This window comes from Mobula birostris, chromosome 3 (genome assembly GCF_030028105.1).
Source record: "Mobula birostris isolate sMobBir1 chromosome 3, sMobBir1.hap1, whole genome shotgun sequence".
In the NCBI taxonomy this organism is placed as follows: domain Eukaryota; kingdom Metazoa; phylum Chordata; class Chondrichthyes; order Myliobatiformes; family Myliobatidae; genus Mobula; species Mobula birostris.
In genome coordinates, this window is record NC_092372.1 from 148,637,809 (window position 1) to 148,781,987 (window position 144,179).

Consider the following 144,179-nt stretch of genomic DNA (forward strand, 5'->3'; position numbering starts at 1 on the left):
TAATGCTGAGGCTTTATAAGATCACACTTGGAGTACTGTGAGCAGTTTTGGGCGCTTTATCTAAGAAAAGATGTGCTGGCATTAGAGACGGTCCAAAGGAAGTTCACAGCAAAGATTCCCAGAATGAAAGGGTTAATGTGTGAAGAGTGTTTGTTGACTCTGGCTCTGTACTGTTAGAAGTTTAGAAGAATAAAGGCGGATCTCATTGGAACGTATCAAATATTGAAAGGCCTGGATAGAGTGGATGTGGCGAGGATGTTTCCTATCGTGTGGGAGTCTAGGACCAGAGCACATAGCCTCAGAATAGAGTGTAGTGGTAGTTAATAATGTTACTCCTGTGCCACTCAGCTAGCCACTCCCACATGGGAGGAGTTCACATACTGAACAAGCAGGGTTATCAATAAAGTTCAGTCAAGTATCCTGATGCTGGCATCCTGGTGTGCTCTGCACTATTCCCCAAAAGCAAACAAAGTGGTTGATCATTGATGAATTGGTGCTAAAGACCCCGTGAGATTCCCAGTAAAAAAGAATTTACAGTAAAACTTCTTGTTCGCATATATCTATGAAAAAGGTCCAAAGACTTATCAACCTAAACTGCCTATGCCAGTTTGCTAACTGTATTTGTGAGCTGAGAAAGGGCCAGGTTTGCTAGACAATGCATTCAAGTTACAGCCAAAATGGAAACATTGTAATAATCTGTGGACCATTGGCCTAGGACAGCGCACAGAGTCACAGACGTCAGAGAAGTCAATCAAACTCTCAGGGAGAGAAAAGAAGACTTTTGTAGTCCAAATAAATAAAATGATAAGTAAAATAACGGGGAAATAGAGCAAATACCTGCAGTACCTACATCTACTTAACTAATAAAACTCCGCGAGACAATTGATATCTCTAAATCAGGGGCCTTTGAGAGATTTAGGGTTGCAAGCAATCTCACTCGGGCTTCAGAAGAGCATCAAGTGAGCACACTGATATACTGCTTGGGTGACAAAGTAGATGATGTCATGGGTCGATTAGGGCTGACAGATGCTCAGAAAAAGGGGTACAAGATAGTGCTGGGAAAATTTACAGAATATTTCACAGGAAAGTGAAATGTGATAAATGAGGGGGCAAAGCTCAACTCCAGAGAACAGGAGCCCTGTCAGATAACTGCATATGGAAATCTGAGAGAAGGACTCATTAGAGACAGGATTGTTGTCGGGCTACTGGACACTAAGTTGTCAGAGGGACTTCGATTGCAGGCAAATCTCACACCAGAGAAAGCTATTACTATGGTCAGGCGGAGTGAGAATGCTTGCCAGCAACAGGCAGAACTCAGGCACGAAAATGATGCTGAGATAAAGCTAGAGGCTATACAAAAAGACGGGTACAAACAAGGTGCAGCCAGAAAGACAACAGAAAGAGGTGGGAGTAGAGCTCACCTCAAACAAAACAGACAAGTGAAACGAAGAACAGGTAAACTATCCAATTGCAGGAGATGCGACAAGTCTCCATTCTATGTCAAAGAGCTCCGTCCAGCAAAAGAAGTGAAATGCCACCAGTGCAACAGAGCTGGCCATTATAAAAGCCAGTGTCACTCAGAAACAGTCCTTCAGGAGGGCAAAGAAGACCATGATTCAGACAAAGCGAGAGCTTTCCTTTGGGCTGTAGATCCAAATAGACAACGTTCGTGTACTACTGTTCAGTCGTAAAATGAGCCAGTAATGTTCAAAATGGACACTGACACAGCCATTCCTGAATGCCTGGTCACAAAACTGGTGAAGAAAACAGGCATTATGCTAAATTCAACAAAGGAAGTTCTTGTGGGACCAAGGAAACATAAGCTCAGTGTGTAAGGAATGTTTACTACTTCCATCCATAAAAATGTGAAACATTTGTCTATGTTGTTCAGAATCTCTTCTCACCACTACTGGGATGATATGCCATCAAAAAGCTAAACCTCAGTACAAGGCTGGATTCACTAAACAATGTTCAGTGGCAGGAGAAATACCCGGAGTTGTTCACAGGCCTGGGGGTACTGAAAGAAGAGTACTTTATCCAGCTGAGGCCAGGAGTGATATCCTACTCTCTGACCACAGTGAGGCATATACCAGTCCCATTGTTAAACAACGTCAAAGCTGAACTTGAAAGAATGGAGGCTCTTGACCTGCAGTCCTTGAGCCAGTAATCATCGGAGGATCAGAGGTGGAGAGGGTCAGTAACTTCCTGGGTGTCACTATCTCAGAGGACTTGTCCTGGACCCATCATATAAATATTATTGTGAAGAAAGCACGACAGCCCCTCTACTTCATCAGGAGTCTGCAGAGGGTCGGCATGTCATCATAAACCTTGGCAAACTTCTATAGATGTGCGGTGGAAAGTGTGCGGACGGGGCTGCATTATGGGCTGGTATGGGAATACTAATGCCTTTGAGGGGAAAATCCTACAAAAGGTAGTGGATTCGGTCCAGTACATCACGGGTAAAACCCTCCCAACCATTGAGCACATCTACGTGAAAAATTGCCGTAGAAAAGCTACACCTATCATCAAAGATCCTTACCACCCAGGCCATGCTCTTTTCTCGCTGTTGCCAGCGGGTGTCTCAGGATTCACACCACCAGGTTCAAGAACAGTTACTACCTCTCAGCCATTAGGCTTTTGAATAAAAGTGGATAGCTACACTCATTTAAGGACTCTGTTATATTGTTATTTCATGCTTGTTATTTATTCCTATGTGTTTATATCTGCATTTGTACAGTTTGTTTACAGTTAACAGTTCCTGATGTTCAGAATTTACAGCTACTGTTCTATAGATTTACTAAGAATGCCCACAGCAAAAGAATCTCAGGGTTGTATGTGGTGACAAGTATGTACTCGGATAATATATTTTACCTTGAACTTTTCAATCAACTCAGGGAAGTGCTCGATCTAAGATTATATTTTGGTTCCTATCTTTTTTTAACCTGTTTGATTCCAGTTCTAATTCTGGTTCCTGTTTTTGCAATTCCTTTTCTGAATTTGAGTGGGTGTACTATGATTAGTGGGCATGCGCTGCCAAAGGCTCATAGATTCCATTCTATTCCTCATTGTTAAAAATGTATTTTGTACAATTTCCAGTGACTTAGACTTCTACTCATCTTGTACTTCAGACTTGGTGCCTTATGTTCTTTGTAATGGAGAAATATCTGTCTTTCACTGTGACTAACAAAAGCATTAATAGCACATCCAAAGTGGATGATTTGAATGTTTACTTCCCATGCATATAACTTCTTTCACATAATGTAACAGTACATCTGCAATAACATTCAATCATTTTGTTGTACACAATGTGAAAACTAGTTCAATAAGTGAAAAAAAATTAGTTTCATTGAAAAGGATCCTTAAGTAGTAATAACCTGTCTTGTGGAAAAGCAAAAGCAGATTTCTGATGAGAGGATGATTGCTCTAAATATGGCAATATGGTGTTCAAAGAGTAATTTCACTATTAGCTAATGGGAGTTCACAATGGAAAGCATGCACATTATTGTTAATTGGCCAAAAAGGATACATTTTGTCATAAGTGCAATATGTTCAAAAAACCTCCACATCAGCAAATAAACATCTAAGCTATCTGGTGGAAATGCAAAGAGCATTGTTATACAAATTATGTGTGTTGATGGAAGAAGAAATGTAGTGCAGGAAGAAATTTATATGCCATAAACTGAGATACCTCAATTTCCACTGTTCTCATGCACCACCAAGAACAGCCGGATATTAAAAACACTCACTCTGTGAAAGAACATTATAACTGATTCTTATACAGACTATTCCCCACATAAGAAACAGGCTCCATTTTTTACAGGTGTCCAAAGTTAATTTTGTCCATAAGTCAGAACATACACAAAGAGATCAGCTGGGTAACCGAAGCAGAAAAGTGGCATACAGATGTTGCATAATGCAGCTCACAGCACCTTCTCAGAATTGTTCAGGTTGTACAATAAATACTGAGTTTTTCCAGTGAGGACCACAGAACATAGTGCATAGAATCCAACAGAGGAACAGGCTCTTCGATCTACTATATCGGTGCTGACCATGACTCCAATCTAACTAATCCCATCTGCCTACACGGTCTGTATCCCTCATTTCCCCGCCTATTTACGTATCTATTTAAATGCCTCTTAAACCACATCCAACAATAAAAAATTAAAAGTAGGAACTCCATTGATTTCATATCTTTTATGTGTAGATCAGGAGGTTCTGAAGATCAGTGGAACTTTAATATCCTGACCAGTGGAGATGGAGAAATAGAGATTCTTAGTCACCTGTTACAAGTGTAAGTGCTTAAATCATTGTGACAATTGCGACAGGGAATAAAAATATAAGCTAAATAGCAAATTTATTACCTTTAAATATTAATTCTACCTTTTATACTAATCCTTCATGCGTGTAGAAGAGGCCAATGGTGCTACCAATTTCTGAGGATCTAGTCTCTCCGGAAGCGCTATCAAGAAGAATCATAGATATTATTTGATGGTTCAGATACTTGCTTGGTCACTAGAACAGTTAAAATGATATTTTGGTCTTCACCCGATGATTCACAAGTGAGTGCAAACTGACAGTGCTAATTAACAGCAGTAAAGAGTCCATTTCAGATTATGTAGATACCTCCAAGCTCTGCTCCACTGGGAAAAGATACAGCATCCTTGACTCACTGAGGAGCAGCTAAAATGGACCAGAAGCCCTTCTGAATACACTGACCTTGACTGCAGACGAAATAAATGTATTTAAGTTAAGCATGTTGGTCAATAATGCCGGATAATCAGCTGAGCCCATACCTGAATTCACTACAGTTGTGCACAACTCTGGATGCCAGCAAATCCATCAACCTATGTAAGATGGTAAATGGGATCCCTTTGGTCATACTATGCTGTATGGATCCCCCCAGCAAAGTAATTGTGGTGACATACAACTGGGTCATTTGAGGCATGACAGCAAAAGAACACGCTTCATTTGAAGCACTTTCAATTCTCACCTATTGTCAAGACAAGTCAAGTGTCTTGTCATTTAACTATATACATGTATACCATCAAACGAAATGTTTCGCTGAACCTGGGTTTAAAGCAATGCAGTGTACATAACACACATGCCATATAATAATTTATGAAAGTAAGAATGAATTCTACAACTGGATTACACATAAATACACAAACTAAAGTGCAAAAATTAAATATTGTAAGGTACAGAACAAATTATCCAGTGCAACTTTGTATGTGATGTGACTGGGAGCTCAGAAGCCTAATGGACTGAAGGAAGAAACTGTCTCTCATTCTGACTGTTCTTGATTTTAGTATATCGGAATCTCCTGCTTGATCGTAGAAAGTCAAAGAGGATGTTGGATGAAAAATGTTAAGTGCTACACTTCGGAAGATCAAACTTGCAGGCGGAGTACAGGGTTAATGACAGGATTCTTCACAATGTGGAGGAACAGAGGGGTTATGGGGTCCAGACAATGGGGTGGTTAAGAAGGCATACAGTGTGCTGGCTTTTATTAATTGGGGGATTGAATTCAAGAGTCGTGATGACATAGAAAAGATGTGGAAGATTTAAGTATGATGCCTGGATCAGAGAGCATGCCTTATGAGGAAAGGTTAAATGAGCTATGGTTTTTTTCTTTGAAGTGAAGGAGGATGAGAGGTGTATAAGATTATAAGAGGCATGGGTAGAGTGGATAGCCTGAGACTTTTTCCAAGGGTGTAAATGGCCAATACAAGGTGCATAATTTTAAGGTGATTGGAGGAAAATATAGGGGAGATGTTAGAGGTAGGATTTTTACACAGAGAGTGGTGGGTTCATGGAATATGCTGCCAGGTATGATGGTAAAAGCAGATGCAGTAGGGACATTTAAGAGACTCTTAGGTAGACACACGGATGAAAGAAAATTGGAGGGCAAGGTTAGATAGATCTTGGTGTAGGTTTAAAAACTCAGCATAATATTGTGAGCAGAAGGGCCTGTATCATTCCATGTACTTCTCCAATTTTCTGAAAATGAATGGCAGAAGACACAACATGTAAAGTTCTGTGATGTACCTCTGAGGTGAAAGAGAAAAATGGCAATTTGGACTGGAAGCCAACAGGTGATAGATCAAAGCCCAAATGCTTATTATTTTATTTAAAGGTGCATTCCAGGTCAAAAGTTAGAGTATATATCTTAAAGAACACATTGACTTTGACTGCAGGCAGAACGGCAGATGAATTCTCAGAAGGAACTTTAGAGGAACTTGTCTACGTGGCTATCACCTGGAGGATGATCCTGTCTCCACAGGGGGAATGGGACAGATACTCATAAAGCACACAAAGAGAAAAGGGAGCTCATAAGATAGCACGAATATCAATTTCTCCTTCCAGTTAAAAAAAAACCCTCCCCCTCCCCTCTTCTTCTAATCTCCACTCTGGCCTCTTACCTCTTCTCATCTGGTTATGGTTCCCCACCTCTTTCCCTTTCTCCTATGGTCCACTCTCCTCTCCTATCAGATTCCTTCCTCTCCAGCCCTTTATCCTTCCTACATATCACCTCCTAACTATTCTCCTTCCTCTCCCCTCAACTTTTTATTCTAGTATCTTCGCCCTTCCTTTCCAGTCTTGAAGAAGGGTTGCAGCCCAAAATATTGACAGTTTATTCAGCTCCATGGCTGCTGCTTGACCTGCTGAATTCCTCTAGAATCATGTGCATGTTGCTGCAGAAGATAACTGCCTGGTGGTTAATTCTGAGGACCTGGCTCTGGTCCAACGTATGTTTAATGTCACCAGGGTTACCAAAGTGAGCCCCAAACTCCCTGCTGAATTACTTTGTCAACACCTTTAAACTTCACTTTACGAAACTTTTCTCTCTCATTTTAATCATTTTTCTACACATTAAGAATCAGAAATCACCAAAAAAAAAAGTCATATTTGGGTCCCTTTGATTCCCTTTTATGCTTCCACTGCATGTCCCAGAATTTTCAGTTAAGTACCAAACCAGGACTGTGGCCAGAGAATCTCAGTGTCTGCCATATTTGCCATCTTTGACTTTGTACTACCTATGTTGAAAAACAGCCACAATGCAAGAGAATCGTTAGCTTGCTTTCCTGCATTAGTAATTTAAAATGTGTCTATGTTTTTCAATACATCTTGGAAAGGTTCCACTGTAGGGCATATTTAAAAATCATTCTAGTACAGTATATATGTTAATACCCTTGAAATATTTAATAACAAAGAAAATTGATCCCAATAACTCCTTTTAAAGCACTAATTTTATTGAAAGGTTTCTAAACCTACCATATTTATCTTATAAAACTTACTTATCTTAAGAAAGTAAAGAAGCATTTTGTAAGTATTTAATAACTTTCTGGCACTCCTTTTCTACAGTAAAAGCACTTCCTCTTGAAATCTGCTTTCATGGTGAAGCTGGCAAAAACTATACCAAGAAAAAAACATCAATATCAATTGTAAAGCCAAGGATAAAAGGCTTACAACTGGATCAAAATTCAGTTGGCATTAAGGAAGGTGTGCTGGAATTTAAAAAAAAACATTGGGAAATATAAATCCCCTGGGCCAGATGGGATATACCCCAAGTTACTAAGGGAAGCAAGATAAGTGATTGTTGTATCTTTGGCGATGATCTTTGCATCCTCACTGGCTACAGGAGTGGTACCAGATACTTGGATGTGGCAAAAGTAATTCTTTTGTTTAAGAAAGATTGTAGACATTACCCTGGGAATCATAGACCAGTGAGTCTTACTTCAGTGCTGGGCAAATTATTAGAGATGATTCTTAGAGACATGGTTATGAGCATTTGGAGAACCATAGTCTGATTAGGGATAGTCAGCGTTGTTTTGCCAGAGGTAGGTCAAGCCTCACAAACCTGATTGAACTTCAGAGGATTTGTCAAAGCACATTGATGATAAATCCACATCAAGTGGATGTGGTGCATATCAATTTCAGTAAGGGATTTAATAAGGTTTCCCATGGTAGGCTCATTCAGAAAGTCAGAAGCCACAGAATCCAGACGAGCTTGGCAATGTGCATTCAGGATTGGTTTGCCCACAAGATACAGTGGATGGTAGTAAATGAAGCATATTCTACCTGGAGGTCAGTGACCAGTGGTGTTGTGCAGGGAACTTTCTGGGATCTCTGCCCTTTATGAATTTATGATAAGGAAGTGGGTGGGTGTGTTACTAAGTTTGCAGATGACGTGAAGGTTGATGGAGTTGTAAATAGTGTAAAAGTGTAAGAGTTGACAAAATGAATAGCAGGGATATGAATTTGGAAATGGAGTTCAACCCAGAAAGGTGTGAACTGGAAGATCAAATTTGAAGGCAGAATCAAGATTAACCGCATGATTTTTAGCTGTGTGGAGGAATAGAGGGAGTTAGTGATCCACATCCATAGATCCCTCAAACAGAGTGGTTAAGACCATAAGAGCAGAATTCGGAGACTGCTCTGCCATCCAATCATGGCTGACCCCCTTTTCTCCCACTCCCAGCCTTCTCCCCATAACCTTTGATGCCATGGCCAATCAAGAACTTATCACCACCTTAAATACACCCAATGACCTGGTCTCCACAGCTGCCTGTGGTAACAAATTTCACGAATTCACTATCCTCCAGCTAAATTAATTTCTCCGTATCTCTGTTTTAAATGGACTCTCCTCTATCCTGAGGCTGTGCCCTCTTGTCCTCGACTCCCCCACCATGGGAAACATCTTTTCACATCTACTCTGTCTAGGCCTTTCAACATTTGAAAGGTTTCAATGAGATCCCCTCATCCTTCTAAATTCCAACAAGTACAGGCCCTGAGCTATCAAATGTTCTTCATATTCCCTTTCGTTCCCAGAATCATCCTTGTGAACCTCCTCTGAAACCTGTCCAATGCCAGCACATCTTTTCTTAGATGAGAAGTCCAAAACTGTTCCCAATACTCAAGGTGAGGTCTCACCATTGCCTCATAAAGCCTCAGCATCACACCCTGCTCTTATATTCTAGACCTCTCGAAATGAATGCTAACATTGCATATGCCTCCTTCACCACTGACTCAACCTGCAAGTTAACTTTTAAGGTGTTCTGCCAAAGGACTCGCAACTCCCTTTGCATCTCAGACTTCTGGATTTTCTTCTCATTTAGAAAATAGTCTGCTCATTTATTTCCTCTACCGAAGTGCATGACCATATATTTTTCAACTTTGCATTTCATTTGCCACTTTCTTGCCCATTCTCCTAATCTGTCTAAGTTCTTCTTCAGCCTTCCTGTTTCCTCAGCACTACCTGCCCCTCCACCAATCTACAAACCTGGCAACAAAGCCATGTATTCTATCATCTAAATCATTGATATACAGCATAAAAAGGTGTCTTGCAAAACACCTCTCGTCACTGGCAGCCAACCACTTGCTGCCTCCTACCAGACAGCCAGTGCTCTAACCATGCCAGTAACTTTACTGTAATACCATGGGCTCTTACCTTGCTAAGCAGCCACATGTGTGGCACCTTGTGAAGGGTCTTCTGAAAATCCAAATCAACAACATCCACTGCATCCCCTTTATCTATCCTACTTATAATCTCCTCAAAGAATTCCAACAGAATTATGAATTCTGTTAAGAATTCAAGTTAAGAATTCCATGCTGACTCTGTCCTATCTTGTCCTGTGACACCAAGTACTCCATAACCTCATCCTTAACAATCGTCTCCAACATCTTCCCAACCGCTGAGGTCAGACTAACAGTCTATAATTTCCTTTCTGATGCTTCCCTCCTTTCTTAAATGGGGTGACATTTGCAATTTTCCAGTCCTTCAGAACTGGGCCAGAGTCTAATGATTCTTGAAAAATCATTACTAATGCCTCCATAATCTCTACCACCTCCTCTTTCGGAACCCTAGGGTGCAGTTCAACTGGTCAGGTGACTTATGCACCTTTAGCTTTTTCAGCTTTTTGAGCACCTTCTCCCTTGTAATATTAACTACACTCACTTCTCTTCCCTCACACCTGGCACACTACTCTTATCTTCCACTGTGGAGACTGATGCAAAATACTTATTTACTTCATCAGCCATCTCGTCGCGTGTTATTTTTTTCCCCAGCCTCATTTCTAGTGATTCTATATCCACTTTCATCTCTCATTTTATTTTTATATACTTGCAAAAGCTTTTTCTATCCACCTTGATATTGCTTGCTAACTTGCTTTCAGATTTCTTTTCCCTCCTAATGATTCTTTTAGTTGCTTTTTGTAAGTTTTTAAAAGCTTCCCCCTCTTTTGCTTTTTCATTAGCTTTGACTTCCCTTGTCAGCCAGTTGTACTATTTTGCCATTTGAATATTTCTTTGTTTTTGGAATACATCTATCCTGCACCTCTGTCTCTCATACCACTGTCATTTCCTTTACTCTACTGAAATATTGCTGCGTCAAACTTTACTTTCTTCCTATTAAATTTCAAGTTGAAATATTGTGATCACCGCCTCCTAAGGATTTATTTAGCTTAAGCTCCCTAATCACCATTTTAAGATGTTTTGCCGTTTGTTGGATTTCATTACTCAGGGGATTGTATTCAGCAACACGAGGCAATGTTGTGCAGCTCTGTAAAACTCTGGTTAGATCATACTCGGAACATTGTACTGTACTGTTTGGCTGCATCATTATAGGAAGGATGTGGAAGCTTTCGAGATGGTGCAGAGGAGATTTACCAGGATGCTGTCTGGTTTAGAGACCATGTCTTACAAGGATAGGTTGAGCGAGGCAAGGCTTTTCTGTTTGAAGTGTTGAAAGATGAGAGATAATTTGATATGAGTCATACAAGATGATAAGATGCTTTGATTGAGTGGACAGCCAGAGACTTTTTCACAGGGCGGAAATAGCTAAAATGAATGGGCATAATTTTAAGGTGATTGGAGGGCTGTATGGAGGGGGGGGGGGAATGAAGTCAGAGATCTTTATTTAAACTCGAGTGATAGTGATGGGTGTATGGAACATACTACCTGAGGTGGTGGTGCATCTACCTAGCATTTATGGAATCCCAAGAAGTTTAATCTATTTCTAACATTTATTTTTGTTGCAAAATAAATTACAAGGCACCCAATAAGAAAGCATAGATATAAACTGTATGATAGAACTGGTAATCTCAGATGATGATCCAACTACTTACAAGTCGCCAAAGTAACTGATAATCTGAGTTAAAGCAGCCTACAAAACATCAGCAAAATAGGATATTAACTGTGCCCCTTCTTCTAACTACTACTTGTTCACAGCTATTTTTCCTCATTGCCATAACTATCAATAAGAAATTCTAGAAACTGATAGCAGATTAAAAATGTTAAATTCAAGGCTGCAGAGCATTTTAATATAAAATTAAAATTAATGAGTCTTTTAAGTGCAACAGGTATGAATCATGGAAACATCCTCCAAAAGGATAACTTTGGATAAACAAAACTATATTTTTTTGTTTTCTTTCACTCATTCTCCTCTTTAGATTCCTCTGCATCATCTTTTGTCCAAATCAACTAGTTTCAGTGGCCTGTGAAACATTGCTCTCCAGAAATGTACCTAATTTTTCCTGTCATCTTCACCAGTACATTTCCACTTTTCCACAATTTTAGAATTTCAAATCATCTCAGGAACTAGTTTAATCAATAAAGCAGTATATCTTACAAAGGAGGTGTAAACAATATTGGTGTACAACAATAGACATACAATTGACTGGAGATGCTGGAATCCGAAGCAAATGAACAAACTGCTGGAGGAACTTAGCAAGTCAGGCAACACTTGTAGAGGCAAAGCGATAGACAATAGACCCCAAATAATTATCATCAACATATCATTCGTGGAACTAAAGGAGCTAACACACCGGATCTCTGTTACTCTACCATCAAGAAAGCTTACCGCACCATCCCACACCCACACTTTTGAAAGTCTAACTACATGGCTGTACTTCTACGCTGAGTATAGGCAGAGGCTGAAGACGGAAGCGCCAGTAGAGAGCAATAAGAAGGTATAGACAAGAGAGACAGGTGCACTTACGGGACTGCTTTTGAGTTGGTGGACTGGACAGTATTCAGGGATTCATCTTTGAGTCTGAATGAATACACCAGTTATCGCTGGCTTCATTAAAACCTGTGTGGATGAGTGTGTGCTTACAACAATAGATCACACATACCAAAATCAAAATCCATAGATGAAACGGCAGATTCATAGTCTGCTGACGGCTAGATCTGTGGCATTCAAGTCTGGAAATCTAGGACTATACAAGGCCAGGTACAACTTATGGCTATCTCAAGGGCAAAAGTATAACTCTGATTAAGGTTATATCATGACTAAATATAGACAGTAATACCATTAGTGCCACAGTATCTTTAGAATATGTCTGAAAGCAGTTTGGAAACTATCTTGCTTTTCAGTTTATGAAATGGGTGAACAGACAAGTCTACTGAAATGTTCGAATAACTTATCAGCTGTTATGAAACACCAGAGTAATTTAATAGTATTCAAGAATATTAAAAGAAAAACAATAAGATGAAGTGCAGAAATGTCACAGAATAACATAGCACCACCTGATTTTCCTTCTTACTCCAATTTCTAGATAAACTTGGCAATGCTTGTGTGAAAATGACATGTAGCATCAAAGAAACAGTTCACTTCTTGCTACACTATTGTGAAGTTCATTAATATATTGCATCACAATAAAATATTTACATCCAACCTGTAGAAATTAGGCACGGAACTGAGTTATCAATGGTACATGTTTCAAAAAGGATTTTTATTTTTCATTTTATTCCCTAATAATTGTAATTAGTATTTCACTCACTGAATGAAAAAATAAGAAAATTAATTTTCATTGTCAGAATATCTATCCTATTATTCTAACAGAATCTGCAATCTTATAAGGGACTCATCAATTACTTTTCAACCCAAAGGAACATTCTAGAAACAAAGTCACCATGACCTTTGGGAATGTCTCTGAGGAAGACTATCACCAACATTTTTCATTTTTGAAAACATGGGAAGTTCTGATAAGCAAACATTGAGGGTACATGAAACTGCAGTCTGTAACTAGAATGTAATGTTAAATAATTGCCTTTGACATTAATTACATTTCAACTATCTTACAAAAGAGATACTGTATAGCTATATGCAATAAGTTAGAACCAGATACAAATTTATTTCACCTCAGTTTAATAACCCAATAAAGTACAAAGAAAACAAAAAATGCAAAAAGCATCATGTAGCATAAAACTTTTGTTTGGCTCCCACGAGACAGATGCTTGAGTCTACCCATCGTTGCGCCCAACAGTCCACCTGTAGATTCAAATCCTACATCCTGTGAAAAGAGTATGGATACACAGTTGAAAATACAAAATTCAATGCACACACTCGATTATATATTCTTTAACACTACAAGGTCCTTTAGCATGATGTATTTTATATTAATTAATGGTTTGAATATAAAAGTTTGAAATATTAGTATATTTCAATTACTTCATAACATAGTTCAATTCATGTGTTCCAAAAGCCTATAAATCATTGTATAATTTTTAGTACAAAAATTTTGATTAAATTCCTATCAAAATGTTTCTGCTTTCGGATCAAGTGCTTTCCCAGCATACCCGACGAATAAACTCTTCTTGGGCTTCCAGCCGGGTACAGATATTGATTTTAACTGACATTTCAATGACAGACTCTGCCACCTTCATCAGGGATGATGCTGAGGCATGTATGGTCTGGTAGTATATATAACCCGTCGTCCATTCTTGCTGATTGGGTAAGGACGAGCCAATCACGTTTTCACTGTCCCAAGTTGTTTACAATTGAATTCCAGTTACTTAGAGCAAGACCTTAGTCCTTGTTAAAATACTTTATCTCTATTTTTATTTCAATGGCTTCCTTCACCAGGTGATCCTAAAACCCAATGGTGCTGCACAATAGTTTTGTGCCAAAGTCAGTCTTATGGCCACTGCAAATGCAATGTTCTGCTACTGCTAATTTCTCTGGGTAACCCAAACAGATACACCTCCTGTGCTCTGATGCGGGTTTCCACCGTGCGTCACTTCTGGCCGATATACACTGCTCTGCATTCACAGGGAACCCTGTAAGCCCCAGCTGTCCTTACTCCCACGTCAACATTGACCCACAGAAGTTGCAATTTAAGCTTCCGTACGGGTTTGTGGATGGTACAGTATTAATCTGGTATTTCTTCAGGACCCTGGCGATCCTTCTAGAAAATGTGGAAATACAGGGGAGACAGGCGGTAGCAGTGGGTTTCTCGTAGTTGTTAGCTTTCCTGGTTTTTCCATCTGCTCTTTTAAGGCCCAACTGATTTCCTTCAGCTTATAGCCATTCTGTAGGACCGTTATGCGTAATAGTCTTATTTCTTGTGAAGACTTCCCGAGTCCAAAATAATTTTCACATGGTTAATCAAAGTAAACAATACGACTCTATGCTGGGAGGTGGGATGGTGGCTGTTACTGTTGAGGTACAAGTCTGTGTGAGTGAGTTTCCAATAGACATCTGGTCCGAGGCTACCGTCCAGTTTCCATATTAGAATGTCCAGGAACAGGAGACAACCATTCTTCTCCATCTCCATCATAAATTGAATGTTTGGATGTATGCTGTTCAGATGGTTATGGAACTAGTGGTTCTTTCTACTTTGATTAACTGTAGAGAAACCATTTCGGACCCAGAGAAATAAGATTATGTACAACATTCCAATAGAATGGCTACAAGGTAAAGGAAATCAATCAGGCTCTTAAAAGGGTCAACAGAAAAAACAGTAAACCTAACAACAAGGAAGAACCCATCGCTACCACCTATATTTCCATGGTTTCTGGAAGGTTCACCAGGATCCTGAAGAAACCGGATTAATGCCATTCACAATCCCAAAAGGAAACTCAAATTAGAATTTATGTGGGTCAAATAAACCTGGGATTCAGAATGGCAGGCATTTACAGGATTCCCTGTGAATGTGGAGCAGTGTATATCGGCCAGACGGGACGCACGGTGGAAACCCGCATCAAGGAGCATAGGAGGTGTATCCATTTGGGTTACCCGAAGAAATTGGCGGTAGAACATTGCATTCACAATGGCTACAGGACTGACTTTAACAGCTCGAAACTACTGTGCTGTGCCAAGGGCTTCTGGGACCACCTGGTGAAGGAAGCCATTGAAATAAAACTAGCAAAAAGGTATTTTAACAAAGACCAAGGTCTCACTCCAAGTAAGAACTGGAATTCAATTGTGAACAACATGGGACACCAGAAACCTGATTGGATGAGGACTAACCAATCAGGAGGGACAGACAACAGGGGTATATATACTACCAGACTAGACATTCCTGATGAAGGTGGCAGAATTTGTCACTGAAACGTCGGTACAATCGATACCTGTAGCCACTGGAAGTCCGAGGAGAGTTTATTCATATCTGCTTTCATTTATACCAATAAAATTCATTCTACTTCTGTATTTCTTCATCATTCAGTTATCGGTTTTACATGCACTAATACTGGAGCAGCAAAGGGCTTTGCTATACTTTTATTTTCCACTTCCTAGTTGCACACTTGCAATTGGATTTACATGACTTTTTTATGAATAAACAGAATGTGGAATTTTCACCTGCACAGTCTTTGTAATTACTACAATGTCAGGATAATTATGTCATGGTATTTCTTGATAAATATAAAGAAATATGTAGAAAAATAAAACTTTTTCTGGTCCAATCCCTTAATGAGGTAAAGAAGCTTTTGTGTTATGCTACTCATAAACTTAGGGTTCAAGTATCTTCAGCGAGAAAGGCAGAGACTGGGTTGAAGTTTCTGTCAAGTTCCACTTTCTTTCTTATTAATGCCTAACTACAGGAATGAGAAAAGATCCCAGGTCTGTGATGGGCTCCTCATGCACTATGTGGGAGATCTGGGAGACCTCCATTCTCCCTGATTACTATATCTTTGAGAAGTGCATCTGGATGCAGCATCTTACGGTCCATGGTAAGGGACAGAAGCTGGAACTGGATGACTTCAGGAGAATGAGCTGACAGATAGGAGCTACAGAGAGATAGTCACATCTAAGATGCATGAGGTAGGTAGCTGGGTAACTGTCAGATGAGAGAAAGTGAATAGACAGAGTACCCCAGGCTGTTCCCATCGATAACAGAATATTACTTTGGATGCTGTTGGGGCGATGACCTAAAAGGGGAAAGCCGCAGCGTCAAGGTCTTCTGCCACAATGACTCAGAAGGGAAGGGGGGAGAAGAGGAAAACAATGGTGATAGAGGACTCAATAGTTAGGGGAACAGGTAGGAGATTTTGTAGATCTGAAAGAAACTCCCTACATGTCATGTTGCCTCCCCGGTGTCAGAGTCAGGAACATCTCAGATCATGTCCACAGCCAGAAGTGGTGGTACATATTGGTACCAAAGACATAGGTAGGAAAAAGGAAGAGGTTCTGAAGCAAGAATATAGAAAGCTCTGTAGGAAGCTGAAAAGCAGGACCCCAAGGATAGTAATTTCTGGATTGCTGCCTATGCCATGCACCAATGAGAGTAAGAATAGGATGATTATGGCAAATGAATGTGTAGCTGAAGAAATGGTGCTGGAGCCGTAATTTCAGATTTGTGGATCATTGTGATCTCTTGTGGGGAAGGTTCAGTACTGACCTGTACAAAAGGGGTGAGTCACACCTGAACTCAAAAGCGACCAACATTCTTGTGGACAGATTTGCAAGAGCGATTGGAGAGGATTTAAACCAGTTTGAAATGGAGTTGGGAACCATGATAGGTCAGAGGTCAAAGCAGTGAGTAGAGAGACTGAGGGAAGACAGGACATGATAGCAGGAAGTATTAGGAATAGAGATGAATCAGCATAGGAACCATGATATTGTGGCATTACAGAGACTTGCCAGTTACGCTGGCAGGAATGGCTGATGGATGTTCCAGGGATTAGATGTTTCAAAAGGACAGGAGGGGAGGTAAAAGAAGTCCGGGAGTGCTACTGCTGATCGAGGAAAGTATCACAGCCGCAGAAAGGGAGGATGCTGTGGAGGGGTAGATTACTGAGTCAGTGTAGGTGGAAATCAGAAACAGGAAGGAAGCATTCACTCTATTGGTAGTATTCTGTAGACCTCCCACAGCAACACTGATACTGAGCTGCTGATCAGGAGGCAGATTTTGAAAAGGTGCAAAAATAACAGAGTTGTTGTTATGGGTAACTTCAACTTCATTAGTATTGATTGGTGCTTTCTTAGTGAAAAAAGGTTAGATGGGGTGGAATTTGTTAAATGTGTCCATGAAAGAGCCCTGACACAATATATAGACAGGCCGACTAGAGGAGAGGCCATATTGGATCTGGTACTAGGCAATGAACCTGGTCAAGTGACAAATCTCTCGGTAGGTGATTATTTCAAAGACAGTGACTTTCAAATCCATGACTTTTACTATAGCCTTGGACAGGGATAGGAACAGACGGTGTAGGAAAGTATTTAATTGAGGGTGGGTGAGTTATAATGCTATTAGGCAGAAACTTTTGAGCATAAATTGGGAACAGATGTACTCCTGAAAATGCATAACCAAAATGTGAAGGATGATTAGGGAGCACTTGCCTGGGGTGCTGGATCAATTTGTCTCATTGAGGTAGAGAAAGGTTGGGAGAGTGAAGCAACCATGGCTGACAAGAGAAATGAAACACCTAGTCAAGAAGGAAAGATACTTAAGGTTTAAAAAACAAGGGTCATACAGGACTCTTTAGAGTTATAAAAAAGCCAAGAAGGAGCCTGAGAAGGGAAATAGGAGGGCTAGAAGGGGACATGAGGTCTTGGCGAGTAGGATTAAGGAAAACCTCAGGGCATTCTACAAGGATGTGAAAAACAGGAGGATGGCTAAAGTGAGTTGAGGACAGAACAAGGTTAAAAAAGGAAAATGTGTCTGGTGTCAGAGGAAGTAAGGCAGAACCTTAAGGAATACTTTACTTCAGTATTCACCAATGAGAGGTACCTTGAAGAATATGGGGACAGCATAGAACAAGCTAATAATCTGGAAGATGTCGAAATTAAGAAAGACGATTTTTGAAAAATATTAGGCTAGATAAGTGCCCCAGGATGAACGGAATAATCCAGGTTATGAGAAACAAGGGAAACGATTGATGCAACTTTAGCGACGATCTTTGCGACCTCACTGTTCACAGGAGTAGCACCAGAACACTGGTATATGGCAAATGTTGATCTTCGGTTCAAGAAAGGTAATAGGGATAACCCTGGGAATAATAAACAAGTAAGTCTTATATCAGTGGTGGGCAAACTATTAGAGAAGATTCCTGAGAGATAGGATTTACAATCATTTGGCTAGGCATAGCTGATTAGGGATAGTCAGCATGGCTTTATGAGGAACAGATCGTGCCTCAAGAGCCTAATTGAATTCTTTTGAGAAAGTGACAAAGCAATTTGATGAAGGTAGAGCAGTGGATGTGGTGTATATAATTTTTAGTAAGGTGTTTGACAAGGTTCCCCATGGAAAGCTATTCAGAAAGATGGGAGGCATGGGATCCAGGGAAACGTGGCTGAGTAGATACAGAATTGGCTTGTCCACTGAAGGCATAGGGTACAATAGATGAAGTATTTTCTGCCTGGATCTCAGTGACCAGTGGTGATCTGCAGGGATCTGTTCTGGGACTGTTGCTCTTGGCAATTTTTATAAATTATTTAGACAAGGAAGTGGAAGGGTGAGCAAGTTAGTTTGCAGATGACATGAAGGTTGGTGACGTTGTGGATAGTATAGAAGCTTGTCATATGTTGGTTACAATGGGATATTGATAGGATACAAACTGGGCAGAGAAGTGGCAGATTAATTTCAATCTGGAAAAGTGCAAAGAAAGACACTTCAGAAAGTCAAACTTTAAAAGCAAAGTACAAGATTAATGGTAGGATTATTCACAATGTGGAAGAACAGCAGATCTTATGGTCCATGTCCACAGATCCCTCAAAGTTGCTGTGCAAGTTGGTAGGGTGGTTAAGAAGGCACATGGAGTGTTGGTCTTCATTAGTCAGGCATTGCGTTTGAGAGCCATGAGGTATTGCTGCAGCTCTACAAAACTCTGATCTGACCACACTTGGAGTATTGTGTTATAGGAAGGACGTGGAAGGTTTAGAGAGTGCAGAGGAGGTTTACCAGGATACTGTTTGGTTTAGAGAGCATGTCCAACAAGGCTAGGTTGAACAAGCTAGGGCTATTCTCTTTGGAGCCAAGGAGGATGACAGGTGACTTATTAGAGTGATTGAGGTGTACAAGATGATAGTGAACAGCCAGCAACTTTTTTTCCAGCACAGAAATGGCAAATACAAAGGGGCATAAGTTTAAGATGATCAGAGGAACATATAGTGGGGATGTCAGAGGTAGGTCTTTTGCACACAGAATGGTAGGTACATAGAACCCACAGCCATGGGTGGTGGTAGAAGCAAATATATTAGGGACAGTTAAGAGACTCTCAGATAGGCACATGAGTGAAAGGAAAATGGAGCGCTAAGGGGAAAGAAGGGCTAGATTAGGGTAGGCTAAAAGGTTGACACAACACCGTGGGGCAAAGTGCCTGCATTGTACTGTAATGTTCATTGTTCTATTTACACTTATCAAAATTCCATTATACTAAACTGCTTACTAATCAAAACAGAAAATGAACTGTTTCAGTGGTACATGATTCAGAAAAACAGATTGAGTTACCTTTCATGTTATTTCTCAACACCCATATATCATTTCCACCTATCAGTTGATACTGTGACTTTTTCCAAGATATGCAGCCAGAACTACCACAACCTCCAAAACTCAAATATGAACTAAACAAATACTGTATACAGTAGAGACAATATACTTTTCCTGATAGCTGAATGAGAATGTATTCAACACATACCATATCATCCAGCAGTTTATTGTGGTATTTCACTTCAGTTCCAATATCAATGGAAAGCTGTCAAGAAAGGAAGGTATACCAAAACATTAAGTATTTATTTGTCCTCAGATATCATGTTTTAAATTTTAAAATTACAAGAAGAATCCTTTGGATCGGGACTACAGAGCGTCATGGGAGCTGAATTCTGAAGGAAGGCAGTTTTTTTTAAACTCCTTCGAGTGCAAGAAGGGCGAGACTGCGCAGGCGCGTGACGTCAGGACCATGCGGAGAGTTTAAAAAGGCAGGTTGCTATCAACGGCTCTCCTTTGGATCAGGACTACAGAGCGTCGTGGAAGCTGAATTCTGAAGGAAGGCAGTTTTTTTTTTAAAAACTTCTTCGGTGCAAGAAGGGCGTGACTGCGCAGGCGCGTGACGTCAGCAGGACCGCGCGGAGAGTTTAAAAAGGAGACCACCCTATACAGCGGGCAGCGGAGTGAGTGGCTTTGGCTTCAACGGTAAACGGGAAGAGGCGAGAGCGAGGCACCAACTCTATTTCGCCCCCCCCCGCCCCCACAACCCCTTTTGCGAATCGGCCTGGACAGACAGGAACAGCAGGGCTCTCACAGCTAACGGTACGAGCTAACGGTTTAAAAAGTTCGTCTGTTTGGCAAGGTAAGTGGGTGAGTAGACTTATTTTTCCTGTTTCATTCCTGTAGAATTAGGTAGCATGCCTGCAGGGTTAGTGCTTTGTTCAGGGTGTCAGATGTGTTAGGGATCTGGAGCTGCAGCTTGATGACCTACTGCTTATCAGGGAAAGTGAAGAGGTGACAGATGGGAGCTACAGGGAGGTAGTCATCCCTAGGCTACAGGGGTCAGAGAACTGGGTCACTGTCAACAGAGGGAAGGGAAATGCCCGGATAGTGGAGAGCACACCTGTGGCTGTCCCCCTCAGCAACAAATATCTTGTTCTGGATGCTGTTGAGGGGGATGACCTGACAGGGGACGCCCACGGTGACCGGGTCTCTGGCACTGAGCCTGGCGCTGTTGTGCAGGACAGAAGGAGGGAGAAGAGAAATGCAGTAGTCATAGGGGATTCCATAGTCAAGGGAACAGACAGGAGATTCTGTGAGCCTGACAGAGATACCAGCATGGTATGTTGCCTCCCAGGTGCCAGGGTACGGGATGTCTCGGATCGGGTCCTGAATATTCTAAAGGGGGAGGGTGAGCAGCCAGTTGTCTTGGTACATGTTGGTACCAATGACATAGATAGGACAAAGGAGGAGGTCCTGAAGAGAGATTTCAAGGAGTTAGGAAGGAAGCTGAGAAGAAGGACCTCCAGGGTAGTAATCTCGGGATTGCTACCTGTGCCACGTGCTAGCGAGGGCAAGAATAGTCGGATTAGGCAGATGAATGTGTGGCTGAGAGACTGGTGTAGGGGGCAGGGCTTCAGATTCTTGGATAATTGGGATCTCTTCTGGGGGAAGTATGACCTGTTCAAAAAGGACAGGTTACATCTGAACCCGAAGGGGACCAATATCCTGGCGGGAAAGTTTAATAGAGCCATTAGAGAGGGTTTAAACTAATTTGGCAGGGGGATGGGAACCGGAATGATAGAGCAGAGGAAGGGGAAAATAGAAATAAATCCAAGATAGTGAGCAGTAAAGGTGTCAGGAAAGACAGGCAGGTGATGGGGCAAATTTGTAGCCATTGGGATGAGTTGCAGTGCAATAAAGTTGCAGTGAAATCAAAGCAAAAAGTATCAAATACTGGTCTTAAGGTGTACTTAAATGCACGCAGCATAAGGAATAAGGTGGATGATCTTGTTGTACAGCTACAGATTGGCAGGTATGATATTGTGGCCATCACTGAGACCTGGCTAAAGGATGCATGTCTCTGGGAGCTGAACGTCCAAGGATACACGGTGTATCGGAAGGATAGGAAGGTAGGCAGAGGGGGAGGCGTGGCTTTACTGGTAAGAAATGATATTAAATCATTAGAAAGAGGTGATATAGGATCGGAAGGTGCAGAATCTCCATGGGTTGAGCTAAGAAATAGCAGGGGTAAAAGGACCCTGATGGCAGTTATTTATAGGCCTCCAAACAGCTGCAGGGATGTGGACTACAAATTACAACTGGAAATAGAAAAGGCTTGTCAGAAGGGCAGTGTTATGATAATTGTGGGGGATTTTAACATGCGAGCGGATTGGGAAAATCAGGTCGGCACTGGATCTCAAGACAGAGAATTTGTAGAATGTCTGCAAGATGGCTTTTTAGAACAGCTTGTTGTTGAGCCCACTAGGGGATCGGCTGTACTGGATTGGGTATTGTGTAATGAACCGGAGGTGATTAGAGAGATTGAGGTGAAGGAACCCTTAGGAGGCAGTGATCATAACATGATTGAGTTCACTGTGAAATTTGAAATAGAGAAGCCAAAATCTGATGTGTCAGTATTTCAGTGCAGTAAAGGAAATTACAGTGGCATGAGAGAGGAACTGGCCAAAATTGACTGGAAAGGGACACTGGCGGGAAAGACAGCAGAGCAGCAGTGGCTGGAGTTTATGCGAGAAATGAGGAATGTGCAAGACAGGTATATTACAAAAAAGAAGAAATTTTCGAGTGGAAAAAGGATGCAACTGTGGTTGACAAGAGAAGTCAAAGCCAAAGTTAAAGCAAAGGAGAGGGCATACAAGGAAGCAAAAATTAGTGGGAAGACAGAGGATTGGGAAGTTTTTAAAACCTTACAAAAGGAAACCAAGAAGGTCATTAAGAGAGAAAAGATTAACTATGAAAGGAAGCTAGCAAATAATATCAAAGAGGATACTAAAAGCTTTTTCAAGTATATAAAGAGTAAACGACAGGTGAGAGTAGATATAGGACCAATAGAAAATGATGCTGGAGAAATTGTAATGGGAGATAAGGTGATGGCAGAGGAACTGAACGAGTATTTTGCATCAGTCTTCACTGAGGAAGACATCAGTAGTATACCGGACACTCAAGGGTGGCAGGGAAGAGAAGTGTGCGCAGTCACAATTACGACAGAGAAAGTACTCAGGAAGCTGAATAGGCTAAAGGTAGATAAATTTCCTGGACCACATGGAATGCACCCTCGTGTTCTGAAGGAAGTAGCTGTGGAGATTGCGGAGGCATTAGCGATGATCTTTCAAAAGTCGATAGATTCTGGCATGGTTCCAGAAGACTGTACGATTGCAAATGTCACTCCGCTATTTAAGAAGGGGGCAAGGAAGCAAAAAGGAAATTATAGACCTGTTAGCTTGACATTAGTGGTTGGGAAGTTGTTGGAGTCCATTGTCAAGGATGAGGTTACAGAGTACTTAGAGGCATATGACAAGATAGGCAGAACTCAGCATGGCTTCCTTAAAGGAAAATCCTGCCTGACAAACCTATTACAATTTTTTGAGGAAATTACCAGTAGGCTAGACAAGGGAGATGCAGTGGATGTTGTATATTTGGATTTTCAGAAGGCCTTTGACAAGGTGCCACACATGAGGCTACTTAACAAGATAAGAGCCCATGGAATTACGGGAAAGTTACATACGTGGATAGAGCGTTGGTTAATTGGCAGGAAACAGAGTGGGAATAAAGGGATCCTATTCTGGTTGGCTGCCGGTTACCAGCGGTGTTCCACAGGGATCAGTGTTGGGGCTGCTTCTTCTTACATTGTACATCAACGATTTGGATTATGGAATAGATGGCTTTGTGGCTAAGCTTGCTGACAATACGAAGATAGGTGGAGGGGCCGGTAGTGCTGAGGAAACTGAGAGTCTGCAGAGAGATTTGGATAGATTAGAAGAATGGGCAGAGAAGTGGCAAATGAAGTACAATGTTGGAAAGTGTATGGTTATGCACTTTGGCAGAAAAAATAAACGGGCAGACTATTATTTAAATGGGGAAAGAATTCAAAGTTCGGAGATGCAACGGGACTTGGGAGTCCTTGTACAGGATACCCTTAAAGTTAACCTCCAGGTTGAGTCAGTAGTGAAGAAGGCGAATGCAATGTTGGCATTCATTTCTAGAGTATAGGAGCAGGGATGTGATGTTGAGGCCCTATAAGGCGCTGGTGAGACCTCACTTGGAGTACTGTGAGCAGTTTTGGTTTCCTTATTTAAGAAAGGATGTGCTGACGTTGGAGAGGGTACAGAGAAATTTCACTAGAATGATTCCGGGAATGAGAGGGTTAACATATGAGGAACGTTTGTCCGCTTTTGTACTGTATTCCTTGGAGTTTAGAAGAATGAAGGGAGACCTCATAGAAACATTTCGAATGTTGAAAGGCATGGACAGAGTGGATGTGGCAAAGTTGTTTCCCATGATGGGGGAGGCTAGTATGAGAGGGCATGACTTAAGGATTGAAGGGCGCCCATTCAGAACAGAAATGCGAAGAAATTTTTTTAGTCAGAGGGTGGTGAATCTACGGAATTTGTTGCCACGGGCAGCAGTGGAGGCCAAGTCATTGGGTGTATTTAAGGCAGAGATTGATAGGTATCTGAGTAGCCAGGGCATCAAAGGTTAAGGTGAGAAGGCGGGGAAGTGGGACTAAATAGGAGAAAATGGATCAGCTCATGATAAAATGGCGGAGCAGACTCGATGGGCCGAATGGCCTACTTCTGCTCCTTTGTCTTATGGTCTTATGGTCTAAGAATGATGAAAATTATGATGAAGCCATTTTCATTAAATGACATGTTTCTGGTGTCTATTAACAGCAAAATAATATTTAAATTGAGATTTTCATAGCATAATGGTTCAGCCAGTACAATTCCAGTATCATCGCTCCAGTGAGCCAGGTTCACTCCTGAATGTATGCTTGTGACCTTGTGGACTTCCTCTGGATTTCCTCTCACATCCGAAGCAGCACAGGTGGTTAGAGGAACTGGTCAATGGAAATTGCTCTTTGTGTGTAGACAAATGGAAAAATCTGGGGCAAGGTGATGGAAATTGGGGAAAAGTAAAATGGCATTAGTGTAGATAGGTGCTTGATGATTGGTGCCTTCTCTCGAAGTTGGTACTCTTGGTCAATGACAGTGGAAGGACTTGAAGAATTTGCTGCCGGGCCTAATGATTATATAATACATCAAACTCTGTTCACTTGTGAAGAAAATCATTGTATTTCCTACACCATCTAATTAGGACGTTTTGTTTATTCTCTGTATTTTGACTTTTTTTCTGTCTCTATTTCCAAAAGCCAGGAAATGGGGATCCATACAGTTGCAGCAAAGGATGGTTAACATTAATGGAATTGTTCAGTTATTTGAATTAAATCCCTTATTTCCAAGAGTTAAATCAAGCTGCTATGCATAGTTATAGGAGTGTATATGTGATGTGATATAAAAATAAACAATATAACAATCTGAGGTCTGAGGCTTTGACTCAAAGCTGATGACCTGGAATCTGAGCTTCAAGTGCTGTGACTCATCAGGGAGGGAGAGAGCTACCTGAACACTGTTTCAAGAGGCAGTCACATCCATCAGATTAACTATTGGTCTGTGGCCAGCTACAAAAGGGAGTGACTACGAGTGATGCAGGTAGAGGGATCCAAGAGGTAGTGCTGGAGCTTGCCCCATATGTCTGAGATTGTTGTTCCCCATGAGGATATGAGTGGGGACTGAAGGATTGACGAGCAACTGAACTGTGGAATCCTGGCTCAGGGAGCCATTTGAGAGGCGGGTAGAGAAAAGAAATGTAGTTGTAATTGGGGACAACATATTCAGGGGAATAGACAACCCTGTCGCAAGAACTGAGAGTCAGGAAGGCTGTGCTTTTGCCTGGTGCCTGGGTTCAGGCCAGCTGCAAAGGAATCTGGAGTGGGAAGGGAAAGATCTAGTTGTCATGGTCCATGTGGGTATTAATTGTGTAGGAAGAACAAGGAAGTAAAATGCCACTGAAGGAATTTGAGCAGTTAGGGACTGTATTAAGACACAGAACCAAAAAGGTAATAACCTCTGGATTGTTAGCTGTTACATGCAGATTGGTACAGGGTTAATGAGATCAGTCAGTTAAATGTATGGTGAAAAGTTTGGTGTAGAAGAAACAGGTTTGAATTTGTGCAACATCGTCATCAATATCGGAGAAAGAGGGAACCACTCTGCTGTGGCAGACTCCACCCGAACTACGCTGGGACCAGGGTCTCGGCAAATTGCATAACTAGGAATATGCAATTTGAAACAGACGCTGATGGTCTTTAATCTAAAGAGAAGGGTTCAATAGCTTGGAAAAATATGGATAATGTAAGAGGGAAGGAGAATGCAAGAGAAGTTACTGAAGACTCCAGAATAAAGAATAAGACAAGTTCAGAAAGGGATAAGAATTAATCTTCAGAAAGCCTGGAGACAACATTGAAATGAAATGTGCTGAATACAGGACTGAAGGTGTAATATTTGTATGCATGCAGCATAGAAAATAAGGTAGATGATCATGAAGCACTGTTAGAAATTGGCAGGTATGACATTTGGGCATTACAGAGTTGTGGTTGAAAGATTACAGGTGAGAGCTTGATATTCAAGGATACACATCTTATCCAAAGGACTAGCAGGTGGTCAGAGGGGTTGGGTGACTCTGTTGCTAAAAAATGAAATCAAATCCTTAGAAAGAAGTGACAAAGGTGCAGAAGATGTAGAATCCTTGTGGGTAGAGGTAAGAAACTGCAAGGGTAAAAAGGCCTTGATGGGAGTTATATACAGGTCTCTGAACAGTAGCCAGGATATGGGGTACAAATTACAACGGGAGATAGAAAAGGTTATGTACAAAAAAGGGCAACGTCACAATAGTCATGGGGAAATTTCAATATTACAGTAGTCATGGGAAGATTGGAAAAGTCAGGTTGGTGCTGGATCCCAAAGAAAGGAATTTGTAGAATGCTTACGAGATGGCCTTTTAAAGCAGCTTGAGATTGAGCTCATGAGGGAAAAGGCAATTCTGGACTGGATGTTGTGTAATGAACAGGATTTAATTAGAGAGTTTAAGGAAAAGGAACCCTTGGAGGCAGTGATCATAATATGAAAGAATTCACCCCGTAGTTTGAGAGAGAGAGAGAAGCTAAAGTCAGTTGCATCAGTATTATTATTGAGTAAAGGTAATTATAACAGCACGAGAGAGGAGCTGACCAAATTTCATTGGAAGAGGACACTAGCAGGATTGATAGTAGAGCATTAATGACTGAAGTTTCTGGGAGTAATTTGGAAGACAAAAGATCAGTTCATCCAAAAAAGCAGCATTCTAAAGGAAAGTCAAAGACTGAATAAAAACAAAAGAGAGAGCATACAATGATAGCAATTAATGGGAAGCTTTTTAAAAGCAATCGAAGGCAACTAAAATAACAATTTAAGAAACTATAAAATGTTAATGCAAGCTAGCTAGCCAATAATATTAAAGAGGATAGCAAAAGTTGTTTCAGATATATAAAGAGTAAAAGAGAAGCAAGAGTGGACATTGGACTGGTGGAAAATAATGTTGGAGAGGTAATAATCGGGGAACAAAGAAATGGTGGACAAATTGAATAAGTATTTTACATCAGTCTTCACCATGGAAGACTCCACCAGCATGCCAGAAATTTGAGAGAGTCAGGGGGCATATAGTCACTATTAGAAAAGAAAAGGTGCTTGGCAAACATGAAAGGTCTGAAGGAAGATAAATCACCTGAACCAGATGGACTACGCCCCAGGGTTCTGAATGAGGTAGCTGAAGAGATTGTGGAGGCACTAGTTATGATCTTTCATGAATTATTTGATACCGGAATCGTTCCTGAGGACGAGAAAATTGCAATTGTCACTCCATTCTTTAAGGGAGGGCGGGCGGCAAATTGCAGGAAATTATAGACCAGTTAAACTGACTTCAATGATCGGCAAGTGTCAGCCCATTATTAAGAATACCTGGAGGGACATGATTAAATACGCTGACGTCAGCATGGCTTCCTAAAGGAGAAATCATGCTTGACAAGTCTGTGGGAATTCTTGGAGGAAATAAAGGGCAAGAAAAACAAAGGACAGTCAATGGACGTTGTTTACTTGGATTTTCAGAAGGCCTTTGGAAAGGTGCTGCACATGAGGCCACTGGTAATTTGTGGTGCTCCATAGGGGTTGGTGTTGGGTTCATTACTTTTCATATTATATGCTAATGATGGCATGATGAACTTGATGGCTTTGTGGCCAAGTTTATGGATGATAAAAGATAAGTGGAGGGGCAGGTAGTATTGAGAAAGCAGGAAACTTGCAGAAGGACTTAGGCAGCCTCGGAGCTGGGCAAGGAAGAGGCAGATGGAATACAGTGTCAGGAAGTACAGTGCTTATAAAAAGTACTCACTCCCCCTTGGAAGTTTTCATGTTTTACAACATTGAATCAATTTGGATTTAATTTGGCTATTTTTAACACAATCAAGAGGGAAAAAAACTCCCATGTCAAAGAGAAAACAGATCTCTACAATGTGAACTAAATTAATTACAAATATAAAACACAAAATAATTGATTGCACAAGCATTCACCTCTTCAAGTCAATATTTAGTAGATGCACCTTTGGCAGCAGTTACAGCGTTGAGTCTCTGTGGATATGTCTCTACCAGCTTTGCACATCTGGACACTGCAATTTTTCCCCATCTTTCTTTACAAAACTGCTCAAGCTCTATCAGATTGCCCTTTTCAAGTCCAGTCACAAATTCTCAATTGGATTGAGATCTGGACTCTGATAGTAACTCCAGGACATTAACTTTGTTGTTTTGAAGCCATTCCTGTGTAGCCTTGGCTTTATGCTTGGGGTCATTATCTTGCTGGAAAACAAATCATCTCCCAAGTTGCAGTTCTCTTGCAGATTGCATCATGTTTTCCCTGTATTTTGTTGCATTTATTTTACCCTCTACCTTCACAAGCCTTCCAGGGCCTGCTACAGTGAAGCATCCCCATGGTACCATGCTTCACACCATGATGTGCAGTGCTTGGCTTATGCCAAACATAGTGTTTAGTCTGGTGGCCAAAAAGCTCAATTTTGGTTTCATCAGATCATAGAACCTTCTTCCAGCTGATTTTGGAGCTTCTGGACTCTGACGTGGCCACTCTGTGACATTAACTTTGTTGTATTTAAGCCTTTCTTGGGTAGCTTTGGCTTTATGCTTGGGATCATTGCCAGGCTGAAAAACAAATCTCTAGCTGAGATTTCATGTGAGTTTTCTTTTCAACAGTGGCTTTCTCTTTGCCACTCTCTCATAAAGTTGTGACTGGTGAAGCACCCAGGCAACAGTTGTATGTGCAGCCTCTTCCATCTTTGCCACTGAAGTTTACAACTCCTTCAGAGGTCTCTTGGTGGCCTCCCTCACTAGTCCCCTTCTTGCACAGTCACTCAGTCTCTGAGGATGGCCTGCTTTAGGCAGAGTTACAATTTGATGGTTGACTTAACAGTACTCCAAGGGATATTCAGTGACTTGGAAATGTTCTTGTTTCCATCTCCTGACTTGTGCTTTTCAATAATCTTTTCACAGAGTTGCTTGGAATGTTCTTTTGTCTTCATGGTGTAGTTTGTCAGGATACTGACTCACAAGCAATTGGATCTTCCAGATAAAGGCGTATTTTTACTACAATCAGTTGAAACACATTGACCCCACACGCAATCTCCATTTAACTAATTATGTGACTTCTAAAACCAACTGGCTGCACCAGTAATGATTTGATCTGGCATATTAAAGGGGATGAATACTTATGCAATCAATTATTTTCTGTTCCATATTTGCAAATAATTTAGATCACTTTCTAGAGATCCGCTTTTACTTTGACATGAAAAGAGTCTTTCAGTTGACCGGCGTAAAAACAAGCCAAATTAAATCCACTGTGATTCAACTGTTGTAAAATAAAACATGAAAACTTCTGGGGGGAGTGGGGTGAATACTTTTTATAGGCATGTACATGGTCATGCATGTTGGTAGAAGGAATAAAGGCATAGACTACTTTTTTAAATGGGGAGAGAATTCAGAAATCAAAGGTGCAAAGGGACCTGGGAGTTCTAGTGCAGGATTTCTGAAAGGTTAACTTCCAGGTTGAGTTGGTAGTAGACAGGCAAATGCAATGTGAGCATTCATTTGAAGAGGACTAGAATATAAAAGAAAGGATGTAATGATGAGAATTTCTAAGGTATTAGTAGACAACACTTGGCATATTGAGAGCAGTTTTGAACCCCATATCTAAGGAAGACATTTAAGATGGTCCAGAGGAAGCTCACGAGAATGATCCTAGAAATAAAAGGTTTAACATATCTGGAGTGTTTGATGGCTCTGAACCTGAACTTGCTGGAGTTTAGAAGAATGGGGGAGGGGCTCTCACTGGATCCTACCAAATATTGGAAAGCTTAGATACAGTGGGTGTGGCAAGTATGTTTCAATCGTGGGAGTCTAGAGGCAAAGCCCTTTAGCAAACACACACTGTACATTTTAGGAACAGCCTCTTCCCCTCCGTCATCAGATTTTTTTTGGCTCCCTTTCTGCACTACTATAGTTGTATATATATTATACTACCGTAATCATATGTACAATTGTAATGTATATATTATTGAATATATATACACATATATTGAATATACTTGACCACTGCTACACAGCAGTCCAGGATGCCTACCGTTCCGTCCCACGACCTCACTTCGGAAAATCGGACCATCAAGCCGTACTCCTCCTCCCGGCTTACAAACAGAAACTGAAGCAGGTCATGGTGTCAAAAGTGGTGTCGCGTTGGACGGAGGAAACGGATGAGGTCCTCCGTGACTGCTTTGAATCGGTGGACTGGTTAGTATTCAAGGACTCGGCAGCTAACCTCGATGAGTATGCCTCAGCTGTCACGGACTTTTTTTGGAAATGCACGGAGGACTGTGTGTCTTGCAAGACGATCCTGGTATTCCCTAACCGGAAACCCTGTATGAATTATGAGGTCAAGTCCCTTTTGAAGGCTAGAGCTGCGGCTTTTAGGTCCGGGGATACCAGTCGCTACATGGAATCCAGGCGTGAACTCCAGAAAGCCATTAAGGGCGCCAAGAGGCAATATTGAGCCAAGTTGGAAGCCCAGGCTAACCAAAGGGATGCCAGTAGACTATGGCAGGGTCTAAATGAGATCACTGGGCGCAAAGAAAAGGGTGCGAATATCAATAACTGTGGCGCTTCTCTTCCTGACGAACTTAACGTATTCTACGCAAGATTCCAACAGAAGAGGAGCGTCCTGCTCCCTCCGGATGAACCGGACGTGGTGGCATCGAGATTCATCATCACCGAGGACGTTAGAAGGGCCTTCCTGAAGATAAATCCAAGGAAGGCGATGGGCCCAGATGGCGTCCCAGGACGGGTTCTCCGGGCCAGTGCAAGCCAGCTAGCTGGAGTGTTTGCTGACATCTTCAACTGCTCCTTGCTTCAGTCTAAGATCCCCTCATGTTTTAAGGCGGCAACGATAATCCCAGTGCAGAAGAAGAGCAAGGTGGCATGCCTGAATGACTATCGACCTGTGGCTCTGACATCAATTGCTATAAAGTGCTTCGAGAGATTGGTTATGGCACACATCAACCACAGCCTACCGGTCAACCTCGATGCTTTGCAATTTGCCTACCGGAGCAACAGGTCAACGGCAGATGCCATCTCTCTGGCCCTACATTCCTCCTTAGAGCACCCGGAGAATAAAGATGCATACGTAAGGCTCCTTTTCATTGACTACAGTTCTGCCTTTAATACCATCATTCCAAATAAACTGATTCCTAAGCTCCGGAACCTGGGCCTTAGCACTCAGATCTACAGCTGGATCTTCAACTTCCTCACAGACAGGACTCAGGCTGTAAAAATAGGGGACAAGCTCTCCTCTACAATCACTCTGAGCACCGGTGCCCCACAAGGCTGTATACTCAGCCCCTTGCTGTACTCACTGTACACCCATGATTGTATAGCCAAGTTTCCATTGAACTTAATATATAAGTTTGCTGGTGACACAACAATTGTAGGCCTTATCTCGGTAATGATGAGTTTGAGTACAGAGAGGAAATTAAGAACCTGGTGGCATAGTGCAAAGACAATAACCTATCCCTCAACATCAGCAAGACGAAGGAATTGGTAGTTGACTTCAGAAGGAGTAGCGGACAGCACAACCCAATTTACATCGGTGGTGCGCGAGTGGAACAGGTCAAAAGCTTTAAGTTCCTCGGGGTCAATATCACAAATGACCTGACTTGGTCCAACCAAGCAGAGTTCACTGCCAAGAAGGCCCACCAGTACCTTTACTTCCTGAGAAAACGAAAGAAATTTGGCCTGTCCCCTAAAACCCTCACTAATTTTTATAGATGCACCGTAGAAAGCATTCTTCTAGGGTGCATCACAACCTGGTATGGAAGTTGTCCTGTCCAAGACCAAGAAGCTGCAGAGGATCGTGAACACGGCGCAGCACATCACACAAACCAATCTTCCGTCCGTGGACTCACTTTACACCGCATGCTGTCGGAGCAGTGCTGCCACGATAATCAAGGACACGACCCACCCAGCCAACACACTTTTCGTCCCTCTTCCCTCTGGGAGAAGGCTCAGGAGCTTGAAGACTCGTACGGCCAGATTTGGGAACAGCTTCTTTCCAACTGTGATAAGACTGCTGAATGGATCCTGACCTGGATCTAGGCCGTACCCTCCAAATATCTGGACCTGCCTCTCGGTTTTTTTGCACTACCTTACTTCCCATTTTTCTATTTCCTATTTATGATTTATAATTTAGATTTTTAATATTTACTAATTTTAACTATTTTTAATATCTTTAATATTTAATATTTGTAATCCAGGGAGTGTGAAGCGCAGAATCAAATATCGCTGGGATGATTGTACGTTCTAGTACCAATTGTTTGGCGACAATAAAGTATAAAGTATCATTTATTGTATACTTTATGTATTGCACTGTACTGTCAAACAACAAATTTCATGACATGTCAATTATAAACTAATTCTGAGATGAGTATGAATTTCACTATCCAGAATCTGTGTAATTTGTTGCCACAGACAGCTGTGGATGCCAAATCATTGGGTATACTTAAAGTGCCGGTTGATAGGTTCTTGATTATTGAGGATGTTAAACGGTATGGACAGAAGGCAGGATTATGAGATGAGAAGGAAAATAAATCAGCCATTATCGAATGGCAGAACTGAATCCATGGGCCAAATAGCCTAACTCTGCTCCTATGTTTTATGATCATTGTAACTAATTACATCAGAACTGCAACAGAAGGCTCAACTTACTGCCAGACTTTCGACAAATTTTATTTCCCACATGGAAAACAGAGAAAACGAAAGTCACACTAGTAGGCGGGTTAGAGAAGTCGACGCCGATAGAGCAAGACTTTTCTGTTCACTTTCTATTGCAAAAACTTTCAATGCCTTGTACTCAAACTGATACTGTAAATGCCAGAGAAAATTTTACCTCAATTCCTTTCTAGACAAGGATCTCAAAAGTCATACTGCTACTTATTGTTAACTATTGGTTGAAGCATTGATTCAGAGGTCATGGTACATATAGGTACCAATGATATAGGTAGGAAAAGGGGAGAGGTCCTGAAAGGAGAATATAGGGAGTTAGGAAGGGAGTTGAGAAAAAGGACTGCAAAGGTAGTAATCTCGGGATTACTGCCTGTGCCACGCGACAGTGAGAGTAGGAATGCAATGAGGTGGAGGATAAATGCGTGGCTGAGGGATTGGAGCAGGGGGCAGGGATTCAAGTTTTTGGATCATTGGGACCTCTTTTGGCACAGGTGTGACCTGTACAAAAAGGACGGGTTACACTTGAACCCTAGGGGGACCAATATCCTGATGGGGAGATTTGCAAGGGCTACTGAGGTTACTTTAAACTAGAATGGCTGGGGGTGGGAATCAAATTAAAGAGACTAGGAGAGAGGAGGTTAGTTCACAACAGGGGATGGGAACAAGTGCAGAGAGACAGAGGAGTGTAAAATGAAGGTAGAAGCAAAAAGTAGTAAGGTGAAAAGTAAAGTTGGCAGGCCGGCAAATCCAGGGCAGAAATAAAAAAGGGCCACTTTTCAACATAATTGTATAAGGGCTAAGAGTGTTGTAAAAGCAAGCCTGAAGGCTTTGTGTGTCAATGCAAGGAGCATTCGTAACAAGGTGGATGAATTAAAAGTGGAGATTGTTATTAATGAATATGATATAGTTGGGATCACAGAGACATGGCTCCAGGGTGACCAAGGATGGGAGCTCAACATTCAGGGATATTCAATATTCAGGAGGGATAGACATGAAAGAAAAGGAGGTGCGGTAGCACTGCTGGTTAGGGAGGAGATTAACGCAATAGAAAGGAAGGACATTAGCTGGGAGGATGTGGAATCGATATGGGTAGAGCTGCATAACACTAAGGGGCAGAAAACACTGGTGGGAGTTGTGTATAGGCCACCTAACAGTAGTAGTGAGGTTGGGGATGGCATTAAACAGGAAATTAGAAATGCGTGCAATAAAGGAACAGCAGTTATAATGGGTGACTTCAATCTACATATAGATTGGGTGAACCAAATTGGTAAGGGTGCTGAGGAAGAGGATTTCTTGGAATGTATGCGGGATGGTTTTCTGAACCAACATGTCAAGGAACCAACTAGAGAGCAGGACATTCTAGACTGGGTATTGAGCAATGAGGAAGGGTTAATTAGCAATCTTGTCGTGAGAGGCCCTTTGGGTAAGAGTGACCATAATATGGTGGAATTCTTCATTAAGATTGAGGGTGACATAGTTAATTCAGGAACAAAGGTTCTGAACTTAAAGAAGGGTAACTTTGAAGGTATGATACGTGAATTAGCTAAGATAGACTGGCAAATGATACTTAAAGGGTTGACAGTGGATATGCAATGGCAAGCATTTAAAGATCGCATGGATGTACTACAACAATTGTTCATCCTAGTTTGGCAAAAGAATAAACCAGAGAAGGTAGTGCAAGGGAAATTAGGGATAGTATCATTTCCAAAGAAGAAACATACAAATTAGCCAGAAAAAGCGGCTCACCTGAGGACTGGGAGAAATGCAGAGTCCAGCAGAGGAGGACAAAGGGCTTAATTAGGAAAGGGAAAAAAGATTATGAGAGAAAACTGGCAGGGAACATAAAAACCGACTGTAAAAGCTTTTATAGATATGTGAAAAGAAAAAGATTAGTTAAGACAAATGTAGGTCCCTTACAGTCAGAATCATGGGGAACAAGGACATGGCAGACCAATTGAATAACTACTTTGGTTCTGTCTTCACTAAGGAGGACATAAATAATCTTCCGGAAATAGTAGGGGACAGAGGGTCTAGTGAGATGGAGGAACTGAGGGAAATACATGTTAGTAGAGAAGTGGTGTTAGGTAAATTGAAGGGATTAAAGGCATATAAATCCCCAGGGCCAGATGGTCTGCATCCCAGAGTGCTTAAGGAAGTAGCCCAAGAAATAGTGGATGCATTAGTGATAATTTTTCAAAACTCTTTAGATTCTGGACTAGTTCCTGAGGATTGGCGAGTGGCTAATGTAACCCCACTTTTTAAAAAAGGAGGGAGAGAGAAACGGGGAATTATAGATCGGTTAGCCTGACATCGGTGGTGGGGAAAATGCTAGAGTCAGTTATCAAAAATGTGATAACAGCATATTTGGAAAGCGGTGAAATCATCGGACAAAGACAGCATGGATTTGTGAAAGGAAAATCATGTCTGACGAATCTCATAGAATTTTTTGAGGATGTAACTAGTAGAGTGGATAGGGGAGAACCAGTGATGTGGTATATTTGGATTTTCAAAAGGCTTTTGACAAGGTCCCCCACAGGAGATTAGTGTGCAAACTTAAAGCACACAGTATTGGTGGTATGGTATTGATGTGGATAGAGAATTGATGGACAGACAGGAAGCAAAGAGTGGGAATAAACGGGACCTTTTCAGAATGGCAGGCAGTGACTAGCGGGGTACTGCAAGGCTCAGTGCTGGGACCCCAGTTGTTTACAATATATATTAATGACTTAGATGAGGGAATTAAATGCAGCATCTCCAAGTTTGCGGATGACACGAAGCTGGGCAGCAGTGTTAGCTGTGAGGAGGATGCTAAGAGGATGCAGGGTGACTTGGATAGGTTAGGTGAGTGGGCAAATTCATGGCAGGTGCAAGTTAATGTGGATAAATGTGAGGTTATCCACTTTGGTGGCAAAAACAGGAAAACAGATTATTATCTGAATGGTGGCCGATTAGGAAAAGGGGAGGGGCAACGAGACCTGGGTGTCATTATACACCAGTCATTGAAAGTGGGCATGCAGGTACAGCAGGCAGTGAAAAAGGCGAATGGTATGCTGGCATTCATAGCAAGAGGATTCGAGTACAGGAGCAGGGAGGTACTACTGCAGTTGTACAAGGCCTTGGTGAGACCACACCTGGAGTATTGTGTGCAGTTTTGGTCCCCTAATCTGAGGAAACACATTCTTGCCATAGAGGGAGTACAAAGAAGGTTCACCAGATTGATTCCTGGGATGGTAGGACTTTCATATGATGAAAGACTAGATCGACTAGGCTTATACTCGCTGGAATTTAGAAGATTGAGGGGGGGATCTTATTGAAATGTATAAAATCCTAAAGGGATTGGACAGGTTAGATGCAGGAAGATTGTTCCCAATGTTGGGGAAGTCCAGAGCGAGGGGTCACAGTTTGAGGATAAAGGGGAAGCCTTTTAGGACCGAGATGAGGAAAAATTTCTTCACACAGAGAGTGATGAATCTGTGGAATTCTCTGCCACAGGTAACAGTTGAGGCCAGTTCATTGGCTATATTTAAGAGGGAGTTAGATATGGCCCTTGTGGCTAAAGGGATCAGGGGGTATGGAGAGAAGGCAGGTACAGGGTTCTGAGTTGGATGATCAGCCATGATCATACTGAATAGCGGTGCAGGCTCAAAGGGCCGAATGGTCTACTCCTGCACCTATTTTCTATGTTTCTATGATTATTCAATTTTGATGAAACTAATCTATTATGTAAAGGAAATGTGATTTAGAAATAACAGAACTCCACTCTTTTCACAATTAAGTCAACTTGAAATAAATTCTGTTAATTAAAAAATGTAAGTCTCAAAAAACAACCATGCGGAAGTTTTAACTAAATAAAATACGACCATATCAGTGTTTTCATGTGATTTAAATTAACCAATCACACATTAAGACTCTACTCAGCTGATGGAATCAGCAACAAATAAAATGATGACAAGGAAAGATATAATGAACATTTTTAAATACATGATCCAAACCTGTTATTCTTGCTCTGACACATAAACTGCTTACAAGTATTTGAACTCACTGATTTTAAAGCAGACACTTTTTCTCGTAGGCCCTCAGTTAATTTATCATTTTCTTCTTCATGAACACTGTAACCACCTCCAGTGTATCCTTCCCCTAGAAGTGAAAAAAATAATTGTACAGAGATGAAATATCAACATTTGTGCAATGATAAATGGCACCCAAAATAAGAACTTCTTACATGTGTCCCTCATCATTAATGAAGTCTTGTAAATATCATAGCAGATGAAATGTCATAGGATATATTTAACTGTTCACTGAAGAAACAAACCTTGGAGTATCTAATGAAATTTTGTCTGTACTACCTACCAACCACTCATTAAAGGATTTTACTAAATTAATCTAATTTTTCAAATTCTCCAGTTACTTTCAGGAATTTGCAAGACATAATTTGGAAATGTAGTTTTATAAGATGATTAAAGTGATGTTATTAATTCAAGGTTTGTATTTCTAGATTGTTACATTTAATAAAAAGTTATTATCAATGAACTTAGCTTTCTGAATTCCACCTTTCCACTATTTCTTTTGACCAGTACTTTTAGAATTTTTATTAGTTTAAAATCTTAGATCAGGGCAGATTTCATATAAAAAACGAACTGCTGGTGAAAGTCAGTGAGTCTGGGAAAAGGGATAGTTGACATTGGGCTTAGAATCTGCATCAAATCCTGTAATTTGAATCAATAACAAGGGAAGGGAAAAGAACAAACATGCAAATATTTAGTGAGGAATTTTTTAGAACTTAACATGATTCAAAGGCATGTCCATCGACAGTGAAATGAACTAGAGGAGCACAGAAGCGCTTCATGGTATTGAACTGCTAAAGATTTCAGTGATGAGGGGCGAGGGAAGAATGAAATAATTGAAATCAAATACTTGGTACAATTATGCAAATCATAAATTTCTCAGGCAGTTCTTACACCGTCAACAGCCAAATATTCTCTGAGAGAATTTGTGCAATCTGGGAACTACTTGCAGTTAGTTGCACTTCCTCCTGTCTCTTGAAGTTAATAAAAATCAGTTGATTCTTTCCCTAAATCACCCAATTATGTTTGGCCAGCGAATTAACTGTTCCATGATAGACTACGTACTATGACAGCTGCTTTCAACCAGATTGGAACTTGCATCTGATGAAGAATGCACACCCTGAAACAAATGATTTCTTGGTGATTTCCCTTTAAGATAAAAAACCCTCGTCTTACCCAAACCTGCACGCCTCATTTTTTTCCGCTCCCGATTTCAGTTTTGCCCTCCTCTGACGATGATACTAGGTGGAGGATGGTTCAGAGAACCTTTACTATGTTTTGAACTCTGTCCCTGACTTCCTGGCAGCGCCACATCACCGCAGTCGGGAGTGCCTCGCGGCGGCTGCTGGGAGAATCTCGTGCAGTCCCGCCGCCCGCTTTGGGTCCCAACCGCCAGGCAATCCGCACCCAGCCGGCGGCATGCAACCCTTTTGTCGGCCCCGCGAGAGGCATCGGCGCGCGGCCTGTCAATGGGCCGCCTCCCCTCTGGCCACCAGCACAACCCTCCGCCGCTTCTTCCTCCAGGAAAACTACACTTCCCAGAACCCACCGCGAGCCCCGTCGTCACACGCTCGCGCCCGCGGACTTCTGGTCTGCGTGAAAAGATGAATGGGTTTCATTTCGCTGTTACGGAGAGGTCTTGTTTCATATTTGCACTTTGCTTGGGTTATGGATAATTGAAGAAATTGTAAAGCGTCTGCTGTGTAGACAAATGAATTGGTTTATTGTCACATGTACCGAGATACACAGGAAAGCTTGTCTTATGCCCTGTTCATTCAATCGTTATGCAGTGCATTCAGGTAGATCAAGGTGAAATAACAGGGTGCAGAATAAAGCTGCAGGGAATGTGTAGGTAACAGTAAAGTACAAGAATTATACATTTCTGTAAAAGAGGTGCAGGAGGATAAAGTAACACTGTGGTTCCTTGCGCTGGTTTCTGAAAGGTCAACTGTTGAAAATTAGAGGAACTGATGATGCTGGTAACCTGAGTTGGCCCCTACGATTTATTTCCGCGGTAACCCTAATCTCATCCTAACACAGATACACATTTTGTCCTATCCGTCTCTCCTACCACCCCCTCTGATGTTAAGATGGCTGATCTGTAGTGCTCTTTTAAAAAAAATCGGTGTGACTTTCATTACTTAATCTGCAGTGTCCACTATAAAACTTTGATTATAAAACTATAACAACTACTATTTCGATAACTGAACTTCCATAGTATTTTGGCTAGAAAATTCCAATAATTCACTGCCCTTTTAGAAAGTAATTTCTCAACGTAATTCTAAATGATCTTAAAGTTTCTCACCTGTTGGTTCCAAGGAGAGCGGAAACGTGCTCACTAATAAGCTTTGCTGACTCCCTGCAACTGATGCATGCAAATTGTATCACAGTTGTTACCGCCAGAGAAACTAATTCTTATTAAATTCTCACTTTGAAAGAAATGGCATAACTGAAATAGTTTTATAAAACATAAACAAAGCACTTATCTAAGAAAATGGAAATGTACTGTCAAAAGGAGTACTTAATAAAACCAAAATGGACAATTTACTTCAGCCAGAGGATGGTAAATCTGTTCAATTCATGGCCACAGACAGCTGTGGAGGCCAAGTCATTGGGTATATTTAAAGCAGTGATTGATTAATTCTTGATTAGTAAGAGCGTCAAAAGTTACGGGATGTAGACAGGAGAATGGAGTGCAGTGGGAAAATAATTCAACCATTACTGAGTTGCAGAGCAGACTCGATGGGCCAGACGGCCTAATTCTATTCCCCTATCTTATATCAACCATGACAAATCCTCAAAGAATTTTGAATGTTTCTAAATTCGAAGGAAAAGATGCATAGCTAATTCATTCTCTTTTCATATGACAACCTGCCATGCCATGTCAATCTGGTTAAACAAGAACCATCTTAATTTGTGTGAAGCATGTCTTTTATAAGTACAATACTTTTGCCTGATACCAATTGATTTCAGATACACAGGGGCTGCCTGATACTTTATTTTATCAAATGTTACCTGAATATCAAGGTAAACATTCTCATTATCTTTAAAAATGCAGCTCTGGTTCTTGTTTTGAACAACACTATAAGATTGAACGCTAATAAAAGGTTAAATGCTAAATATTTCTTAAGAAACACCAATTTAATCTGATACTTCATGTGGTTTAGAGGCAGTATTGAGACCTCTCCTTCCCACTGTAAAGTATGTGCTGCCACATCTGGTGGGTTGCTCCTGCAGAGGGATAAGATATACCCCGGATTTGTGATGGAGTAAGCTGGGGCATAGGTTGTAAGTTATATGAACATAAAAAATGGGAGTAGTCATTTTCCGTTTTAACTTTCTCCACTGCTTGTGGCTTATCCACCTCAATACTGTTTGCCTGCTCTATATCTTCACTTGTCTGATGTCCAAAGATCTATCAATCCCTGTTTTGAAAGCATTAATGACTGAAGCTTCATCACTCTACAAAGAATTCTAAAGATTCATCATCCTTTGAGTCAAAACATTTCTGCTTAATTTGATCATAAGTAGCTTGATCTCATTTTGAGGATGTGTTCCCTGGTTCTAGACTCCTCGGCCTATGGAAACACCGTTGCCATGTTTACCTTGGGAAGCCCTGTAATTTATACTTGGACAACTGAGGCCCCTCTCCTCTTCTTCTTATAGCAAGTAAGCACACCTTGGTAAGGAGAGCAGCAAAATGATGCAGCTGGTAGTGCTGCTACCTCTCAGTTGCAGCAACTCAGGATTGGACCTTGACCCCCATTGCCATCCTTGTGGAATTTGAAAGAATCCCTGTGAGTTTCACCTGGCTGCTCTAGTTTCCTTCTACATCTCTTATTTTTTCTTTTCAAATCTTTTTATTGTGATACTATACAGGAAAAATAACATGAGTACATTGAAGTAACAGCCCTTACAATGTCTCAAAAAAGACATTACCTTAAAGATTGAAAAAAAAATTTGTGATATCAGCAAAAAAAACCTACTAAGCAGAAAAGTGAGAAAAAAAAGAACCCATTAGGTATACAACCCCGGAGTCATGCATCATACAAAAAGCTTCTAAAAATAAACATCAAACCGCCAGCAAGAAAAGAAAATATACTAAAAAATTTACAATTAGATCGTGGAAAAATTATATCAATTAACTCAAATGATAATAACGAGCAAATGAGCCCCATCTTTTCTCAAAATCAAATAAAGGTTCAAAGGTTCGACTTCTAATTTTCTCCAAACTAAGACATAGCATTACTTAAGAGAACCATTGTGACAAAGTGGGAGCTGATGTATCCTTCCACTTCAACAAAATGGCCGTCCTAGCTATCAATGTAACAAATGCAATAACACGTTAGTCAGACACAGAAATACCATGAATATTTTGAGGAATTATTCCAAAAAACACAGTTAATTTATTAGTTTGTAGATTAATTTTAAGTCCTTTAGAAATTGTTGAAAAAACCGACTTCCAGAACTGTTCCAATATAGAAAAAAACCAAAACATATGTGTCAGTGTAGCTATCTCAGTTTTACGTCTATCACAATGACTATCAACATTAGAAAAGATTTTAGAAAGTCTCTCCTTTGTCAAATGATAACGATGTACAATTTTAAATTGAATCAATGAATGGCTAGCACAAATTGAAGAACAGTTAACCAACTTCAAAATCCGCATCCAATCCTCCGTCATAAAAGTCAAATTAAGTTCCTTTTCCCAATCCTGTTTAATCTTAGATAAAGGACACTTATCCCATTGTAATAATAAATTATAAATTCTTCCAATAGAACCCTTAATCAAAGGATTCCTACTCATAATAGTATCTAACAGGTCAGCCTCCAATATGTAAGGAAAATTACTTAAATATTTTCATAAAAAATGTCTAACTTGAAGGTATTGCAGAAAGTGTGAGTATGAAAGAGAATATTTATCAATTAATTGTTCAAAAGACATCAATCTATCTTCTTTAAATAAATCCAAAAAAGAATTAATACCTTTATTTTTCCAAAGTAAAAAAATTGGATCACTCAAAGAAGGCTTAAAAAGGTAATTTTGGTAAATTAAACTGCAAAGTTTAAATTTTTTAAAATTAAAAAAATTGCGGAACTGGAGCTAAATTTGTAAAGAATACTTAATCACAGGAAACAACAACAAACAACAGGAATTCTGCAGATGCTGGAAATTCAAGCAACACACATAAAAGTTGCTGGTGAACGCAGCAGGCCAGGCAGCATCTCTAGGAAGAGGTGCAGTCGAGGTCCTGACGAAGGGTCTCGGCCTGAAACGTCGACTGCACCTCTTCCTAGAGATGCTGCCTGGCCTGCTGCGTTCACCAGCAACTTTTATGTGTGTTGCTTAATCACAGGATATAGGTTTAAATTAACAACTTTAACTAATTGCATAGGTAAAGGAGCTCCCAATAACGAGGTTAAATAAAACTGTTTTACAACTTTCAGTTCCAGGTCTACCCAAATTGGCCGATCACTCTTATCAACCCAATTTAACCAAAAAGACATATATCGCACATTAACAGCCCAATAATACATTCTTAGATTAGGCAAAGCAAGACCTCCATCCTTTTTCAATTTTTGTAAGTGACGTTTACTAATTCTTGGTCTTTTATTATTCCAAATAAAAGATAAAATAATAGGATCAATCCGATCAAAAAACTTCCTAGTCAAAAAAACAGGAATATTCTGAAATAAATATAAAAATTTTGGTAGATATCATTTTAACTATATGAATATGACCAACAAGTGAAAATGTAAGTGGACTCCATCTACTAAATAAATACTTAATAGAGTCTACTAAAGGAACAAAATTGGCTTTATAAAGATCCTTATATTTTTTAGTAATTATAATACCTAGATATCTAAAAGAGTCTGTAACTTTAAAAGGAGTATTATCATATATAGAGACAGAATCGTTTAAAGGAAACAATTCACTTTTACTAAAATTTATTTTATACCCGGAAAAACCTCCAAATTCATTAAATAATTTTAGCAAGGCAGGAATGGATTTGTCAGGGTTAGATATATAAACCAATAAATCATCAGCGTAAAGAGAGATCTTATGCATGGTCTCATTCACAAAAACCCCGTGGATATTTTTAGCCTCACGAAGAGCAATAGCAAGGGGTTTTAATATTAAATTAAATGACAAAGGACTTAATGGACAGCCTTGCCTTATCCCCCATGAAAGCTGAAAAAAAGGAGACCTACAATTGTTAGTGACAACAGTAGCAATAGGGGCTTTATATATCATTTTAATCCAATTATTAAAATTAGCACCAAAGCCAAATTTCTCTAAAGCATTGAATAAATATTTCCATTCGACTTGATCGAATGCTTTTTCAGCATCCAAAGATACAACACATTGTGGAGTTTTAAAAGAGGACGAATATATAATATTAAATAGTCTCCGAACATTTGAAAAAGAATAGCGACCCTTTATAAAGCCTGTTTGATCTTTAAAAATAATTTTACCCAAAATATTCTCCAACCAATTGTCCATCATCTTTGACAAAATCTTAGTGTCGACATTCAGTAATGAAATAGGTCTATATGAAGCACAGTCAGTAGGATCTTTATCTTTTTTAAGAATTAAAGAAATAGAAGCCTCATAAAAGGTAGAGGATAAGTGACCTTTCACAAAAGAATCCATAAACATTTCCAACATATACGGAAAAAGCAACTTTCCAAATTTTTTATAAAATTCTACAGGATAACCATCAAGTCCCAGGGACTTACCATATTGCATTGAAAAAATAGCTTTATGAATTTCGGCTTCAGTGATTTGAGCATCGAGGGTTTTTTGATCTTCAGCCGAGATTTTAGGAAAAACAATCTTTTGTAAAAAAGCATTCAATTCAGAAGAATCTAACGGACATTGTGATTTATAAAGCTCAGCATAAAAATCTTGAAAAATCTTATTAATTTCTTCATATTCCTGAGCTAAGGTACCATCTTTCCTACGAATTTTCATGATTTGCCTTTTGGCTGCAGCCATTTTTAATTCAGATGCGAGCAGTTTATTATTTTTATCTCCAAACATATAAAATTTTCTCTTTAACTTAAGCAAATATCCTTTAATGGAATGACTTAATAACAGGTTATATTGTGATTGAAGTTCCACCCTTTGTTTAAATAAATCAATATTGGGGGAAATTGCATAAATATTATCTAAATCTTTAATTTGTTTTGAAATTCTATCTAATTCTGCTTTAGTTTGCTTTTTAAGTTTAGCTGAATAAGAAATAATCTGACCACGTAAAAATGCTTTAAATGTATCCCATATAACTAATTTAGACGTACCCCCTATATCATTAAAAAGAAAAAATTCTTTTGTCTAGGTTTCAATGAAACTGATAAAGTCAGAGTTTTGCAATAATGTCTGAGACATGCGCCAATGTGGGCGGGTAAGAATGATATCATCAAATTCAAAAGACAGACTCAGAGGCGCATGATCAGTTATAGCAATAGCATCATATTCACAAGTTTTAACACTAGGCAAGAAGTGGGGATCGATTATAATAAAATCGATCCTCGAATATTTTTTATAAACATGTGAGAAGAAAGAATATTCTCCATTATCGGGATGAAGATACCTCCACAAATCAATCAACCCAAAATCAATCAAAAAAGAATTAATAAATGACGTGGAACGATTTGGAAGTTGCTGATTGGTTGAGCTCTTATCAATCATAGGTTTTCAGCAGCAGTTAAAATCCCCACCCATTATCAGCATATATTCATTTAAATCAGGCAGTAAAGCAAATACCTTTTTAAAAAAAGAAGGATCATCTAAGTTAGGACCATACAAATTAACCAAAACAACTTTTCTGTTACAGATTGTTCCTTTAACAATTAAAAATCAACCATTAGAATCTGATTCAATATCCACTTGAATAAATATATTAGGTTTAATAAAGATAGATAGGCCTTTTGTTTTACCCTGAGAAGTAGAGTGGAATTGCAAACCATTCCACCATCTAAAAAAATCTATTTTGATCCCCCGCCCTGATATGTGTCTCTTGAGCAAAAATTATATCAGGTTGGAATCGGTTAATAATTTTAAAAGTCTTTTTTTGTTTAATAGGATGTACATTCCAACTTATTATATTAATCCGTTTAAATACCATACTATAATTTTATTCTACTTTATACATGCACAGAGCACATACCAATACGGGTTGATCAAAAATGTTGTGATGAAGAATACAACCAGATAAAAAACACGCATGCTCCGGAACCACCCAATGGGAAAAAAACTCCAACTCTAAACCCACCCACCCACACCCGGAAGCCCGAAAAAGGCAAGTGATCTACGATAGAATTCAAAGCTACTGACTGCACTGTCTGTGTTTTCTTTCCCTCCACCCAGTTAGTAAAAAAAGTAGAGTGACCTTGTGAAAAAAACAATAAAGTCTTAGCAAAAAAAAAGGTATTTACATTCCATCGACTAATAAACAAGAAAGAATCAAAATAATGTTATCTCTTAGAGAGAAAAACCAATGCCATCTTTAAGTTTGATATTAATTCCCTAAAAAAGCCTTAAATTCAATTGTAAAATGTTATAATAAACAAAAAATATATAAAAAGCCCTATTAGTAGGAAAAAACTACCAATTAGATGATTAAAAAAAAGAAACAAACCAAGTATTAAATTAATCTTTATCTTTAACCTTTATCTTCTTCTGTCAGTTGTAGAATGTTCAGAGATCACTTAGACAGAGATACTTAAGCCATAAATCTTTCCAAAGGAAAACCAACAATATGCAATAATGAACAACTCTCCTTATCTTCTTTAATTAGTCTCTCAATGAAATATACAAATGACCTTCATAAATCTTCTTTCCAAAATGTGAATAATATTCAGATAGCCAAACAGCCTTTCAGATAGATCATTCAACAGCGGTGTCAATAACAGCAGCAGGTATAGCCTGAACAAAGTCCAGTGCAGCTTTTGGATCAAAAAAAATACGAGGAGGAGAATTAGCAGGAAAAACTTTAATTCTTGTTGGGTACCTCAAAGATGGAAGAAGTTTTTTATCATATGCTTGTTTCATTACCAGGGCAAATTTTGATCTTTGTTCCATTATCTCTCTTGGATAATCTTCATAAAAGCGGAGCTCAGATTCCATAAATCTAAAAACTCTCTGTTTTCTTGCCTGTCGCATTATTTGATCTTTAATTTTAAAGTGATGAAAGCAAACCAGAACAGATTTTGATTTACTAGAATTCTTCAATTTTGAGATAAACGCCGTGTGCCCTTTCTATAGCAGGCGGCTTTGATAGAATGGTAGGAAATAAAGTGTGGACAAGCTTACCAAAGTAAGCAGTTAAATCTCCATCTTCGGCTTCTTCTTGCAGCCCAACAATTCGTATATTCTTTCGTCGAGACCTAGTTTCCAGGTCTATAATCTTATTTTGATATCTTTCCAAACGAGTTGTAGCTTCAGACAACTTTTGCTTAGTTATCTTCAATTCCTCTTCATGTGTAATAACTTGAGTTTCCAGGTCTTTAGGTTTTCCCAGAAATGACTTCATTTCATTACTATTCTTTTCCAGTTGGTCTTTAATTGATCCATTCTGATCCTTAATTGAATTCAGTGTCCGAACGATATCTTCAGCCCATGATGGCATTTCATCAGATCTTTCCTTTTGCAGCTTTCCTTTCCCATTACCTTAATTACTAGGTTCAGGTAAATTCTTCCCACTTCTTGTAGACATAGACATATTGTTCCCCCTCAAGAATCAGCAAGTAAAAATTTTAAATTCAAAGCTTAAACTAGGGGGAGAGAAAGAAAACTAAGAGCAGCACAAAAATACTGCTACTCCATTTGCAGACAGGGGCAGTCCCCTTCTACATCTCAAAAGATGCAGTTTGGTAGGTCAATTGGTACATTACCCTGTGTATCACTAAATGGTAGGAGTGTCAGGGTGTAGTTGATTGGCATGTTGAATTCCATCTGTGATTCCAATGCCCACTTTACTAGTTGATCTAAATCCTGTTGTAACCTGAGACAACCTCTTCCACCGATTTTGGGGTCACCCACAAACGTACCAATTGTGCCATCTACATTATCATTTAGATTACTAATGTAGCTGACAAACAACAGGGGAGCCAACACCGATGCCTTTGACTACAGACCTCCTGAAAAAAACAGTTCCCACTACAAGCCCTTGACTCTTTCCACCAAGCCAAGTTTGTATCTGATTGGCTTTCGATCCTAGATCTCATGTGATCTTGCCTTCAGGACCAACCTCCCATGTGGGACATTGTCAAGAGCCTTACTTAAGTCTAGTTGGTATAGGTATTTGGCAATCACTGTTTGCGGCAGAATCTCTGAGGTAAAGGCTGTTCATTACACATGAAGCACAAATATTTTCCTTAGTTATTTTTCTTATTACTTTCTTTATTCCTTTATTAAATTGATAGCTCTCATAGAGATATTCAAGGGCCATTGGAATGGAAGGCTTTCTCATCCAATCAACTTTGGTTGGAGCAAGGAAAATGACTGCTGGATGCCAAATTTCCATATGAAAGTATTACAATGCAAAATGAAAATCAAATATGAAGACAACAAAAACTAATGATAGTTTCAAAAGGAAAATGCGTCATATCTTTTGAAATAATAGCTGTATGCTCCATTTGGCTAGAATACAATCAAAAGCTTGAAAAATGGAATTCACCTGCAATGCATAATCCCATGGGCAAGGCTATTCGAAAACTTAAGTTATCATTACTTGTGGAACACACCAAATCACCTCTTTAAAATGAACAGTGCTGCCTATTGGAAACAGAATGCAGACTGTGAATTCAGTGTAGCTATGCCTGAACATAGAGCAAACTTGTAATTTGTCAACTGCCAAACCTCTCATTTCAGAACTTTTTGCATTTGCACTGTCATGTCCAGAAGCCAGGTACCCTGGGAAGCAAAGATCCATCCATAGCAGAATGTCCGTTTGGAGAAAGGAGATGTCTTGTGGTGCACAAAAGCACAATAAAAGCATTGCACCTGATAGGTAGTTTCTTCTACTTTTCACCAATGAGTCTATTAGAGTTTATGAAGTTTTTCTATCAACCATCTATTTTAATTCTATTCCTTTTGAATAATACTACCATCTCAGGCTCCCTCTACCTTGATAGTAATACTCCATATAAGCTTACGGCCAGAGAACTGAAATAGCCTTCTGTGTAATAGGCAGGAATACTAATCAAAGTAAAATGAGGGACTCAAAATCCAGTATGTAGGGTCCTACTGAAGGGTCTCGGCCCAAAACATCAACTGCACTCTTTCCCATAGATGCTGCCTGGCCTGCTGAGTTCCTCCAGTATTTTGTGTGTGTTACCAGTATGTAGGTCATGAACTCGTGAAAATTTAATAAAAGCCAGATAAACTGAACAGATTCCCAAGAATGACTGTGCGGCCAACAAAGTGACAACAATCATATGTTGCTATCTAAGTGATTTTTGTTTTATGCAGGTAGAGGTGATTTTCCAAGTTTGAATCCATTGAGATATCATAAGTAAAATTAACTTCATAAGATTTCTATTATCTGCTCTGATCTGAAATACATAAAAGATTATGTCTGAAGTGTTTAACTCAATGCAGCTGTACAATATTTAAAAAGTAAGTACTTTTTTTTACTTCAGTTGCTGAGGAGAAATACACAATCACTGTTTTCATTGTTTACCAATATGTTTTTCATTTAAAAAGTATACTATTTGTTAATTAGATCACTTTGAATTATAATTTATGCATAATTGTGACATACACAGCAAATGACCGATCTTTGAAACCATCAACCCTGTATTAAAATGAAAAATTCTTTGTAAAAGGCAGTGCAATTTCTGAGCTTTCATTCAGCATATTAAAATATATTATCATATGATAGGTTCTTCAGAAAATTGTGTACATAGTCAAAGTAATGTTTAAACTGGGCAAATGCAGAAGGTTTGATGTAAAAAAAAGCTTCTAACCCATGGTCATACTTTATTGATCCCGGGGGAAATTGGTTTTCGTTACAGTTGCACCATAAATAATAAATAGTAATAGAACCATAAATAGTTAAATAGTAATATGTAAATTATGCCAGGAAATTATGAAATAAGTCCAGGACCAGCCTATTGGCTCAGGGTGTCTAACCCTCCAAGGGAGGAGTTGTAAAGTTTGATGGCCACAGGCAGGAATGACTTCCTATGATGCTCAGTGCCGCATCTCGGTGGAATGAGTCTCTGGCTGAATGTACTCCTGTGCCCACCCAGTACATTATGTAGTGGATGGGACACATTGACCAAGATGGCATGCAACTTCGACAGCATCCTCTCTTCAGAAACCACTGTGAGAGAGTCCAGTTCCATCCCTACAACATCACTGGCCTTACAAATGAGTTTGTTGATTCTGTTGGTGTCTGCTACCCTCAGCCTGCTGCCCCAGCACACAACAGCAAACATGATAGCACTGGCCACCACAGACTCAAAGAACATCCTCAGCATCATCCGGCAGATGTTAAAGGACCTCAGTCTCCTCAGGAAGTAGAGACGGCTCTGCCCCTTCTTGTAGACAGCCTCAGTGTTCTTAGACCAGTCCAGTTTATTGATACATACCTTGATACGGTCTTGATACATACCTTTAAATATAGACTGACCAGCACTGCCTTCAAAATGATAGCTGCTATTGTTAATTGGATTTCCCTTTTCATGAATTTGTGTTGATTGTTTTCTTTTAATCTTAAATGCAATCTAAATGAGTCAAATTTCTGTAATGTAATGTGTTTGGATTTATGGAGAAAAAATAATTATTTGTAGAAAAACAACTGACATGAGCAATATTTAAGAACATTTGATCTGGACTGTTTAAACCATTCTAGTTTTTAAAATTTATTTTTGGATGTAGTCATTGTAGTTATGGCCAGCACTTGTTGAATAATTCACTGTTCTTGAGAATGTGTCGCGGCCACTTGGGTCTCTGCAATGTTTCTGGTGAAGGCTCCAGAATGGCACAAAAGACTTTATTCTAACTGAGTGGTTTGTTATGCCATTTAGGATCAGAATTTCCATTTCACTTATGGTCAATAGTAAATCAATTTATAAGATTTAGAACAATCCAATGGATTTAGGCCCATTTTATTTTAGTAATTAACAAAGAATCTGAATTTATTGGCACTGCAACCTCTCTCCATGATTTCAAATCTACCTGGATCAATATTTGGGCTATGTCTATACTGTTACAGATAACAGATCAAGGCTTCATCCAACACACATAAAAGTTGCTGGTGAACGCAGCAGGCCAGGCAGCATCTCTAGGAAGAGGTACAGTCGACGTTTCGGGCAGAGACCCTTCGTCAGGACTAACTGAAAGAAGAGCTAGTAAGAGATTTGAAAGTGGGAGGGGTAGGGGGAGATCCGAAATGATAAGAAAAGACAGGAGGGGGGAGAGATGGAGCCAAGAGCTGGACAGTTGATTGGCAAAAGGGATATGAGAGGATCATGGGACAGGAGGCCTAGGGAGAAAGAAAGGGGGGGGGAGCCCAGAGGATGGGCAAGGGGTATAGTGAGAGGGACAGAGGGAGAAAAAGGAAAGAGAGAGAAAAAGAATGTGTATATAAATAATGGATGGGGTACGAGGGGGAGGTGGGGCATTAGCGGAAGTTTGAGAAGTCAGTGTTCATGCTATCAGGTTGGAGGCTACCCAGACGGAATATAAGGTAGCCTCCAACCTGATGGCATGAACATTGACTCCTCGAACTTCTGCTAATGCCACACCTCTCCCTCGTACCCAATCCATTATTTATTTATATACACACATTCTTTTTCTCTCACTCCTTTTTCTCCCTCTGTCTCTCTCACTATATCCTCTGAGCTGCCCCTCCCCCTTTTCTTTCTCCCTAGGCCTCCTGTCCCATGATCCTCTCATACCCCTTTTGCCAATCAATTGTCCAGCTCTTAGCTCCATCCCTCCCCCTCCTGTCTTCTGCTATCATTTCGGATTTCCCCCTCCCTTCTCAAATCTCTTACTAGCTCTTCTCTCAGTTAGTCCTGACGAAGGGTCTTGGCCCAAAACGTCGACTGTACCTCTTCCTAGAGATGCTGCCTGGCCTGCTGCGTTCACCAGTAACTTTGATGTGTGTTGCTTCAAATTCCAACAACTGCAGATTTCCTCGTGTTAAGGCTTCATCCATGCCTAGTTTATGCCAGTACCAAATGTTCTAATAAGCTTCCTTCTTCTGTTCTTTATCTTTGGTTCATCTAAAATTCTGTTGTCCAAATTGCATTCTTTACCAATAGTCATTATGGCCATAGTTTAATTTGCACCTGTTCCTGATACTCAAATTTATATTTGCATAATAGGGTGAGTAACTGCTTCTCAACTTGCAGCACTTCAATTTCAAATTTCCAATTCTAATTTTTATATCTCTTCAGTAACCCGTTTCTTTCTAACATTGAGTTATTATCAGTCCTGGATGAGTACAAGAGATACATTTCTAAATATAAAATATTAAATGGTTAGAGAATATAGTCTTTCAGCTGATGTCATGTTTAAATTTTATTTGACAGATCCAGCTGGCTTTGCTTTCCAAATGCAGCATATACTTCTCAGTCCTTGCTTGTTTTCAATCCTATACACCTTTGCTGAAAGTGATTTTACTTTTTCCCCTTTTTGCTTTTAGTTAGCCATTTGGAAATTCCAAAAGAATCAGAAGCAGAATTGTGTTTGTATTAGATGAACACACAGGCTCTGTATTATAAATGTTTATTTTGGAGAATTCTCCAGTACTGTATCTCTTTCCTTCTTCAAAGTGTTCCATTAAACTCATCGGCTAAACTTTTCATCAACTACCTTGCTATCTTCTCTGTAGTTCAATGTCTGTGCATTATGTAATGATAGAACAAGGAAACAAGCCATTTAGCCCAACAAATCGGTGTTAACCATCAACGACTTATTTACCTTAATCCTATTTTTATTCTCCCTACATATTCTCTCTTCAGCTTCCCCCACATTTGACAAATCAGTGGCCAATTAACCTATTAACCTACGCTAAATTTGTCAAGTTTTATCAAATGAATGGAATTTATTATCAGCTGAGAAATTTTAGACTTGCTTACATCTCCAATGAACATTTTTAATAATAATAGCTGTATGTTACAGATCCAGATAATGCAGCACAAATACTTCACCCCTGGAACAGGACAAGCAAATTTGATGACGCTAACCAATGACATTCAAGATCTTTGATGAACAGGACAAATGGGAAATGAATGCTAAAATAATTAATTCAATATAAAAATTAGGAACTGCAGTGAAATGATGCCTAAAGAAAAATTAGATTGAAAGAGAGGATGAATTAAAAGTCAAGGCAAGATATAAAGAATTGGACTATTCTTTATTAAAAATTAGTTTTCAATATGTGTGAGGTTGTTTGCTTGACAGTTTAACCTATACATTATGTCCTTAAAATACAGTTTTTGTTAATACAACCTTTAAATTGCATGAAAGGTTCTTTATTATTTCATTTAAATAATACATTTTAAGTAACTATTCAGTTTAATACCAAAAATCATAGTCCATATGAATTTCAAAATACTAATCCCACACATCCTTATTTTCCTTTTTAATTGTTGCATAAAATTAATGTAAAATACATTGCTGAGATAGTAACAAAAACATGTTTCTTTTTATGTTAACTGAGGAAGAGCAAGTTCAGAGAAATATGACTGTACATTTTTCATTTTTCCATATCATTTTGGAGATTCTATTATTGTTACTTCATTTTCACAATTTTGGTTACAAATCAAAGGTTCTCAAGTAGAACATCTTATTTGTAACACAAATGATAAACCAGTATTATAAAATTATAAGGTTTAATACTGTACTAAAATATAATATAGAACCAACTATGTCACCCTGTTTTAAGGTATCAACATGATAATGAATAGAAAACATTCAACTTTAGTCTAAAGTGCTACATAGGAGAGAAATTACAATTTTTTTTCTCCAGAGCTTCCCAACGAAAATCTCTCTTACCCATGGTTTATATTTGGTCATATTCATCTTGGCCAATATTTTGCCAAACTATTAGAATTCCAATCTGGAACATTTTCATTAATTTCCCAAAATGTGATTGATAGATTCAGGATTTTTACATCAGAATAGTGGATTTCAACACTACCATCCAGTGCTCATACTGTTTTAAAAAACAATCAATCGCGAGTATTTTGTGTTAAATGTTTTCACAAAATTTTACCTATATAATTACTTTAATATAAGTATATACTCTATGAATTATTTTCTAATTTCACTGAGCTCTACTATCCCAAATTGCCATTACCACTAGAGACTTAGCATTAATTAAGGTTCATTTAACATATTATTAGAAATTTGTTCTGGCCTTGGAATTGCTTGATCTGTCCTCCTTTCCCACAGTATAAGATTGGACACCAGCTATTTTGAGTGCTAACTTACACAAACTGAATGGAGTCACTCCCCAACATTCCAAAACCTCTTTTACTAAACACCACTGAGTTTAAGAAGATTGTGACCCTAAACGGTAGCAAGCCAGTGGAACTACAAAACCTTTTGTCATAAAAAGGTAAAATAATACAAGAGGTTTATAGGTCTTAGCTGGAAGAATTTAAAGAGAAAAAAACAAACATCCTTTCTTTCCACTGAACAATAGTTTGTTCCAATTCAAATAGTTATTTGTACTGTATAATTGCTTTTCCCTCAACATAACCATCCAGAATTTTAAACTCATGACACTATAAATCTCTTTCTTTAATTCTATCAAAACTCTATATAGACAAATATTCCAGCTGGAAAAGCCCCAATAATTCATAGTTCAGAACAATTTCACATCTTTGGTATCGAATACCATTAAGTACTAACACAGCCAGGTATAATTACTTTAAAAAAGGAAATAGTGCTTCTTCCCAAGTATGATGTTAGATAATTTTCAGAATGGCAGGCGGTGACTAGTGGGGTACCGCAAGGCTCAGTGCTGGGACCCCAGTTGTTTACAATATATATTAATGACTTGGATGAGGGAATTAAATGCAGCATCTCCAAGTTTGCAGATGACACGAAGCTGGGTGGCAGTGTTAGCTGTCAGGAAGATGCTAAGAGGATGCAGGGTGACTTGGATAGGTTGGGTGTGTGAGCAAATTCATGGCAGATGCAATTTAATGTGGATAAATGTGAAGTTATCCACTTTGGTGGCAAAAATAGGAAAACAGATTATTATCTGAATGGTGGCCGATTAGGAAAAGGGGAGGTGCAACGAGACCTGGGTGTCATTATACACCAGTCATTGAAAGTGGGCATGCAGGTACAGCAGGCAGTGAAAAAGGCGAATGGTATGCTGGCATTTATAGCGAGAGGATTCGAGTACAGGAGCAGGGAGGTACTACTGCAGTTGTACAAGGCCTTGGTGAGACCACACCTGGAGTATTGTGTGCAGTTTTGGTCCCCTAATCTGAGGAAAGACATCCTTGCCATAGAGGGAGTACAAAGAAGGTTCACCAGATTGATTCCTGGGATGGTAGGACTTTCATATGAAGAAAGACTGGATGAACTGGGCTTGTACTCGTTGGAATTTAGAAGATTGAGGGGGGATCTGATTGAAACGTATAAGATCCTAAAGGCATTGGACAGGCTAGATGCAGGAAGATTGTTCCCGATGTTGGGGAAGTCCAGAACGAGGGGCCACAGTTTGAGGATAGAGGGGAAGCCTTTTAGGACCGAGATTAGGAAAAACTTCTTCACACAGAGAGTGGTGCATCTGTGGAATTCTCTGCCACAGGAAACAGTTGAGGCCAGTTCATTGGCTATATTTAAGAGGGAGTTAGATATGGCCCTTGTGGCTACGGGGGTCAGGGGGTATGGAGGGAAGGCTGGGGCGGGGTTCTGAGTTGGATGCTCAGCCATGATCATAATAAATGGCAGTGCAGGCTCGAAGGGCCGAATGGCCTACTCCTGCACCTATTTTCTATGTTTCTATGTTTCTTTCATGGATTAAACTGCATAAAATATAATTTTTCATTATTTGAGTTGAAAGATACCATTAGTACAAGTGAAAATGATCTTTCATGTCCAAAGCATAATCATTCTAGAAAAGGCGATACATCACACAGTATAGAATTTACCTACACTCCTTCACGTTAACCATTTCTAAATCTTTCATGAAAATCATAAAATGACACATGGAAAACACGAAAAATTAAGGCAAACACATTGTGATTTTATTATTGTCCTTTGATTGATTTAGCTATTGTTTTAATCAATCATGTCCTTCCAGGTAAAGTTCCCGTGTACTTGCATATGATGGACAACATGACTTCATCTGCACCACCTCCAATTGACAGAAGTCTCAAATCCCTCAAGGAAAAATAAGAAAACAATCATTCATTGAGTGCATACAAAATATGCTGAAATCTAGCTGAGCAAATCAATGACCCAGAATATCCTGCTCTCACTCTATCCAATTATTGCTTGTTGAAGGTCTTTTGGTGCCAATTTTTGAAAGAAAATGGATGAAATGTCACTTAGGATATTACCCAAGGGCCATAACATAATGTATGGGCACCACTCACAGGAGTGCTTTGACAGCTAGCCAAAGCATTCCCTCGGGCTCATGTTCAAAGCTACCAAACAACTTGCTATGTTTCCCACTCAAGAATAAATCACACAATTCATTTTGTAACATTTTCAAAACGAACAGAATGCTAGAGAAAAAAGATACTCAATTAATTAAAAACAGAGCTGAATCTAACTCCTTCTCCTTCGTCTTCTCTATTGAAATGAAAGGTGTCATTGAACCTGCACAAAGTTAGACTGGGCATGGATTCATCAGGCAGATTTTCTAGAATAATTGTGGGGTACAGGAGATTGATGCTTCAACACTTGATCCAGCATCAGTGTGTAATTGGAAAGAAAACCTGAAAACAGGTGTTCATGAAAATTTGTATCCCTAGCCCAAGAATTCCAATGGATAAGAATGGAAGTCTTGGCAGTTCCAAGCAGAAATGGCAGAATTTTCCAAATAAATCCAAACTAATGATTCAAGCATCATCTTTTAATACTCTAATTTCCAACATTTATTGCTGTGACAAGCAGTAAAAACCAACGAGTATCGTGCACTACAATGATTTATTGAAATAAAGTGGTTGTTTGGATATCAGATTACTTAATGCCTTCAAGACTTTCAAGATCTTTGTAAAGTAATAAAATTTAGGACATTAAAATTAGGGTAAGCCAAAGGAAACTGGTAATTAGGTAACGGTATATTTTACACTATAATGTAGCTGGTAGGGGTGCTGCATCACATCTCCAATGGTCTTGGTTTAATTCTGGCCTTACATGCTGTGTGGAATGTGCACATTCTCTCTTTAACCACGCGGATTTCTTTTGCATGCTCTTAGTCCCTTCCCACCCCAGAGTCATAGGTAAATGCAATGGTAGAATGTAGGGAATGCTGATGGGAATTTGAAGAGAATAAAATGTAATTAATATAAATGGCTGCTTGATGGTTGTCAGGGTGATAGTCGACCAAAGATGCTGTTTCTGCACCTATGAACCTAAATTTGATCCAGCTCTTTGAAAAGAAAATAATGAAAGGAAAAAAAGAGCAATAACATGGCAAAACCTTTATTTACTAGATTTTTAAAAATGAATAAAAAATAGTTTTGCTACAAATACACAATTGTCATATGAAGGAGAATATAATTGGAGTAATGGTATATTTACAGGGAAATGGAGTAAACTTCACACTTATAATGGAATTTGCCTGGTATGTCGAAATACAAAGACAGATTTTAATAAATAATTTTCCTTAAAACTTTAAATTAGAAATTGATGAAGGTGCAAAGGCAATAAAGAAAATAATATCCAGACAAAGGACTGCAGACATCATTCAAGAAGTAGCTTGAAGTTTCAATACAACTATGAAAATATGCTATTTCATTAAGGGCTTGGTCCTTTGTTGGACCCTGGAGTTTGTTAGCAATATCTGATCACTTTCTATTGTGCATCTTTAGTTATCTTTGTTGTCTTAGTTGTATATACACTTTTATGGTTATCATTTGTGATAAAATCTGAATATTAAAAAAACAAGTAGACAGCATTTTCAGTGGAGGCTCTCTATAAAGTTAAATAAATCATTGCTCCATTTTTCATTCCTGCAATTTCTTAAAAATATTGCTTACCTATACATTCTGCTGATCAACAATTCATTGGAAAAACCCATGCCTCCCCAAAATTGGAGACAGCTATCAGTAACCTCACGAGTCAAGCGGCCTGCCTTCAGCTTTGCCATTGAGACTAATTTGGTCACATCTTCTCCTTGAATATATCGAGCTGAATTAAGAAAAAAAAACACAACTCAACTTTTATATGATGGAAACATTACAAAGCCTACTGCTATAAAAAGTCTCATAATTGCTGATGGATACGGACAAGGAGACCAGCTTTGAGATGATATTATAACCACAAGGTAATTTTAAGTGAAATGTCACCTCAGTCTCAAACATTTTCTGCCGTGGGCATACTCTCAGCATCACTTTAAGGAGAAGCAGTCAGCATATATGGCCGATGACCTTTCTAAAAGGTCCTGGAGTTGTGTTCTTCTTTGTGACATTTACAAATTTTGAATATTGTGACATTACATTTTTTGGCAGCAGAATACCACTGCTGACAGTTATACACATTCCCCTGATAAATTCAGCAAGTTAATGTTGCGATGTGTTTTAATAAATTATTTAAGCTAAGTCTCATGCTACAATAGGTATTAAAATATGTTCAGAGATCTTACCTGAACAATGTAGCAAGAAATTTATTCCCTTTTAAATGCAGTTGAAAATAAGAAAAAAATCACGTATTTAAATTAAATGATACACCCTATAAATCTATTTAGAAAACTGTTAATTATTTAGATGCACATTAGTATGAATCAAGTATGTTCATTCTGAATAATTCAAATATCTTTATCATCATCAGGTGCCATGCCCAGTTTGAGCTTTGACTGCCATGGCCCACACACTCCTGTTTCGGGTCAAATGGATCAATTCATTGGTATTCATTTCCAATTCTCTGGCTGCTGTCTCCATCATCATTTGTCTTTGTCTTCCTTTTGCTTTCTTCCCTTCAATCTTCCCCATAATTATCGTGCATTCTAACTCCTCTTTCCTAATCACATGTCCAATGAAGTTACGTTGCCTTTTCTAGATCTCATACATTATTTCTCTTTTTGTGTTGGCTCTGTTCATGACATCCTCGTTAGATATTTGTTTCGTCCATGATATTCTTTGCATCCTCCTCAAAAAACACATCTCTGCTGCTTCAATTTGTTTCCTCATGTTACTAGATATCGGTGAGAATAAATGGGGAAGACATAAAACAAGTAAAGAACTTTTGATACTTAGGAAGCTGGGTGACATCAGATGGCAGGTGCGAATTGGACATCAAAGGAAGAATAGGGATGGCAAAAGACACCGTTACGAGAATGAAGAGTATACTGACCAATACTAAACTAGGCATGACAACCCGCCTCAGAGTACTGAAATGTTACGTTTATCCAGTTATGTTATATGGTTCAGAAATATCTTTATACTTTCTCATAAAAACTTGCCATACTCATAATATCACTCAAGCTATAGGGAGAATTTAGCTTGTGATGCATTTAGAGTGCCATGGAAGCAGAGGATTTAGCACAACACTATTAAAGCTCGGGGTTTGGAGTTCAATTCCAACATCATCTGCAAAGAATCTGGTATGTCTTCCCCACAGAATGCGTGGGTTATCTCCAGGTACTCCAGTTTCCTCCCACTTTTCAAAGGTGTACCAGTAGATTAACTGGTCATTGTCAATTGTCTCGTGATTAGGCCAGGGTTAAATCAGGGGTTGCTGGGCAACACAGCTCGAAGGGCTGGAAGAGTCTATTCTGTGCTGTGTCACACTAAATAAATAAACTAACTAACTTAACAACATTTCCAATAAAGGTTTATCTGAAAAATCAAAAATCTGAAAACCTCCAAAATCCAAAATTCTTTTGAGCACTGACATGATGCCAAAGTGGAAAATTCCGCAAGGCACTGTGAAGATTCCTAGACGATGCACATATCTCTGCACACCACAGACAGTTCTGAAAAGTGACCTCATATGTAGTGAACAGAAGTTAATGAAAATAGAAAAACGCTGCATAAAATGAAAAATGAAGATCTCCATTGTGTATTGAGAGAGTGGATTTGTCAGTATCAGAGTGAACATACTCATCTCAGCGGTTTGCTGATCATGAAACAAAAATTGAAGGTAATTTCAGGCTGGTACAGATAAATCAGGACCAATTTACCCTCACCCTACTGCCTTCTCCCAAGTTCCACTACCAACCAGTTAACAGGCCAAGACCAAAGCTAGCAGAGTCTTCTTCAAACTGTGTAGATTGGGTGATCCAGATCTTGTCTCCATTTCCCTGAACAATTTCTCCTGAACCCCTGACTCCAATAAATTTCCAACTATTCATCTCTCTACCCAAAGCCAATTGTACAGTCCAAGCTTTAACCTCTTTCCCATAAAGATTTGCTTTTGCAGTTCACTTTCTGGACACCAGTGCAATAAAAATTACGAGCACCATTGAATAAGATCACCCTTCATTTCCTTGGATTTCCCGATACAACTTCAGGACAGGCCATTTCTGCCCTAGACATCCACGCAACTCTTAGGATTAGCACCAGAGTAACTGAAATCTACTTCAACAAATTAACACTATTTGAATTCAGAAGCAATCGAGTTACTAAAGCTTCATACCAACGCAACGATAAAGAAGAGAACGAAGAAGTTCAATTTCAGTCTCAAGTTCAGCAAGGCGAAAGTGCACAGACTGGTTATGCAGCACTGGCCGGTCAAAAATTTTACGATGTCGTGTATATTCAATTGTCTCTTGTATGATGTTTTGTATCGGCAACAATGCTGAAAGAGAAAAGGAAAAAAAGGTGTGATTTTACAGCAATGATATTTCACATTCAAACACCCACACAGCAAATTAATGTATGAAGCCATCTTGAGTATATATAGAAAATAGCCCAACAATATACTCCAGGTACCTTAAGTTTTGAACATTATTAGTATATCTGTTGAGTAATTAAGAGGATCTTTAATGGTTATTTGTGAGCTTTGTCAAGTTTGTCCTCTTCCTGGAATTCTAACGCCCAGGTCCTCTCCTTTCCATTATCCCTGAGCATGTCAAGGACTTGTCACATTTGTCTCTTCTGCAACTGTTTCTGTGCATTTCTGCATTCAATGTTTCACTAAAATGGTTCCAGGTAATATCATAAATGATACAAAAAAAAAAACAGGTATTTTTAAATCTTCTTTACCTATGGAAAAGTAATGTGGTATTTTATTCCAGAAGGGCTGCAGGAATAAGCCAAGTAATTACATGTGTCCAAGTACTTCAGCGGTAAGGAAGTTACGGGGGGTGGGGGAGGAAATACGATGGACAGGATTAGTCTACGCTTGGAAAGCTAAGCTTTAATCAAAAAAATTAATCAATATAGCTATGTAAGAGGGGGTACTGTCTCACCAATTTAATAGAATCTTCCAATCTTCCGAAGTGGTGACGGAAGATGATGAGTCAGTTAATATGGTATACATGGATTCCAGCATGAACTTTGACAAAGTCCCTCTGGGGAAACTGAAGCAAAAAAGCCAGTGCCCAAGGCATCCAGGCTAATCTGACAAAATAAATTAGAAATTGGATGGAGGTAGGAAATAGAGGGTGGTGGTCAAGGATCATTTTTGCAAAATCACAACAGTAGACAGTGACTTATCACAGGAATCAGTGCTGGGTCAATGCCCGAGATGTCTTGCTTTTTGATTAATCCTGACTTCAGCTCTGTTGCAGTCACTTGAGTCCTCAAATATGTTTCATATTTCCTCTTCTCTCACTCGTTTTCACCAGCCATAGGAAGTATATTCTCCTGCTCATTTTCCAACCCACCAACCTCCACATTCTATATATAATCCTTTAAAATTTATGCCATCTTCAATGAGATTCCACCACAGCTCATTTTCCCATTCCCTCCCCTTTCAGCATTCCAAAGAGACTGTTCCTTTTGCAATTCCCAACACTAGTCTTTTATCTCTACCAACCACATCCTCTCCCATGCAACCACAGGAGATGAAATACCTAATATTTCACATTACCCCTTCCATGAAAAAAACACCCTGGCAGTCTTTCCAGGTAAAGCAGAGATTCACAAGTGTGCTGAATTTGTCAGAAACCAAATGATTCCGGGACCACCTTCTTGAAAATCTTAATTTCATCAGTAGAAACAGTACACAATAAAACTGGATTTTGCACTACATGTATTAGCAAAAATTCTAAAATGAATAGTAGGGGTTAATTACCAGGAATCCAGTTCTAGCTGGTGACCCAATTAAAAATGCATCTGACACTTAAATCTCAGGCAGCTTGTTTACCAAAGACTTACTGCAATTTAGAAGATCATCCTCTAATTTCCGGAAGCAGTACATTAAACAAGCAGATCGACATAGGTTGGATTCCTGCTACCTGCAGCATTTGTCAGCAAAGCCTTCTGTTTATATGGGAAGACCAAGTGACGTTCCAAAATTATAAGGTCTTTATCAAATGACTACTGTACATAATTCAATCTGTGTAATACAGTAAATATTTAAAATAACCTGAAAAACAATATACAAATATAACTTTGCTTTTCCCCTTTGAAGTCTGAGAATAAATTTTGTCTTTGACTTTCTTGTTAACTAAATAGAGTTGTAAATACACATTTTTTAACATAATCTGGAGTATTTTACATGTTTTTTAAAGCTCTTTCAGTTTGCTACGGTTATTCTTTCATTGATTAAAGTTATAATCTAAGTCCTCAATTTTTATTCTCCAACTTTCGCTCCACAAGTCCAGTTAAAAATATCTAATTTGCATGTGGGCTGTATGGGGCAGTTGGGTCCTGACTAAATATCAAGAAATGCCAATAGCGATTATGTAGTTTCTACCACCCAAGACAACTCCGCCTTCACGTAGGGATTACACGTGCACCCTGTCTCACTGAAGGATCTCTGTCTATGGTGAGTGTTTGGCACCAGAAAAATACCCAGACCAATGGTGGTGGTGTCACCCAAAATCACTTAAGTCTCCGGCAGCAGGGAGATGGATTCCAAGCTTTGATGGAAGATTGTCTTTGTACAACAACAGCAAAGGTTGGACGACGTCTAGTGTATGATTCCCAATCGGGAACACCAGTAGAGGTCAAATGCTCTAGTTAGATGAGCACTGCAGCAACAGAAGGCAACAGCAAACCACTGTTGAAATTTCTGTCTAGTCAATCATGGAAAGGAACAAAAGAAGGAAACCAGACAACAGCGTGAATGGGGTTGATTCTAATCAACAGAACAACACCTCGCTTGGTAGGGATAGTCATGTGCTACAGGTGACACCAGTCCGTCATCCAGAGACTGTAAGCAATAGGGAAAGGCTAAGAATAGAAACATGGGACATCCATACACTTTACCAGAAAGGAAAGCTGGACAACACATTAAATGAAATGAAAAGGTTGGAAGTGGATATCTTAGGTCTGTCAGAAATTAGATGGACCGACAGTGGCAAATTCACTAAGAATAGTTCTCTGATAATATATTCTGGAGGTCAACAGCATATGTATGGAGTTGGAATTATTTTAAACAAACAAGTATCAAAATGTCTTATGGGATATCGGACGATATCCAACCAGCTGCTTTTAGTTAAATTAAGGGGTAACCCTTTAACATTAGCATAATCCAAGCCTGAGCACCAACAAATGATGCGGATGAAGAAGATATCAACAAGTTTTATGAAGATCTCGACAGTGCTTATGAGCAACGTAAATCTCAGGATATAAAACTAGTCATGGGAGATATTAACTCCAAAGTTGGACAGGAAAGGGTCGATAACATCATAGGACCTTTTGGATTCGGGGAGAAAAATGAAAATGGAGAAAAGTTTACTGATTGGTGTGTCAGGAACAACCAAGTGATCACCAATACTTGGTATAAAAACCATCCACGTAGATTGTGTACTTGGATTAGTTCTGGAGATAGAACAAGGAATCAAATAAATTTCATTACCATCAATGAACGCTTTAGAAATAATATCACAAATTCTAAAGCCTACCCAGGAGCAGACTGTGGTTCAGATCACCATCCAGTAATAGCTACCATCAAAACAAAATTAAAGAAACTGAAATGTGGAAAAAAAGAGAAGGAAGTATATGTTGGGAGAACTTAAAATTATAGCATACTTAAGCAACAATTCAAAACAGCTGTAGAAGAACACCTCAATGAAAACAAAACAACACCTATTTGGGACAGATTTAAATATGCTATACTGCAATCAGCAGAGGAGATAATCCCAGTACAAGAAATCCAACACACCAACAAGGGGTGCATAACCCAGGAAATTCTAGATCTGATGGAACAAAGAAGGTTAGTGAAGAATAATGAAGTGCAATACAGAGAGCTGGACAGACAGACCAGACAGTTGTGCAATATTGCAAAGGAAGAATGGTTAAATCAAAAACACAATGAAGTAGAAGACCATATTAACAACAGCAAAGAAATGCACAAGAAAATTAAGGAAATTACTGGAATTAAGAAAACCTCCTCTACAGGATGCATAAGATCAGCAGATGGATCCATACTAACAGATCCAGATAAAGTATGTGAGAGGTGGATTCAGTATATAGGGTAGCTTTTTGAAGATAATAGAGGGGAACCCCCAGATATTAAACACACTAATTCTGGCCCACCTATTACCAGAGAAGAAATAACTAAAACAATGAAAAGCATGAAACATGGTAAAGCCGCTGGACCTGATGAAATTTCAGTGGAAATGATACAAGCCCTAGAAGATCTGGGCATAGATATTCTTTCTGAACTGTTTAGTAGCATATATGAGTCTGGTGTATTGCCTGACGATCTCTTGAAATCAGTATTTATAACTCTGCCAAAAATTCCTGGAACTATTGACTGCGAAAATTATAGGACAATCAGTCTTATGAATCACATAATAAAGATTTTGTTGAGAGTTGTTCTGAGTCGAACTAAAAGCAAGTTAAGACCAGAAACTTCTAAACTGCAATATGGGTTTATTGAGGATAGAGGAACTAGGAATGCAATTTTCATACTATGAATGCTTTCAGAAAGGGCAATTGAATATCAAAATGATGCCTTTTTTTATGTTTAACTGATTTCACTAAAGCATTCGACAAAGTGCAACATGAAAAATTATTTCAAATTCTCGCTAAACTAAACATTGACGGAAGGGACCAACAATTGCTTCAAAATTTATATTGGAATCAAACAGCAGCGGTAAAAATTGATGATAATATAAGCAATTGGACTAAAATTCAAAGAGGAGTTAGACAGGGATGCGTTGCCTCAATGGAATTATTCAATATCTATAGTGAACTGATTCTCAGAGAAATAGAAGACCTAGATGGGATAAAAATTGGAGGTGTTAATATCAAGAATATATGATATGCAGACAATACCACCCTAATAGCAAGTGCTACAGAAGACCTACAAATCCTCCTAGACAAAGTGGTACAAACAAGTGCAGATTTTGGTCTAATCATTAACTGTAAAAAAAAAACAAAATGTATGGTAATATCAAAACAGTAGGATACTCCCAACTGCCAATTGTACATCGGTAACCAAGAGATTGAACAAAAGACCAGTTTTCTTTCTTTTCAAATCTTTTTATTGTTATATTATACAAAAGAAATAACATGAGTACATTGAAATAACAACTTATAATGTCTCAAAAAAGACAATACCTTAAAGATTGAAAAAAACTTTTGTGATAACCAAAAAAAGCCTACTAAGCAGAAAAAGTGAGAACAAAAAACCCATTAGGTGTACAACCCCGGAGTCATGTGTCATACAAAAAGCTTCTAAAAATAAACATCAAACCGCCAGCAAGAAAAGATACTAAAACATTTACAACTAGATAGTGGAAAAAATCTATCAATTAGCTCAAATGATAATATCGAGCAAATGAGCCCCATCAGAGCAGTTTTAATTACCTTGGTAGCTTTATATCACAAGATGCCAGAAGTAAAGTAGAAATAAAAAGAAGAATTGCCATTGCCGAAACCAACTTCCAATAAATGAAACCTATTTTTACCAACAGACACATTTCTATGACAACAAGGCTTAGGCTACTAAAATATTACATCTGGTCAATCTTGCTGTATGCCTGGGAAACATGGTAGAGGGAGGCAAAGGAGAAAGCCACTGGACCTGATGGAATTTCAGTGGAAATGATACAAGCCCTAGAAGATGTGGAGAGCCATGATCGCCCAAGTGTGCAATGCGCAAGGCACATGAAGAGAGAGAGAATTTGCATGTGAACAGCAGAAATTACTTACCTGATGCAACACACCACAAACGTTCTTCTTGGAATTGTAACATCTGATAGGAGAAGCCCATTCCTTCATCACCAATAAGATATTTTCTTGGAACCCTGACATCTTCAAAAAAGATCTCTGCTGTATCAGATGATCTCATGCCTAACTTATCAATCTTCCTAGCCACATTAACTCCTGGAAAATATTAAAATTATGATGAGGTAATTAAATTACACAGCACTTTGAACTGCATTTCCTATATTGAAGAAATACTTATTAAGAATAAGTACTGGTTATTAAATCAACCAATGAACTATATTTTAAGTTATAGGTCCTTCTACAAATTTAAGGTCATAACCCAGACATGCATTCTGATACCAGGCTCCCAAAACCACCTTTGTGGACATACACTGTTCAATGCGCTATCAGATCATTGAATGATGCATAGTGCAAGGAAAAAGCCACCAGCAGCTTCAAACTACATTTAGGATAGACTATGGAGAAAAAATAGATCTCTGTAGGTGTTGCTTCTGCTCTCCCTGTCCTCAAAGTTCCTCCCACCTTCATCTCTCTCTTTTACCTTTCATATATTTTCTGCCTTTCTTACTTCAGCCTTTATCTCTATCTGTCTAAACCCATTTAGATTAATGAGGCTATGTATTTCCTTCATCTTTCAACATATGACCATGTAGAAATGGTCTTAATCTCGCCCTCACTCATTTCTACCAATTCTATCCATTCCTTCAAAGCTGTTTGTCGAGGCAATCTATTTGATTTTTCATTAATTAAATAAAAATGAGAAGAAACTAAATACGTTCCATTACATTGCTGTAAGGTATTAATAATTAAATTTCTTAACAAACATAGGTAAATAAACAATAGCATTGAAGTTCAACTCTTTATAATTGGACTCTCTCCCTTCCTCCCTTGTTTTATACCCCTCAGATCCCATTCTCTCTTTCGCTCACCTCCTCCATTTTGAATTTTCTATTACCTTCCCAAAATATTAAAGCAATGCAGGCTGAAAATTAAAAAGCCAAAGATAATGTTCCATCTGTAGAGCTGAGTGATTAACAGTAATGAATTCAGGGGTATAAGCTACAATTTTGATGCTGAGCCTAAAAAAAATCCAAATTCAAGTTACAGGCTTTTAGTTTCATGCAAAAATACCATTCATCTCCAGGGTTCTGTAAGTAGAAGCCTTAATGAAGGCATAAAATACTATCCAGTGGACATCTTTACAGACATTGTTGTAATGATTGGAACTAATTGCTTTCAACAGTTAATAATCTGCGGCTCAGGAAAAAAATAACATGCAAAAAAAAAACTTTGGAGACATTTTGAACACTCTAGGACCATACTGAGTATTCTCAAGACAATTTTAGTATAAATCTGGGCATACTTAAACATCAATTACAGTGCTACCTTATCAAATAAGTTACTTCAAGTACTTATTATAAGAATTTCAGTAAACATCACTGATTGTGCAGGGTTGGGTCAGGTCACAACCACTGAGACAACCAAATTCACAATTAATGAATAGAAATCAAATGGTTCACAAAATTCCTGACATCTAATTATGTATTAGCACTACAGTGGAACCTTTGGTAAACCTTTCATTTTATGTGTATTTCATACTCAAATTCTTACCTGGTAACTTCAAAGGCAGACAAATAAGAGACTTGCTTTTGTGAAGAGGCCCGTCACTGGTGCTTGCTAAAAGACACATCCAGTCAGCTTGACAACCATTAGTTACCCACATTTTTCCTCCATTTATTATGTAGTCATCTCCATTCTTAACAGCTTTTGTCCTAATATCTGTAAGGATGAACAAGTTTTAAGATATAAAACAAAATAGGACAAGATCTACAAAATATAGTAATCCAAAACTGGCATGAATTCAAAATTGTTGCAATAAAATTATCAACTGGATCTCAATGGATGTCTTTCAGAAATCTCAGGAAATATACTCTTAATGTGATATCCAAATCTCCACTGCAGGAAATGTTAAAGCAATTATTTGATCTAAGTAAAATTACAAAAAATCTGTTCATCAGGATTAAAGCAATCATTTACATACAGCCACTCATAGTCTTCTCTTGCAAAACACATCAGTAAACAAATGCAAGCTTTAGGAAGTACTAAATACACCATACTTATTTTCATGTCATGTGGCAAGGAGAGACATACTGGCTTGGGAGGCTGATTCCAGAGATGAAGGGATTAACCTACGAGGGGAGATTGAGTCACCTAGGACTGTACTCCTTGGATTTCAGAAGAATGAGAAGTGACCTTATGGAAAGGTATAAAATTATTAAATAAATGGGTAAGGTAGAGGCAGGAAAGTTGTTTTCACTGGTAAGTGAGATTAGAACTAGGGGACAACAAGAATTCAGCAGATGCTGGAAATTCAAGCAACACACATCAAAGTTGCTGGTGAACACAGCAGGCCAGGCAGCATCTCTAGGAAGAGGTGCAGTCGACGTTTCGGTCCTGACGAAGGATCTCGGCCTGAAACGTCGACTGCACCTCTTCCTAGAGATGCTGCCTGGCCTGCTGCGTTCACCAGCAACTTTGATGTGTGTTGTTAGAATTAGGGGACATAGCTTCAATATTTGGAGGAATAGATTTAGAACAGAGACGAGGATAAACTGCTTTGCCCATAAAGTTGTGATTCAGTGAAATTATCTACCTTGGGAAGAAGTTGAGGTTACTTTATTAAATATACTTAAGACACAGGTAAACAGATTTTTGCACAGCAGGGAAATAAGGGCTATAGGGAAAAAGCAGGCAGGTGGAGCTGAGTCCTCAACTAGATTAGCCATGATCTCAGTGAACGGCAGAGCAGGATCAATGAGTTGGATGGCCTACTCATGCTCCTATTTCTTAAGAAATAATTTATTATCCTGAGTCCTGAAGACTATCTTTTTTAAAAATTGAATATAATTCCCTCAACAATATAGTTCACTGATTTAATTTTTTACTTAGTTTGTAATATTTAAATTTATACTATAAACAGACCAGTTTACTTACTGTACAGTATATAAAATTAAATATTTATTTCAACTTCCTAGAATCCAGTTTATAAGAATTCCTCAATATGATTAGTTGCTCAGCCAGCTTCACGACATCATTGCTACTGGTTGCAACAAATCTAGTGTCATAGAAAAAGAAATCCATGCCACAAAGTTTATTAGATTCTTCCAGGCAAGTTAGTGTTCAGTAATAGATGGCTCCACTGCTGCTGATACAGATTGTTTTCTTCTATAAACCTTAGCTACTGACCGTAGAAGTAAATTTCATGTCACTGACCTAAAAGATAATTTTTACATGCACCTGAAATAATAAAATAAAAAACAATAATATTACAATAATAAGTCCACTGTGGGAGCTATTAAGTCTCATCAAATGAAAACATCTTATAAACAGAACTCCAACTAAAGCTAAATATTTCCATTCCTTATTCATACCATTTTATTCTCTAATCTTTCTTTGTGCTCACTCTCTATTTATTGATATCTCTTAGGGTTTTTCACAATGTTGGAGGGAAACTATAGCCGTTGACATTTGAAGTCCTAGCTCATCCACCTTCTCCGTCATAAGTTCAGTTACTGAACCTGCCGGATCTGCCGTTGGCCTTCGCTCGTATCCTGAGCAGGGACCCTTGCAGGTGCTACCGTTCCAGGTCAAAGCGACCCTGGGAGCAATGAATGACTAAGGGGTAACTCCACTTTCCCCAAAGCTCTGAAAGTCCCCAATCAGAGCCTCATCAACAATTGCAGTTTACAGTCATACCCAGGACTTAATAACATCGGCAACCCCAAAAAAAACAATCCTGCCCCACACAACTGCGGAGGAGCTGGTGTCACCAGTGTAGAGGCAGCCGCATCGGGAGCAGCGGGCACAACAGGTGACCCGGGAAGATTCACAGGTGAAGTGTCGCCTCACCTGCAAGGATGTTTGGACAACGGAGAGAGTTCGGCTGTCTGACTCTTTTCACTGTGACACCCCGAACTCCACATCAAATCCGTCCAAACGAATCTGGGTGTAATTTAATGACCAATAAATATAATTCCTCTCAGCGATCAGTTGTCAGAATGATTCCCTGACTTTGAGAGGAAGGGGTATCCCATGATCCACATTGTCAGGGTGTTGAGTTTACCAGGAGACAAAGACTGCAGGGACGAGAGGTTTTCTGTTGACTAATACACGGTGTGTGGACTCTGCTGGCAATTCTTGTGAAATGACCCAAATCAAGACGAACACCACGCTGCCCACTCCACTGACAACACGGCACAGTAGACACATGACAGGGGACTTTACAACACACAACACTGGATTCAGTGATGAAACCCGTGATTAATGTCATTGTCCCACTGAAATGGCAAAAGACACCTTTACGAGAATGAAGAGTATACTGACCAATACTAAACTAGGCATGACAACCTGCCTCAGAGTACTGAAATGTTACGTTTATCCAGTTATGATATATGGCTCAGAATGTTGGACAGTATTTAGTAACATGAGGAAACGAATTGTAGCAGCTGAGATGTGATTTTTGAGGAGGATGCAAAGAATATCATGGACAAAACAAATATCTAACGAGGATGTCATGAACAGAGCAAACACAAAAAGAGAAATAATATGAGATCATGAAAAGGCAACGTAACTTCATTGGGCACGTGATTAGGAAAGAGGAGTTAGAATGCACGGTAATTATGGGAAAGATTGAAGGGAAGAAAGCAAGAGAAAGACAAAGACAAATGATGATGGAGACAGCAGCCAGAGAACTGGAAATAAATACCAATGAATTGATCCACTTAACCCGAAACAGGAGTGTGTGGGCCATGGCAGTCAAAGCTCAAACTGGGCATGGCACCTGATGATGATGATGATGATGATGATGATGGAGGGAAAGGGGTTACTTTCTTAAATCTGCTTGACTTGCAGAAGGAGATGAACAAGTGTTTCACAGCACTTCCCCAATATTCATGCAAACATTATTTCAACAGCATTATGTTTTGTTTATTTTCTGTTAAGATACCAGCCATATGTAAATGGAGGCTGTATTCATAGTTGAAGCACACTGACGTTCAGCCATGTAAAACATGCACAGTGCTATTCCAACAAGTAAATCTGGAACAGCAACACATTTTGAAAAATCTTTGGTTAAGTTTGAACTTTTAGTTCTTTTCATGATATTCAAGGGAATAGCAGATACACTTTGATTTTACATAATTCAGTTAGGAAATCAATTGAGGAGCTGAAAGTCACAAATTACAAAGAACAGTTCATAAATGTTGAACACAAGTGTTAGTACCACTTCTGTGCACTGCAGTCCACGTCACAGTATTGACACTCTTGTCTTGGATGCAACTAATGTCAAGCCCCATTTAGAAAGAGAACATTAAATAAGTGCCAAAAATGAAATTATGACAACGTTTCTATTAATTATATTCGAGATAAAAAATTTCAATGAATAAAGAATAAAAAGATGATATTCATATTTATGCTCTATGATTGGGAGCAGAATCGGGCAGTTAGACTCCCAATGCCTTTATTTTCTTTTTGTTCCACTCTAAACAATTGTATTTTAATTTCACTTTTTACTCTGATTCACTCTACCACTGTGCTTTTGTTTGATTTTAAAATTCTACATTTTTTCATTAGCTTTTTTTCTATCTCCTCATCTTATTGCCCAACAACGATACAGGCAATTCTTAGAAAAATTAATTGAAGCCTCAATTTGTAGTTAATAGTAAAACTAAATTCTGAAAACAAATGTGGTTATACTGCTGTGGGCTCATCTAGTAAAACAATATGGCCAAACTGAGCTCGCAACTGACAAATAAATAATGATTGAGCAAAGTCAACAACACACAGACAAATCAGAATTCTGGCAAAACAAAGTATATTATTTTTCCTCTCTCACCCTATTCAAAGCTTGGCTTTTACTAAAATGAAAGATTCTACCCCTCCATCAGATTTCTATTAAAATCTAGAAACCGTCGTGCTTAGTAGTTTTAAGTAATGCTCACAAACAGTCAAAAACATAGTCCAATCTACTTTAGTACTTGTCTTACAATAGGTTAAATAAACGTTTAACATTATTTGTATTGCTATGTTCAACATTGTTACTAAGTATGTACTTGCAACATCAGATCCAGCTCCAGCTTCACTGACTCCCAAGCAGGCTACCATGTCCCCAGCAATGGTAGGTTGAAGAAATTGGCGTTTCAATTCCTCTGAGCCAAATCTAGGAAAAAAATTAAAACTAATTTTGGATTTTTTTTTTTTACCTCCTCAGTCACCGAAGCCTTATAATGCAGAGAATTTGACACCAATAAATGAAAAATATGCTTTATACTGCAAGAAATGAGAAATGCAACTTTAGATTGGTTTTTATCCTATTTTTTCAAGAATAAACTCTTGTCTAGAAACTAGACTTTACTTTTCATTAGTCATCTACATTGATGCTACATGTAAAGTTAGTGGGCATGGTATTGATATAAGGTGGATACCATGAGCACAAGTGATGACAACAACTACTTTGATTCCATCAGTACAAGATCAGTTGGGCTGCTATATCAACAAAATTTTAGTTTATTTTGTAACCTTCATCCAAAATCACTTCTATTTTCTCTTTGCACGGAGACAGGATGTGATATGCATTATCATTCTCTCAAAGCCAATGGTACCATCTCAAAAAACAGCACCACAATGATGAACAGATTAGGAGAGTGGTGTACATCAGAAGAAACTATATCAGACTTTATCAGGCTGCAGCTATTGGGAATCTGGAGCAATGGCACAAGGAGTAATCCATGCATTTGTACAGCACCAGAGGACTCTGTGAGGTCATAAATGGGATATTTTCATGACAAGGTGCTAAAGATGCATTGCTACATGGTTAGCATACTCTCACTGACTGAATACAGCCAATGGCAGGAAGCACGAAGGCGTCTACCTCTATGCTTACGCAGGTGATTTTCTGCCGGTAAGAGACACGACTTCTCTGGAGACTGTATGCTCACCTCTACAAAGGCTGCAATGCAGTCACATACTCTTACTGATGCAGGTGACAGTTGCTGTGGAAGCACAGATGTCATTAATACTACTCATAATCAGAATTAACATCACTGACATATGACAAGAGATGTGTTGTTTTCTGGCAGCAGTACAATGCAAAGTCATAAAAATCAGTTAAAATAAATAAATAGTGCAAAATGAAAAGGAATAACAAGGTAATGTTATTACCTCAATGATATCATTGGAAGAGGTAGGGAGCTGAAGAATATGACGTGGTGGTCAGCCGCAGTGACGCATAGATCATCATGGGTTCGTGACCTTTTAAAATCTGATGGTAGAGGGAAAGAATCTGTTCCTAATTCACTGATTATATGTCTTCAGTCTCCTGTACCTCCTCCTTGATGACCCTTACAGATAACCTGCTTCTACCGAGCAGCCACTCAGTTACAAATGAAAACCTCAGATACTGCTTCACTGCTTCCATTTTCAGAACCTGCTGTGTTCAGTGGATGGTAGAATTCAGAACAAAAACCTTAGTTGTCATTTAGCATACTTTAAATCTCTTTACTTTTCACATAAATTCGATAGCATAGCACACAAAGCATGGTACTATAAAAGGCTTACTGATGTTATTATTGCTACTTAAATGAAAAATCATTTTTTCTGCTCCTTGGCTCTCGTGCAAGAGTTCACAGCATTAGTAATCAAGAGCACAATTCTAAGCATTTTCATGAAGAAATTCTACAACTAACTAACTACACTAAAGTGTATGATCACTTGGGCAAGTTGTACGAGGGTGACTGATAAGTTTGTGGTCTAAGGTAGAAGGAGTCAATTTTAGAAAACCTAGCACATATATTTTTCAACATATTCCCCTCCTATATGTACACACTTAGTTCAGTGGTCGTGGAACATACAGATCCCTTCTTTGTAGAAGTGGTGCACAGCAGGGGTGATTGATAAGTTTGTGGCCTAAGGTAGAAGGAGATGAGTTATTAACTTCAAACTTTCTGCATTATCACTTAAAGAGTTGAACTGCACGTGCATATAACAAGAGTGTCTTGGACCTCCAGGTGGTCCACAGCAGGGGTGATTGATAAGTTCGTGGCCTAAGGTAGAAGGAGATAAGTTATACAGCTCTCGTTACATGCACGTGCAGTTCAACTCTGAGTGAAAATGCAGCAAGTTTGAAGTTAATAACTCATTGCCTTCTACCTCAGGACACAAACTTATCAATCACCCCTGCTGTGGACCACTCTCTGGACGTCCAAGATGCTGACTTCTATAAAGAAGGGATCCGTATGCTCCACGACCGCTGGACTAAGTGTGTAAATGTAGGAAAAATAAATGTGCTAGGTTTTCTAAAATTGACTCCTTCTACCTTAGGCCACGAACTTATCAATCACCCCTCGTATACCAAGTTTTGCTCTTATTTACAGGAAAGATTCTGACTTCGAATTATTGACCTTCCATAAAAATTATATCACATCATTTACAACTACGACAAATAATACGGCAAAACATTCATGCCACTTACAGAATTACTTCTTAATTAAGGAGCATTACAATGCAATCTCTATCCTATTTAAACAGTCATATGGCACAAAATTGTGCCTTACTGCCAACCATGTCCTTGCTGACCACAAATTCCATTTACAGGCTTTGGTCTGAAAATATACAATAACCATGAAGATTACTTTGGTGTTGGAAATCTTCTCTGAAATACAGTAATAAATACATAATGATTCCTATCTAGCATCATTTTGACAGGTAGAGAATTCTCACTTTCCAGTCTTCAGGAGAATCCAGCCTCTGGATTACAAAACATTTACCACCAATATCTTTACACCATGGTTAATTATTCCCAGTTGTGAGCGAATGAAAAGCTTTGACTGAAAGGGATAATTAAACAACTATAAATGCTACTGGCAGACTAAATATTAGTATTGATTCTTCACTCAGTGTTCTAACTCCCATATCCTGTTTATTTACTGTGCTTCCACTCACAGACACCACATAGTCCTGGTTTAGCAATGCCTCAATTCTAAAATTCTCTCAATATTTTTCAGACCCATTTAGCCCTGCAATCATTTGGTTTTCTGTGCTTCTCCAGTGCTTTTTCCACCATTGCCAAACATGCTCAACACTTCCTAACTTTCAATTCTGCTTTTTTTTTTATAAATACAATTTTGAAAGCACACCTTTCATCAAACTTTTGGTTACCTGCCCAATTTTCATTCCTTGTGTCAGGAATGATGATTGTTGCTTTCAAATTCCATGTGACTTTGCAATGTTACAGACACTAGACTTAAGTGGTTGAGGTTCTGCCTTCAAACTCTTTAATGAAATCCTTAATTTGCCTTTATTGAATCAGTGTCTGAGCAGATGCCTGCTGGAAGGTGGAATCATACCTGGCTAAAGCAGGTGTTGCCATATCAGACTGGACGCCAATAGCCATTGGAATTCCACCACACCGGATGTTTCCTAGCTCTTCTGCCACTGCAATATTGTAGCTAAAATCCAAACCCAGGCCACCATATTCTGGAAGAAATTAAAATGCTTTGACTCAGCTAGAAAAATTAAGGGCTACAAATCACAGTAGTAAGTCTGCAATAGAAATAGGAAACACTTATTAGATTTGGATGTAGAATAAGGAAAGGTACGTCTCACCCGGAATTTCCCCAGTTAGCGAACGACTTCCTCCCACGCCGCTCTTGACGTAGTGGGAAATCGCATACGAGGCATGTTACAGCAGTGGTTTGCCATTGCCTTCTGCCAGGTGAGTTTTTCATAGAGATCACCAGCTCTTAACCCAGCACGGATGAAAAGTGTGCAGGGGAGCCAGCTGGACTTGAACTCCAGACCTGCAGTCCAGCGCTGGTGCTACTACGCCACCAGCCAGGTCGGATATAGAATATATTCTTTAAGTTGTTAGATCACAAGTCTTAAAAGTTAAGGAAGGCACACCCATCTGGTTAGTTTGATATTCAGGCAAAACCTTTTCTTAATTAACATCTACACTTTATTATATTTTTAATTCTCAAGGTTTCAATATTTAATCCATCATTGGATTTTATTTATTTAGTCTGTATTTGTTGAAATCTGCCAGATCAATCTGCAGTAAAAAGACCCTGAAAAGGAAGAGCATTATTCTTGCATGGGTTCTGTTGTGCAACTCCCCTTTATGTTATGCAGAAGCTGACTTTTCAGATACCTGACTCTACAGAGTAGAATAACTTATGCAGGTCAGTTATAAATGAAAATCCCAGAGGTGGCACCATTGCTTGCCAATCCACTTTTCAAATCTTCTGTCCTTTAGGGAATGAAACAGCAGAAGCAGTACAGGAATTGTAGCACACGCATTCTTCCATTCCCACTCTTTTCATGGATTCAGTAAAACCAAAGTCTGTGCTGAATGGTAGGCCTCAGGAAGGTTCCAAAGGGTCACGTTATGAAGTATTTCCTGCATCTTCATGCTTCATTTTAGACTTCCGTCATTCAGAGTTAATTTTTATTTCCATTTTCTGTTTCTGAAAACTTGATTGTGTGTTTCTTTTTGTGTCTCTGCTTATAAATTCCTTTGTTCAGAACCAAAGTCTATTCCACAGATGACATAACAACTTTCCACGACTATAAGCTTTCTTTGCATTAAATTTGAAGATTCAGGCTAAAGACTAGCTCTTTGTAAATGATGAAAACAAGTGATTTTGTTCTCATTTAAGCTAGAACACAGTTTGCTCTAAAAGTTCAACATTTGAAAATAATGTTTTTCTAAATCTCTTATAAAAATAATTAAAATTGGGTTATTGAATCATTGATCATCAAATGAAAAAAAAGCAAGTTTCCAAACACATTTTTTTCCACATTTCACAAGCCACTATAAGCACCCACTTCAAAAAAGTACAGTGGATTCCGGTTAATTGGGCCCCCGACTAATTGACACAGTCAATTCTTTGGGACAACTCTTAAAGAACAAAAACTAATCATGAAAAGAGCTGGGATTCCCTTTGTTTATTTGGGACACTATACCACTTAACTGGGACAGGAGACTGTTGCTGAACAGTTTCTAACTAGCATCAGTTGTGGGCACTTGTGTGGCCATTATTCACTGCAGCATGCTTAGAGCAAACAGTTTTTAAAATAGTGTCAGCTACATGTGTTTGTATTCAAAAAGTAGTGAATTTTGTCACTTATAGTTGGAGAGAAATATACAGTAAGACAATTCAGAACTGTTTCGTTCACTGTGGTTGTAAGCATTCGGGCTTAGAGATACCAAAAACAGTCATGAGTTAAAATGAAATGATTTCACTACTTCAAGCAAGGAACTATGAAGAATTTGAATTTATTGGCAATCATCCTCAATGCTACAATGAAAATTAAGATTTGGAAGATGCAACCTTCGAAAGCATTGTATGAAGGTAGTCCATCATCTGCACTAGGTGCCTGAACTGATTTTTTTCATTTGCAGTCAATCAAAAGAACACGGCAGCCTTCACTGGATGAATTCCTCTGGTAATAACTAATTGGAACCAATACACGCTTATGGTACTGTAGTATATTGGTAATACTCTAATTTGTTCTGTATTTCATTTAAATACATAATTTGCTACTCAGCTAAATGGTAGTCTGTTTTCTTTTGTATACCTTGTTAACTATTTCCATGATATTTGGCTAATTGGGGCAGCCACTTAATTGGTCAAAATGTACTGGTACTGAAACGTCCCAGTTAACTGTATATGTTGTTATTCCAAAAAAAAAAAATCACATTAATTGTAGGGAAATTAATTTTAAATATATATTGTTCATTGTTCAAAAAAGATAGCCTTATAGTGCAAAAGTGATTCAGTGAAAATCCTTAAATATTCTTAAGTTATAGGTAATCCTACGAAAGCAGAAAATGCTGGAAAAACTCAACAGGCTGCACAGCAAATGTGGAAAGAGAAACAGTCAACATTTTGACCCTGCAGCCCTGATCAGAACTGAGAAAGTGAGAAATGTAAAATAGTTTTCAGCTGGGAAAGGGATGTACATAACCAAGGCAACGACTGTGGTAAGACAAGTTGAAATGGTTTACTGGTGGTATGTACCAGCACATTAAGCTTTCCGGTGTGTGTAATGAGGTGCCAGCAGTTAGGTAGTGGTTCAACTGTACGAGTTGAATATGGAAAAGTGAGCCCAAGGTGATACAAAAACAAAATAAAAATTCCTGGAAAAAAGCTCAATAGGTTAAAATAGATCTTTGAAAGAGAAACAGTCTAATATTTCAGGGAAGGGATCCTTTATTGAACCCGAGGAAGAAAGAAATGTTAGTCTAAGTAGCAGAGAAATAAAAGTGGAACAAAAATAATTTCTCTGATAGAGTGAAGATATGTGGCAGCTGAGATTAGGTTAAGCTACCAGCGCATTCTAATTTGTTGCTAATGTGGTTCTGGCACATTCTCAGCATTCTCAGATATGCCCAGTAGGCCAGAAAAAAGGCAGGCAGAAATAGCTCTTATACAGATAGGAGGACAGAACATGTTATCCAAAGTTAGAGTGTGATTTCATATACAGAAACATGCTCCAACAGAAGGCAAAGGGTTTCTTCAGCTTGCACTGGGTCTCATTGTAACAATGTAGGAGTTCATACAGAGATCAGAGTGGGAGTGAGACAGTGAGTTAAAATTTCATACAACCGGAAGCTCAGGGTTATTCCAGCAGAGTGAGCATACACTCCTCTAAATGTTCATCTCAACTGCAGTTGATTTCCCCAGTGCCCAGGGAAGACCGACTATAGAACACTAGATTCAAAGAGGTGCAAATGAATCACTGCTCCACCTGGATTGTGGGAAGGGAGAAAGTAACAAGCCAAATGTTGCACTGGAGTCAAACAAAAGGAAGTGGTAAATGGGGGCAGAAGAGAAAACTGAACTTTGCTGACTTTTGAAACTTTTCTGGCACCATCTAAATTCAATTAGTCTGAACTTCCTAGAATTCCAAGGAAGGAATGGCTCATTTGGTACCCCTCAAACCTAAATCAGAAGCCCCGAAGTAAAACACCACTCAATGAGGTGATAATACAATTTCACTTGGTGCTACATTTAACTCGGAATCTCAGAAGTGTGTCTTTTTGGCATCAGTGTATTAAGATCATTTTCCACTTTTCAGACATTATCTGCAAAACTCTTTTCTAGCAGTTGGATTGGTCTTGAACAGTCTTGCTATAAAATGAAACAACCCACTGCAGCAAGATATTCTGAGTTTTACAAATAAACAGTAATGTACACCTGAGATTATACACATTGTGTAATTTTAAACAGATTTTAAATCCGATTTCATATTCCAGTTTCTCAAGTTCAAGTAGCATGTTACATAACTGTAATTACAGAATCTGAAACACCAGTTACCTTTTGGTCTGTTAGCACCCAGAAAGCCAGCTTCTCCAAGAATTTTGAAGACTCTATGAGCTGGGAACATTCCTTCTTCTTCCCATTTGTCAACAAAGGGATTGATTTTCTTCTCAATTATCTACTTGAAGCAAAATAATAATTTATTAGCATTTTTCGACATGGATGAATCAGGAAGATATTTTACATATTATTTCATTTAAATATATGTGTCTGGTATTTTTTCTCCTCTGTTTTACACAGGAACCACTAATGCATTTTAGTTGTATTTCAAGGATTGCTGCACCACAGACATTCAATAAGAATGTGATCCTCACCAGACCTCATCTAATAACATGAGATCACTTAACAGGTACTTGTGGTGCTGAAGAAGAATCTCAGCTTAAAATGTTGACTGTTTATTCATTTCCATAGATGCTACCTGACTCGCTAATTCCTTCAGCATTTAAAAAATGCTGGTGAACGCAGCAGGCCAGGCAGCATCTATAGGAAGAGGTACAGTCGATGATTCGGTCCGAGACCCTTCGTTAGTCCTGACAAAGGGTCTCGGCCCAAAACATCAACTGTTCCTCTTCCTATAGATGCTGCCTGGCCTGCTGCGTTCACCAGCATTTTTTAATGTGTGTTGCTTGAAATTCCAGCATCTGCAGATTTCCTCGTGTTTGCATCCTTCAGCATTTTGTGTGTGTTGTTGTGGCGTAATGTGTTGGAAGTGTCACTGAAATCAGAGCCTGAATTTGATCTACAACCTACGAAGAGCTATTAATTTATTTAGGTTAAAGTCCTTTGGGATTTGAAGGTCAAAGAAGCATAGTAATAAAGGGGTGGAGAAGAATACCCAAGAGAAAAGTGCAGTTCTATTTTCAAGCAGCATGTTGGAACATACGCTTCAACAATTGTCTAATCACAACAAAAAGCTGTAGTTTCATTCACAAAGGATTGCTTTTCTTTGCAGGGGAAGTTGGCATGGTGTTGACATTATTAGCACTAACTATGCAAAACACCGCGCTAAAGAACTTTGCAGAGAGGATTCAGAACTTTAAATGTGAAGCTAGGCACCTGTAGTATTGTAATATTTATTATTTATCATTATTTCTTTTCCCCCCTTTCTTTTTGCATTTACACATGGATTGTCCACTGTGTTGGTGCAATCTTTCATTGATTTTATTATTGTTTTGAATTTATTGAATATGTCCACAAGAAAATGAATCTCAGGGTTATATATGGTGACATACATGTACTTGGTTAATAAATTTACTTCGAGCTTTGTTCTCACAGTAAATTACCACTTATTCAAGTCTCATCAGTTGTGGATCCAATATTTCAGTTACTTGTTAAAATAAAATTACACTGTATATATAAAAACTGGCCACTGACCAAGAACAAACCCTGTTCTACTCAAATCACTGAGATGCAGTGGCCTTAATTCATTACATAACATATGGCACACACAAAAGTGATTAGCAGCTTAATCATCTTAACGGATTATGGAGGTCACAGACTCACGCAAAGCCATCTGCAGAAGACAGAACTTCTTCTGCCAGTAGGAGTACAGTGAATACAGTGGATTCCAGTTAATTGGGGTATATCGGAACTAATACAATTTGGCCTAATTAAGTGGCTGTCCAATTACCCAAAGTTTCATGGAAATAAATAAAAAGGTATAAAAAAGACAAACCAAGTAACAAATTATATACAGTATTTAAATGAAATACAAAACAAATTAGAACAGTTTCAATACGACTATAGTACGATACAACTGTATATTAATTCTTACTAGTTCATCATATATATGCTGCCATGTTCTTTTGATTGACCGTAAATGAACAAAATCAGCAAAGGCAGCCAGTGTAGGCAATAAACTGCCTTCATATAATGCTATAGACAGCTGCATCTTCCAAATTTTCATTTTTATTTTAACATTCAGGATGACTGATGATACCTTCATATTCTTCATACTTCCTAACTTGTTGAAGTAGTGAAATCATTTCATTTTCACTCCTGGCCATTTCTGGTATCTCAATACCTGAATGCTTGAAGCCAGAGTGAGCAAAACAATTCAGAATTGTCTTACAGCTTATTTTTCACTAGCTATCAGTGACAAAAATCACTGCTTTTTGAACACACAACTGACACTATGTAAAAACTGTTTGCTTGAAGCATGGTGTTTTCTAACAGCCACACAAGTGTACATGACTTACGTTAGGTAGCGACTGTTCGACAATGGTCTCCTGCCAAAATTAAGCAGCATAGTTCCCCAAATAAATAAAGGGAATCCCGGCTATTCTCTCGATTTTTTTTCTTCAGGATTTGGCCCATGTATTAACTGATAGCAGTAATCAACCAGAATCCACAGTATTTGGAAAGTTGAACATTCACTCAGTTGGGTTTGGGTCACTGCTGATTATAACCTGGTAATAATTACACTCTAACAGCTTACTCCCATCTAGAATATGATCAACAGAAAAGCAAAATAGGATGGCAATTCCATTAAATCACATTGGTCCTCAATGTTAATGTTAGTACTCTCTCAACAACCAACAGTCCTCTCCTCCAACCCCAAACACACACATGGACACCATACTCCATTAATAATGCCACTCAGTCTCTTTCCCTATTCCCCTTAGTTAAAGCTGGCACATCCCCTCCCTGGCCCTCACTTACTCCCGCACCACATTCCTCAATTAGTACTGACTTCCTCACCCTATCTGCCATAGTGACAACGGTATCTGTTTGCTACATATCACCTTGTGTAAGTGTACAATGATGCTTCAATTTTTATTTAGGTACAATTGATTTTTGACTACCATTTATACAAGACGCTAAATATTTTCTTGTCCGACAAACCCAAGGTTCTATACTAACCTTACTAAAATTTCATAATGCTGAGATATTAGACATTGCAAAGGCAAAAAACAGGGAACTCAAGAAGTAAAACCTGAGGAAAACATGATACAAAGGGCAGAAAAGTCAAATCTCATGGGGGTGGGGGGTGCAAGAAACACAAAACTAGAGTTTAAAACAAGGAATAAAATCCAGTACTGGAAAATGCATACTGAACAATAGTGGTGGGTAAGCAAGCAAATTTTTTTTCCCTCAAATATTTCCAGCAGCTGATATACATACATGTTGATCTTGTACATGTATGTTAAAATATTACCTCTTTATTAAATACATTGAAATCACATATGTATCCAACTAAAACCTATACATACACACTGTAAGTTTAAATACAGTATGTGTACGTACCCAAGTTTCTGATGGATAGGGTCTGTAGAGACAGCTGCTCAGTGTTGGCTGTTCAAGCCATAAAAGATGGTTATAAGACATTTGGACAAGAATATTTGCAATAAGAATGTGAATCGCATTTCTTCTTCAAGAATTGGAAAGCAAGAGTAAAGGGATGAATAGCCCAGAGGGCTGCATTTGGTTAAAAGACAAAGTTTTGTCATTGTCAATGTGTAGGAATATTGAGAATCACATGGAGATCTAGTGGGTTGGTAAAGAGTTCATTTGTCTACTGGCAGTACAAATGAATGGTCACATCACCCTTTGTCAAGTGTCAAACATTGCCTTTCATTTAAAAGTGTAAAATAAATCTGAGTATTCTGATAATCCAGAAGGCTTTCCCTTGTGCGCACATGCATATGGAATAAAGGGACATTTTGTCTGTATTGCTGGTTTCCATGTGATTGATCTATAACAAAAAATAAAATACATGTTGAATTAATGACATGACAATCTATTTTTAATTTATTTGATGAATCTTGTTATTATGGAACAGCTTATTTCACTGACACCTCGGTGTCGATGCCGATCCATTAAACACAATGGTCATCTAAAACCTTCTATCCATTTAGTGTGACCTAAATAGCATTCTAAGCTTATTAATTTAATCTTATTATACAAGTATTGTTTATAAAACTGAGAGTTGTCCATTTTAAAAAAAAATCTGTCTGTGCAATTACAATGTGACAATGAGCTTGAATTAAGAACTGGAATGAAATATTAGAATTAGTTAAATTTTAAACATTATAATTTCATAAATTTAGTACTTAACAGAGGAGCAGTTCAGAACATTTTAGAAAGCAGAGGGAAACAACACACATTGATCTGAAATGGAGAAAGGAATAAAACAAATGCTGAGTGAAGTGTGAATGTGACTAAGGTATTGCTAAAGGGGTGACATAATTTGACAGTAGGACAGAGAAATAAGGATTTCCTCAGGTATATGAATTTAAATCAAATATCATTTATATGATACAATTAAATTAATACCACAATTATATTGATATTTCTATCATTTCACATTAGAGAATTCATGTTTAATACATATCCAACAGGCCCCGTGGGGGGGGGGGGAGGGGCTTAATGCTTTTCAGAAGACCCAGCACTACCTCTTCAATTTCAAATGTCCTCGTAAGGTAGCATGACCCACTCTGTTATCTCTATTCTCCAAATCCTTCTCCTCCGTTGTTGTTGCCAATCCTTTTCCCACCTTGTAACTCATTGGGTGGCTTTTATCCCCCATTTCCTCAGCACTTGTCTGCTTTTTTTTTTAAATTGATGCTCAAACAGCTTACAAGGGGCCTGCCAGATTCAAACCCACGACCATTCGCCTCAAAGTCTGATGCTGATGCCACTACACCACCAGCCTGCTTTCTCCTCAGTAAATACCTACAAAAATATACCTGAATACTTATTTGGTACCTCAACCATTGCTCCAACTCCTAGCACAAATTCCCTCCTTTATCCTGAGGGATCTATGCTCTCTGTTTTTTTTTCTTAATACAAGTATAAATTATCTTGGGATTATCCTTGATTCTGCCTGCCAAGGACATTTCACAGCCCTTTTGGCCTTCCTAATCACCTGTTGTGCACTATCTTTATATTCCACAAGAGTCTTATCTTCCTAAGACGTAGTATAATGCCTTTTCTTTCTGACTAAATTTAGGAATTCTCTAAAGTTCCCTTACCTTACCATCCTTGTCCTCACTGCTTACCAGAACATGCCAATCCTGAACTCTGATCAGCTGGGCTCAAAACAATGCCCACGTTAGACATGGAGAAGTTTAACAACAGCTGTTTCCAATCATCTGGCCTGACTCATTTCACAAAACCAGGTCAAGTATGTTTTCTCCTATAGATGAACTCTCCACATACTGTTTCAAGACCCCTCCTGAAAGTTCTGCCCCATTTAAACCTTTTGGATTAAGGAAATTCCAATCAATACTGGGGAAGTTAAAGTCCTCCACTAAAACAACCCTATCGTTTCTGCACCTTTCCATAATTTATGTACATATCTGCTCCTCCACCTCTTGGTGGCTATTGGAGGCCTATAGTTAATCCCACCAGAGTAATTGGACCTTTCCTGTTTCTGAGGTCCACCTAAATTGATTCTGTGGATGAGTCTTCCAGTATGCCCTCTGAGAACAGCTGTGACATTCTCCTGTATCAGCAGTGCAAGCCTTCCACCTCTTAACCACCCCCCAATCAGGTCTAAAGCAACAAGTAAACAGGAACATTGAGTTGCCAGGCCTGTCCCTCACCCAACCAGGTCTTTGTAACAACAACCACATCAGAATCAGATTTAATAACACTTGCATACATAGCGAAATTTGTTGTTTTGGGGCAGCAGTACATTGCACTAAATAATAATCAAAATCAATAAATTACAATAACTATAGATAAAAATAATTAATTGTATTAAATAAGTAGTGCAAAACGAGAGCAAAACAAGTGAGGTAGTGTACATGGGAATATTGCCGATTCAGAAATCTGATAGCAGAGGGAAAGAAACTGTTCCTGAAATGTTAAGTATGATAGATATATATATATTCAGACGCCTTTACCCCCTCCTTGATGGTAGCAATAAGAAAGGGCCATGTCCTAGTGGATGAAGGCCCTTAACGATGGATGTCGTCTTCGTGAGGCATCGCCTTTTGAGTGTGTCCTCAGTGCTGGGGAGGTTAGTGCCCATGATGGAGCTGACTGAGTTCACAACATTCTGCAGTTTTTAAAATTACTTTACAACATAACACATTGACTGTTCTATTTGGAATAGTTCCGCATCATATTCAGGGTATTTCATTTTCAAATCAACATGTAATTGCATTCGTCACGTTGTTGGCAAGAAGAGCTATTTTATTGAAGTGGAAAGGTACCTCTGCTCCTACACTAACTCAATGGCTTACCCAAGTAATGTTATGTCTTAGTTTGAAGAAAAATTAGAAGTAGAACTTTTGACCCCCGATTTGATTTTGAGAGAAGGTGGGGCTCTTTTGCTAAATATTATCATTTAATTTGAATCAATTTACATGGTTTCCTTCCAGTTTTATATTATATAAATGTGATTTGGTGGTGGTTGTTTTCTTTTTTATATATATATAAAAATGATTGTAAGATGTATCACTTACAGTTGGTTCCTAATGGGTTTTTTTTCCCTTTTTTGTTTTATAGTTAGTGGGGGTGTTTTTTTAGTTAGCTGGGGTTCTCTTTTTTCCTTCTTTTTCTTTTATAAAATTTTTTTTTCCATTAGCATATATGTTTTTTTTCCTTCAGCTTTATTAATTATATTATATATATATATATATATACACACACACACTAATTTGCTGAATCTCTGTATTTTATAGCTATAGAAGATTATATTAATAAAAAGATCTAAAAATGAACATTCTGCGTTTTTTTTCCGATCCTGTGCAGTGGCCCGTCCATACCAGATGGTGATGCCCTCAGTTAGAGTTCCCTCCACAGTACACCTCCAGAAATTTGCAACAGGCTGTGGTGACGTACCAAGTCTCCCCCAACTCCTAATGAAATATAGCCATTTTGTGCCTTCCTCATAAGTGCATCAACATTTTGGACCTTCCAGGAACCTGAAACTCTTTTTCACTGCTGATTCCTTGATGAGGACTGGTATGTGTTCCCCCTCAACTTCCACTTGCTGAAGCTCACAATGAATTCCATGGACTTACTAACATTATGTGCAAGGTTATTGTGATATCACTCAAACACCTGATCCATCTCACATCCTCATCATCAACTGGAATTCTGCCAACAATAGTTGTGTCACGGGCAAATTTATAGATGACGTTGGAACTGTGCCCACCCACACAGTCCGGGTGTAGAGAGAATAGAGCAGTGGGCTAAGCATGCATCCTTGAGGTGTGCCAGTGTTGATTGTTAGCGAGGAGCATAAGTTATTTCTGATCCACACAAATTGTGGTCTTCTGATGAGGAAGTCAAGGATTCAGTTACAGAGGGTGGGAAAGAGGCACAGATTTTGGAGCTTGTTGATTAGAACTGACAGCACGAGTAAATAATAAACAGCAGCCTTATGACAGAATTGCTATTGTCCAGGTGATCCAAGGCTGTATGAAGAGCCAGTGAGATTGCATCTGCTGTGGACCTATTGTGGCGAAAGGCAAATTGTACTGGGTCCAATTCCTTGATCAGGTTGGAGTTAATTCTGGTCATGACCAGCCTCTCAAAGCACTGAACCACAGTTGATGGGAGTGCAACCGGTGATAGTCGTTGCGGCAACTTACCCTGCTCTTCCTGGATACTACCATGAAGCAGGTTGGAAATTCCAAATGCGGCAGCAAGAGATTGACGATGTCGTTGAAAAATCCCACCAGGCAGTTGACGTAGGTTTTCAGTGATCTACCAAGTACACCATCAGGGCCTGACAGTTTGCAAGGGTTCACCCTCTTGAAAGGTGTTCTGACATCAGACTCTGAGACAGAGATCACAGGGTAACAAGATGCTGCAGGAATTTGTACAAGCGTAATTTTATTCCGCTTTTCAAACCATGTATAAAAGGTGTTGAGCTCATCTGGGAGTGAAGCATCACAGCCATTTGTGATGCTAGTATTCACCATGTGGGAAGTAACAGCCTGCAAACCCTGCCAGAGCTGACGTTCATCCAATTCCATCTGTAATTTCAATCTGAAATGTTTTTTCACCCTTAAGATAAGACTTCCATAGGCCATACCTGGACTTCTTGTATAGTCTTCACTGCCACAGATCTAGCCCTCTATACGAATCTCCTAGTTCATCCACGGCTTTTGATTTGGGTATGTGCAATATGTCCTCAAAGGCACACACTCATCCACATAGATTTTGATGAAGTCAGTGACAAATATGGTGCATTTATTCAGGATTGCACATGAATCCCTGAGTACTGTCCAGTCTACCAACTCAAAGCAGTCCTGTAAGTGCTCCTCCACCTCCCTTGACCATACTTTCTTAGTCCTCTTCACTAGTGCTGCAGTCGTTAGTCTCTGCCTATATGTTGGGAGTAGAAGTACAGCCAGGTGATTGGACTTTCCGGAGCGCAGGCATGGGATGGCAAGGTAAGTGGCCTTGACAGTCGTATAACAGTGGTCAACTGTGTTGGCTCTTCCAATTCCACAGGTGACATGTCGGTGTAATTGTTCAGAAACTTCTTCAAGCTGGCCTGCTTGAAATCTCCCGAAATAACAGGAAAGGCATCAGGGTGTGTTGTTTTATGATTGCTGATTACGGTGCTCAGCTCCTCCACAGTCAGTCTGACATCAGCAAAGGGATCGTAGATCCATGTTCTGATCCAGGCTCTATATTCATCCTCCTTAGCCATAAGTACTCTTAGTGTTGAATTAAATGCATTGCAGCTCATTACTCCCACCATGTTTATTAGCCTGGCCCTTACTGTCCTTCCTTTCAGTCTTTCTTGTTATGCCATCTTTCTTGCCTTGAACCCTAGCACTTATTGCACTGTTGCCGTTGTTCCCAACCCCTCTAACTCTAGTTTAAGCCTTTCTGGGTAGCTCTAGCAAACCTGGTGAGGACATTAGTTCCTCTGCAGTTCACATGCAAACCACCTTGATTGTACAAGTCCCACTTGTTCTGGAACAGAGTCCAATGAAGCATAAATTGGAAGCTCTTACTCCTGCACCACAAATTGAACTACACCATCTATTTCTCATCTCACAAGCACTTGGCACAGATTATAGCCCTGAGATTACAACCCTGTGTGTCCTGCTTTTTAACTTTGTCCTTAACCTCTAAAATCACTTTGCAGACTGTGACCTCAGTCCTGGTCACTCTGGCCAATAGGAACATCCTTTTTATGTCTAATCTATCCAGTCCTTCTTGAACTTTGTAGGTTTCTATAAAGATTCCTTTATTCCCGTCCCACTTACGTCACTGGTACCAGTATGAACTATGATCTCTGGCTGTTCACGCTCCCCACTCAAAACGTCCTGTATTGCTGCAAGCCACCTTGATCTGGGCTCGAAGGAGGCAGCAGATCATCCTGGAGTTTCAAGTATGGTCACAGAAACACCTAACTACACCCATTCTATCAGTATCACTGTATGGCTTCATCTTTTCCTTCTTTTCTTCAAGAGCCGTAGTGGTGCCACTGACTTAGCTACTGTTGCTGAACTCTGAAATGTCAAACCCCAACAGTATACAAAAAGGAATATCTATTAGTGAGGGGAATTGCCACTGCATTACCTACCATTCTCTTACTTTTCCTGATGGTTACCCATCTATCTGTAGCCTGTACCTTCAGTGTTCACGAAAACTGTCATCAATGATCTCCCCAGCATCATGGATGATCGTGAGTATATTTAACTATTCCTTGATCTACTGTGTCGGGGCTGATAGACCAGAACAAGCAGTCCCAGTACTGACCCCTGCAACCATTGTCGATCAGCTGATAGGCAGATGGTGAGGGTGGCTTTGTTGGTAAAAAGTGAAATCCAATCCTTAGAAAGAGGTGACATAGGACCGGAAGATGCAGCATCCTTGTGGGTAAAGTTAAGAAGCTATAAGGGTAAAAAGACCCTAATGAGTTATATAGAGGCCCCAGAACAAGTAGCCAGGATTTGGGATATACTGTAAATTTCAATGGGAAATAGAAAAGGCAGTAATAAGAGCAATGTTATGATAGTTATGGGGAATTTCGATATGCAGGTAGATAGGGAAAATCAGGATGGAGCTGGATCCCAAGGGGAGAATTTTAGACTGCCTCTGAGGCCCTCCATTGATCGGTGTTGACTATAGATAATGTGTCCTAGCTGTCTAGGTGATACGCAAACCAGAGCAATATGATACGGAGTGAAAGCTGTTGCCCGTGCAGCAGGCACCCCCTCTCTAACTCATGAATTAAAAGGAACAGCACAGACCAATACAATTTGGCACCAGTGACATTATAGGAATTGCCAGTCGGCACTGAACAATGCTGGCTGCCTTGGGGGCTCCAACTCTGGGTTTTCCTCGGGGTTTACTCCTGTAGCCTAACCCATGAGGATCTGATATGGGCCTCACATTAACACCTCATCCAAGACAGCCATTTTCCTCAAAGTCTCTCAACCATGAAAACAGAAAAATAAGACCTATTCAGTCTTTTGAGCCTGTTCTGTCATTTGATATGATCAGGACTGATCATCCAAATTCTACACCCTATTCAGTTATCTCCACATATCCCTTAATCCTTAGAAAAATACACAGCATCTTCTTGAATGTGTTTAATGATTTGACTTCAACTATTTTCTGTCGCAAGGATTTTCACAAACTTACCACTCTGTGAGAAGTTTCTCTTTTTGTGGTATTAAATGGCTTACCTCTCAACCTTAGATTGTAACCACAGTCCTGGCCACTCGGACCAATAGGAACATCCTTTTTATGTCTAATCTGTCCAGTACTTCTTGAACTTTGCAGGTTTCTATAAAGATTCCCTTATCCATAAACTATAAGACAGAGGAGCAGAATTAGACCATTCAGCCTTTTCTGTGATTCCATCATGGCTGATTCTGGATCCCACTCAACCCCATGCACCTGCCTTCTCACCATACCTTTTGATGCCCTGATTGATCAGGAAGCAATCAACTTTTGCTTTAAATATATGCATGGACTTGGCATCCACTGCAGTCTGTGGCAGATCATTCCAGATTCACTACTCTCTGGCTAAAAACAAAAATTCTCCTTACCTCCATTCTAAAAGATCACCCCTCAATTTTGAGGCCGTGCCCTCTACTTTTGGATAACCCCATCATAGGAAATATCCTCTCCACGTCCATCCTATCTAGTCTTTTCAACATTCGGAAGATCTCAGTGAGATCCCCACACATTTTTCTAAATTCTAGTGAGGACAGGCCCAAAGCTGCCAAACACTCCTCATATATTAACCCCTTCATTCCTGGAATCATCCTTGTGAACCTCCTCCGGACTCTCTCCAATGACAACACATACTTTCTGAGATGTGGGGCCCAAAACTGTTGACAATATTCCAACTCTTTGATCTGACTAGTCTCTTATAAAGGTGCAGCATTATCTCTTTGCTTTTATATTCTATTCACCTCAAAATAAATGCCAGCATTGCATTTGCCTTCTTTACCACAGACTCGACCTGTAAATTAACCTTGCACAAGGACTCCCAAGTCCCTTTGCACCTCTGATGTTTGAATTTTGTCCCCATTTACACAATAGTCTGCACTATTGTTCTTTATACCAAAATGAATTATCATACATTTCCAACACTGTGTTCCATCTGCCACTTCTTGCCCATTCTTCCAATTTGTCTAAGCCCTGCTGCAATTGCATTAGTTCCTCGGCATTACTTATCTTCGTATCATCCGCAAACTTTGCCACAAAGCATCATGAAGTGGATGCTGTGCACTTAGTGAATTTGAAACACAGTATTTAAGGAAGGCATTTCATGGATAAACTACAATAGGATGGAAAATGATGTCACCAGGTACTAAGAAATGAACAGGATGCTGCAGAGCAAATGAACCCTCTTGCATGCTGAGAGAAATAACTGTTCACTGATGACAGCATACTGGAGATAGCAAGCAAATTGAAAATGGTTTGTCAAGAAGTTTTAGAGAGTATTTTCAAGGAATGGAAAGGTTTATAGCAGAAAATGAAACTCAGGGTTATACAAGGTGACATACATGCACTTTGACAATAAATTTGCTTTGAACTTTGATTTAAAGCACTGGGGCCACATCAGTCTGATTCCAATGGTGGAGTAAAGCAAGCCAGAAATGAAATAGAGGGGAGAACACAGTGAATACAGAGATTTCAGATGGTTATGTGCTGTATTGGATCTTATTAGTCCCCAATTCAAGAGACAGGAATGTTACTGAACAACCATGGCCGGCACTTGAAAGTTCCTGACACATAACAGGAATAAACCAATCTGCCAGGAATTATCAACACCCATGCTCTAATCAGTCAAGCTTAATCAGCTAGTATTGATGGAGTATGCTTACGTTTTTTAATGTTTTTGTGGACTCTTAGGGAAGTGATACATTATGCAGTAACTCCACTATTTAAATGTTGCGTCAATTATTTTCCATTCCATGTACAAATTAAAAAGCAAACAGTATAAACTGCTTTCTATTGATAGCATTGTCAATAATGGCAGATAATTATAGACTTCTTCACCTCATGGCATTAGAAAACTTAATTGCCTTCACAATAAAGAATGAATAATCATGGACCTTCAATACAGATTTGTAAGTGGGAGATCATGCATGACTAACTTGTTTAAATTGTGTTTATTACCAAACATATGGTGACCATGAATGCCGCGGATATATTTGGATTTTTAGAAAGTGATTCATAAAGTTCCACGCATGAGGCTATGGCGACGATATTGATCAATAGATACAAAACAAAAATATAAGAGATGCTCTCAAAATTTGCAAACTGGTGGCATATTAAAGGAGAGGTACCTGAACATTCCCGGCATAAATCTAATGTTTTCATTCTTACTGCTACTAATTAATTGAAAATTACTAACAATATTAAGCTTGGAAGATGGTGAATGAGGCAAAGATGCAATAGACTGGTCATACTACAATGCACAAACATTGTATGGGGTGGAGAGGGAGCAAAGAGATGGAATAATAAATCTTACGTGTTCATATCCTACTGTGAGTGTGCACAGTAGACATGGAAAATATGACAGTCTACTTAGTTATATCCAATCAAGAAAAAAGTTTTAATAGCAGTCTCTAACAATAATATACAAATCTGACCTTTGTCTGGTTATCTTACACTTGCCAAGCAATTTTTCATCTGTGGATTACGTTGTGACCCCGAGAAGGCCATCCAGGGTGCAGAAATTCACTCTTACAGAATTCACAACTCAACTCCCCAAAAATTTGAGATGCAGAATGAAATTCAGTCTCATGAAACATGTGTGGATAAAACAATAAGTGAGTAACACAAAATTCTTTCACATCTCTCATTTCTCAATGCACAAGGTGACGCGCCTTCCCATGATGAGAAATCATGGCAGGGCACATTTTCTAGAAATACAATTCCTAGAATGTGGGGGTGGCCTATTTCATGATCATGTGTTGACAGACTAAAACAGACTTTGAATCACAAGTTTCAACACCAAACATTTTAGCATGAAAGCCTAAATTTAAAATGGAACAACCTGTATTTTGATAGTTCACTAACATCTACTACCTCAGAAGTATAAAAACAATAATGAGTGCTATAACAAACAAGGACTTGTCTTTTTTCATTTATGGACATTTATTCATAAAAGAATTCTACGATATCGAATCTAATGAATCGAACTTGGTCACACCACCTAATCAAAATTATAGAAAAAGCACAATTTAGTATTGATAAGCCTTGACTGAATTTGAACCTTAGAGTTCTGAATGCAATTTTCAGCTTTCTATTTTGACATCAACTGAGACATGTAAACAAATGTAACTCTTTCTATTCCATGAAGCTACCTGAAAAGAGTTCTTCTAAAAACATTTCACAGTAATAAATTTAAACTAATTACAACACCAAATCTAAAAATTGTATTAACAAAGCTAAAACTAATTCCTACTTCTAGCCAATGTACATAGGAAAAGGCAAAGGCAGGCCACAGATGGAGAAGTGATGAATAACAAATAATACTGAACTACCTGATGGAAAAGTACTGATTGATTTATTTAGCTAATCAGATTACAAAAGATGGCAGTGAATCATAGCCTTTAACCTTAAACTACAAACAACTTTGCATAAACAAAAGGCATCAACACAATATACAGGAGAGTATTAGGCACATACAGTATACATACTTTATATTTTTATATAGAGCTAGGGTGCCTAAGGCTTTTGCACAGTACTTCAGTAATTTTATATATTGCACTGTACTGATGCTGCCAAAAAAAAAAACAAATTTCATGACCTACGTGAATGATGATAAATCTGATTCTGATGTGGGTCTCTACTGCAGACTGAGAGTGGGAAAACGGGACAGGGAGAGAGGAATCATGGTTGGGAAAAGGGGAAGGGAGACGAGAGAGAGCAAGAAGCACCAGAGAGACATTCTGCAATGATCAATAAAACCAATTGTTTGGAATCAAATGACCTTGCCTGGTATCTCAGGGCTAAGTATGTCTGTACCTGTGCCACTGGCCTCCTGTCCCACACCTGTCCCATGGCTCTCAACCCTCACTATCCCCTGCATCCCTTGCTCCCATGAGATTTACAAACTCACTCTCCACTCCACTTTGACAAAAACAGTACTGTGCAAAAGTCTTGGCACCCTAGCGATATATACAGGACATGCCTAAGACTTTTGCACTGTACTGTACTTTTCATTTCATTTTGGTCAAAAGAATTGATCGACATATTAAAATAGTTTTAAAGAATTTAATAGATTTAATTTTGATGAATTCAAAGCTTTATTCAATTTCTTTATTAGTCATTTGTTGTTAAAGATGGTAAATTTCATCAATGTCCATCTTTGCTTAGAGGTGACTCCTGAAATATGGGAAATGGCCCACAATTTCCTTACTCATTTTGTGGACCTTCATTCTCAGAGGACAGCGTTAATCAGTGGGACCAGGCTGAAAGATCGTAAGCCCATTGCTTCATATGTGAAAGAAACCAAAATTCAGATATGCATTGGTCTGTTCACTCTAGCTCCCTGACTTAATGGGCTGGCTCAGCGCTGGCTCTGGAATACAAGTTGAACATTTTCTTACATGTCTGTACAGCAGGGGTAGTAACTGTTTACAACACGTGCTCAAACTGGTGATAATCTAAAAAAATTCTATTGTGTGCCATGGTAATTTTAAGCAGAGATTATCATTAATTAATGAATTAGTAACAATAATTATGGACATTTTTAAAGAAAAAGGATGTCCTGTTGCTTAAGTGTATTAATAGTTTTACTGTTAATAAATGTTTTGAGACAGATTGAAATAAAGTATTTTAGAAAGATTGTTGAAAATTATTAATATTAATCTTTTAAAAAGACAGATGACCCTACACTCATCTCTAGAATATATGGATAATGAAGAAACCTATGTCAGACAACCAACTATTGACTCCTGTTCTGCCTTCAATACCAAAGTCCCAAGTAAACTCATCTTCAAACAACTAAGCCTGGGCCTCAACACCTTGCTTTGTAACTGGATCCTTAACTTCTTGACCAAAATACCTCATTTTAGTTGATATAGATTCTAAACAAATGAAGCGCTACTTCCCACATTAGCACCACCTTGTAGCACTCTCTGATCTGAAATGGCCCATTTATCCCAACTTCATTTTCTTAGTCCTTCGCCTATCCATGCCAATAGAAAATTCTCAAACCAGTGCATTTAGTACTACAACTTTAATTTGATACCTTCTTGAATGCCTTCTGCAAATACAAATAGGCCACATTTTCTGGTCCCCCTTGATCTACCTATTTGTTACTCTTTAAACCTCTCTTAAATCCCCTAAAACTGATTAATATACATTACAGATTGCTGTTCACCTTTCTCCAAAGCCTATTCTGTAATGTATATTTTGGAAAATGACAACCAATGCCCATGTTATTTTCATGACTATCTGTTTTAACAATCGGTAATGTATATTAATCAGTATTAGGGGATTTAAGAGAGGTTTAAAGAGTAACAAATGGGGTAGATCAAGAGGGACCAGAAACTGTGGCCTATTCTGATTTGCAGAAGGCATTCAAGAAGGTACCAAATTAAAGTCCCATTACTTACAAAAGGGGCTAGAGAGAAAACAGGGGTCTCCAGCCTAGTTCATCTAACTCCACTAAGTGCCGTAATTATAACCCTAACAAGTGAACAAACATACCTGGTGAGCTAGATCAGGGGTCCCCAACCTTTTTTGCACTGCGGACCGGTTTCATATTGACAATATTCTTGCGGACTGGCCGACCGGGAGGGGGGTGGGGGGTGGGGTTGCCAACGGACAAGAGTAGCAGTCAAATACACTGGGTTTACCCTGAGAAAGACTACAATGACCATGAAGCCTTGCGCGGGCACCAGTGCGCATGCGTGCACGGCTTTTTCCTACATACCGTTTTTGGGGATTCTGTTCGGGGGATCTTAATCACGACCGGAATATCGGTGATAAGTGGCTAATACACTCAATTTCCTTTCTAAAAGGATTTATCTAACGAATTTAATATTAAACACACAGCGCATATTTTCCTCGCATGAATATAGTGATAAGTCAATTGTCAGGGGAGCTTGAAGTAAGTGTTGAACGAACTTCCAGTAGAAGTGGTAGAGGCAGGTTCGATATTATCATTTAAAGAAAAATTGGATAGGTATATAGACAGGAAAGGAATGGAGGGTTATGGGCTGAGTGCAGGTCGGTGGGACTAGGTGAGAGTAGCGTTCGGCACGGACTAGAAGGGCCGAGATGGCCTGTTTCCATGCTGTAATTGTTAAATGGTTATATAAGTCAATAGCATCATAACATTTTAAGTAACGTTTGGATATTAAACACACAGTGCATATTTTCCCCATATAAACATATAAAATCATTGCAACACACCAATATCACTGAATCAGTGGGAGCCCTGGGCTTGTTTCCCTGCAACAAGACGGTCCGATCGAGGGGTGATGGGAGATAGCGATACTGGAACGGGGTTCCTTATGTCCAGTCTATTCCGCAATTTAGTTTTCGTTGCATTCATTGCAGAGATATGTTGGAAATGGAAGCAACATTTTCAGTGCCTTCGTGGCTATCTCAGGATTTTTACCCTTGACTTTGATCCAGAATGCCGGCAGAGATGTTATGTCAAACAGACTTTCCAGCTCTCCGTCATTTGCAAGCTTGAGGAGTTGATCTCCCTCCCGCGCTGACATGGATGACGCGCGGGTAATAACCTCGCATGCCTAATGGCTCAACAGTGGCCGTGACAGGGAATGAGGAAAGGTGCAGCTGACTCCTATCGCCAAATCATATCGCTTCCTCACGGCCGGTAGCGCATGCTTTGCGGCCCGGTACCGGTCCGCGGCCAGGTGGTTGGGGACCGCTGAGCTAGATGTCAAACCATCAGCATTTCCAATTATATGGATAGTGGATTATCAAAGTTTTATTTCACCATATTGGTATGACAGACAGGAACCAGAATACGAATAAATGGGTCTTTATTTGGCTAGCATGATGACAGGGACCAATGCTTGGCCCACACTGATTAAGATGAGGGAGCCAAACTGGCCTGCTGTACTCCTCCAGCCTTTTGTCAGTGGTGTACGTGATGATGCTTAAAGGATAAAATGTCTTTAGAACATCAGATACAACTGATCTACTCTTCAAAACATCATTGTGATCCTGACTTCTGAAAGGTAGTATAGTCTAACAAAAAGAATTTTCCTAGAAGTTCACCACATCAGCATAAATTTCCTACTCAAGTCACTGAAGTGGAATGAAAAAAGTCAAGGTGAGCACCATCAAAAGAGAAAAAGCACAAGTTGGTTCACAACTGCAAATTCCAAGAGAAATAACTGAAAGTGTATTGTAAAAACAAACTGACAACAGTACTGGTCAACAATATTTTTTATTGCAAAACAAAAACAAAGGAAGTTCCTATGTTTCTAATGCTAATTTTCATTCTACCTTTGAATACATGCATGACTTGATTGCCATAAATTCTGTTCAGACACCAGCACATATGAAGAGTAACTTAATTAGGTGCCTGACAATATTTTAGCCACATGCGACCAAATTTGTTTGTGCAACCTTAAAACAGATCTGTGCACGGTGATAAATTCAAATAATTTATTTCAGAAAATACAGATACATTCTGATCTTCTATAATCAAAAAGACTTCTTTGTTATGATCTGAACTTTGCCTGAGTTTTCAGAAGTGCATTCTACAATGTTTGGTATTTTTCTATATTTCTATATGCAGTGGATTCCAGTTAACTGGGACAGATCAAGACCAGTACATTTTGGCCAAGTTAAGCGGCTGCCCCATTAGCCAAAGTTTCATGGAAATAGTTTAAAGAAGTATAAAAAAAAGACAAATTAAATTTAACTGAGTAACAAATTATGTACTTAAATAAAGTACAGAACAAATTCAAATACTACAAATAGTACTACAGTACTATAAAACTCATGGTTCCTAACAGTTATCGATGTATACAGTATACGCTAGTGTTCTCGACTTTAATAAATGAACAAAATCAGCGCAGATACCTAGTGTAAATAAAAGGCTGCCTTCAATTTTTGACAATCGCATCCTCCAAATCTTCATTTTCATAACATTCAAGATGATTGCCAATACATTAAAATTCTTTGTGATTCCTAACTTGTGAAAGTAGTAATATTGTTTCAGTTTCACTACAGTTGTTTCTAGCATCTCCAAGCCTGAACGTTTGAGACTGCAGTAAGCTAAACAATTCTGAGTTGTCTTACTGCCTATTTCTCACCAACTATCAGTGACAAAAAAAACTCGCTGCTTTTTGAACACAAATACATGCAACTGTATCTTTTTAAAAACTGTTTGCTCGAAACCCAGTGTTGTCTAATGGCGACACAAGTGCACGTGTCTGACTCTAGTTAGAAATTGTTGGCACAGACTTCTGTCCCAATTAAGTAACACAGTGTCCCAAATACGGGTTGTTCTAAAGAAGTAGCTGCCCTGAATAACCAACGGCCCAATTAACCAGAATCCACTGTATATATTACCAGATTTTTTTTTGCCAACTTTCTTCTATAAACATGCCAGACCCAGGCTCCATTATTACACTGGCAGAGAAGCTGAAATGGGTGGTGTCACGTTCTTTATCTTCCACACCTTTTTTTGTGTTGTCAATCTGCTTGACTATCATTAAGTGAAAATACGTCAACATTTCTTCAAAAGTATTTTGAAAATAATTTCATTTGTTCACTGAATTTCCATTTCCTTCCTGGTCACTAACTCAACCCAGGCCTAATATTCTGCTCAACCTGGAATCGGATCTCAATCCTCATAAATACTGCTCATTTCCACTTTTCCAATATTGTCCGAAACTCAATATTAAAAGTGACCAAAAGTTTCAAGTTTTCATTAGTTTCCAGCTCATTTCTGGGTCACTAACCAGACACAAGACACCAGAGTCATGGACTGAAACATCAAAAATTCTCCACACACACAATTAGTCTCACTTAAAGTCCTACACCTTCATAACTGACATTACCGTTTAGTTCCCTCGCGGGATCAGAATTAAAATACTCAACAACATCTTCAAATCCGTCTGTGATTTCACCGTAAGTGTGTTTCACCCACTGCGTCTTCCTCGTGCGATTGGCAGATACTTTGACCTACCAATCCTGCTTTCCAGGAATCCAGACATGAAATCCTTCTCTCTCTTTCATAGCTTTTAAAATACAGGAGGTCACCGCTAACCTATTCCAGAAAGTTTACGAAGTCCTAATGGACTTACTACAGCTTAAAGAATGACAAGAGGTAGTGTTAAAGTTGAGGATAAGGCTGATAGCGGGAGGTTTCGACAGACGGCGTGTGCACCAATTCCATGCAGTCACCAGCCGCTGTCAAGAAGAGGCCGGGAGGCGGCTCCCAGTTAAGTCGGACCCGCAGCTCGCGTTACCTTCCGGAGCGACTCTCTCAGACTGTCATGCTCCTGAGTGTAGATAATATCTCGGATCGGCGAGGAGGAAAGAACCTTCAGGCTCACTTTCTCGGAGTAAAATCTGGGCCCAAGACCCAACAGCCAACCGGCTGCGATCCGAGACCCCATCAACAGCCGAGCACAGCAGGAAGCCATAACGCTGAAACTGTGCATGCGCCGTGGCGGCACCCGAAATTGCAGTCAGGCGTCGGACTTTGGATCTGTTTTATCATCACTGTCTGGTAGGACGTGATTTTTTTTTGTTTTGAGGCAGCGGTACTGTTCAACGACACGAAATTACTAAACTAACAAACATAAAATACATATATAATGCAAAAAAGGGAAAAAGAAATGCTAAAACTCTGGTTAGAGCACACTGTGTTCAGCTCCGGTCGCCCAATCATAGAAAGGCTGTGGAAGCTTTAGAGAAGGTGCAGAGAAGATTTGCCAGAATTTTGGCCGAATTAGAGAGAATGTCTAATGAGGAAAGGTTAAACGAGCTAAGGCTTTTCTCTGAGGAGCGAAGGAGGATGAGGGGTGACTTGATAGAATTGTATACAGTGCCTGCAAAAAGTATTCACCCCAACTCCCCGGAGATTTACGTTTTATTGTTTTTAACATTGAATCACAGTAGATTTAATTTGGCTTTTTTGACATTGATCAACAGAAAAAGACTGAAATATTTTGGCCACATCATGAGAAGACAGGATTCCTTGGAGAAGACTCCCATGTTAGGTAAAACAGAAGGTAAAAGAAGGAGAGGATGGCAGAGGCTACGATGGATAGATATTATTACTCAGACAATGTGCATGATCTTGGGGGATCTCAGAGAGGCAGTTTCCAACAAGAAGGCCTGGGTGCAGGAGTCCAGGAGGTCACGAAGAGTCGGACTCGACTTAACGACTGAACAACAATTACCTTGCATCTTACTGTCTGCCGGCACCACACTTTCTCTGTCATTGTAACACTCTGCATTCTGCTATTGGTTTCCCTTGCACTACCACAGGCACAGATGTAATAAAAATATCTATATGGATGGCTTACAAAACAAAGTTTTTCACTATACTTTTTCACCATACACATATGATACATCTGACAATAATAAACCAACTTACCAATAACTGAAACAGGAGTGACCTGGGCATTATTATGGTAGTGCAGGTTGGAGACCTGCATGATGGGGAAAAGTTGCAATGACAGATACGGAAGTAAAACATAGAAAGCCTACAGCTCAATACAGGCTCACAAAGCTGTGCCGAATACGTCCTTAGCTTAGTAATTAGCTAGGGTTACCCATAGTCCAGTATTTTTCTAAGCTCCAAGTACCCTATTCTCTTAAAAGACCCTATTCATCTCCACCACCGTCACTGGCAGCCCATTCCACACACTCATCACTCTGCGTAAAAAAACTTACCCCTGACATCTCCTCTGTACCTTCTTCCAAGCACCTTAAAACTGTGCCCTCTCGTGATAGCAATTTTAGCCCTGGGAAAAAGCCTCCGACTATCCACACGATGAAGGCCTCTCAGCATCTTATACACCTCTATCAGGTCAGTTCTCATCCTCCACTGCTCCAAGGAGAAAAGGCCAGGACTGGGCCACTCAAGGACATCAATTTTCTTCATTTGAAGCCACCCCATGGTTGATCTGGCAGTGTGCTTTGGGTTGTTGTCTTGCTGAAAGATGAATTTCCTCCCCAGTTTAAGCTTTCTGGCAGAGTTGAACACATTTTCACCCAGGATCTCTCTGTATTTAGCAGCATTCATCTTCTCATCATTCCTGACCAGATTTCCATTCTCTGCTGCTGAAAAGCACCCCCATAGCATGATGCTACCTCCACCATACTTTACAGGAGGGGTAGTGTTACCTGGCTGATGCACAGTATTAGATTTACACCACACTAAGCAGTAGTATTGAGGTCAAATAGTTCCACTTTAGTCTCATCCAACACTAGACCTTCTTCCACATCTTACAGGCAAGGATAAGTACTGGAATGATATCAGAATTTATAAAGCGTTAAAGTGGGAATTAAAATATTTGTATTGTGATTCATTTATAAGTCATCACTGTCATCATCATTATGTGTCGTGTCATTTGACATAAGTGATCATGGTCTCATAACCATGATTGTTCTTGGCAAATTTTTCTACAGAAGTGGCTTGCCATTTCCTTCTTTTGGGCAGTGTCTTTACAAAGCATGTGACTTCAGCCATTATAAATGCTCTTCAGTGATTGCCTGGCCGGCATCCGTGGTCGAATGATCAGGAGTTGTGATATGCACCAGCCACTCATATGACTATCCACCACCTGCTCCCATGGCTTCACTTGACCCTGACTGAGTGACTAAGCAGGTGCTACACCTTATCCAAGGAAGACCTGCAAGCTAGTGGAGGGAAGGCACACATTGCATCTCCTTTGGTAGAGACATATCTCCACCTGCCACCCAGTTCATTATATGTATCATTTACTTAAAAGATAAACTGTATATGGTGGTGCATACTTTTGGATTTTTGATCTTCCTGATTTTAACTTACACTGTTCATAATCCTGAACTATTTTCTACAGCCACCCATCTGTCAATATACCTAATGATGGATTTCACAACTGAAATGGGTAACTCTCTATTTCAAGATAAACAAGCGACATTTGACCATTTAGCTTGCTTGCAGGAGATCCAAGCTAAAATAATTTTGGGTGTTTTTTTTATTAATGTAGCTAGTTCCAAAATCGTCGATACTCCCTCAACAAATCCATCAAAATCCAGATGGTCTGAAAATGTCGTGAGGACTTCTGAGTGGCTAGGCTTACAGATGGGGGAGTTTCAAACACATTGCTGACCTTGTGTGCAAGGATGGTGTGCGCGAAAAGAACAAACAATGCAAAATGCCAAGGCCATGACAAGGCTACAACAAGCAAAGACACGTATTTTTAGTTTAAAGTTTAACTAATACTGGTGTATTTTATTTTTGTAAAATAAAAGTTATTCAACTTGCCAATTTAAAAATGTAAATATGTTCAAAGTCTGTAAATTAGACTATTTCTGTGATACGGACAGCTCTGTGTAGCAATGTGTTTGCAATTGTGAAAATAGAATAAATACACTGTTCTAATGAAAATAGAAATAAACTATTTTTAAATATTTCAAAGTCATAGTTTTAAAAACATTTTCGTATAGGAATATTTTCATAAAGTTTAATTTCAAAATATCCCTTACTATTTCCGGTAAATAACATGTTATTTCCAGTACACTGGCCCATACATATCCCTCAACCATCACTAAAATTCAGATTCACTGATCATTGACATTGCTATTTATGGCCCTTTAAGTGATTTGAATGCTGTTTCAACTAGATTTTACTTGATGATATAGCAAAGGCAATTATCTGTAAAAGTGCTTTAGAAAATTGCTATGACAATTTGTATTTTTAGTTCTTTTCATGATTGCATCTAAAGCAGGTGTATAAATTAAGAGCTCATAACACTTCAGGAAATTAAAAGTACAGATTCCCTTTATATTCACTACATGAAAAGACCTTTATTCATAAGACATAAGTATATAGTAACACTTCATGCTTTATGTCATTCAGAACTACTCTGGCCTTAAAGACACTTTGAGGTAGGAAACATTTCACTGACAGACACTTGAAGTTTAAGGGAGGTCAAAGTCAAGTTTATTGTCATATGCACAAGTACATGTCTGCACACAATGAAAAACTTACAGCAGCATCACAGGCACAGTGCATCAGATGAATAATATTTACAAGAAAAACAAAAATAAATATAATAGTTTCAAATTTTCACAGGAAAATACAATTAGAATAAAATGATCAACATGTTCACAGTGTTATTAAACTAATGATGAGGGTTTTGTCAGTTGGTTCAAGAATGGAATATTGAAGCGAAGTAGCTGTGCTTGATCTTGGTGGTCCTGCTGTAAGGCTTCTGTAAGTCCTGCCTGAAAAGCTGGCATTGCACAGATGGTGGCGATCTTTGATAGTACTTGTTGCCTTCTTGAGGCAGTGCCTCTTCTAGATACTACCAGCGATGTGTTTGTGATGTATTGGGCAGAGTCCACTACTCTTTGCAGCTTCCTATATTCCTAACCATTCAAACTGTTGTACCAGACCCTGATGCAACAAGTCAAGATACTTTCCACAGAACACCTGTAGAAGTTTGTGAGGGTGTTCGGTAACAAGCCAAGCCTCCTTAACTCCTAAGAAAGTAAATTTGTTGGTATGCTTTCCTTATGTTTGCATCTGTGTGCTAGGCCCAGGACAGGTGGTCTGAGATGTTAATGGACAGGCACTTTCTACCGCCGATCCCCCAATGTAGACAGGTGTATATTCGCCCTCTTTCCCTGTCCTGAAGACAAAAATCAGCTTTTCAGTTTTGCTAATGCTGAGCAAGAGGCTGCTGATGTGGCACCAATCAACCAGGTGCCCTACCTCACGCTGGTAAGATGACTCATCGCCGCCTGTCAATTGTACAACAGTAGTGTCATCAACAAATTTAAAAATAACCTCTGCTTAGCCATACAGTTATATACGTATTGTGTGTGTGTGTGTGTATAGAGAGAGAGAGAGAGAGAAAGAAAGAGAAACAATAGGGGAATAATCATACAGGCTTAAAGTGAACCTATGCTGATAATCAGCAAGGAGGAGCTGTTGTTACCAATCTGCACTGAATGAGGTCAGCCAATGAAGACATGAGGTATTTAGTTGCAGAGGGAAGTATAGTGGTCTTCAACCAATGGGGAAATGGGAGAGGTTACTGATAAATATAGATCTTGAGAGGTGTAATTAAGTGGGAAAAGATTGCAGAGCACATTGTAAATGGAGTATTAAGGGAAACAATTTGTGGGGAATTGTGGGAGGTCTCCAATTAGCGTGAAACCTGTGATCTGCACCCATGAAATGGATGGTTAAGATGGGCAGAAAATTGGGCGAGTTGAGTGAAAATGTTGATATGAGAAATAGTGAAATTATGAGAGGTGATTGATAACCATAGATATTAAATGAGGGCATAAGATACAAGTATTTGAGGATAGAACCAACAAATGGACAATAATGGTAAAGAAGATGGCACTGAATATGCTGAAAACACACAGCAGGTCAGGCAGCATCTGTGGGAAAAGAAATAGTTACCTTCCTTCATCTCATTTATTTATTGAGATACAGCATGGAACAGACCCTTCCTGCCCTTCGAGCCGCACCGTCCAACAAGCCCCAATTTAAGATTAGCCCAATCATGGGACCATTTTTCTGATTACAATAGATAGGATATAGACCTGGGCTGAAAGAAGTGGCAGAAGGAGTTCATTCCAGAAAAGTATGAAATGATACACTTTGGAAGGTCGAACATGAAAACAGAGTACAATGTTATTGGCAGGTTTCTTGACCGTGTGGAGAAATAGAGGGATCTTGGGGTCCACAGCCACAGATCCCTCAAAGTTTCTGCACAGGTTGATAGGGCGGTTCAGAAAGATAGGGTGTGTTGGCCTTCATTAGCCAAGAGGTTAAGTTCAAAAGCTCTGAGGTAATGTTCCAGTTCTATAAAATTAGAGTATTTAGAGTATTATGTTCAATTCTGGTTGCATCATTAAAGAAAGGCTGTGGAAGTTTTAGAGAAGGTACAGAGTAGATATACCAGGAAGCTGCCTAATTGAGAGAGCCTGTCTTATGAGGATTGGTTGAGCAAGCTAAGGCTTTTCTTTTTGGATTGAAGGAGGATGAGAGATAACTTGATAGAGGTGTATCAGATGATGGGAGGTATAGATAGATTGGACAGCACCTTTTCCCCAGGGTGACAATAGCTGTTACAACAGGGCATAATTTGAAGATGATTGTAGGAAAGTGGGGGAGGATATCTCATTTAGGTTTTTTTTTATCAATGAGGGTGTTAGATGCATGGAATGTGCCGCTAGGGGTGGTGGAAGAGGCAGATATATGAGGGGCATTTAAAAGACTCTTATATAGGCACATAGAGAAAGAAAAATGGTAGTCTATGAGGGTGAGAAGGGTTAGATTGATCCTGGAGTGAGTTAAAATGTTGATACAATATCATGGGCTGATGGTCTAGACTGTACTGTTCTATGATCTATGAATAATTTTCAGACTGTTTTGCCAAACAATATGTTCTGCAAACAGTGAGTGGGCCCTACCAAAATCAGCTAGTGAACAGGCAATTTCAGATAGAGTCAAGTGCAATTAGATCAGTTAACTAAAGATCTTTTCATAAAGGATCCTCTAGAGAAGATATGATAGAATTTTACATTCAGTTGGAGAGATAAAGTTGGTCTCAAACTATTGTCTTAAAATATAACTATTCCTTAATTATAAAGACAATTTTGACCAAATTGGACAAGGAAAATAGGTTTAAAGCAGGAGTTCCCAACCTTCTTTATGCCATGGACACCTACCATTAACTGAGGGGTCCATGGACCCCAAGTTGGGAACCCCTAGTTTAAAGGTAAGAAAGATGACCTTGGTTAAGGTCAAAATGAAAGATAAGCATATAATCAACTAGAAAAATGGTAACATTTCAAAAATTAGAAAATCATAACAAGGTGAAAATAGATTATGAGAGCAAACTAGCAATAAATATAAAAAATGGAGGTGCTTCTAAAAATAGGACAAAAATATAAAAAAGTATCTAAAGTAAATTTTGACTCTGTAATAGATGAGACTGAGGAATTAAAAATGGGAAATAAGACTTGGAAAGCAATGTTTTGTATTTTTCTTTCTAATAGCATTCCAATGATAATATAAAATCAAGGGAAAACAGAAATACTTAATACAATAATTATCACTAGAGATGAAGTACTAGGCAAACTAATGGGATTAAAGGCTGAAAGATTCCTTGGACAACAAAGTTCGAAGTAATTTTAATATCAAAGTAGATACATGACACCATATACAACCCTGGGATTTGTTTTCTTGCAGGCATACTCAGTAAGTCCAAGAACCATAATAGAATCAGTGAAAGACTGCACCCAACAGGGTAACAAACCGTGCAAATACAGAAATAAAGAAATGATAATAATAAATAACTAAGCAATAAATGTCAAGAACATGAGATGAAGAGTCTTGAAAGTGAGTCCATTGGTTCTGGGAACAGTTCAGTTGAATGAAGTTTATCCCCACAGATTAAACAGACTGATGGTTCAGGGATAATAACTGTCCCTGAAATTGGTATCATGAGCCCTATTTGAGAAAGGAGAAAGATAGCAGGAAATTATGATCCAAATACTTCTCATGAGGAAACTGCTCAAGTTAATTACTAAGGAAATAGTAGCAAAACATTTATCCAAATCATTTATATAAATTGTAAAAATTTGCAGATCCAACACTGATTTCTATGGGACATTAATCATTATATTTTGCTAACCAGAAGTGGAGCCATTTATTTCAATTGTTTGTTTCCTGTTAGGCAGCCAATCTATTACCCAACCAATATTCCACCACCTATACATGTGCTTTCTGATGTAGTGCTTTGTCATTGTGAACCTTAACTTATCCACTGATTCTTCTCTATCCACAACACACATTATTTCTTTAGGGAGCTTGAATAAGTTACTCTAATGTGACTTCCTTTTCATGAAAATATATTAACTTTTGCTTTGGCTTATTTTAACTAAGTAACTTGTAATAACATTTTTGACTATTGCTTCTAACATTTTTGATGTGACAAATATTAAGCTAAGGAGCCAGTGAATTCCTGTTGACTGGCTTCCTCCCTTTTTGAATAAAGAATTTACATTTGCTATTCTCCAAATCCAGAGAATTCATAAACATTAAAGCTGACAGATCAACTCTGTCACCAGCCACTTCTTTTAAAATGCTAGGATGAAGTCGATCAGAACCCTGGAACTTGCAGTCAGCAGCTCCAAACAATTTAGGGCCCCACTGCTCAGGTAATTATCATTTTACTGTGTTCTTCTGCCTTTCCAGTTTCCAAGTTACAGACGTTTCTGGGAACAAAAACTAAAAATACTTGAGAAATTCAGGAAGTCAGGCCGTTTATGTGGAAAGAGAAACAGTCCCCTCATCAGAAATGAAAAAAAGTGCCTTTCTTAAATTACCAACCATCTTAATTTCTAATTTTCCAAACATACTTTCTATTGGAGCCACCATTCAATCATTTAGTTCTTTAAAAGTCTACAGAAACTGGCATATTTACATTCATCGTCACACAGTCATATCATGGCTGAAATGCCTAGTTTCCTGCCAGTAACCCTGAGATTCAATTTCTAACAGGCAATCACAATAAATACAAGAAACACAGTAGACTCAATGAAAGGCTGCACCCAAAAGGACACAAACGATAAATGTGCAAAAGAAAACTAACCATTCAGATGCAGAAAGAAAGAGAAAATGAGAAAAAGCAATAAGTATGGAGAACACAAGATGAAGAATTCTTGAAAGTAATCCAGTTCAGTGGGAACAGTGCAGTGACGGGTCGAGTGAAGCTATCCCTATTAGTTCAAGAGTCTGATGGTTGAGGGGTAATAACTGTTCCTGAACCTGGTGGTTCCGGTCCTGAGGCTCCTTTACCTTCTTCCTGATGGCAGAAGTGAGGAGGGAGCATGGCCTGGGTAGCGGGTGTCCTTGATGATGGATGCTGCTGTCCTGCGACAACGTTCCGTGCAGCACTCCCTCACCTGTGCTGAGGGAGATTGCGAAGATACTGTTGCCAATTCAACTAATTGGGGTCTGCAAGTGAGAAAATCGAGGAGGTATTGATTAGTTTTGAGGTGATGATAGTATTGAATGGTGAGCTGTAGTCAATGATGAGCATCCTGATGTATGCATCTTCCCTGTCCAGACGTTCCAGGATTAAATGAAGAATCAGATTCAGGTTTATTATCACCAACATGTCTCATGGAATTTGTTAACTTGGCAGCAGTAGTACATGATAATATAGAAAAGAATCAATCAATCAATCAATCAATCAATTACAGCAAGTATATATATGTATATTGAATAGATTAAAAATAGTGCAAAAACAGACGTAATATATATAAAACAAGTGAGATGGTGTTCATTGGTTCAATGTCCATTTAGGAATTGTAGGGCAGAGGGGAAGAAGCTGTTCCTGAGTCACTTAATGTGTGCCTTCAAGCTTCTGTACCTCCTTCTTGATGGTAACAATGAGAAAAGGGCATGCCCTGGGTGATGGGGGTCCTTAATAATGGATTTTGTCTTCCTGAGGAACTGCTCCTCGAAGATGTCTTGGATACTACAGAGACAATGCAGTAGCATCTGCTGTTGACTTGTTGTGACTGCAGGCAAATTGGAGTTGATCCAAGTCGCTTCTCAGGCAGGAACTGATACTTTTCATCAGCAATCTCTCAAAGCTCTTCATCACAGTGGATGTAAGTGCTACTGAGGCAGGTTACCAAGTTCATAGACACTGTCATAATTGAAGCCTGCTTGAAGTAGGTGGGTACCTCAGACTGCTGAAGCAAGATGTTAAAGATGTCCATAACCACTCCAACCAGTTGATCAACGCAGGTCTTTAGTACTGGTCAGGTACCCTGTCTAGGCCAGATACTTTCCTTTGGTTCACCCTCCTGAAAGATGCCCTTCTGTCAGCCTCAGAGACTGAAATCACAGGGCAATCAAGGCTGTGGGAGCACGTGAAGGTGCCTCCATGTGTTGACAGTCCAAGCAAACATAGAAGGCATTGATTTCATCTGAGAGAGAAGCCTTGTCGTCATCTCTGTCACATAGCCTCACTTTGTAGCAGGTAATATTTAAGCCCTGCCACATCAATGGAGCATCCTTTAATGATTCAAGTTTGGTCCGAAATTGCGAATTCGCCTGTGAGATGGTTTTTCAGAGGTCGTTTCAGAGGTGCTGCAAGTAATACATTGATAATAATAGGGCAGAGATTTCTTCAAACAAACCTGATTGAATTCCCTGACAATGATTTGAAAGGAGTCAGGGTAGGCTGTTTCTTGTTTGCTGATCAATGTACTCAATACTTTAAGTGCCTGTTTAGGATCTGCCTTCAGCAGTATTTAAACTGCAGCCATGATCATGAAGGAGAATTCTGATGGTAAGCACATAATCATGAGATTTTCCAGGTCGGGGGAACATGAGCATGACAAGATCGCTGTGTCAGAGCAGCACAAAGCACATTTCCTCATTTCCCACCGATACATCAATCTTGTCCATAGGTCCTCAGTCTTGTTCTTCAATGAGTGTACATTTGCTAGCAAGATGTTGCGTGGACAGTCTCATTCCTCGCCATTTCAGCCTGGTTTGCAGTCCTTTCCTCTTCCCTCTCTTCCAGCCATGCCAATGTCCCTTTGTCTGCTTAATGATGCCGTACCTACTTTGGGAGTTAAGTCTGCTGAGTCCTTCAAAAGATTGTGAAATCACTAGTTCGTTAAGACAATTCAAATGTATATCGCTTAAAGGGAAATTACAGACTGCAGAGTGCAATGAGAGTAATTCAGAAGAAGTATATTTAGAAGTTTTGTAAGCAGTCTGCAACGTACATTCTTGGACCAAAACTAACCTGTCTCGTAATAATCTCAAACAGACAGTCTGGAAACAAAATTCTGCACAGAGAGCACTGAACATTCTGTACTATATTATGTCCCTCCAGTTATTTTTATATTTACCTTAACCGGTTGCCGAATCAAGTTTTTTTCTTTCAAATTTCTTAGTAACGTTTGTAGGAGGAACTCAGCAGGTCGGACAGCAGCTATAGAGAGGAGTAAAGTGCTTACGTCCAAACATATTATTCACTAAGCATGTTAAATTAATTAAATTATAATTTTGGAAATGTATACTTTCAAACAGTACTGTCTTGACATTGGCTATCTTCACACCCTCTCAGTCATAGTCAGTAATAATCATATCCTGACAAAAAAGTTCTATGGGTGCATACAAAGCTTGCTAGGCTTCATTTAATGTCAACCCCAAAATGCCTGAAGTTGTTAATACTTTGATTTTCCATTCATGATACTAGGTAAGAAATTAATGTGGGACTTGACCACTGCAGTTGAACTCGAAGATGATTGTAATTCTACATCTTATTTTCTCTGAGTTAATGACTGAATGGCGGAAAACAATGTCGAAGTAACATCAGTGAGGTACTGCATTACTCTTGTACATTCCACAACCATGTTGCTCTGCACTGAGAGGGAGCAGATACTGTAAACATTAGTCAAGGTAACTACAGGCAATCCCAGATGATGTTATCTATTGTGAATCATCTTGCTCTGATTTGACCTTAGTTTTGGAGGATCTAAAGGTGAAACATTCATTTGTGAATAACCACCAGCTTTCCTTCCATTTTTGTACCCATAATATTGGCATGATTTGCTTAGTTACGTTTTTCATCAGTGGAAGTGCTTAATAATGAGGGATATGATAATGATAGTGCCATTGAAGATTAATACAAAGATCATTGATTTTGGAGAAATTTAGTGCCTGTGGTAAATACTTAGCTCAAGTTTTACTTGCTGTTTACCAGCTGAAGCCATACATGGCCTTGTTATCAAAAGTTTGTATGAAGCTAACCAGACAATGCAGGGAATGACATGAATGCAGATTATTAGTCCAGGAATATTGTTTTTCTAAGACTCTTGAATCAAAATACTGGAAATGCAATGATTTTTCTCTGACAGCAGCAGGAACTTCCCTGCATGCTAAATATGCACTTGGAGACAGGTTGGTTACCTGTCCATTGGGAGGGGATATGGGCTGCTCAGTAGATAAGCTGCAGCATATGGTCTCTCACTGTCAAACATTTCACCATTCATCACCAGTCCGCCTTTGTACAAATACATGACTCTGTTGCTGGGCCTACTCCTGTTTTGATATGTCCTGGTGCCAGAACAGTACCCAGGACTCTGACATTGAAGGGGAACTGAGTCATTGGGTTACCCTTTAATCTATCCTGCATTCACCCTGCAAGTGAAAAGTACAGAGGCTAATTGTCATATGTCATGCAAACAGATGAGCCTTTATACACTTTGTTCATTGACCCATTGACCAGAATAACAAGGAATATATAGTTACATTTTTTGCTGGTTTAACTGTAGAAAAAAACAAGCTTCTGTGGACAAAATAGAAAGGCTGCAGGCCATTATGTTTTGATATATAGACTCTCTGAACCCTTTGTCAGTGAGGGGAAATTCCTATGATTTCAAAATAACTCCACTGGTTTATATCATGTGATTCATTGATGGTTGATACCATCATATAGGCATCCGTTAGTCTCGTGAGACCATGGACTTGCGCCTTGGAAAGTTTCCAGGGCGCAGGCCTGGGCAAGGTTGTATGGAAGACAGGCAGTTGCTCATGCTGCAAGTCTCCCCTCTCCACGACACCGATGTTGTCCAAGAGAAGGGCTTTAGGACCCATACAGCTTGGCACCAGTGTCATTGCAGAGCAATGTGTGGTTAAGTGCCTTGCTCAAGGGCATAACACGCTGCCTCAGCCAAGGCTTGAACTAGTGACCTTCAGATCACTAGACGAACGCCTTAACCACTTGGCCACGCACCAACACACATACCATCATAAAGACTTCTATAATTCTGGGGTCAGGACCCCGTGGCTCTTCCCGATTTGCCTCCATGGCTATTGCTCTTTATCACACAGCTGTCATCTCCAATAGGTTAGCCTCTAGAAAAAGGAAGGACATTGAGTACCTAACTTTCCATAGCAGTGGAATCAGAATCAGATTTAATATCACCAGCATATGTCATGAAAAGGAATTTCAGGATGTATATTGTATACATTCCTCTGACATTAAAAGTACCTATTGAACCTATTGAAATCACGAAATTTGTTTTCTTTGCAGCAGCAGCACATTGCAATACATAACAATAGAGAAAAACTCATGAATTACAGTAAGTTATATATCTTAGTTAAATAAGTGTAAGTAAACTCTGTGTGTATGGTAGTGTTCATGGGTTCAATGTCCATTCAGAAATCACATGGCAGAGGGGACGAAGCTGTTCTTGGTTATTGAGTATGTACCTTCAAGCTTCTGTACCTTCTTCCTGATGGTAGCAATGAGAAGAGGGCATGTCCTGGGTGATGGGGGTCCTTAATGATGACTGCCGCCATCATTTGATTTACCTGCATGTGAGTCACCAAAATATAGGATCTACATAGGTCTATAGAATACAATTTTGTGGCGTCAGGTATTCGGTGACCTGAATGATCCGGAGGATATTGAAATGCTGGTTGAAAATGCTTACTCCTTACACTGGAGATTATATGGAATGAGGGCCTACGTTGTAACCTGGAAATAAATGGGGGAAAATACAAAATACAGGCTGCATGATAAAAACAATCTGCAAATCGCAGGTACAACATATTGGAAAGGTAAAATTATTCACCTAACTCAGCTGCAACCTTCAATATTTGTGAAGCTACTGAAAAAAAAAACTAATTGCTTGAGTGTGTGTAACAGCTTACCAGCACAATACTGCTTTCTGGTTTGCCAACAAGGTCAATAACAGCACCTTTGTGTGGAAAATTGGACACATTTTATCAATTGGGTCTGTGTCAGATACTTGGCATCCAACAACAAGTGTAATACCACTACCATAGGATAATCATTGAAATTAATAATATTTTGACCGAAAGCTTTCTTTACAAACTCACTAAAGAATAGCAATGGTAAATGTAGACCTGATATCCAGCAAGAGGAACAAATCAAAGGATAGTTACTTGAGCTCCAATAAATGGAGTGTAACATTGATTAACATGCCTAGGGTTTGCCAGGTCCTAATTCAATAACCGCAACAACTTGTATTTAAGATACAGTACAGACATTTTCCAAGTATATCACAGTTTGACATAAGGACATGGATGCAGAGGTAAAGAGGCATTGAGAGAGGTGATCATAACTTTAAGTACGAAAATAAAGAGGGCTTCAAGTTGTGGAGATATCCAGCACGTAAGACCAAGGTGGCTAAAGTTAATGATGGGATAGATGGATGGCAGAAGCACAAAAGTTTGGAGTCATTGGAATGAAAAGATAAAGGGATTTGGAAGAGAATTTGAATGTAGGGTTGACAGGGTGCTCAATATTTTCTAGATTATAAACTCATCATTGACTTATGTATGTTGGGAGGTGAATGAGTAGAACCTAATACAGGTCAAGATGCAGCAACAGAGATTTGCACGTGGGACTTCGTAGCGAGTAGAAGCCTATTTTTGAAATTCTAGAGTAGAAAAACTAAAAATAACAATTAAGAATTTCACAGTAGGAAGTGCTGGGGGGGTCAGGGTTATAGAGTCTTATAGTAAATGTAATGTAAAAGTAGAATCTCCACTCATGTTCAAAAGGATTCCTTGATTGTGAAAAGGCTGATCTGGAGATTGAAGGTAATGGTGAATGGGAGAAATGGTGACCACACTTCCTGATGATGTGCTGGAGCGTGTTGTTATCTATCCAGGATTTGAAGTTAAAGTTCAAGTTTAATTGTCATTCAACCATACGCTTTTATACAGCTTAATGAAACAGTGTTCCTTAAAGGGAAAAGTACCAGTACATACAGTCACACTCACCACATAGTACACATAGTTACAATAGCAATATTCACTCAGGTCCCTCAGAGGCATGGCCTGAAGGTTGATGATGCATGGGATGTTGTCCTAGACCCTTGTTTCTGCAAGAGTAAGCATGCAGCAGTTTCTCATCTCCCACAGCTGCAGACAACAGCAATCCAGCTTGTCTTCTAGGATGAACACTAGAGAGCAGTACTGACAGGAGGGCCAGCCCAGCCCAGCATGGATTCCAGTGTGCCTACGATGCCTGTATTCTGTTCCACACCACCTCCAATGCCTCTGCCCCTGGGTGGCTGTAACAGGCGATGATGCCATGGTATGAGGGCCTAGTCCACGCAACGGCTCCCGTGCCACCAGTCTCACCAATGGACCAACGAACTGTGTTTGCAGTATTTTATATTACCAGTGTTCCACAGGTTCTTGTGATCACAAGAAAAATGTTTAAGACAAACACTTGCAATCTTTGTGTAGGATTTCTCTGTAATGTTAACTGCTAAGGCTAATGTAATGGCTTCTCTGTAATGTTAACTGGTGAGGTAATGGTTTCTCTCTGTAGCAGCAATATTTGGGTTATAACTAGAGATAACGGGTGACTGTCCAATGGGGGAAATGTTATTCTTTGTTGTGTGTCTGAAAGCTGTTGGTTTCAGGTGCTTTTGCTAGAAGGCGCGAGGGGAATAAAGAGAGGAGACGTGACTTGAGCGAGCCGGTGGGCCGCCGGACCGGGGGGAACTCTGAGTAGGGGTCCGAAGGAGAAGAACTGCTGGACTGCGTGAGCTCCAACTTTGTGTGCACATGACTGTTTAATAAGATTATTAGTGCCTTTTCTTTTATATTTTGTTTCTCTACTAACCATATTGTCAAAGTAATAGTTATAAACCTTAATTGTTTAATTGTGTATGGTTTGTTTTATCATGTATATTGTGTATGGTTTGTTATTTTGGAGTACTGATTTGTAACGGGGAACACATCACGCAGCAACCACCCAAACGAGATTTCTTAAGTTTGGACGGGCAGGGGGGTTATCACCCCCTAGATTAAGCCGCTAGGAGAAGTGAGTGTTACATTTGCTAAACCACACATCGCTTCTGTGCTCTGCTTCTGATGCCTTCTTCCCTGGGTAGCTGTAGCACGTGACAACACGGTACGCAGTAAGCCTATGCTGCACAGCTGCTCTGCTATCCTGCAACTCACTAGTGAGGTAGATTTCTGGTACTTGGTGTCTTGTGATGTTAAGAAAGCTGTAAAGGATGAACAATTACACCATTAGTTGGACCCCGAGAGGCCACTAAAAACCATGCATACCACCATTTTACTGGAACACAATTTGGCTATTGGATCATGATTTGGACAGAAAAATATAAGTATAAAATAAAAGTAAATGTGAAAGGTGATCTTATGCATACAGTAAGTGTCCTGAGATATTTGATTAAAGAAATGGGATCAGGGATAAACATTTGCATTGCATGATGTGACAATGTGAGGATCTTTAAAGAAGCCATTGTGAAGATGCATTGCTTGCATTCAAATTAGTAAGACTGAAACCACATGAGGAGGACAATCCAAAGAAATTGAATGAAGGGACAGAATTGGAAATGTATAGCTAGTTATACAGAATATTGCAAAAATTGTGTGGAAGAAAAAGTAGGATGTCTTCCCTGGTGGCCGAGAATGTCATCAATGATCTCCGTGCTGAAGGACAAATTAAATCAAAGTTTTTGAACAGATGCTCAGAGGCAACAAATGATTACGTAGAAATAAAAATTACTTGAAATTGAAGAAGGTTGGGGAGATACAAATAGAATTGACAACTGGACATCTGTTAAATAGGATCTATTTGTTATCCAGGAACAGCCTGTAATGGCAACCAAGAAAAGTTGAGTGACAAGGAGGGAACAGCAGAATCTGATTCAGGTGAGCAGAAAATTATCCCAGTGACTTAAGAAAATCTATAATAGATTGATAGGGTAGTGTGACGCCCAGTAAGTCATCTGGTTAATTCCAGAAGCTAATGGAAGAGCTGCTTGAGTGACCAAGGAACCTTAGAACAAATAACTTGAAATGAGCATAACTAATAAGGATTCTTAACAACAACACATGTCATTGGGAAGTAAAATCTAGACTGATTTTAAGACCATCATGCAAAAGTAAGATGACTAGTTAATTTGTTTTATGTGGCCTGGCTGCTGGTTGACTGTTGGCTGGTGCTTTCTTGGTTGAAACAAGGGAAAGATCAGCAAGTCAGCACTCCAGGGTATGAAATCCTTAGTGTGATGGAGGGATGCAAAAGGGATGGGGTGGAATTTTGGGGTGGGGTGGGGAAGGACACTGTGATGTGATTAAAGAATCCACTACTGTGGTAAAGAGGGAGAATTTCCTGGAAGGGTCTTCCAAGTAGGCCATATAGGTAAACCTTAGCAACAAAAGAGGCTTCACAACACCATCTGGCATAGACACAGCCATCCCAGGAAAGTGCTCCCACTCACACTTGCCATCCACCTTGCACTTTGTACATCTACTCAACCTACCACCTACCGCAACATTCCCTGACATGGTGGGAAAATCACTTTAAGAGTCAGGACATTCCAATTATATAAATGGTGCACAGGGAAATACCAGACCTTAAAGCAACGGTGACTAGTGGTATTCCTCAGGGGTCAGTATTGGGGTCAGCTAGTTTTCACATTGTTTGTCAGTGATTTAGATAATGTAATTGATGGCTTTGAGGCAATGTTTGTGGATGATACAAAGAGAGGTGGAGGAATAGTTAGTGTTGAGGAAGAAATGCAATTGCAGCAGGAGTTAGACAAATTGGAAGAAGGGCAAAAAAGTGGCAGATGGAATACAGTGTTGGGAAATATATGATAATGCATTTTGGTAAAAGGAACAATAGTGCAGACTACTATCTAAATGGGGAGAAAATTCAAACACCATTGGTGCAAAGGAACTTAGGATATCTCGTGCAAGACTCCCAGAAGGTTAATTTACAGGTTGAGTCTATGGCAAAGAAGAATGTTGACACTTATTTCAAGGGGAATAGAATATAAAAGCAAAGAGATATTGCTGAGGATTTATAACACAATAGTCAGGCTGCACTTGGCGTATTGCCAATAGTTTGGGGCCCCATATCTCAGAAATGATGTGTGCTATTGGAGAGAGTCCGGAGGAGGTTGAAGAGGATGATTTCGGGAATGATGGGATTAACATAGGAGGAATGTGAGTGCATAGCAGTGTACTCACTGGAATTTTGAAAAATGCAGTGGGATCTCATTGAAACCTACTGAATGTGAAGGACTAGATAAGGAAGATGTGGAGAGGATGCTTCCTAAGGTGAGGGTATCCAGAACGAGAGGACACAGCCTCAAAATTGAGGACCGACCTCTTGGAACAGAGGTAAAGAGGAATATTTTTAGCCAGAGAGTAGTGAATCTGTGAAATACCCTGCCACAGTGAGGTGGAGGCCAAACCCATGGGTATATTTAAAGTGGAAGTTGATCGTTTCCCGATTGGTCAGTGCATCAAAGGATATGGCAAGAAGGCAGGTGTATGGGGTTGAGTGGGATCTGCGATCAGCCACGATGGAAAAGCAAAGCAGACTCGATGGGCTGAATGGCCTAATTCTGCTCCTATGAATTATGGTCTTTTGGTCTTATTCCACCAGGATTATTAAAGCTTAAATGCCTTAAGGCTGTTACCATACTCTGGGATGAGGTTGGTTTAAGTAGACTACTCCCTCCCTGCTCCCCCAAAACAGAATGCCAAAACCCAAGAAATCAGATAATTTGGCCCAACAGCCTTTTTTTTTGTCGTCAAAAGGATCTATATCAGTGGCATCCCTCATGTGGTGTAGTAAGGAGTCTTCATACAAGTTCATCAGCCTGATCTGTTGGTCCAGTGTGCAAATTCAAACACCATCCACACGAATGTAAACAGGATCCCCGCCACAAAGTGGCATCCACCACTTTGTCATTCTGTAATGCAGGGAGGGACCAATGCACACACTCCTCATTAGTCACTGGATATTTAGAAAACACACACACAAATAGAACTACCTGTACTAGAACTGTTCCCTAAATGCTCAATTCCCTCTGAAATGTGGCCATCTCATATCTGGAACCAAGTTGCCCAAATTTCAGCTCAAATTTCATGAAAAATGAATTATCCCTACAACCAATTACAAATGTATATTGGGACACAAGTAACAAAGTAACAGATTGAGACACAATAAACATGTAACAGATTCTTTTTTAAAAATCAAGAAACAAAGTAGCTGACCAAACAAACAGAAGGAACAAATTAACAGATTAAAACACAAACCGAGGCTGTACTGCTCTTCTTTAGGACTTCCTAAAAAATCCAACACGTTCACAGTCTCTTAAAGGCAAAGTCCTCACACACACAAGCAAACTGGCACGTGTGGCTGCACCTCACATTTCTCTGCATTCAAATCATTCATACTCTATTTACAGGGAAGAAGGATGCACATCCAATGACACCCTCCCTACAAAAATGAGGTGTAAATGTACTCACCGCCCCCCCCCCCACCCCGATTCCCACTGCTGATCAACGTTAGCCAATATCCTTTGCAGGGAACCCTGAACGGAATGCAAGGAATCTGCCAGAGGTCAAAAGGAAGCCTTCTCTGAAGAGGACTTGAAGAAGCATCCTTCCCCTCAACAGTTTCCCTTTTTTGCTCCTCCTGTCAGTATTTCCACATTGCGTAGAGGGTGGGAGTAGGAACTCTGTTTACCTGCTCCGCCGGAACCGCAGCTTTAAGCAGCACTAAAAGCATTTCTTTACAGTACATGTGGAATTCTGCTCTCCTCATTTGCTCATTTAACTTCCAAGCACTCCCTCTTCTACATACTCTAAAACTTGGAATAATTAAATCGCAGCACTTATAGGATGACCAACAGTTGGTGCTATTAAAGACAGCACTACACCTTTTATTGGCAAAACTGCCCCAGTAGCCATGTGTCCCACCATTTCAGAAGTTACTTCAATATCCTCTGGTGGGATACCACTATCACGGTATATTTCTGAGGTAAGAGCCCACTGGTGAAGAACTTTAGTAATCTCCTCTACTGCGCTCCACATTGCTTGGGGTTTTAAATTCTATTCAGTAAGAGTGGGATACTTAAGTTTAACTACTGTCATTACCTGAATCCACAGTGATTCATTATGCTCAGGGGAAGCAAGCACTGTTCTCAAGGCATTATTGATTGAGTGCTGGGATGATAGGCTCACAAAAGCACCCATCTTTCTGTTAGGTAGGATCACTCTAGTATCCCCCTCATCCCATATCCTCAATCACCATGTGACCAAAGACTCCCCAGCCTTTTGACTGTGCCTATCTCCTAAATTTTCCCCTTCATTGCCTGCACCTATCCCCTTCTCCTTAGCGGAGAATTCTCTGAGCTCCGTGGTCTCAAAGGTGTCTATTACACCATCCCCCACACATCCCTGAATATCTGCACCCTCCCCCTTCTGAGAGGAAGAAACTGTAGGCCAATGATCCCTCTTGGTGGGTGTGGGAATGCGTAATCACTAACCTGGCCCATACCGTTTCAGACACACAAGGGACAGGGTGATCATCTCGACGATTAAACTGACAGGTCCATGCTACTCTTTCTCCCTCATTTTCATCATCCAGCCACATACACTCATCTCCCAGCCCCAGAGTAGGATCATAACCTTGTCTCACGTGGTTTGAACCTTAACAGGATCAGGTTCCCAATAGGCCCTTTGAGCCGCCTCTAAATCCTGTACTTTCATTAGCTGATGGGCGATCTGTATATTCGTATCTTCTAACTTCGTAGTGCTGCTCCGAGCCCTCAGTAGTCATTGCTCAGAACAATACAGTGCTGACTGAGATCTTCCAATTCATTCTGAAGTCTCGCTATTGTTTCACAATTGCTGCAAATAGCCAGAAAGCATTCCACCAGCTCTCTTTTCTTATGGGGAAAACCCAACGTTTAAAGTATAGAAACAATGTGATGTCCCATTTTAACCCTGGTGAAATTTAACTGGTCTGATCAACTTATCGGCAACCTGTAACCAATCATAAGTTAGCGAGACTTCCAAAGCCAGCGCTATTATCTGTGCAGCCTGGGGCTCTTCATTTCTCAAAGGAAGGGCCCTCTCTTTTAAATAACCTCTTAAAGGGATGCATTTCTGCTCAAAAAACCAAAGCACTAAATGTAATGTTGAATCAGATTCACGGTCTAGTGCTAATTTCAAATAGGTATATTAATCATTTATTTGCAAACAGTAAAAAATTCATGTTCCCCAAGTTATGGACAATATAAAACTGTTGTGGATAGTATGGAGGGCTGTCAGAGGTTACAGCGGGACATTGATAGGATGCAAAACTGGGCTGAGAAGTGGCAGATGGAGTTCAACCCAGGTAAGTGTGAGGTAGTTCATTTTGGTAGGTCAAATATGATGGCAGTATATAGTATTAATGGTAAGGCTCTTGGCAGTGTGGAGGATCAGAGGGATATTGGGGTCCAGGTCCATAGGACACTCAAAGCTGCTGTGCAGGTTGACTCTGTGGTTAAGAAGGCATACAATGCATTGGCCTTCATCAACCATGAGATTGAGTTTAGGAGCTGAGAGGTAATGTTGCAGCTACATAGAACCCTGGTCAGACCCTACTTGGAGTACTGTGCTCAGTTCTGCTCGCCTCACTACAGGAAAGATGTGGAAGCCATAGAAAGGGTGCAGAGGAGAATTACAAAGATGTTGCCAGGATTGGGGAGCATGCCTTATGAGAATAGGTTGAATGAACTTGGCCTTTTTTCCTTGGAGTGTCGAAGGATGAGAGGTGACCTGATAGAGGTGTATAAGATGATGAGAGGCATTGATTGTGAGGATAGTCAGAGGCTTTTTCCCAAGGATGAAATGGCTAACACAAGAGGGCACAGTTTTAAGGTGCTTGGGAGTAGCTACAGAGGAGATGTCAGGGGTACGTTTTTTATGCAGAGAATGGTGAATGCATGGAATGGGCTGCCAGCAACAGTGGTGGAGGCAGATACGATAGGGTCTTTTAAGAGACTCCTGGATAGGTACATGGAGCTTAGAAAAATAGAGCACTATGGGTAACCTAGATAATTCCTAAAGTAAGTACATGTTTGGCACAGCATTGTAGGCCGAAGGGCCTGTATTGTGCTGTAGGTTTTTTATCTTTCTAGGTTTCTATGAATATTCAACAAATATACATACATTCAACAAACATACTTAGGTAAAAGTGCACACAGAGCATACCTAACCAATGATCTTTCACATTATTGCCTAAAACAAAGGAAGATGAGAGCAATCCCTCTCTCTCTCTGTATCTTGTTTTACGGCGGTTGGCATCCAGCTTAATGGTGCATTACCGCCACCCTCTGCTCCAGAATGTGCACTAGACATACATTCTAAACCCCTTCACCCAATCGCGCACGCACGCACACACACACACAAACCTACACTTCACCCTCCCATCTTTGACCATCCTAGTATCCTATTCCTGTTTATTCGTCATATTCTATAAAAAACCCCTCTACCCCTTAAAAACGCTAAAAATACCCGGACTTGTGCTCTCTCACCCATGCCCAGCAACAAGAGCAATCTCCTTCCATGTACTATTTTATATACCCAGGACACCAAGCTGCTATCCAATTGAAAAAGCAGCTGCAGTTTCTAAACTAACCAATCACAGCGGAAGTGACTTTCAACAATCAGAGTAAGACACACCCTCACAGGACACAAAGTTACTTTATTTCATTCTTCTCCAAGGTCTTTGTGCTGAAATACTAGCCCTGTTTCTCCTTACACATATACTGCCACCTTTGCTGCTGAGTTTTCAACATTTTTTGCTTTTATAACATTCTCAAAGAGGGTTGATCCACTGATTTTTTTTGTCCTTTTTGTTTTGCTTATCACAAGCCATAAATATTGACATAGTAACAAATGGAACCCCTCAAAAATGTACTACAATGGGAATTGGGTCATTCATCTGTTCTACCATTCAACTTGAACATATGAGGTCGGTATCTTTATTCCATCTATCCATATTGGCTCATATCATTATCCATGAAAAATCTTTCCAATTCAACTTTTAACATAATTAGTTTTAAGCTGCTTTTTAGGAAGAGAACTTCTGATTGTTTTTAAACCTTGTGTGAAGGTTTATCCCCAGGATTGGCCTGGAAGATGTGTGCCTTCCAGGTGCGGCCTGGTGGTTGACCCATTTCCTCGCCAATGTCACTGACCGAAGCGTCGTCGGTGACTGAAGCATTTTGACGGCAAGCAGTGTGTGCTGCTATCAGAGGAAGGCCTCTGTACTAGAGCGATTTCTCTTCTTCTCTCTCTCTTTTGATGGTGAATGAGAGCCTGTTGGTTCTTGAGTCTTGGAGAAGCGATACGGAAGATCGTAACATTGAAACTGCAAAAGTTGCTGACCTCTGCTCTCGTTGTTGCAGGGGCAAACTCTCTCTCCCTCAATGGGGGGAGAGAGCCTGTCTGAAATACCGAAGTGCGGAATTATGGACTGTAGTTTTTGATGAACTCTAGGTCAAGGTCTCTTTGTGGGCTTTTGCTGTTGTTTGCATGATGAGGGATAGGTGATTGTGCTCCCGCTAGGGCTTGGGGTGAGAGGGAGGTGGAGGGTCGATACCTCTGCTGCTGCTTGTGCGTGGGAGGGGGAGGGTTCTGTTGTTCCTATCATTCATTCTTTGGGGTTTCTTATTTATTGGATGTCTGTGAAGAGTAAGAATTGCAGGTTGCATACTGTATACATTATTTAATATTAAATTGAACTATTTGAAACTTTTAAAGAAGTGATTCCCAATGTCATCTCTAAAATGTATTGTTTTCAGGTTATACTTACTCTTCCTGGATTCGTCCATTGGAGGAAATAATTTCTCACTTTCTGTTATTAAATTATTACATTAATTTCAATGAATAACTCTTTCAAAAAATATTTTGTTTCATTCAATTATCCAGTTTCTTGGGAGACTATCTGTTTCCTCATATGTGTTGAGCATTGGGCAGCGTGCTGCCTAGCCGAGTTGGAAGGCCAGGTTATGCCAACAGGCACCGGGGAGACCAGCACTCCCCGGTTCACCAAATCCGGAGTTGGAGGGGCAGTGACCACCTCCAAGCCATGAGGATTAAAGGTCTGTGTGAATCCAGAAGTTGAAGGCCGAGGCACTCAGCGGTTGAAGGTGATGATCCTGGATATTTGAGGCCTGAATATCAAAACAGTGATTGGTGAGTCTTGGGGCCAAGGCCGGAATGTCAAATTGTGATTGCCGAATCCATGTGTTGATTTCCAGAGGTCAGTGAAGACTGGAGTACAAAGCCGAAGGTTGAAGTCCAGAGGAAGAAGAGCCGTAAGGCTGAAGACTGAAACTGGTGAGTCCAGAAATAGAGGGCAAGCCTGAGCCAGACTGGAGGTTTAAACCCAAAGTCTGCAAGTCTGGGAATCCAGGCCAGAGAGTTTGAGGGTCCAGGGCCACAGATGGGAGGCCTGGAAGTGGTCCCTGCTGAGGTTGGAGGCCTGCGTGTGGAAGGAGATGAGAGTGTCAGAAACAGCTTGTTTTCTTGTTGTCTTCTTTTACTGTTTTTGCTGCTTAAATTTTTATGTATTGTGTTGTGTGTTGAACATTGTGGATATAGAAACATAGAAACATAGAAAATAGGTGCAGGAGTAGGCCATTCGGCCCTTCGAGCCTGCACCGCCATTTATTATGATCATGGCTGATCATCCAACTCAGAACACCGCCCCAGCCTTCCCTCCATACCCCCTGACCCCCGTAGCCACAAGGGCCATATCTAACTCCCTCTTAAATATAGCCAATGAACTGGCCTCAACTGTTTCCTGTGGCAGAGAATTCCACAGATTCACCACTCTCTGTGTGAAGAAGTTTTTCCTAATCTCAGTCCTAAAAGGCTTCCCCTCTATCCTCAAACTGTGACCCCTCATTCTGGACTTCCCCAACATCGGGAACAATCTTCCTGCATCTAGCCTGTCCAATCCCTTTAGGATCTTATACATTTCAATCAGATCCCCCCTCAATCTTCTAAATTCCAACGAGTACAAGCCCAGTTCATCCATTCTTTCTTCATATGAAAGTCCTGCCATCCCAGGAATCAATCTGGTGAACCTTCTCTGTACTCCCTCTATGGCAAGGATGTCTTTCCTCAGATTAGGGGACCAAAACTGCACACAATACTCCAGGTGCGGTCTCACCAAGGCCTTGTACAACTGCAGTAGTACCTCCCTGCTCCTGTACTCAAATCCTCTCGCTATAAATGCCAGCATACCATTCGCCTTTTTCACCGCCTGCTGTACCTGCATGCCCACTTTCAATGACTGGTGTATAATGACACCCAGGTCACGTTGCACCTCCCCTTTTCCTAATCGGCCACCATTCAGATAATAATCTGTTTTCCTATTTTTGCCACCAAAGTGGATAACTTCACATTTATCCACATTAAATTGCATCTGCCATGAATTTGCCCACTCACCCAACCTATCCAAGTCACCCTGCATCCTCTTAGCATCCTCCTCACAGCTAACACTGCCACCCAGCTTCGTGTCATCCGCAAACTTGGAGATGCTGCATTTAATTCCCTCATCCAAGTCATTAATATACAATGTTAGTGCTGGAATGTGTGGTGGTACTTGCAGGCTACCTGGAGCATATCCTTAGGTGTGATGGTTGTTAACACATATGACACATTTCACTGTATGTTTCTATGTCCAGGTGATAATAAATCTGAAACGTACAGCCAGTTATATTTTGCACATAAACCGAAAAGCACTCAATTCCACCTTTACCGCAGCTCAAACAAGAGAAAACCTGCAGATTCTGGAAAGCCAAGCAACACACACAAAATGCTGGAGGAATACAGCAGGCCGGGCAGCATCTATGGATAAAGAGTACAACTGACATTTCGGGCCGAGACCCTTCGGCAGGACTTTACCGCTTCTCTCTTGGTTCATGAGACAACCTTTGCAGAAGTAACATCTTAATCTACACCCCCAAATAAATTATGTTATTGTTTAGGCTAGTACTGAAAAGGCTAAAATTCATTTCTCTTAACACTTGAAACAAACATTCTTTAGTGTGATGATTTCATGATTTATCCTGGCAGCACCCAGAGGATGAACTAAATAGTGTTCACTCTTGGCAGTGCTCTGTGATCTTGACATGTTTTTCAGATCTCATTTACTGTCCACCACATATGATTGTATTCCCCTCCAAATGCCTGATCACCTCCACCTATTTGGCATTGACACCCTTATCTTTGGTCACCTATTGTGGACTTGAACCTGGTTCATCTCATTATCATCTTGAAACTTCAAATTGTCCAAATTTCTGCAACATACAATTTTCCTCCACAATAATCATGTCCATCAATCATACTCACCCTTCCAAAATTAATTTCCTCTACTTCACTAACTTTAAAATTCTCATCCTTGTCACTTATTCTATTTTAATTCTTGATCCCTCTCAAATTGGCCTGTTGTGCAACTTCTCTCCATTTTTTTTCAGCTGCCTGGGTTCTTCCATTTGAAGTTCCTGACTCTATACTTGTCTTCTCAACACTGAGAACTTCCATCAAATATTCACTCACCTTCTCTAATTTATCCCATTCTATATGCATCTCTGGACTTTGGGGTTTCTTTTAAAGCAGTGAAAGAGGTCTGGTGTTCTTTCTTATGACTGAGTAGTGGGGAAAATAGGAACACAAAAATCCTTCAACTCACAAGCATTTATTTTTAATGTATAAATAACTATTTGTATTGTACAAATGCATTAAACTGAAGCCCAGATGTGTTAAATTCTGTATTAAAATGTTTAAAAACATCAGTGTAACTCTGTTACCTGTTTATACATGATAAAACATTTGATATTGTGCATTTTCAATAGGCTTTGAAATAGGAAAAACAGTTTCACTAATATTGTATCCTATACATATTTTAGGATATATACACATTTGTAATGCCATTTTAAAATAATATTATTACTTTGTGAAGGAACTTAAATTATGATTTCATAGGTTTAACCCTTACAGATTAGTATCGGAAGTATACGTTAACACCATTCATGATTGAATTTGCCAAATTTTCAACTTTATTTGCAACATTGCAGAAATGCCTTTTAATTTCAATAACAATAAAGACTACGTGCCAATGTAGATAATGTACCCATTCCTTTTCCCTCGTTCAGGTTTATCACCTACAGGGTTTCATCGTACTAACAATGACTAGGCTGTAGGAAAATACCCTGATGACCTGAGTATATAGGAGTCCTATTGGATTTATGAGATCACACAGCCTCCCTTCTCTTTGAAGGGGTTCTTGTCCTCTGGGATCCCCTTTACCAAAGGGTCTTCCGCAGACTGTGATTCAATGTAGTCCTTCAGTTCCTCCGCACACTTGGATACCTGAAATAGTTCAATGCCAAACCATAAGCACCAGAAGACAATTGGAATGATGGCAAGAATCTAAACATAATACATTTTACAATTTAATTTGGCAGCCATGTGGCTCAAAGAGTGCCGCTCTTGTTTGCGTATCACAAAACTCTCATTTCAAAAATGTATGTTGACACTTTATTAGACTGTGGAGATGCCAATTATTAAAGGTGTCAGAACAGAGAGTGCTGCCCTTACAGGTGTGTTCCAAAGGCTATAGATCCTCTGAAGTGGACACAAAATACCCCACATTATTATTTGGGAGATGAGAGTTAATCCTTTTAACATTTAGTCATTTATCTGATTTGATTCTCTGGTCATTTTTATACAGCTATTTGTCAGAGGTTACACTTCAAAAATTAACTGTAAAAAGCTGAAGTACATTAAAGATACTTTATCTTCTATTGCTGTCTATCATAAGTGGTCAATGCAACAGGGATCTAAATGGTAACATTTTGGACATTGCAGCTAAGAGTAGTGTAGTATAACTACAATTTGAGGTGGAAATTAATATGTACTCCAACATTTCTATTTTTAAAATATTATTTTATTTACTCCAAATTAAAAAGGACAATACACCAAGCCCAACTTTAATTAGGATCAGCTAGGTAGATCCCCGTGCTCCATGGTTACTAGTAATGGAGAAGTCCTCATTACACCAAACTATAATTGATAGTTATACATGGCTTGCTGATTCAAATTATGTTATTAAAATATATTTTTCCCTGGGACTTGCATGAAATTTAAATTGGTTTCTCACATTCTCGACCTCTAATCAAATTTCTCTAATACTGCTGGGAAGCTTGCCGTTTGGAAATGTTGAAATGAATCTTAGCGATGAGAAGACACATAATGTTTATAACTCCTCAAAATAGCATCAACAGATTCAAGATTTTGCGACGCTAATGTTCCAAAACATAAGGAGAAGTTCCTACCAGCATCCGCTCTAAAGGCAATTCTTTCTTAAGTTGCTCTATCTCCATTTTCAAACGGTCTTTATCTGTTAAGTCTTCCATTTGCCTTCTATAATTGCCTTAAAAATAAAGCAACTTTCATTCAGAATAGTATCAAAACAACCGCAATTTTCAAGTTCAGATTTCATAATTAAACAAAAAGTAAAAGCGGCGAAAGCATGCCGTAATACAAAACAGGCGGGCAATGCATTCGATGGGCTCACCAGTTTCCGGGACGCTTGAACCTTAGCAGCGGCGAAGGATGCTCTCCCGCCACAGCGGCTGCCCACCTTCTGTCCCCTTCCACCGCCACAACCAGTGATCCCGGAGTCTGCCGTCAACCCTTTTAAAGCTGTGCCCATAATATTTTAATCTATAATATGATTAAATCACCAGACTTAAAAGATTTGTGCATTAAGTGGAATGATAGAAAATCCTTCCTTTCCAAACATATTGTTTTGAAACTGCATACGCAACTTCCAAAGAAAAAAAATGTATATTTTTTAAAAACACATATCCTTCCTTTGGTTCGTCAGCTTTCCTGTAAACATACTTTTTGTTTATTTTAAAGTTACATTTATTAATAAAGTGGATCATGCTGACGTCAGTAGCCGTAAGCTGCAAAAATCGGTTATCAGAGTATTTATCGCCTCTTAAACATCTGTTGAACTGGCCAGCTGATTCATGCAGTCCGAGTCACTTATAATAAGCACGCATTTTAGATATCGCATTGTACGCAACACTAAAATTGAATTAACAATTATTCTCTTCCGAACATAGACACAAATTTAAATATTTTCCTTTGTTTATTTGAAACATGCTGATCTCTTCAAATGTACTACAGAAATATGCCAAAGTCTACTGATTCAGAGTTGAAGAGGGCAGTCTTACTCAACGATAACATCTATTGATCCTTAGCCATGTGTTAAACTGTATGATCTTCCAACTTCTGACCTCACTAGCATGTGGCATAGATAGCAATCCTGTGACCACAACCTTGGACAACATCCTCTCACTTAGCACCACCTAGCTACCTGAACTCTTTTTGTCAGAACATTGTTACCCCTTCTACCCCTGTCAGTGGTACCAACGTGGACCATGACCTCTAACTGCTCACCCCTCCACCTCAGAATGTTGTGCACTCGATCAGAGATGCCCTTGATGCTGGCAACCAGGAGGCAACATACCATCCAGGAATATCATTCTTATCCACAGCAGCTCCTTTCTGTTTCCCCTAGTCAAAGAACCCCCTATTACTACAGCTCGCCTCTTCACCACCCCCCTTCCCTTCTGAGCCACAGAGCTAGACTCAGAGCCAGAGACCTGGACACAGTGGCATTCCTCTGCTAGGTCATCCCCCCAACAGTATCCTGAGGAGATTTGTTGAAATGGAAGAGTTAGGTAATACAGGCAGTAGGCAATTCTATCCCCCAAAAGACAGCGTAAGTCATAGTTCCTGGGTGTTCAGTGTCATTAAGGAGTAGCTGTAATACAGAACAAGACCATTCAGCACATTTGTTTGGATTCTCTATTAGTGGAACTCACTAATTCCACCCAATCGCTCCTCCTATCTAGGTATGAAAATTTTATTCCCTTTTGAGGGCCAATGTGGAACCTGCCTCCATCCTATCTGCAGGAGGTACGTCCAGAGTCCAACCACATGCTGCTTAAGAAAATTTTCACTTGCATTAATCTTAACTTTATTTTATATTTGTGATCTCCAGTCCTGGACTCCTCCACAACTGAATGTACAGTTCTGTGCAACAGTCTTAGGCACCCTAGATTTTTTATATGATTTCAGATGGTCTGGTCTCCACAGACCACTGATCTCAACATTGTCGAGGCTGTCTGGGATTACCTGGAGAGACAGAAGCAAGCCAGTTAGCCAATGTCTGCAGAACTGTGGCAAGTTCTCCAAGGTGATTGGAACAACCTACCAGCCAATTTTCTCATAAAACTGCATATAAACTTTTCATTATTTTGAAAGCATCTTATCTTTACAGAACTTTTTTTTACAGGTGCCTAAGACTTTTGCACCGTGCTGTAGCCCTAGACTGTCCACTCTGACAATACAGCTCACCATTTTATATACATCTATCGACATTCTCTTCATACTGCTGCAAAGAAAACTGTCTGAACCTCTCGTACATTCTTCAAGCTTTCGTCCTTCATCCCAGGAATCATGCTTTTAAATCTTCCATGATCCCCCTAAGGCTTCCACATCCTTTTGTTAATGAGACAAACAGAATTCAACACAATGCTTTTGTTAAACATAGAAACATAGAAACACAGAAAATAGGTGCAGGAGTAGGCCATTCGGCCCTTTGAGCCTGCACCGCCATTCAGTATGATCACGGCTGATCATCCAACTCAGAACCCTGTACCAGCCTTCCCTCCATCCCCCCGATCCCTTTAGCCACAAGGGCCATATCTAACTCCCTCTTAAATATAGCCAATGAACTGGCCTCAACTGTTTCCTGTGGCAGAGAATTCCACAGATTCACCACTCTCTGTGTGAAGAAGTTTTTCCTAATCTCAGTACTAACTGTGACCCCTCGTTCTGGACTTCCCCAACATCGGGAACAATCTTCCTGCATCTAGCCTGTCCAATCCCTTTAGGATTTTATACGTTTCAATCAGATCCCCCCTCAATCTTCTAAATTCCAACGAGTATAGCCTAGTTCATCCAATCTTTCATCACATGAAAGTCCTGCCATCCCAGGAATCAATCTGGTGAACCTTCTTTGTACTCCCTCTATGGCAAAGATGTCTTTCCTCAGATTAGGGGACCAAAACTGCACACAATACTCCAGGAGTGGTCTCACCAAGGCCTTGTACAACTGCAGTAGTACCTCCCTGATCGTGTACTCGAATCCTCTTGCTATGAATGCCAGCATACCATTCACCTTTTTCACCGCCTGCTGTACCTGCATGCCCACTTTCAATGACTGGTGTACAATGACACCCAGGTCTCGTTGCACCTCCCCTTTTCCTAATCGGCCACCATTCAGATAATAATCTGTTTTCCTGTATCCATATTAAATTGCATCTGCCATGAATTTGCCCACTCACCTAACCTATCCAAGTCACCCTGCATCCTCTTAGCATCCTCCTCACAGCTAACACTGCCGCCCAACTTCGTGTCATCCGCAAACTTGGAGATGCTGCATTTAATTCCCTCATCTAAGTCATTAATCTATATTGTGAACAACTGGGGTCCCAGCACTGAGCCTTGCGGTACCCCACTAGTCACTGCCTGCCATTCTGAAAAGGTCCCATTTATCCCCACTCTTTGCTTCCTGTCTGCCAACCAATTCTCTATCCACATCAATACCTTACCCCCAATACCGTGTGCTTTAAGTTTGCACACTAATCTCCTGTGTGGGACCTTGTCAAAAGCCTTTTGAAAATCCAAATATACCACATCCACTGGTTCTCCTCTATCCACTCTACTAGTTACATCCTCAAAAAATTCTATGAGGTTCGTCAGACATGATTTTCCTTTCACAAATCCATGCTGGCTTTGTCCGATGATTTCACCGCTTTCCAAATGTGCTGTTATCACATCTTTGGTAACTGACTCTAGCATTTTCCCCACCACCGATGTTAGGCTAACCGATCTATAATTCCCCGGTTTCTCGCTCCCTCCTTTTTTAAAAAGTGGGGTTACATTAGCCACCCTCCAATCCTCAGGAACTAGTCCAGAATCTAAAGAGTTTTGAAAAATTATCACTAATACATCCACTATTTCTTGGGCTACTTCCTTAAGCACTCTGGGATGCAGACCGTCTGGCCCTGGGGATTTATCTGCCTTTAATCCCTTCAATTTACCTAACACCACTTCCCTACTAACATGTATTTACCTCAGTTCTTCCATCTCACTGGACCCTTTGTCCCTTACTATTTCTGGAAGATTATTTATGTCCTCCTTAGTGAAGACAGAACCCAAGTCGTTATTCAATTGGTCTGCCATGTCCTTGCTCCCCATAATCAATTCACTTGTTTATGTCTGTAGGGGACCTACATTTGTCTTAACCAACCTTCTTCTTTTCACGTATCTATAAAAGCTTTTACAGTCAGTTTTTATGTTCCCTGCCAGTTTTTTCTTATAATCTTTTTTCCCCTTCCTAATTAAGCATTTTGTCCTCCTATGCTGGACTCTGAATTTCTCCCAGTCCTCAGGTGAGCCAATTTTTCTGGCTAATTTGTATGCTTCTTCTTTGGAATTGATACTATCCCTAATTTCCCTTGTCAGCCACGGGTGCACTACCTTCCTTGATTTATTCTTTTGCCAAACTGGGATGAACAATTGTTGTAGTTCATCCATGCAACCTTTAAATGCTTGCCATTGCATATCCCCCGTCAATCCTTTAAGTGTCATTTGCCAGTCTATCTTAGCTAATTCACGTCTCATACCTTCAAAGTTACCCCCTCTTTGTTCAGAACCTTTGTTTCTGAATTAACTATGTCACTCTCCATCTTAATGAAGAATTCCACCATTTTATGGTCACTCTTACCCAAGGGGCCTCTCACGACAAGATTGCTAATTAACCCTTCCTCATTGCTCAATACCCAGTCTAGAATAGCCTGCCCTCTAGTTGGTTCCTTGACATGTTGGTTCAGAAAACCATCCCGCATACACTCCAAGAAATCCTCTTCCTCAGCTCCCTTACCAATTTGGTTCACCCAATCTATATGTAGATTGAAGTCACCCATTATAACTGCTGTTCCTTTATTGCACGCATTTCTAATTTCCTGTTTAATACCATCCCCGACCTCACTACTACTGTTAGGTGGCCTGTACACAACTCCCACTAGTGTTTTCTGCCCCTTAGTGTTATGCAGCTCTACTCATATCGATTCCACACTCCCGGCTAATGTTCTTCCTTTCTATTGCGTTAATCTCCTCCCTAACCAGCAATGCTACCTCACCTCCTTTTCTTTCATGTCCATCCCTCCTGAATATTGAATATCCCTGAATGTTGAGCTCCCATCCTTGGTCACCCTGGAGCCATGTCTCTGTGATCCCAACTATATCATAATCATTAATAACAATCTGCACTTTCAATTCATCCACCTTATTACGAATGCTCCTTGCATTGACACACAAAGCCTTCAGGCTCGCTTTTACAACACTCTTAGCCCTTATACAATTGTGTTGAAAAGTGGCCCTTTTTTATTTTTGCCCTGGATTTGCCGGCCTGCCACTTTTACTTTTCACCTTACTACTTTTTGCTTCTACCCTCATTTTACACCCCCCTGTCTCTCTGCACTGGTTCCCATCCCCCTGTTGTGAACTAACCTCCTCTCTCCTAGACTCTTTAATTTGATTCCCACCCCCCAACCATTCTAGTTTAATGTCATCTCAGTAGCCCTCGCTAATCTCCCTGCCAGGATATTGGTTCCCCTAGGATTCAAGTGTAACCCGTCCTTTTTGTACAGGTCACGCCTGCGCCAAAAGAGGTCCCAATAATCCAAAAACTTGAATCCCTGCCCCCTGCTCCAATCCCTCAGCCATGCATTTATCCTCCACCTCATCGCATTCCTACTCTCACTGTCGCGTGGCACAGGCAGTAATGCCGAGATTACTACCTTTGCAGTCCTTTTTCTCAACTCCCTTCCTAACTCCCTATATTCTCCTTTCAGGACCTCTTCCCTTTTCCTACCTATGTCATTGGTACCTATATGTACCACGACCTCTGGCTCCTCCCCCTCCCACTTAAAGGATGTCTTGGACACGATCAGAAATATCCCGGACCCTGGCACCAGGGAGGCAAACTACCATCTGGGTCTCTGGACTGCGTCCACAGAATCGCCTGTCTGACTCCCTTACTATCGAGTCCCCTATTACTACTGCCCTCCTCTTCCTTTCCCTACCCTTCTGAGCTACAGGGCTGTACTCTGTGCCGGAGGCACGGCCACTGTCGCTTCCCTCAGGTAAGCTGTCCCCCCCCAACAGTACTCAAACAGGAGTACCTATTGTGAAGGGGCACAGCCACCAGGGTACTCTCTATTACCTGACACTTCCCCTTCCCCCTCCTAACCGTGACCCACTTGTCTGCCTCCCGTGGCCCCGGTGTGACCACCTGCCTGTAACTCCTCTCTATCAACTCCTCACTCTCCCTGACCAGACGAAGGTCATCGAGCTGCAGCTCCAGTTCCCTAATGTGGTCCCTTAGGAGCTGCATCTCAGTGCACCTGGTGCAGATGTGGACATCCGGGAGGCTTGGAGACTCCAGGGCCTCCCACATCCGGCACCGAGAACAACAAACTGCCCTCACACTCATACTGTCCCTCTCCTCAGGTAACAACAAAAAATGAATACCAAACCTTCCTCGCCTCACCCATTTCTGCCTAAGCCCGTTGAGCCGAAGCCCTGAAGCCTTCACTCTGCTCCCAGCTCACTCCGCCGCCCGCAAACTACACTGCCCGCTGTATGAGGCTCTGTTCCTTTTAAATCTACTGCGCTTCACTGCCCAACATCACATGCCTGCGCAGTCCTGCCTCTCTGAACACTGATGGAAAAAAACCCGAAAAATTCAAAAATGGCTTCCTCCGCACTCCCGCTCCAATTCTCAGACTTCCTTCTTCGAAATAAACCCGAAGCAGGATTTCTGTCCTTTTAAATCTTCTGCGCTTCACTGCCTGACGTCACACGCCTGCGCAGTCCCGCCTCTCTGAACGCTGATGGAAAAAAAAATGAAAAATTCAAAAATGGCTTCCTCTGTACTCCCGCTCCGATTCTCAGACTTCCTTCTTTGAAAAGCCAGACCAGCGTTTCATAGAAGTTCAGCACAATTTTCTTGCTTTTACTTTCTGCCTCCATTGATAATGACGAAAGGGCTGTTTGCCTTACAACCACATTCTGAGCCTGCCTCATAACTTTAAAAGTGTTGGGGTGGGACAGTAGCATAATGATAAACACAATGCTTTACATTACAGATGATCAGGTTCAATTCCACCGCTGCCTGTAAGGTGGTTGTACATTCTTCCCGTGACCACATGGGTTTCCTCTGCACGCTCCAGTCCGAAGACCCACTGGTTGGTAGTCTAACTGGTCATTGTAAATCGTCCCGTGATTAGGCTAGCATTAAATTGGGAGGTGCTGGGCGGCGTGGCTTGATGGGCCGGAATGGCCTACTCCACAATGTATTGCAACAAGATAAATAAAAAATAATCCATTTGCTCAGGTCTTGCACCACCTTACAGGTGGATCATTTGTTGTCTCTTCTCATTCGTCCTACCTCACACTTCACTGCATTGCACTTCATCAGCACACATTTAACCACTTAACTAGCCAGTCTATATCCCACTTGCTGTTTATGTTTATGTCATCCACAAATCTTTGTAATAATGTAGATTAAAAAAACTGTCCAAACACTGATCTCTGGAGTACTCTTTCCTAAATGGATGAGCTGCATACATTTTGTGCCAAATCTCCCACCTTCTAAGTTGCCAGAGCCTTTACACTCAGGATAAAGGTTGGTAACTATGACAGAATGCTCTCTCACTTGTCCCTGAAAACCAGTCAGGATAAGGACATTGGAAGCACTACCCCAAACTTACACTCTCTCCATCACTGGCAGACCGTGGAAACAGTGTGTGCCATTGACAAAATGGACTCCAGAAATTTGCAAGAGTTTCTTCAATAGTGTCTTACAAATGTTCATTAGATTATCAGAAATAAACGCTACCTAACTTCACTCCATTTAGATAAAATTTATCTAAATTTTATTTTTATATATTTGAAAAAAATGTGATGCAGAAACTTAATTCTCTTCATCTTGTTCTCTACAGCTTTGAAGTGCCTTTGAACCATGTAGTGGTATCAAATTTAGAGTTTCTCTTGTGAAATAACCCATTTCTTTAATCTATCAAATTTTTCTTGCTTCGAAACAGATGCATTTTAATTCTGATTATAAATTCTGCTTGCTGGAGCAGGCTTGTTGAGCTGAATGACCTCATTCAGCACCTATGCCTTATATCTTATGGCTTAGACCAAAGGATAGTAAGATACAGAAGCAGAATAAGGCCATTTGGCCCATCGAGTCTGATCTGCCATTTCACCATGGCTAATCCAGTTTTCCTCTCAACACCAATCTCCTGCTTTCTCCCCATATCCCTTCATGCCCTGACCAATCAAGAATCTATTATTCTCTGCCTTAAGTATACATAAAGACTCGGCCTCCACAGCTGCCTGTGGCAAAGAACTCCACAGATTCACCACTCTCATCTCCTTGCTAAAAAGACGCCTCTCTATACTGAGACTGTCTTTTAGTTTTAGATTCTCCCACCATAGGAAACATCCTATCCGCATCCACTCTATCAATGCCCTTAACCATTCTATAGGTTTCAATGAGTTCACCCCTCATTCTTCTGAATTATAGTGAATACAGGGCCTGAGTCATCAGATGCTCTTCATGACAAGTCATTTAATCCTGGAGTCATTTTCATGAACCTCCTTTGAACACTCTCCAGTTTCAGCACATCCTTTCTAAGATAAGGGGCCCAAACCTGCTCACAGTACTCCAAGTGAGGACTCACCAGTGCTTATAAATTTTCAACATTACATCTTTGCTTTTATATTCTAGTCCTCTTGAAATGAATGCTAACATTACATTTGCCTTCCACACCACAGACTCAACCTGCAAATTAATGTTTAGAGAATCCTGCACAAGGACTCCCAAGTTCCTTTGTGCCTTAGTTTTTTTGTATTCTTGCTCCATTTAGAGAAAAGTCCTTTCATTTCTTCTACCAAAGTGCATGACCATACACTTCCCGATACTGTATTCCACCTGCCATTTCTTTGCTCATTCTCCCAATTGGTCTACATCCTTCTGTAGCCTCTCTACTTCCTCAAATCTACCAGCCTCTCCTCTCCACCTGTCTTCATATTGTATGGAAACATTGCAACAAAGCCATCAATTCCATCATCCAAATCATTGACATATAACGATAAAAGAATAGGTTCCAACACAGACCCCTGTGGAACACCTCTAGTCACCGGCAACCAATCAGAAAAGGCTCCCTTTCAGAATCAGAATCGGAATCAGATTTATTATCACCGGCATGTGTTGTGAAATTTGTTAACTTAGCAATAGCAGTTCAATGCAATATATTATATAGAAGAAGAAAAAAATAAATAAACAAATCAATTACAGTTAACATATATTGAATGGATTAAAAATCGTGCGAACAGCAGAAATAATAAATTTAAAAAGTGAGGTAGTGTTCACGAGTTCAATGTCCCTTTAGGAATCAGATGGCAGAGGGGAAGAAGCTGTTCCTGAGTTGCTGAGTGTGTGCCTTCAGCCTTCTGTACCTCCTACCTGATAGTAACAGTGAGAAAAGGGCATGCCCTGGGTGCTGGAGGACCTTAATAATGGATGCTGCCTTTCCGAAACACCGCTCCTTGAAGATGTCCTGGGTACTTTGTAGGCTAGTACCCAAGACATATTCCCACTCTTTACTTCCTGCTAATCAGTCACTGCTTTATCCATGCTAGAATCTATACCAGGGGCTCATTTTTAAGCAGCCTCATGTGTAGTAACTTGTCAAAGGCCTGAAAATCCAAGTACACGTCTGCTCTCACCCCATCCTCTCACCACCCCACTAGGAATAGGGTTCCCCTTGTCCTCACCTACCACCCCACCAGCCTCTGGGTCCAACATATAATTCTCCGAAACTTCTGCCACCTCCAACGGGATTCCACCACCAAGCACATCTTTCCCTCCCCCACTGTTTCTGCGTTCCCCAGGGATCGCTCCCTATGCGACTCCCTTGTCCATTCGTCCCCCCCATTCCTTCCCATCTCCCTCCCGGCACTTATCCGTGTAAGCGGAACAAGTGCTACACATGCCCTTATACTTCCTCCCTCACCACCATTCAGGGCCCCAGACAGTCCTTCCAGGTGAGGCGACTCTTCACCTGTGAGTTGGCTGGGGTGATATAGTGTGCCCAGTGCTCCCGGTGCGGCCTTCTATATATTGGCGAGACCCGACGCAGGCTGGGAGACAGTTTCGCTGAACACCTATGCTCTGTCCGCCAGAAAAAGCAGTATCTTCCAGTGGCCACACATTTTAATTCCACGTCCCATTCCCATCCTGACATGTCTATCCACGGCCTCCTCTACTGTAAAGATGAGCCACACTCAGGTTGGAGGAACAACACCTTATATTCCGTCTGGGTAGCCTCCAACCTGATGGCATGAACATTGACTTCTCTAACTTCCATTAATGCCCCTCCTCCCCTTCTTACCCCATCCCTTATTTATTTATTTACTTTTTTTTATTTTTTCCCTTTTTTTCTCTCTCTCTTTTCTCTCCCTCTGTCCCTCTCACTATAACTCCTTGCCTGATCTCCATCCTCTGGGCTCCCCTCCCCCTTTCTTTCTCCCTAGGCCTCCCAACCCCTGATCCTCTCCCTTCTCCAGCCCTGTATCCCTTTTGCCAATCAACCTTCCAGCTCTTAGCTGCATCCCTCCCCCTCCTGACTTCTCCTATCATTTTGTATCTCCCCCTCCCCCTCCCACTTTCAAATCTCTTACTATCTCTTCTTTCAATTAGTCCTGGTGAAGGGTCTCGGCCCGAAACGTTGACTGTACCTCTTCCTATAGATGCTGTCTGGCCTGCTGCATTCCACCAGCATTTTGTGTGTGTTGCTTGGATTTCTATCATCTGCAGATTTCCTCGTGTTTGCGTTTTTAAACACTACATCAATCGATTCTCCTTTGTCTATCTTGCTTCTTCTTCAACAAATTCCAACCGATTTGTCAGGCAAGATTTCCCCTTGAAGAAACTATGCTGACAACAGCCTATTTATCATGAGCCTCCAAGTACTCTGATTATCCTTAATAATTGACTCTAACATCTTCATGAGGTTAGGCTAACTGGCCTATAGTTTCCTTTCTTCTGCCTCTCTCCCTTTTTGAAGAGTGGAGTGTCATTTGCAATTTTCCAGTCTTCTTGAACCATTTCAGAATCTACTGGAATCTCCTCTACTGTAAAAATGAAGCCACACTCAGGTTGGAGGAACAACACTTATATTCCGTCTGGGTAGCCTCCAACCTGATGGCATGAACATTGGCTTCTCTAACTTCCACTAATGCCCCACCTCCCCCTCGTACCCCATCCGTTATTTATTTATATACACACATTCTTTCTCTCTCTCCTTTCTCTCCGTCTGACTATCCCCCTTGTCCATCCTCTGGGCTACCCCCTCCCCCTTTTCTTTCTCCCTGGGCCTCCTGTCCTATGATCCTCTCATATCCCTTTTGCCAATCAATTGTCCAGCTCTTGGCTCCATCCCTCCCCCTCCTGTCTTCTCCTATCATTTCAGATGTCCCCCTCTCCCTCTCAAATCTCTTACTAGCTCTTCCTTCGGTTAGTCCTGACAAAGAGTCTCAGCCCGAAACGTCGACTGTACCTCTTCCTAGAGATGCTGCCTGGCCTGCTGTGTTCACCAGCAACTTTGATGTGTGTTGCTTGAATTTCCAGCATCTGCAGAATTCCTCGTGTTTGCATTCTAGAATATAGTGATTCTTGAAAGATTATTACTAATGCCTCCAAGATCTCTTCAGCCACCTCTTTCAGAACCCTAGGATGCACAGCATCTACTTTCAGACCTTTCAGTTTCCCAAGAACCTTCTCTCTAATTATGGTAACTTCACACACTTCATGACCCTTGAAACCTGGAATTTCCACCATACTTCTAGAGTCTTCCACAGTGAAGACTGTTGTAAAGTACTTGTTCAGTTCATCTGCTATTATGTTGCTCCCCTTTACTACCTCTCCACCATTGTTTTCCAGCAGGCCAACATCCACTTTTGCCTCTCTTTTACATTTGTGTGTCTGACAAAACTCCTTGTATACTTTTTAATATTATTGACTAGCTTACTTTTGTATTCCATCTTTACCTTCTTAAGGACTTTTTTTAGTTGTCTTCTGTTGGTTTTAAAACGCTTCCGGATCCTCTAACTTCCTACTAATCTTTGCTGTATTATATGTCCTCTGCTTGGCTTTTACTTTGGTTTTGACATCTCTGGTTAGTCATGATTGTGTCATATTTCCTTTAGTATACTTCTTCCTCTTTGGCTTCTGGGTATAGGAAAGATATGTTCTTTCACAGACATAACGCATCAAAAACAGCTCTTTTAGGTCTATTATTTAATTGCAGTGGCACTGAGATGTTCAACGTGTTGTACAAGAGGTGGGGCTGAAAATGCAGCCATAGTCAAAAAGTTAAAATAACTCACACAAAATGCTAGAGGAACGCAGCAGGTCAGGCAACATCTATGAAAATGTGTAAACAGGCGACGTTTCGGGCCGAGACCCTTCTTCACGACTGAGTGGAGAGAGGAACTATCTGGGCCAAAAGAACCTGCTTCTCTGTTATATGACTTTATCTCAGATAAAATAAGCTATAATCGAGAAATAAATGATTTGCCAATCAGCCTTTATAAAATTCGAAACCGCAGCCGTCGGCCCCGAAGATGCTCATCGGGAATGAGTTTGGCGCCACTGATTTTCCAGTTGGGTCCACATGGCAGACTGAGCGCAGAACTCGTAAACCGCGCTGTATAAATGTGGCGTCTTGGGGTCAGTCAGTGAGTACGCGAAGTCAGAACAGACTGTAATCCCGGTCACAGAGCAAGCAAGGCAACTCACAACGGCTGAACAACCATGAAGTGGGGAATCGTTGTCTTAATCAGCTGCATTTTGTTGCTCTCTCCACCGTGTTACGCAAAACCCCCAGGTAACCCATTTAGAAACATGGTTAGGCGTGGTGGGAAAATTGCAGTAACGATTAGAATTCATTTTTTTAAAAAAAAGTTCTTGTTTGTGTAAATTTAAAAAAAACACGAATCTGTAGAAATGACAAAACCGTGTTTCCTGTTTAGTGTTAATTTAAAAAAAACACGAGTCTGTGGAAATGACAAGACTTGCCATGTTCAGTACCACCATCGTTCCATAAGTTACATCGAAAATGTTTCCGTATGTTTAGAAGAAAATTTAAAGGACAGAAGCATCACAACCTCATTCACTGCAGAGAGGGGGGAAAAAAATCAATCTAATCACTCAAAGTTGAAAAGCATCAGAAAGGAAATGTGGCTATTTTCTTACTTGGAGATGGTTTACCAGGTAATCGTGCAAGTTTAAAGAAGTTAAATGCAACACCTTGTAGCTCTCTAGGCAGGGTGGGAAACTATTGAGTTACGGGATGTTTTAATGTAATTTACGTAACACCCCCGCCCCGCCCCCGCAACGGGAATTGCTATACATTCAGTGCCCACTTTATTAGATACACCTGCTCATTTTTGGAAATATCTAATCAGCCAATCATGTGGCAGTAACACTAATAGCAACTTTATTAACTGAGCTCTCTTCCTATTGGCGATGTGCTTTACCAAGGGATAAATTAAACATTAAAATACAGGCTAAAAATTAAAATAAACATAAAACACAACAAGGTATTACTTAAAAGCAAGGTTAATTATGTAGCTTTTGAGTTGGTGTTTAAAAGTGTCAACTGAAACTTAGCTTACTAGCTCTTCTTTCAGTTGGTCCTGATGAAGGGTCTCGGCCCGAAACATCGACTGTACCTCTTCCTAGAGATGCTGCCTGGCCTGCTGCATTCACTAGCAACTTTGATGTGTGTTGCATTTAGCTTTAGGTATTAATTCCACAATTTAGGGGCATAGTTGAAAAAAGCAGACGTGTCAATTATTTTTTGAAGGGGATTGTTTAAATTTAAGAACCTGGCAGTAGAAGATCTGAGAGTTTGAACAGAATTGTAAAACAAAATACTGTTGTGTTGTACAACACAATGTTGTACAATGTCCCAGACCGTTAAGAGCTTTTAAAAACCAGTAAGAGAACTTTTAAAATCAATTCAAAAAGATACAAGGAGTAGCTTGTATGGAAGTGATATGTTCCCTTGTCATGATTTTTGGCTAAAAATCTAGCAGTGGTGTTCTGAATGAGTTCCAGTTTGTAAATAGATTGTTTTAGAAGGGCAGTAAAAAGTGCATTGCAGTAATATAGTGTGTTAATATAAAGACGAAGTAGTTTTCTAGTGTCATGATGTGAAACAAATATTTTTTGCATTATTTCTTGTACAGAAATGGTGCTCTGGTCAGTTTCTTAATGTGCAGTTGAAAATTCAAATCTGAATCATGGATAGTTACTTCTGATTTTACAAGGGAAGCCAAATTCCCAAGTTTATCACAAAGTTTCTCTTTTGGCGTTGGAACCAACCCTAAGTATTTCAGTTGTAACTTCTTCATTTGAATATAATAAAAGATTGCTCATAAAATGCATAATAGCAAACAACTATGATTGAAGCTTTCAGTTGTTATTTAGACCAACCATCAGAATGAGGAAGAAATGTGATCTTGGTAATTTTGACCATGGAATGATTATTTGTGCCAAACAGGGCGGTTTGAGTGTCTCAGTGACTGCTGATCTCCTGGGATTTTCATGCAGAACAGGTTCTAGAGTTTACAGAGGATTGTGTGGGGAAAACAAAACTCATTGTGAGCGGCAGATCTGTGGGTGAAAACACCTTTGTCATTGAGAGGTTGGAAGAGAAAAGCTCGACTGGTTCAAGCTGACAGGAAGGCCATTGTAACTCAGAAAACCACACGTTACACAGTGGTGTGCAGAAGAGCATCTCTGAACACAGCACATTGAAATGCAGTGGGTGGGCTATAACAGCAGAAGACCACAAAGACCACTGGTACCTAATAAAGTGAACACTAAGTGTAATTCAGAGAATGAATGTACTCTGTACTGTGGTCAGTTTTTATTCAAGCAGTTTTTTCTACTTTAAATCCATCAGCAATAAGAACAAGAACATAATAAGAAAGACTTCTGGTTTCTGTAACATCTTCTAATATAAAGTGAATAGCCAACAGTCTGAGTTGAGTAACACTATAAAATGCTGTGTGTAATATCCAAATTTGTCCTCTGAATCTCAAAATACTTAGCAAAATAATCTGTTTGATATTACTTAAAGGCATTACAAAAATATTTTTCTTCAGTAATGTTAACTTATGCAGAGCGTTCCAAACAACATGCCTATATCGTTGGAGCTAATGTGACGCAATGTAAAATTGCTGTGTATAATATTCAAGATTGTCCTCTGTACAACCACAAAGTATCTAATAAGATCCCTTTGATTTTGCTTTGAGACAGTTCAAAAATATTTCTTTTGAGTAATGTTAACTTATAGAGTGATTTCAAACTGTGAAAATCCCATTTCTCCTTGTGACAAATTGGTTTAACTGTATCTGTAGATAGATGGATACTTTATCGATCCCAAAGGAAATTAGTGTCACAGTAGCATAACAAGTGCACAGGTATACAAATATTAGAAAAGAAGGAAGAAATAATAAAAGAGCTACTTCAAACAGTCTAGCAGGAAGAGATCCATCACTTCCCCAGCTATAGGCTGACTCATTATAGAACCTAATGGCTGAGGATAAGAATTGCCTCGTATAGCACTCTTTGCAGCAGTGCAGTTGTCTCAGTCGATTACTAAAAGTACTCCTGTGCTCAGCCATGGTGGCATGCAGAGGGTGAGAAACATTGTCCAGAATTGCCAGCATTTCTGTAGGGTCATTTGTTCCACCACAGACTCCAATGTGTCCAGTTTGACTTCTGTAGCAGAGCTAGCCTTTCTAATCAGTTTATTGAGCCTGTTGGCATCACCTATATTGATGCCATTGTTCTAGCACACCACCACCACATAGAAGATTGTACTGGCGACACCAGACTAGTAGAAATATGTGAACGAGAGGCCTGCATACTCCAAAGCACCTCAGTCTCCTCAGGAAGTAGAAGCAACTCTGGCCCTTCTTGTACACAGCCTCTCTGTTGATGCTCCACTCAAGTCTGTCATCCAGGTGCACCCCTAGGTACTTCTAGGTCCTCACCCCATCCATGTCCTCACCATCAATTGTAACAGGGAGACTATTTGTAATGACCCTGCCCAGATAATATTTTAGTTTCAATTACTTTCATGAGACATTTAACAGATAAAGTGAAACCTAGACCAAAAAAAAAGAAGCAAGGGATGAAATAGTAAAGGCTTTGATAATAATTTGTGATTGTTTATCAGCAAGAGACTTGGTATCAGAGGACTGGACACTTGGTCATGTGGTGCCATTGTTTAAAAAGGGAGAAAACCACAAATTGAGTAACCACAGTTCAGTCAGTCTGCATCAGTAGGGGGCAACTTGTTGGAAATTTTTCTGAACATTAGCATAAATCAGCATTTGGGGAGACACGTGATAAACAATGATTGTCAGCCTGAACTTGTTAAAGTTCACTGCTAACTAAATGAAGTGTGCTTTAGCATAGCATTTAGACCTGCATAGAGACATTTGATGAAGTCCCAGTTAATAAATGAATCGAGAAAGGAAAAGCCCAATGTACATTAACTTTACACCAGATAAAGATGACAACCAGGTTGTGAATTCTATTTCTGACAATACTTTTACTAAATAGTAATAACTTGTATTTGTGTTTTTTTTTGTATCATGACATCAAGACCTATGTTTTTGCACTATATTAGTTATACAAAAGCTACAGTTACTCGCTTTGTGCTTTTCCAGTGAAACCAAACTGTCATAAGCCAAAACCTACATCGAAGTGCAAAGCCCGTATAATTCGTTACTACTTCAACACAGTCACTCAGAGATGTGAAAAGTTTATTTATGGTGGCTGCAACAGCAATGGAAATAACTATAGGAGCCTAAAGATTTGCATAAAAAATTGTCACTAAAATTCAGGTAAGTTTCTAAGCCAACATTTTTAAACGGCAAAACATTTCCAACAGTACCTATCTTCACAAGTTGTAGGAAAGAGAATGTGACAAGGAGAAAGGGAGTAACACACCTGTCAGCATCTATGAAGAGGAATAAGTAGTTGACTTTTCATGCTGAGACACTTTGTCAGGTCTTGGTCTGAAACCTCTACTATTTATTCCTCTCCACAGATGCTGCCTGACCTAGTGAGTTCCTCCAGCATTTTGCGTGCGTTGCCCTAGATTTCCAGCATCTGCAGAATCTCTTGTGTTTAAGAAGGAAAGAGATCTTGCACAGTGGAATGATTTCAAAGTTATTCTGAACAACCAAGAACCTGAGAGAGACAGCAAGTGCTTTTCAACTTCCAGTTACACTAAGGCAATATCATTTTACATTTAACATAACAGGATTTTTATTAATTTTATCTTCCCCTCAATTTTAAAATATTTAACAAAATTATTCTTTTGATTTTGAATTATTTTGAATGATATGACCTAAAGACTATATAACCAATGCTATAATTTCTGCAAATTCAGTTTTTATTAAATAACTCC

General features: G+C 39.7%; 3 protein-coding genes across 6 annotated transcripts; all 3 read right to left on the bottom strand.

The window, feature by feature from the left end:
• Positions 1 to 13,130: 13,130 nt before the first annotated feature.
• On the bottom strand, positions 13,131 to 38,676 carry bet1 (Bet1 golgi vesicular membrane trafficking protein). Of its 2 annotated transcripts, XM_072251993.1 has the most exons (4): positions 38,329 to 38,676; positions 37,131 to 37,225; positions 19,858 to 19,914; positions 13,131 to 13,292 (listed from the first exon to the last, which is right to left on the bottom strand). In XM_072251993.1, the coding sequence occupies exons 1-4, from the start codon at positions 38,345 to 38,347 to the stop codon at positions 13,137 to 13,139; spliced, it is 327 nt and encodes a 108-aa protein (XP_072108094.1). In that variant the 5' UTR covers positions 38,348 to 38,676; the 3' UTR covers positions 13,131 to 13,136. The 2 variants fall into 2 exon arrangements, with proteins under 2 accessions (XP_072108094.1, XP_072108095.1); XM_072251994.1 differs by lacking the exon at positions 19,858 to 19,914.
• Positions 38,677 to 52,526: 13,850 nt separating this feature from the next.
• Positions 52,527 to 99,032, bottom strand: LOC140195317 (probable acyl-CoA dehydrogenase 6). Its single transcript, XM_072253431.1, has 9 exons — positions 98,834 to 99,032; positions 78,975 to 79,095; positions 75,000 to 75,129; positions 71,709 to 71,815; positions 67,210 to 67,377; positions 65,581 to 65,754; positions 59,945 to 60,106; positions 57,349 to 57,499; positions 52,527 to 55,522 (listed from the first exon to the last, which is right to left on the bottom strand). Exons 1-9 carry the CDS (start codon positions 99,026 to 99,028, stop codon positions 55,429 to 55,431), a joined length of 1,302 nt encoding a protein of 433 aa, XP_072109532.1. The 5' UTR covers positions 99,029 to 99,032; the 3' UTR covers positions 52,527 to 55,428.
• A 26,175-nt stretch (positions 99,033 to 125,207) lies between these two features.
• On the bottom strand, positions 125,208 to 138,835 carry LOC140194732 (guanine nucleotide-binding protein G(T) subunit gamma-T1-like). Of its 3 annotated transcripts, XM_072251998.1 has the most exons (4): positions 138,714 to 138,835; positions 127,043 to 127,191; positions 126,801 to 126,898; positions 125,208 to 125,835 (listed from the first exon to the last, which is right to left on the bottom strand). In XM_072251998.1, the coding sequence occupies exons 3-4, from the start codon at positions 126,879 to 126,881 to the stop codon at positions 125,710 to 125,712; spliced, it is 207 nt and encodes a 68-aa protein (XP_072108099.1). In that variant the 5' UTR covers positions 126,882 to 126,898; positions 127,043 to 127,191; positions 138,714 to 138,835; the 3' UTR covers positions 125,208 to 125,709. The 3 variants fall into 3 exon arrangements, with proteins under 3 accessions (XP_072108099.1, XP_072108098.1, XP_072108096.1); XM_072251997.1 differs by lacking the exon at positions 127,043 to 127,191 and having other exon boundaries at positions 138,733 to 138,835; XM_072251995.1 differs by lacking the exon at positions 127,043 to 127,191.
• Positions 138,836 to 144,179: the final 5,344 nt, after the last annotated feature.

Bases quoted from the DNA above. Each gene is read 5' to 3' on its own strand.
- bet1 (XM_072251993.1), bottom strand. The intron at 19,915-37,130 runs GTGAGTTCAAAT...CTTTCTTGACAG, and splicing joins AAGTGTCTGCTTTAAAATCA to CTTTCCATTGATATTGGAAC. The intron at 13,293-19,857 runs GTATGTGTTGAA...CTCTTTTCACAG, and splicing joins ATAAACTGCTGGATGATATG to GATGTAGGATTTGAATCTAC.
- LOC140194732 (XM_072251995.1), bottom strand. The intron at 125,836-126,800 runs GTAGGAACTTCT...GAACTATTTCAG, and splicing joins TGCCTTTAGAGCGGATGCTG to GTATCCAAGTGTGCGGAGGA.
- LOC140195317 (XM_072253431.1), bottom strand. From the start codon at position 99,028: ATGCACAGTTTCAGCGTTATGGCTTCCTGCTGTGCTCGGCTGTTGATG. The intron at 75,130-78,974 runs GTAACTGGTGTT...AATTTCTTCCAG, and splicing joins GGGTGCTAACAGACCAAAAG to AATATGGTGGCCTGGGTTTG. The intron at 67,378-71,708 runs GTACATACTTAG...TCATCCTTACAG, and splicing joins AGCTGGATCTGATGTTGCAA to ATATTAGGACAAAAGCTGTT.